The 127,500-nt window shown below is 40.3% G+C and overlaps 1 protein-coding gene across 1 annotated transcript; it reads right to left on the bottom strand.

Annotated features, from left to right (window-relative positions):
• Positions 1-50,462: 50,462 nt before the first annotated feature.
• Positions 50,463-97,622, bottom strand: LOC128684894 (serine-rich adhesin for platelets-like). The gene is made up of 15 exons (XM_070097120.1): positions 97,492-97,622; positions 95,342-95,837; positions 94,247-94,339; positions 93,079-93,711; positions 91,786-91,968; positions 90,924-91,090; positions 84,136-84,222; positions 79,747-83,892; positions 72,797-75,998; positions 71,836-72,368; positions 69,392-69,595; positions 68,806-69,041; positions 62,452-62,646; positions 60,404-60,710; positions 50,463-51,014 (listed from the first exon to the last, which is right to left on the bottom strand). Exons 2-15 carry the CDS (start codon positions 95,778-95,780, stop codon positions 50,844-50,846), a joined length of 10,596 nt encoding a protein of 3,531 aa, XP_069953221.1. The 5' UTR covers positions 95,781-95,837; positions 97,492-97,622; the 3' UTR covers positions 50,463-50,843.
• Between the last annotated feature and the right edge of the window lie 29,878 nt (positions 97,623-127,500).

The following is a 127,500-nucleotide window of genomic DNA, read 5'->3' as shown; positions in this document are numbered from 1 at the left end:
TGTTTCCTGCCATCCTGGGAAGCATTATATTTTCTGCCATCCTGGGAAGCATTATATTTCCTGCCATCCTGGGAAGCATTATATTTTCTGCCATCCTGGGAAGCATTATATTTCCTGCCATCCTGGGAAGCATTATATTTTCTGCTATCCTGGGAAGCATTATATTTCCTACCATCCTGGGAAGCATTATATTTCCTGCCTTCCTGGGAAGCATTATATTTTCTGCCATCCTGGGAAGCATTATATTTCCTGCAATCCTAGGAAGCATTATATTTCATGCCATCCTGTGAAGCATTATATTTCCTGCCATCATGGGAAGCATTATATTTCATGCCATCCTGGGAAGCATTATATTTCCTGCCATCCTAGGAAGCATTATATTTCCTGCTATCCTGGGAAGCATTATATTTCCTGCCATCCTGGGAAGCATTATATTTCCTGCCATTCTGGGAAGCATTATATTTTCTACCATCCTGGGAAGCATTATATTTCCTGCCATCCTGGGAAGCATTATATTTTCTGCCATCCTGGGAAGCATTATATTTCCTGCCATCCTCGGAAGCATTATATTTCCTGCCATCCTGGGAAGCATTATATTTCCTGCCATCCTGGGAAGCATTATATTTTCTGCCATCCTGGGAAGCATTATATTTCCTGCCATCCTGGAAAGCATTATATTTCCTGCCATCCTGGGAAGCATTATATTTCCTGCCATCCTGGGAAGCATTATATTTTCTGCCATCCTGGGAAGCATTATATTTTCTGCCATCCTGGGAAGCATTATATTTCCTGCAATCCTGGGAAGCATTATATTTCCTGCCATCCTGGGAAGCATTATATTTCCTGCCATCCTGGGAAACTTTATATTTCATGCCATCCTGGGAAGCATTATATTTTCTGCCATCCTGGGAAGCATTATATTTCATGCCATCCTGTGAAGCATTATATTTCCTGCCATCCTGGGAAGCATTATATTTCCTGCCATCCTGGGAAGCATTATATTTCCTGCCATCCTAGGAACCATTATATTTCCTGCCATCCTGGGAAGCATTACATTTCCTGCCATCCTGGGAAGCATTATATTTCCTGCCATCCTGGGAAGTATTATATTTTCTACCATCCTGGGAAGCATTATATTTTCTGCCATCCTGGGAGCATTATATTTCCTGCCATCTTGGGAAGCATTATATTTCTTGAAATCCTGGGAAGCACTATATTTCCTGCCATCCTGGGAAGCATTATATTTTCTGCCATCCTGGGAAGCATTATATTTCCTACCATCCTGGGAAGCATTATATTTTCTGCCATCCTGGGAAGCATTATATTTTCCGCCATCCTGGGAAGCATTATATTTCATGCCATCCTGTGAAGCATTATATTTCCTGCCATCATGGGAAGCATTATATTTCATGCCATCCTGGGAAGCATTATATTTCCTGCCATCCTGGGAAGCATTATATTTCCTGCCATCCTGGGAAGCATTATATTTCCTGCCATCCTGGGAAGCATTATATTTCCTGCCATCCTGGGAAGCATTATATTTCCTGCCATCCTGGGAAGCATTATATTTCCTGCCATCCTGGGAAGCATTATATTTTCTGCCATCCTGGGAAGCATTATACTTCCTGCCATCCTGGGAAGCATTATATTTCCTGCCATCCTCGGAAGCATTATATTTTCTGCCATCCTGGGAAGCATTATATTTTCTGCCATCCTGGGAAGCATTATATTTCCTGCCATCCTGGGAAGCATTATATTTTCTGCCATCCTCGGAAGCATTATTTTTCCTGCCATCCTGGGAAGCATTATATTTCCTGCCATCCAGGGAAGCATTACATTTTCTGCCATCCTGGGAAGCATTATATTTCCTGCCATCCTGGGAAGCATTATGTTGCCTGCCATCCAGGGAAGCATTATATTTTCTGCCATTTTGGGAAGCATTATATTTCCTGCCATCCTGGGAAGCATTATATTTCCTGTCTTCCTGGGAAGCATTACATTTCCTGCCATCCTGGGAAGAATTATATTTCCTGCCATCCTGGGAAGCATTATATTTTCTGCCATCCTGGGAAGCATTATATTTCCTGCCATCATGGGAAGCATTATATTTTCTGCCATCCTGGGAAGCATTATATTTTCTGCCATCCTTTGAAGCCTTATATTTCCTGCCATCCTGGGAAGCATTATATTTCCTGTCATCCTGGGAAGCATTATATTTCTTGCCATCCTGGGAAACATTATATTTCCTGCCATCATGGGAAGCATTATATTTCCTGCCATTCTGGGAAGCATTATATTTCCTGCCATCCTGGGAAGCATTATATTTTCTGCCATCCTGGGATGCATTATATTTCCTGCCATCCTGGGAAGCATTATATTTCCTGCCATCATGGGAAGCATTATATTTTCTGCCATCCTGGGAAGCATTATATTTTCTGCCATCCTGGGTAGCATTATATTTCCTGCCATCCTGGGAAGCATTATATTTTCTGACATCCTGGGAAGCATTATATTTCCTACCATCCTGGGAAGCATTATATTTTCTGCTATCCTGAGAAGCATTATATTTCCTGCCATCCTAGGAAGTATTATATTTCCTACCATCCTGGGAAGCATTATATTTTCTGCCATCCTGGGAAGCAATATATTTCCTGCCATCCTGGGAAGCATTATATTTACTGCCATCCTGGGAAGCATTATATTTTCTGCCATCCTGGGAAGCATTATATTTTGCTGCCATCCTGGGAAGCATTTTATTACCTGCCATCCTGGGAAGCATTATATTTTCTGCCATCCTGGGAAGCATTATATTTCCTGCCATCCTGGGAAGCATTATATTTTCTGCCATCCTGGGAAGCATTATATTTCCTGCCATCCTGGGAAGCATTATATTTCCTGCCATCCTGGGAAGCATTATATTTTCTACCATCCTGGGAAGCATTATATTTCCTGCCATCCTGGGAAGCATTATATTTTCTGCCATCCTGGGAAGCATTATATTTCCTGCCATCCTCGGAAGCATTATATTTCCTGCCATCCTGGGAAGCATTATATTTCCTGCCATCCTGGGAAGCACTATATTTTCTGCCATCCTGGGAAGCATTATATTTCCTGCCATCCTGGAAAGCATTATATTTCCTGCCATCCTGGGAAGCATTATATTTCCTGCCATCCTGGGAAGCATTATATTTTCTGCCATCCTGGGAAGCATTATATTTTCTGCCATCCTGGGAAGCATTATATTTCCTGCCATCCTGGGAAGCATTATATTTCCTGCCATCCTCGGAAGCATTATATTTCCTGCCATCCTGGGAAACTATATATTTCATGCCATCCTGGGAAGCATTATATTTTCTGCCATCCTGGGAAGCATTATATTTCATGCCATCCTGTGAAGCATTATATTTCCTGCCATCCTGGGAAACATTATATTTCCTGCCATCCTGGGAAGCATTATATTTCCTGCCATCCTAGGAACCATTATATTTCCTGCCATCCAGGGAAGCATTACATTTCCTGCCATCCTGGGAAGCATTATATTTCCTGCCATCCTGGGAAGTATTATATTTTCTAACATCCTGGGAAGCATTATATTTTCTGCCATCCTGGGAGCATTATATTTCCTGCCATCTTGGGAAGCATTATATTTCTTGCCATCCTGGGAAGCACTATATTTTCTGCCATCCTGGGAAGCATTATATTTTCTGCCATCCTGGGAAGCATTATATTTCCTACCATCCTGGGAAGCATTATATTTTCTGCCATCGTGGGAAGCATTATATTTTCCGCCATCCTGGGAAGCATTATATTTCATGCCATCCTGTGAAGCATTATATTTCCTGCCATCATGGGAAGCATTATATTTCATGCCATCCTGGGAAGCATTATATTTCCTGCCATCCTAGGGAGCATTATATTTCCTGCTATCCTGGGAAGCATTATATTTCCTGCCATCCTGGGAAGCATTATATTTCCTGCCATCCTGGGAAGCATTATATTTCCTGCCATCCTGGGAAGCATTATATTTCCTGCCATCCTGGGAAGCATTATATTTTCTGCCATCCTGGGAAGCATTATACTTCCTGCCATCCTGGGAAGCATTATATATCCTGCCATCCTCGGAAGCATTATATTTTCTGCCATCCTGGGAAGCATTATATTTTCTGCCATCCTGGGAAGCATTATATTTCCTGCCATCCTGGGAAGCATTATATTTTCTGCCATCCTCGGAAGCATTATTTTTCCTGCCATCCTGGGAAGCATTATATTTCCTGCCATCCAGGGAAGCATTACATTTTCTGCCATCCTGGGAAGCATTATATTTCCTGCCATCCTGGGAAGCATTATGTTGCCTGCCATCCAGGGAAGCATTATATTTTCTGCCATTTTGGGAAGCATTATATTTCCTGCCATCCTGGGAAGCATTATATTTCCTGTCTTCCTGGGAAGCATTACATTTCCTGCCATCCTGGGAAGAATTATATTTCCTGCCATCCTGGGAAGCATTATATTTTCTGCCATCCTGGGAAGCATTATATTTCCTGCCATCATGGGAAGCATTATATTTTCTGCCATCCTGGGAAGCATTATATTTTCTGCCATCCTTTGAAGCCTTATATTTCCTGCCATCCTGGGAAGCATTATATTTCCTGTCATCCTGGGAAGCATTATATTTCTTGCCATCCTGGGAAACATTATATTTCCTGCCATCATGGGAAGCATTATATTTCCTGCCATTCTGGGAAGCATTATATTTCCTGCCATCCTGGGAAGCATTATATTTTCTGCCATCCTGGGATGCATTATATTTCCTGCCATCCTGGGAAGCATTATATTTCCTGCCATCATGGGAAGCATTATATTTTCTGCCATCCTGGGAAGCATTATTTTTTCTGCCATCCTGGGTAGCATTATATTTCCTGCCATCCTGGGAAGCATTATATTTTCTGACATCCTGGGAAGCATTATATTTCCTACCATCCTGGGAAGCATTATATTTTCTGCTATCCTGAGAAGCATTATATTTCCTGCCATCCTGGGAAACATTATATTTACTGCCATCATGGGAAGCATTATATTTTCTGCCATCCTGGGAAGCATTATATTTCCTGCCATCCTGGGAAGCATTATATTTACTGCCATCCTGGGAAGCATTATATTTTCTGCCATCCTGGGAAGCATTATATTTCCTGCCATCCAGGGAAGCACTATATTTTCTGCCATCCTGGGAAGCAATATATTTCCTGCCATCCTGGGAAGCATTATATTTTCTGCCATCCTGGGAAGCATTATATTTTCTGCCATCCTGGGAAGCATTATATTTCCTGCCATCCTGGGAAGCATTATATTTTCTGCCATCCTCGGAAGCATTATTTTTCCTGCCATCCTGGGAAGCATTATATTTCCTGCCATCCTGGGAAGCATTACATTTTCTGCCATCCTGGGAAGCATTATATTTCCTGCCATCCTGGGAAGCATTATGTTGCCTGCCATCCAGGGAAGCATTATATTTTCTGCCATCCTGGGAAGCATTATATTTCCTGCCATCCTGGGAAGCATTATATTTCCTGTCTTCCTGGGAAGCATTATATTTTCTGCCATCCTGGGAAGCATTACATTTCCTGCCATCCTGGGAAGCATTATATTTCCTGCCATCCTGGGAAGCATTATATTTTCTGCCATCCTGGGAAGCATTATATTTTCTGCCATCCTGGGAAGCATTATATTTCCTGCCATCCTGGGAAGCATTATATTTCCTGCCATCCTGGGAAGCATTATATTTTCTGCCATCCTGGGAAGCATTATATTTTCTGCCATCCTGGGAAGCATTATATTTCCTGCCATCCTGGGAAGCATTATATTTTCTGCCATCCTGGGAAGCATTATATTTTCTGCCATCCTGGGAAGCATTATATTTCCTGCCATCCTGGGAAGCATTATATTTCCTGTCATCCTGGGAAGCATTATATTTCTTGCCATCCTGGGAAACATTATATTTCCTGCCATCATGGGAAGCATTATATTTCCTGCCATTCTGGGAAGCATTATATTTCCTGCCATCCTGGGAAGCATTATATTTTCTGCCATCCTGGTATGCATTATATTTCCTGCCATCCTGGGAAGCATTATATTTCCTGCCATAATGGGAAGCATTATATTTTCTGCCATCCTGGGAAGCATTATATTTTCTGCCATCCTGGGTAGCATTATATTTCCTGCCATCCTGGGAAGCATTATATTTTCTGACATCCTGGGAAGCATTATATTTCCTACCATCCTGGGAAGCATTATATTTTCTGCCATCCTGGGAAGCATTATATTTCCTGCCATCCTGGGAAGTATTATATTTCCTACCATCCTGGGAAGCATTATATTTTCTGCCATCCTGGGAAGCAATATATTTCCTGCCATCCTGGGAAGCATTATATTTACTGCCATCCTGGGAAGCATTATATTTTCTGCCATCCTGGGAAGCATTATATTTACTGCCATCCTGGGAAGCATTATATTTTCTGCCATCCTGGGAAGCATTATATTTTGCTGCCATCCTGTGAAGCATTTTATTACCTGCCATCCTGGGAAGCATTATATTTTCTGCCATCCTGGGAAGCATTATATTTCCTGCCATCCTGGGAAGCATTATATTTCCTGCCATCCTGGGAAGCATTATATTTCCTACCATCCTGGGAAGCATTATATTTTCTGCCATCCTTGGAAGCATTATATTTTCCGCCATCCTGAGAAGCATTATATTTCCTGCCATCATGGGAAGCATTATATTTCATACCATCCTGGGAAGCATTATATTTCCTGCCATCCTAGGAACCATTATATTTCCTGCCATCCTGGGAAGCATTACATTTCCTGCCATCCTGGGAAGCATTATATTTCCTGCCTTCCTGGGAAGCATTATATTTTCTACCATCCTGGGAAGCATTATATTTCCTGCCATCCTGGGAAGCATTATATTCCCTGCCATCCTGGGAAGCATTATATTTTCTGCCATCCTGGGAAGCATTATATTTCCTACCATCCTGGGAAGCATTATATTTTCTGCCATCCTTGGAAGCATTATATTTTCCGCCATCCTGGGAAGCATTATATTTCCTGCCATCATGGGAAGCATTATATTTCATACCATCCTGGGAAGCATTATATTTCCTGCCATCCTAGGAACCATTATATTTCCTGCCATCCTGGGAAGCATTACATTTCCTGCCATCCTGGGAAGCATTATATTTCCTGCCATCCTGGGAAGCATTATATTTTCTACCATCCTGGGAAGCATTATATTTCCTGCCATCCTGGGAAGCATTATATTCAATGCCATCCTGAGAAGCATTATATTTTCTGCCCTCCTGGGAAGCATTATATTTCCTACCATCCTGGGAAGCATTATATTTTCCGCCATCCTGGGAAGCATTATATTTCATGCCATTATGTGAAGCATTATATTTCCTGCCATCCTGGGAAGCATTATATTTCCTGCCATCCTGGGAAGCATTATATTTCCTGCCATCCTAGGAACCATTATATTTCCTGCCATCCTAGGAACCATTATATTTCCTGCCATCCTGGGAAGCATTACATTTCCTGCCATCCAGGGAAGCATTATATTTCCAGCCATCCTGGGAAGTATTATATTTTCTACCATCCTGATAAGCATTGTATTTTCTGCCATCCAGGGAGCATCATATTTCCTGCCATCTTGGGAAGCATTATATTTCTTGCCAACCTGGGAAGCATTATATTTCCTGCCATCCTGGGAAGCATTATATTTTCTGCAATCCTGGGAAGCATTATATTTCCTACCATCCTGGGAAGCATTATATTTTCTGCCATCCTGGGAAGCATTATATTTTCCGCCATCCTGGGAAGCATTATACTTCATGCCATCCTGTGAAGCATTATATTTCCTGCCATCATGGGAAGCATTATATTTCATGCCATCCTGGTAAGCATTATATTTCCTGCCATCCTAGGAAGCATTATATTTCCTGCTATCCTGGGAAGCATTATATTTCCTGCCATCCTGGGAAGCATTATATTTCCCGCCATTCTGGGAAGCATTATATTTTCTACCATCCTGGGAAGCATTATATTTCCTGCCATCCTGGGAAGCATTATATTTTCTGCCATCCTGGGAAGCATTATATTTCCTGCCATCCTCGGAAGCATTATATTTCCTGCTATCCTGGGAAGCATTATATTTCCTGCCATCCAGAAAAGCATTATATTTTCTGCCATCCTGGGAAGCATTATATTTCCTGCCATCCTGGAAAGCATTATATTTCCTGCCATCCTGGGAAGCATTATATTTCCTGCCATCCTGGGAAGCATTATATTTTCTGCCATCCTGCGAAGCATTATATTTTCTGCCATCCTGGGAAGCATTATATTTCCTGCCATCCTGGGAAGCATTATATTTCCTGACATCCTGGGAAGCATTATATTTCCTGCCATCCTGGGAAACTTTATATTTCATGCCATCCTGGGAAGCATTATATTTCCTGCCATCCTGGGAAGCATTATATTTCCTGCCATCCTGGGAAGCATTATATTACCTGCAATCCTGGGATGCATTATATTTCCTGCCATCCTGGGAAGCATTATATTCCCTGGCATCATGGGAAGCATTATATTTTCTGCCATCCTGGGAAGTATTATATTTTCTGCCATCCTGGGAAGCATTATATTTTCTGCCATCCTAGGAAGCATTATATTTCCTGCCATCCTGGAAAGCATTATATTTTCTGCCATCCTGGGAAGCATTATATTTCCTGCCATCCTGGGAAGCATTATATTTCCTGCCATCCTGGGAAGCATTATATTTTCTGCCATCCTGGGAAGCATTATATTTCCTGCCATCCTGGGAAGCATTATATTTCCTGCCATCCTGGGAAGCATTATATTTTCTGCCATCCTGGGAAGCATTATACTTCCTGCCATCCTGGGAAGCATTATATATCCTGCCATTCTCGGAAGCATTATATTTTCTGCCATCCTGGGAAGCATTATATTTTCTGCCATCCTGGGAAGCATTATATTTCCTGCCATCCTGGGAAGCATTATATTTTCTGCCATCCTCGGAAGCATTATTTTTCCTGCCATCCTGGGAAGCATTATATTTCCTGCCATCCTGGGAAGCATTACATTTTCTGCCATCCTGGGAAGTATTATATTTCCTGCCATCCTGGGAAGCATTATGTTGCCTTCCATCCAGGGAAGCATTATATTTTCTGTCATTTTGGGAAGCATTATATTTCCTGCCATCCTGGGAAGCATTATATTTCCTGCCATCCTGGGAAGCATTATATTTTCTACCATCCTGGGAAGCATTATATTTCCTGCCATCCTGGGAAGCATTATATTTCCAGTCATCCTGGGAAGCATTACATTTCCTGCCATCCTGGGAAGAATTATATTTCCTGCCATCCTGGGAAGCATTATATTTTCTGCCATCCTGGGAAGCATTATATTTCCTGCCATCATGGGAAGCATTATATTTTCTGCCATCCTGGGAAGCATTATATTTTCTGCCATCCTGGGAAGCATTATATTTCCTGCCATCCTGGGAAGCATTATATTTCCTGTCATCCTGGGAAGCATTATATTTCTTGCCATCCTGGGAAACATTATATTTCCTGCCATCATGGGAAGCATTATATTTCCTGCCATTCTGGGAAGCATTATATTTCCTGCCATCCTGGGAAGCATTATATTTTCTGCCATCCTGGGATGCATTATATTTCCTGCCATCCTGGGAAGCATTATATTTCCTGCCATCATGGGAAGCATTATATTTTCTGCCATCCTGGGAAGCATTATATTTTCTGCCATCCTGGGTACCATTATATTTCCTGCCATCCTGGGAAGCATTATATTTTCTGACATCCTGGGAAGCATTATATTTCCTACCATCCTGGGAAGCATTATATTTTCTGCCATCCTGGGAAGCATTATATTTCCTGCCATCCTGGGAAGTATTATATTTCCTACCATCCTGGGAAGCATTATATTTTCTGCCATCCTGGGAAGCAATATATTTCCTGCCATCCTGGGAAGCATTATATTTACTGCCATCCTGGGAAGCATTATATTTTCTGCCATCCTGGGAAGCATTATATTTACTGCCATCCTGGGAAGCATTATATTTTCTGCCATCCTGGGAAGCATTATATTTTGCTGCCATCCTGGGAAGCATTTTATTACCTGCCATCCTGGGAAGCATTATATTTTCTGCCATCCTGGGAAGCATTATATTTCCTGCCATCCTGGGAAGCATTATATTTCCTGCCATCCTGGGAAGCATTATATTTCCTACCATCCTGGGAAGCATTATATTTTCTGCCATCCTTGGAAGCATTATATTTTCCGCTATCATGGGAAGCATTATATTTCCTGCCATCATGGGAAGCATTATATTTCATACCATCCTGGGAAGCATTATATTTCCTGCCATCCTAGGAACCATTATATTTCCTGCCATCCTGGGAAGCATTACATTTCCTGCCATCCTGGGAAGCATTATATTTCCTGCCATCCTGGGAAGCATTATATTTTCTACCATCCTGGGAAGCATTATATTTTCTGCCATCCTGGGAAGCATTATATTTCATGCCATCTTGGGAAGCATTATATTTCCTGCCATCCTGGGAAGCATTATATTCCCTGCCATCCTGGGAAGCATTATATTTTCTGCCATCCTGGGAAGCATTATATTTCCTACCATCCTGGGAAGCATTATATTTTCTGCCATCCTGGGAAGCATTATATTTTCCGCCATCCTGGGAAGCATTATATTTCATGCCATCCTGTGAAGCATTATATTTCCTGCCATCCTGGGAAGCATTATATTTCCTGCCATCCTGGGAAGCATTATATTTCCTGCCATCCTAGGAACCATTATATTTCCTGCCATCCTGGGAAGCATTACATTTCCTGCCATCCTGGGAAGCATTATATTTCCTGCCATCCTGGGAAGTATTATATTTTCTACCATCCTGGGAAGCATTATATTTTCTGCCATCCTGGGAGCATTATATTTCCTGCCATCTTGGGAAGCATTATATTTCTTACCAACCTGGGAAGCATTATATTTCCTGCCATCCTGGGAAGCATTATATTTTCTGCCATCCTGGGAAGCATTATATTTCCTACCATCCTGGGAAGCATTATTTTTTCTGCCATCCTGGGAAGCATTATATTTTCCGCCATCCTGGGAAGCATTATACTTCATGCCATCTTGTGAAGCATTATATTTCCTGCAATCATGGGAAGCATTATATTTCATGCCATCCTGGTAAGCATTATATTTCCTGCCATCCTAGGAAGCATTATATTTCCTGCTATCCTGGGAAGCATTATATTTCCTGACATCCTGGGAAGCATTATATTTCCTGCCATTCTGGGAAGCATTATATTTTCTACCATCCTGGGAAGCATTATATTTCCTGCCATCCTGGGAAGCATTATATTTTCTGCCATCCTGGGAAGCATTATATTTCCTGCCATCCTGGGAAGCATTATATTTCCTGCCATCCTGGGAAGCATTATATTTCCTGCCATCCTGGGAAGCATTATATTTTCTGCCATCCTGGGAAGCATTATATTTCCTGCCATCCTGGGAAGCATTATATTACCTGCAATCCTGGGATGCATTATATTTCCTGCCATCCTGGGAAGCATTATATTTTCTGCCATCCTGGGAAGTATTATATTTTCTGCCATCCTGGGAAACATTATATTTTCTGCCATCCTAGGAAGCATTATATTTCCTGCCATCCTGGAAGGCATTATATTTTCTGCCATCCTGGGAAGCATTATATTTCCTGCCATCCTGGGAAGCACTATATTTCCTGCCATCCTGGGAAGCATTATATTTTCTGCCATCCTGGGAAGCATTATATTTCCTGCCATCCTGGGAAGCATTATATTTCTTGCCATCCTGGGAAGCATTATGTTTTCTGCCATCCTGGGAAGCATTATACTTCCTGCCATCCTGGGAAGCATTATATATCCTGCCATCCTCGGAAGCATTATATTTTCTGCCATCCTGGGAAGCATTATATTTTCTGCCATCCTGGGAAGCATTATATTTCCTGCCATCCTGGGAAGCATTATATTTTCTGCCATCCTGGGAAGCATTATATTTCCTGCCATCCTGGGAAGCATTATATTTCCTGCCATCCTGGGAAGCATTATATTTCCTGCCATCCTGGGAAGCATTATATTTCCTGCCATCCTGGGAAGCATTATATTTCCTGCCATCCTGGGAAGCATTATATTTCCTACCATCCTGGGAAGCATTATATTTCCTGCCATCCTGGGAAGCATTATATTTCCTGCCATCCTGGGAAGCATTATATTTTCTGCCATCCTGGGAAGCATTATATTTCCTGCCATCCTGGGAAGCATTATATTTCCTGCCATCCTGGGAAGCATTATATTTCCTGCCATCCTGGGAAGCATTATATTTCCTGCCATCCTGGGAAGCATTATATTTTCTGCCATCCTGGGAAGCATTATATTTCCTGCCATCCTGGGAAGCATTATATTTTCTGCCATCCTGGGAAGCATTATATTTTCTGCCATCCTGGGAAGCATTATATTTCCTGCCATCCTGGGAAGCATTATATTTCCTGCCATCCTGGGAAGCATTATATTTCCTGCCATCCTGGGAAGCATTATATTTCCTGCCATCCTGGGAAGCATTATATTTCCTGCCATCCTGGGAAGCATTATATTTCCTGCCATCCTGGGAAGCATTATATTTCCTGCCATCCTGGGAAGCATTATATTTCCTGCCATCCTGGGAAGCATTATATTTCCTGCCATCCTGGGAAGCATTATATTTCCTGCCATCCTGGGAAGCATTATATTTCCTGCCATCCTGGGAAGCATTATATTTCCTGCCATCCTGGGAAGCATTATATTTTCTGCCATCCTGGGAAGCATTATATTTCCTGCCATCCTGGGAAGCATTATATTTTCTGCCATCCTGGGAAGCATTATATTTCCTGCCATCCTGGGAAGCATTATATTTCCTGCCATCCTGGGAAGCATTATATTTCCTGCCATCCTGGGAAGCATTATATTTCCTGCCATCCTGGGAAGCATTATATTTCCTGCCATCCTGGGAAGCATTATATTTTCTGCCATCCTGGGAAGCATTATATTTTCTGCCATCCTGGGAAGCATTATATTTCCTGCCATCCTGGGAAGCATTATATTTTCTGCCATCCTGGGAAGCATTATATTTCCTGCCATCCTGGGAAGCATTATATTTTCTGCCATCCTGGGAAGCATTATATTTCCTGCCATCCTGGGAAGCATTATATTTCTTGCCATCCTGGGAAACATTATATTTCCTGCCATCCTGGGAAGCATTATATTTCCTGCCATCCTGGGAAGCATTATATTTCCTGCCATCCTGGGAAGCATTATATTTCCTGCCATCCTGGGAAGCATTATATTTCCTGCCATCCTGGGAAGCATTATATTTCCTGCCATCCTGGGAAGCATTATATTTCCTGCCATCCTGGGAAGCATTATATTTTCTGCCATCCTGGGAAGCATTATATTTCCTGCCATCCTGGGAAGAATTATATTTCCTGCCATCCTGGGAAGCATTATATTTTCTACCATCCTGGGAAGCATTATATTTTCTGCCATCATGGGAAGCATTATATTTTCTGCCATCCTGGGAAGCATTATATTTCCTGCCATCCTGGGAAGCATTATATTTCCTGCCATCCTGGGAAGCATTATATTTCCTGCATTATATTTTCTGCCATCCTGGGAAGCATATTTTTTCCTGCCATCATGGGAAGCAATATTTCCTGCCATCCTGGGAAGCATTTTATTTCCTGCCATCCTGGGAAGCATTGCATTACCTGCCATCCTGGGATGCATTATATTTCCTGCTATCCTGGGAAGCATTATATTTCCTGCCATCATGGGAAGCATTATATTTTCTGCGATCCTGGGAAGCATTATATTTTCTGCCATCCTGGGAAGTATTATATTTTCTGCCATCCTGGGAAGCATTATATTTTCTGCCATCCTGGGAAGCATTACATTTCCTGCCATCCTGGGAAGCATTATATTTCCTGCCATCCTGGGAAGCATTATATTTCCTGCCATCCTGGGAAGCATTATATTTCCTGCCATCCTGGGAAGCATTATATTTCCTGCCATCCTGGGAAGCATTATATTTTCTGCCATCCTGGGAAGCATTATATTTTCTGCCATCCTGGGAAGCATTATATTTCCTGCCATCCTGGGAAGCATTATATTTTCTGCCATCCTGGGAAGCATTATATTTTCTGCCATCCTGGGAAGCATTATATTTCCTGCCATCCTGGGAAGCATTATATTTTCTGCCATCCTCGGAAGCATTATATTTCCTGCCATCCTGGGAAGCATTATATTTCCTGCCATCCTGGGAAGCATTATATTTTCTGCCATCCTGGGAAGCATTATATTTCCTGCCATCCTGGGAAGCATTATATTTCCTGCCATCCTGGGAAGCATTATATTTTCTGCCATCCTGGGAAGCATTATATTTCCTGCCATCCTGGGAAGCATTATATTTCCAGGGGAAGCATTATATTTCCTGCCATCCTGGGAAGCATTATATTTCCTGCCATCCTGGGAAGCATTATATTTCCTGCCATCCTGGGAAGCATTATATTTTCTGCCATCCTGGGAAGCATTATATTTCCTGCCATCCTGGGAAGCATTATATTTCCTGCCATCCTGGGAAGCATTATATTTACTGCCATCCTGGGAAGCATTGTATTTTCTGAAGCATTATATTTCCTGCCATCCTGGGAAGCATTATATTTCCTGCCATCCTCGGAAGCCTTATATTTCCTGCCATCACGGAAAACATTATATTTCCTGCCATCCTGGGAAGCATTATATTTTCTGCTATCCTGGGAAGCATTATATTTTCTGCCATCCTGGGAAGCATTATATTTCCTGCTATCCTGGGAAGCATTATATTTCCTGCCATCCTGGGAAGCATTATATTTCCTGCCATCCTGGGAAGCATTATATTTCCTGCTATCCTGGGAAGCATTATATTTCCTGCCATCATGGGAAGCATTATATTTTCTGCGATCCTGGGAAGCATTATATTTTCTGCCATCCTGGGTAGCATTATATTTCCTGCCATCCTGGGAAGCATTATATTTTCTGCCATCCTGGGAAGCATTATATTTCCTACCATCCTGGGAAGCATTATATTTTCTGCCATCCTGGGAAGCATTATATTTCCTGCCATCCTGGGAAGCATTATATTTCCTGCCATCCTGGGAAGCATTATATTTTCTGCCATCCTGGGAAGCATTATATTTCCTGCCATCCTGGGAAGCATTATATTTCCTGCCATCCTGGGAAGCATTATATTTCCTGCCATCCTGGGAAGCATTATATTTTCTGCCATCCTGGGAAGCATTATATTTTGCTGCCATCCTGGGAAGCATTATATTACCTGCCATCCTGGGAAGCATTATATTTTCTGCCATCCTGGGAAGCATTATATTTCCTGCCATCCTGGGAAGCATTATATTTTCTGCCATCCTGGGAAGCATTATATTTTCTGTCATCCTGGGAAGCATTATATTTCCTGCCATCCTGGGAAGCATTATATTTTCTGCCATCCTGGGAAGCATTATATTTCCTGCCATCCTGGGAAGAGTTATATTTCCTGCCATCCTGGAAAGCATTATATTTTCTGCCATCCTGGGAAGCATTATATTTCCTGCCATCCTGGGAAGCTTTATATTACCTGCCATACTGGGAAGCATTATATTTTCTGCTATCCTGAGAAGCATTATATTTCCTGCAATTTTGGGAAGCAGTATATTTTCTTCCATCATGGGAAGCATTATATTTTCTGCCATCCTGCGAAGCATTACATTTCCTGCCATTCTGGGAAGCATTATATTTCCTGCCATCCTGGGAAGCATTATATTTCCTGCCATCCTGGGAAGCATTATATTTCCTGCCATCCTGGGAAGCATTATATTTCCTGCCATCCTGGGAAGCATTATATTTCCTGCCATCATGGGAAGCATTATATTTCCTGCCATCCTGGGAAGCATTATATTTCCTGCCATCCTGGGAAGCATTATATTTCCTGCCATCCTGGGAAGCATTATATTTTCTGCCATCCTGGGAAGCATTATATTTCCTACCATACTGGGAAGCATTATATTTCCTACCATCCTGGGAAGCATTATATTTCCTACAATCCTGGGAAGCATTATATTTTCTGCCATCCTGGGAAGCATTATATTTCCTACCATCCTGGGAAGCATTAAATTTCCTGCCATCCTGGAAAGCATTATATTTTCTGCCGTCCTGGGAAGCATTATATTTCCTGCCATCCTGGAAAGCATTATATTTTCTGCCATCCTGGGAAGCATCCTGGAAGCATTATATTTCCTGCATCCAGGGAAGCATTATATTTCCTGCCATCCTGGGAAGCATTATATTTCCTGCCATCATGGAAAGCATTATATTTTCTGCCATCCTGGGAAGCATTATATTTCCTGCCATAATGGGAAGCATTATATTTCCTGCCATCCTGGGAAGCATTATATTTTCTGCCATCCTGGGAAGCATTATATTTCCTACCATCCTGGGAAGCATTATATTTTCTGCCATCCTGGGAAGCCATCCTGGGAAGCATTATATTCCTACCATCCTAGGAAGCATTATATTTCCTGCCATCCTGGGAAGCATTATATTTCCTGCCATCCTGGGAAGCATTATATTTCCTGCCATCCTGGGAAGCATTATATTTCCTGCCATCCTGGGAAGCATTATATTTCCTGCCATCCTGGGAAGCATTATATTTCCTGCCATCCTGGGAAGCATTATATTTTCTACCATCCTGGGAAGCATTATATTTCCTGCCATCCTGGGAAGCATTATATTTTCTGCCATCCTGGGAAGCATTATATTTCCTGCCATCCTCGGAAGCATTATATTTCCTGCCATCCTGGGAAGCATTATATTTCCTGCCATCCTGGGAAGCATTATATTTTCTGCCATCCTGGGAAGCATTATATTTCCTGCCATCCTGGGAAGCATTATATTTCCTGCCATCCTGGGAAGCATTATATTTCCTGCCATCCTGGGAAGCATTATATTTTCTGCCATCCTGGGAAGCATTATATTTTCTGCCATCCTGGGAAGCATTATATTTCCTGCCATCCTGGGAAGCATTATATTTCCTGCCATCCTGGGAAGCATTATATTTCCTGCCATCCTTGGAAACTTTATATTTCATGCCATCCTGGGAAGCATTATATTTCCTGCCATCCTGGGAAGCATTATATCTCTTGCCATCCTGGGAAGCATTATATTACCTACCATCCTGGGATGCATTATATTTCCTGCCATCCTGGGAAGCATTATATTTCCTGCCATCATGGGAAGCATTATATTTTCTGCCATCCTGGGAAGTATTATATTTTCTGCCATGCTGGGAAGCATTATATTTTCTGCCATCCTAGGAAGCATTATATTTCCTGCCATCCTGGAAAGCATTATATTTCTTGCCATCCTGGGAAGCATTATATTTCCTGCCATCCTGGGAAGCATTTTATTTCCTGCCATCCTGGGAAGCATTGCATTACCTGCCATCCTGGGATGCATTATATTTCCTGCCATCCTGGGAAGCATTATATTTCCTGCCATCATGGGAAGCATTATATTTTCTGCGATCCTGGGAAGCATTATATTTTCTGCCATCCTGGGTAGCATTATATTTCCTGCCATCCTGGGAAGCATTATATTTTCTGCCATCCTGGGAAGCATTATATTTTGCTGCCATCCTGGGAAGCATTATATTACCTGCCAACCTGGGAAGCATTATATTTTCTGCCATCCTGGGAAGCATTATATTTCCTGCCATCCAGGGAAGCATTATATTTTCTGCCATTTTGGGAAGCATTATATTTCCTGCCATCCTGGGAAGCATTATATTTTCTGCCATCCTGGGAAGCATTATATTTTCTGCCATCCTGGGAAGCATTATATTTCCTGCCATCCTGGGAAGCATTATATTTCCTGCCATCCTGGGAAGCATTATATTTTCTGCCATCCTGGGAAGCATTATATTTGTGCCATCCTGGGAAGCATTATATTTTCTGCCATCCTGGGAAGCATTATATTTCCTGCCATCCTGGGAAGCATTATATTACCTGCCATCCTGGGAAGCCTGCCATCCTGGGAAGCAGTATATTTTCAGCCATCCTGGGAAGCATTATATTTTCTGCCATCCTGGGAAGCATTATATTTCCTGCCATCCTGGGAAGCATTATATTTCCTGCCATCCTGGGAAGCATTATATTTTCTGCCATCCTGGGAAGCATTATATTTCCTGCCATCCTGGGAAGCATTATATTTCCTGCCATCCTGGGAAGCATTATATTTCCTGCCATCCTGGGAAGCATTATATTTCCTGCCATCCTGGGAAGCATTATATTTCCTGCCATCCTGGGAAGCATTATATTTCCTGCCATCCTGGGAAGCATTATATTTCCTGCCATCCTGGGAAGCATTATATTTCCTGCCATCCTGGGAAGCATTATATTTCCTTCCATCCTGGGAAGCATTATATTTTCTGCCATCCTGGGAAGCATTATATTTCCTGCCATCCTGGGAAGCATTATATTTTCTGCCATCCTGGGAAGCATTATATTTCCTGCCATCCTGGGAAGCATTATATTTTCTGCCATCCTGGGAAGCATTATATTTTCTGCCATCCTGGGAAGCATTATATTTCCTGCCATCCTGGGAAGCATTATATTTTCTGCCATCCTGGGAAGCATTATATTTCCTGCCATCCTGGGAAGCATTATATTTCCTGCCATCCTGGGAAGCATTATATTTCCTGCCATCCTGGGAAGCATTATATTTCCTGCCATCCTGGGAAGCATTATATTTCCTGCCATCCTGGGAAGCATTATATTTCCTGCCATCCTGGGAAGCATTGTATTTTCTGCCATCCTGGGAAGCATAATATTTCCTGCCATCCTGGAAAGCATTATATTTCCTGCCATCCTGGGAAGCATTATATATCCTGCCATCCTCGGAAGCATTATATTCTCTGCCATCCTGGGAAGCATTATATTTTCTGCCATCCTGGGAAGCATTATATTTCCTGCCATCCTGGGAAGCATTATATTTTCTGCCATCCTCGGAAGCATTATTTTTCCTGCCATCCTGGGAAGCATTACATTTTCTGCCATCTTGGGAAGCATTATATTTCCTGCCATCCTGGGAAGCATTATGTTGCCTTCCATCCTGGGAAGCATTATATTTTCTGCCATCCTGGGAAGCATTATATTTTCTGCCATCCTGGGAAGCATTATATTTTCTGCCATCCTGGGAAGCATTACATTTCCTGCCATCCTGGGAAGCATTATATTTCCTTCCATAATGGGAAGCATTATATTTCCTGCCATCCTGGGAAGCATTATATTACCTGCAATCCTGGGAAGCATTATATTTTCTGCCATCATGGGAAGCATTATATTTCCTGCCCTCCTGGGAAGCATTATATTACCTGCCATCCTGGGAAGCATTATATTTTCTGCCATCCTGGGAAGCATTATACTTCCTGCCATCCTCGGAAGCATTATATTTTCTGCCATCCTGGGAAGCATTATATTTCCTGGGAAGCATTATATTTTCTGATATCCTGGGAAGCATTATATTTCCTACCATCCTGGGAAGCATTATATTTCCTGTCATCCTGGGAAGCATTATATTTTCTGCCGTCCTGGGAAGCATTATATTTCCTGCCATCCTGGAAAGCATTATATTTTCTGCTATCCTGGGAAGCATTATATTTCTTCCATCCTGGGAAGCATTATATATCCTACCATCCTGGGAAGCATTATATTTCCTGCTATCCTGGGAATCATTATATTTCCTGCCATCCTGGGAAGCATTATATTTCCTGCCATCCTGGGAAGCATTATATTTCCTGCCATCCTGGGAAGCATTATATTTCCTGCCATCCTGGGAAGCATTATATTTTCTGCCATCCTGGGAAGCATTATATTTCCTGCCATCCTGGGAAGCATTATATTTCCTGCCATCCTGGGAAGCATTATATTTCCTGCCATCCTGGGAAGCATTATATTTCCTGCCATCCTGGGAAGCATTATATTTCCTGCCATCCTGGGAAGCATTATATTTCCTGCCATCCTGGGAAGCATTATATTTCCTGCCATCCTGGGAAGCATTATATTTCCTGCCATCCTGGGAAGCATTATATTTCCTGCCATCCTGGGAAGCATTATATTTCCTGCCATCCTGGGAAGCATTATATTTCCTGCCATCCTGGGAAGCATTATATTTCCTGCCATTCTGGGAAGCATTATATTTTCTACCATCCTGGGAAGCATTATATTTCCTGTCATCCTGGGAAGCATTATATTTCCTGCCATCCTGGGAAGCATTATATTTCCTGCCATCCTCGGAAGCATTATATTTCCTGCCATCCTGGGAAGCATTATATTTTCTGCTATCCTGGGAAGCATTATATTTCCTACCATCCTGGGAAGCATTATATTTCCTGCTATCCTGGGAAGCATTATATTTCCTGCCATTCTGGGAAGCATTATATTTTCTGCCATCCTGGGAAGCATTATATTTTCTGCCATCCTGGGAAGCATCATATTTCCTGCCATCCTGGGAAGCATTATATATCCTGCCATCCTGGGAAGCATTATATTTCCTGCCATCCTTGGAAACTTTATATTTCATGCCATCCTGGGAAGCATTATATTTCCTGCCATCCTGGGAAGCATTATATCTCCTGCCATCCTGGGAAGCATTATATTACCTGCCATCCTGGGATGCATTATATTTCCTGCCATCCTGGGAAGCATTATATTTCCTGACATCCTGGGAAGCATTATATTGCCTGCCATCCTGGGAAGTATTATATTTTCTGCCATCCTGGGAAGCATTATATTTTCTGCCATCCTAGGAAGCATTATATTTCTTGCCATCCTGGAAAGCATTATATTTTCTGCCATCATGGGAAGCATTATCTTTCCTGCCATCCTGGGAAGCATTATATTTCCTGCCATCAGGTGAAGCATTATATTTTCTGCCATCCTGGGAAGCATTATACTTCCTGCCATCCTGGGAAGCATTATATTTCCTGCCATCCTCGGAAGCATTATATTTTCTGCCATCCTCGGAAGCATTATAATTTCTGCCATCCTGGGAAGCATTATATTTCCTGCCATCCTGGGAAGCATTATATTTTCTGCCATCCTCGGAAGCATTATTTTTCCTGCCATCCTGGGAAGCATTATATTTCTTGCCATCCTGGGAAGCACTATATTTCCTGCCACCCTGGGAAGCATTATATTTTCTGCCATCCTGGGAAGCATTATATTTTCTGCCATCCTGGGAAGCATTATATTTTCTGCCATCCTGGGAAGCATTATATTTCCTGCCATCCTGGGAAGCATTATATTTCCTGCAATCCTGGGAAACTTTATATTTCAAGCCATCCTGGGAAGCATTATATTTCCTGCCATCCTGGGAAGCATTATATCTCCTGCCATCCTGGGAAGCATTATATTACCTGCCATCCTGGGATGCATTATATTTCCTGCCATCCTGGGAAGCATTATATTTCCTGCCATCCTGGGAAGCATTTTATTTTCTGCCATCCTTGGAAGTATAATATTTTCTGCCATCCTGGGAAGCATTATATTTTCTGCCATCCTAGGAAGCATTATATTTCTTGCAATCCTGGAAAGCATTATATTTTCTGCCATCATGGGAAGCATTATATTTCCTGCCCTCCTGGGAAGCATTATATTACCTGCAATCCTGGGAAGCATTATATTTTCTGCCATCCTGGGAAGCATTATACTTCCTGCCATCCTGGGAAGCATTATATTTCCTGCCATCCTGGGAAGCATTATATTACCTGCAATCCTGGGAAGCATTATATTTTCTGCCATCCTGGGAAGCATTATACTTCCTGCCATCCTGGGAAGCATTATACTTCCTGCCATCCTGGGAAGCATTATATTTCCTGCCATCCTCGGAAGCATTATATTTTCTGCCATCCTGGGAAGCATTATATTTTCTGCCATTTTGGGAAGCATTATATTTCCTGCCATCCTGGGAAGCATTATATTATCTGCCATCCTCGGAAGCATTATTTTTTCTGGCATCCTGGGAAGCATTATATTTCCTGCCATCCTGGGAAGCATTACATTTTCTGCCATCCTGGGAAGCATTATATTTCCTGCAATCCTGGGAAGCATTATGTTACCTGCCATCCAGGGAAGCATTATATTTTCTGCCATCCTGGGAAGCATTATATTTCCTGCCATCCTTGGAAGCATTATATTTCCTGATATTCTGGGAAGTTTTATATTTTCTACCATCCTGGGAAGCATTATATTTCCTGCCATCCTGGGAAGCATTATATTTCCTGCCATCCTGGGAAGCATTATATTTCCTGCCATCCTGGGAAGAATTATATTTCCTGCCATCCTGGGAAGCATTATATTTTCTGCCATTATGGGAAGCATTATATTTCCTGCCATCATGGGAAGCATTATATTTTCTGCCATCCTGGGAAGCATTATATTTTCTGCCATCCTGTGAAGCATTATATTTCCTGCCATCCTGGGAAGCATTATATTTCCTGTCATCCTGGGAAACATTATATTTCCTGCCATCCTGGGAAGCATTATATTTCCTGCCATACTGGGAAGCATTATATTTCCTGCCATCCTGGGAAGCATTACTTTACCTGCCATCCTGGGATGCATTATATTTCCTGCCATTCTGGGAAGCATTATATTTCCTGCCATCATGGGAAGCATTATATTTTCTGCCATCCTGGGAAACATTATATTTTCTGCCATCCTGGGAGGCATTATATTTCCTACCATCCTGGGAAGCATTATATTTTCTGCCATCCTGGGAAGCATTATATTTCCTACCATCCTGATAAGCATTATATTTTCTGCCATCCTGGGAAGCATTATATTTCCTGCCATCCTGGGAAGCATTATATTTCCTGCCATCCTGGGAAGCATTATATTTTCTGCCATCCTGGGAAGCATTATATTTCCTGCCATCCTGGGAAGCATTATATTTCCTGCCATCCTGGGAAGCATTATATCTCCTGCCATCCTGGGAAGCATTATATTACCTGCCATCCTGGGATGCATTATATTTCCTGCCATCCTGGGAAGCATTATATTTCCTGACATCCTGGGAAGCATTATATTGCCTGCCATCCTGGGAAGTATTATATTTTCTGCCATCCTGGGAAGCATTATATTTTCTGCCATCCTATTAAGCATTATATTTCTTGCCATCCTGGAAAGCATTATATTTTCTGCCATCATGGGAAGCATTATCTTTCCTGCCATCCTGGGAAGCATTATATTTCCTGCCATCCTGTGAAGCATTATATTTTCTGCCATCCTGGGAAGCATTATACTTCCTGCCATCCTGGGAAGCATTATATTTCCTGCCATCCTCGGAAGCATATTTTCTGCCATCCTGGGAAGCATTATATTTCCTGCCATCCTGGGAAGCATTATATTTTCTGCCATCCTGGGAAGCATTATATTTTCTGCCATCCTGGGAAGCATTATATTTCCTGCCATCCTGGGAAGCATTATATTTCCTGCCATCCTGGGAAACTTTATATTTCAAGCCATCCTGGGAAGCATTATATTTTCTGCCATCCTAGGAAGCATTATATTTCTTGCCATCCTGGAAAGCATTATATTTTCTGCCATCATGGGAAGCATTATATTTCCTGCCCTCCTGGGAAGCATTATATTACCTGCCATCCTGGGAAGCATTATATTTTCTGCCATCCTGGGAAGCATTATACTTCCTGCCATCCTGGGAAGCATTATATTTCCTGCCATCCTCGGAAGCATTATATTTTCTGCCATCCTGGGAAGCATTATATTTTCTGCCATTTTGGGAAGCATTATATTTCCTGCCATCCTGGGAAGCATTATATTATCTGCCATCCTCGGAAGCATTATTTTTTCTGCCATCCTGGGAAGCATTATATTTCCTGCCATCCTGGGAAGCATTACATTTTCTGCCATCCTGGGAAGCATTATATTTCCTGCCATCCTGGGAAGCATTATGTTACCTGCCATCCAGGGAAGCATTATATTTTCTGCCATCCTGGGAAGCATTATATTTCCTGCCATCCTTGGAAGCATTATATTTCCTGCCATCCTGGGAAGCTTTATATTTTCTACCATCCTGGGAAGCATTATATTTCCTGCCATCCTGGGAAGCATTATATTTCCTGCCATCCTGGGAAGCATTATATTTCCTGCCATCCTGGGAAGAATTATATTTCCTGCCATCCTGGGAAGCATTATATTTTCTGCCATTATGGGAAGCATTATATTTCCTGCCATCATGGGAAGCATTATATTTTCTGCCATCCTGGGAAGCATTATATTTTCTGCCATCCTGTGAAGCATTATATTTCCTGCCATCCTGGGAAGCATTATATTTCCTGTCATCCTGGGAAACATTATATTTCCTGCCATCCTGGGAAGCATTATATTTCCTGCCATACTGGGAAGCATTATATTTCCTGCCATCCTGGGAAGCATTACTTTACCTGCCATCCTGGGATGCATTATATTTCCTGCCATTCTGGGAAGCATTATATTTCCTGCCATCATGGGAAGCATTATATTTTCTGCCATCCTGGGAAACATTATATTTTCTGCCATCCTGGGAAGCATTATATTTCCTGCCATCCTGGGAAGCATTATATTTTCTGCCATCCTGGGAAGCATTATATTTCCTACCATCCTGATAAGCATTATATTTTCTGCCATCCTGGGAAGCATTATATTTCCTGCCATCCTGGGAAGCATTATATTTCCTGCCATCCTGGGAAGCATTATATTTTCTGCCATCCTGGGAAGCATTATATTTCCTGCCATCCTGGGAAGCATTATATTTCCTGCCATCCTGGGAAGCATTATATTTTCTGCCATCCTGGGAAGCATTATATTTTGCTGCCATCCTGGGAAGCATAATATTACCTTCCATCCTGGGAAGCATTATATTTTCTGCCATCCTGGGAAGCATTATATTTCCTGCCATCCTGGGAAGCATTATGTTTTCTGCCATCCTGGGAAGCATTATATTTTCTGTCATCCTGGGAAGCATTATATTTCCTGCCATCCTGGGAAGCATTATATTTTCTGCCATCCTGGGAAGCATTATATTTCCTGCCATCCTGGGAAGCATTATATTTCCTGCCATCCTGGGAAGCATTATGTTTTCTGCCATCCTGGGAAGCATTACATTTCCTGCCATTCTGGGAAGCATTATATTTCCTGCCATCCTGGGAAGCTTTATATTTCCTGCCATCCTGGGAAGCATTATATTTCCTGCCATCCTGGGAAGCATTATATTTCCTGCCATCCTGGGAAGCATTATATTTCCTGCCATCCTGGGAAGCATTATATTTCCTGCCATCCTGGTAAGCTTTATATTTCCTGGGAAGCATTATATTTCCTGCCATCATGGGAAGCATTATATTTCCTGCTGTCTTGGGAAGCATTATATTTCCTGCCATCCTGGGAAGCATTATATTTCCTGCCATCCTGGGAAGCATTATATTTCCTACCATCCTGGGAAGCATTATATTTTCTGCAATCCTGGGAAGCATTATATTTCCTACAATCCTGGGAAGCATTATATTTTCTGCAATCCTGGGAAGCATTATATTTCCTGCCATCCTCTGAAGCATTATATTTTCTGCCATCCTGGGAAGCATTATATTTCCTGCCATCCTGGAAAGCATTATATTTTCTGCCATACTGGGAAGCATTATATTTCCTATTATCCTGGGAAGCATTATATTTCCTACCATCCTGGGAAGCATTATATTTCCTACCATCCTGGGAAGCATTATATTTCCTACCATCCTGGGAAGCATTATATTTCCTGCCATCCTGGGAAGCATTATATTTCCTGCCATCCTGGGAAGCATTATATTTCCTGCCATCCTGGGAAGCATTATATTTCCTGCCATCCTGGGAAGCATTATATTTCCATCCTGGGAAGCATTATATTTTCTGCCATCCTGGGAAGCATTATATTTTCTGCCATCCTGGGAAGCATTATATTTTCTGCCATCCTGGGAAGCATTATATTTCCTGCCATCCTGGGAAGCATTATATTTCCTGCCATCCTGGGAAGCATTATATTTTCTGCCATCCTGGGAAGCATTATATTTCCTGCCATCCTGGGAAGCATTATATTTCCTGCCATCCTGGGAAGCATTATATTTCCTGCCATCCTGGGAAGCATTATATTTTCTGCTGCCATCCTGGGAAGCATTATATTTTGCCATCCTGGGAAGCATTATATTTTCTGCCATCCTGGGAAGCATTATATTTCCTGCCATCCTGGGAAGCATTATATTTCCTGCCATCCTGGGAAGCATTATATTTTCTGGGAAGCATTATATTTCCTGGGAAGCATTATATTTCCTGCCATCCTGGGAAGCATTATATTTTGTGCCATCCTGGGAAGCATTATATTTCCTGCCATCCTGGGAAGCATTATATTTTCTGCCATCCTGGGAAGCATTATATTTTCTGCCATCCTGGGAAGCATTATATTTCCTGCCATCCTGGGAAGCATTATATTTCCTGCCATCCTGGGAAGCATTATATTTCCTGCCATCCTGGGAAGCATTATATTTCCTGCCATCCTGGGAAGCATTATATTTCCTGCCATCCTGGGAAGCATTATATTTTCTGCCATCCTGGGAAGCATTATATTTCCTGCCATCCTGGGAAGCATTATATTTCCTGCCATCCTGGGAAGCATTATATTTTCTGCCATCCTGGGAAGCATTATATTTTCTGCCATCCTGGGAAGCATTATATTTCCTGCCATCCTGGGAAGCATTATATTTCCTGCCATCCTGGGAAGCATTATATTTCCTGCCATCCTGGGAAGCATTATATTTCCTGCCATCCTGGGAAGCATTATATTTCCTGCTATCCTGGGAAGCATTATATTTCTTCCATCCTGGGAAGCATTATATATCCTACCATCCTGGGAAGCATTATATTTCTGCTATCCTGGGAATCATTATATTTCCTGCCATCCTGGGAAGCATTATATTTCCTGCCATCCTGGGAAGCATTATATTTCCTGCCATCCTGGGAAGCATTATATTTCCTGCCATCCTGGGAAGCATTATATTTCCTGCCATCCTGGGAAGCATTATATTTCCTGCCATCCTGGGAAGCATTATATTTTCTGCTATCCTGGGAAGCATTATATTTTCTGCCATCCTGGGAAGCATTATATTTCCTGCCATCCTGGGAAGCATTATATTTTCTGCCATCCTGGGAAGCATTATATTTCCTGCCATCCTGGGAAGCATTATATTTCCTGCCATCCTGGGAAGCATTATATTTTCTGCCATCCTGGGAAGCATTATATTTCCCATGGGAAGCATTATATTTCATCCTGGGAAGCATTATATTTCATGCCATCCTGGGAAGCATTATATTTCCTGCCATCCTGGGAAGCATTATATTTCCTGCCATCCTGGGAAGCATTATATTTCCTGCCATCCTGGGAAGCATTATATTTTCTGCCATCCTGGGAAGCATTATATTTCCTGCCATCCTGGGAAGCATTATATTTCCTGCCATCCTGGGAAGCATTATATTTCCTGCCATTCTGGGAAGCATTATATTTTCTGCCATCCTGGGAAGCATTATATTTTCTGCCATCCTGGGAAGCATTATATTTCCTGCCATCCTGGGAAGCATCATATTTCCTGCCATCCTGGGAAGCATTATATTTCCTGCCATCCTGGGAAACTTTATATTTCATGCCATCCTGGGAAGCATTATACTTCCTGCCATCCTGTTAAGAATTATATCTCCTGCCATCCTGGGAAGCATTATATTACCTGCCATCCTGGGATGCATTATATTTCCTGCCATCCTGGGAAGCATTATATTTCCTGCCATCATGGGAAGCATTATATTTTCTGCCATCCTGGGAAGTATTATATTTTCTGCCATCCTGGGAAGCATTATATTTTCTGCCATCCTGGGAAGCATTATATTTCTTGCCATCCTGGAAAGCATTATATTTTCTGCCATCATGGGAAGCATTATATTTCCTGCCCTCCTGGGAAGCATTATATTACCTGCCATCCTGGGAAGCATTATATTTTCTGCCATCCTGGGAAGCATTATACTTCCTGCCATCCTGGGAAGCATTATATTTCCTGCCATCCTCGGAAGCATTATATTTTCTGCCATCCTGGGAAGCATTATATTTTCTGCCATCCTGGGAAGCATTATATTTCCTGCCATCCTGGGAAGCATTATATTTTCTGCCATCCTCGGAAGCATTATTTTTCCTGCCATCCTGGGAAGCATTATATTTCCTGCCATCCTGGGAAGCATTATATTTCCTGCCATCCTGGGAAGCATTATATTTCCTGCCATCCTGGGAAGCATTATATTTTCTGCCATCCTGGGAAGCATTATATTTTCTGCCATCCTGGGAAGCATTATATTTCCTGCCATCCTGGGAAGCATTATATTTTGTGCCATCCTGGGAAGCATTATATTTTCTGCCATCCTGGGAAGCATTATATTTCATGCCATCCTGTGAAGAATTAAATTTCCATCCATCCTGGGAAGCATTATATTTCCTGCCATCCTGGGAAGCATTATATTTCCTGCCATCCTGGGAAGCATTATATTTCCTGCCATCCTGGGAAGCATTATATTTCCTGCCATCCTGGGAAGCATTATATTTTCTGCCATCCTGCATAATATTTTCTGGGGAAGCATTATATTTTCTGCCATCCTGGGAAGCATTATATTTCTTGCCATCCTGGAAAGCATTATATTTTCTGCCATCATGGGAAGCATTATATTTCCTGCCATCCTGGGAAGCATTATATTTTCTGCCATCCTAGGAAGCATTATATTTCTTGCCCTCCTGGAAAGCATTATATTTTCTGCCATCATGGGAAGCATTATATTTCCTGCCCTCCTGGGAAGCATTATATTTTCTGCCATCATGGGAAGCATTATATTTCCTGCCCTCCTGGGAAGCATTATATTTTCTCCCATCCTGGGAAGCATTATACTTCCTGCCATCCTGGGAAGCATTATATTTCCTGCCATCCTGGGAAGCATTATATTTCCTGCCATCCTCGGAAGCATTATATTTTCTGCCATCCTGGGAAGCATTATATTTTCTGCCATTTTGGGAAGCATTATATTTCCTGCCATCCTGGGAAGCATTATATTATCTGCCATCCTCGGAAGCATTATTTTTTCTGCCATCCTGGGAAGCATTATATTTCCTGCCATCCTGGGAAGCATTACATTTTCTGCCATCCTGGGAAGCATTATATTTCCTGCCATCCTGGGAAGCATTATGTTACCTGCCATCCAGGGAAGCATTATATTTTCTGCCATCCTGGGAAGCATTATATTTCCTGCCATCCTTGGAAGCATTATATTTCCTGCCATCCTGGGAAGCTTTATATTTTCTACCATCCTGGGAAGCATTATATTTCCTGCCATCCTGGGAAGCATTATATTTCCTGCCATCCTGGGAAGCATTATATTTCCTGCCATCCTGGGAAGAATTATATTTCCTGCCATCCTGGGAAGCATTATATTTTCTGCCATCCTGGGAAGCATTATATTTCCTGCCATCATGGGAAGCATTATATTTTCTGCCATCCTGGGAAGCATTATATTTTCTGCCATCCTGTGAAGCATTATATTTCCTGCCATCCTGGGAAGCATTATATTTCCTGCCATCCTGGGAAGCATTATCTTTCCTGCCATCCTGGGAAGCATTATATTTCCTGCCCTCTTGGGAAACTTTATATTTCATGCCATCCTGGGAAGCATTATATTTCCTGCCATACTGGGAAGCATTATATTTCCTGCCATCCTGGGAAGCATTACTTTACCTGCCATCCTGGGATGCATTATATTTCCTGCCATTCTGGGAAGCATTATATTTCCTGCCATCATGGGAAGCATTATATTTTCTGCCATCCTGGGAAGCATTATCTTTCCTGCCATCCTGGGAAGCATTATATTTCCTGCCATCTTGGGAAACTTTATATTTCATGCCATCCTGGGAAGCATTATATTTCCTGCCATCCTGGGAAGCATTATATTTCCTGCCATCCTGGGAAGCATTATATTTCCTGCCATCCTGGGAAGCATTATATTACCTGCAATCCTGGGAAGCATTATATTTCCTGCCATCATGGGAAGCATTATATTTTCTGCGATCCTGGGAAGCATTATATTTTCTGCCATCCTGGGAAGCATTATATTTCCTGCCATCCTGGGAAGCTTTATATTTCCTGCCATCCTGGGAATCATTATATTTCTTGCCATCCTGGGAAGCATTATATTTCATTATATTTCCTGCCATCCTGGGAAGCATTATATTTCCTGCCATCCTGGGAAGCATTATATTTCCTGCCATCCTGGGAAGCATTATATTTCCTGCCATCCTGGGAAGCATTATATTTCCTGCCATCCTGGGAAGCATTATATTTCCTGCCATCCTGGGAAGCATTATATTTCCTGCCATCTTGGTAAGCATTATATTTTCTGCCATCCTGGGAAGCATTATATTTTCTGCCATCCTGGGAAGCATTATATTTCCTACCATCCTGGGAAGCATTATATTTTCTGCCATCCTGGGAAGCATTATATTTCCTGCCATCCTGGGAAGCATTATATTTCCTGCCATCCTGGGAAGCATTATATTTCCTGCCATCCTGGGAAGCATTATATTTTCTGCCATCCTGGGATTATATTTTGCAAGCATTATATTTCCTGCCATCCTGGGAAGCATTATATTTCCTGCCATCCTGGGAAGCATTATATTTTCTGCCATCCTGGGAAGCATTATATTTTCTGCCATCCTGGGAAGCATTATATTTTCTGCCATCCTGGGAAGCATTATATTTTCTGCCATCCTGGGAAGCATTATATTTCCTGCCATCCTGGGAAGCATTATATTTCCTGCCATCCAGGGAAGCATTATATTTCCTGCCATCCTGGGAAGCATTATATTTTCTGCCATCCTGGGAAGCATTATATTTTGCTGCCATCCTGGGAAGCATTATATTACCTGCCATCCTGGGAAGCATTATATTTTCTGCCATCCTGGGAAGCATTATATTTCCTGCCATCCTGGGAAGCATTATATTTTCTGCCATCCTGGGAAGCATTATATTTTCTGTCATCCTGGGAAGCATTATATTTCCTGCCATCCTGGGAAGCATTATATTTTCTGCCATCCTGGGAAGCATTATATTTCCTGCCATCCTGGGAAGCATTATATTTCCTGCCATCCTGGGAAGCATTATATTTTCTGCCATCCTGGGAAGCATTATATTTCCTGCCATCCTGGGAAGCATTATATTACCTGCCATCCTGGGAAGCATTATATTTCCTGCCATCCTGGGAAGCATTATATTTCCTGCCATCCTGGGAAGCATTATATTTTCTGCCATCCAGGGAAGCATTATATTTTCTGCCATCCTGGGAAGCATTATATTTCCTACCATACTGGGAAGCATTATATTTCCTACCATCCTGGGAAGCATTATATTTCCTACAATCCTGGGAAGCATTATATTTTCTGCCATCCTGGGAAGCATTATATTTCCTACCATCCTGGGAAGCATTATATTTCCTTCCATCCTGGGAAGCATTATATTTTCTGCCGTCCTGGGAAGCATTATATTTCCTGCCATCCTGGGAAGCATTATATATGCTGCCGTCCTGGGAAGCATTATATATCCTACCATCCTAGGAAGCATTATATTTCCTGCCATCCAGGGAAGCATTATATTTCCTGCTATCCTGGGAATCATTATATTTCCTGCCATCCTGGGAAGCATTATATTTCCTGCCATCCTGGGAAGCATTATATTTTCTGCCATCCTGGGAAGCATTATATTTCCTACCATCCTGGGAAGCATTATATTTTCTGCCATCCTGGGAAGCATTATATTTTCCGCCATCCTGCGAAGCATTATATTTCATGCATTCCTGTGAAGCATTTTATTTCCTGACACCATGGGAAGCATTATATTTTATGCCATCCTGGGAAGCATTATATTTCCTGCCATCCTAGGAAGCATAATATTTCCTGCCATCCTGGGAAGCATTATATTTCCTGCCATCCTGGGAAGCATTATATTTCCTGCCATTCTGGGAAGCATTATATTTTCTACCATCCTGGGAAGCATTATATTTTCTGCCATCCTGGGAAGCATTATATTTCCTGCCATCCTGGGAAGCATTATATTTTCTGCCATCCTGGGAAGCATTATATTTCCTGCCATCCTGGGAAGCATTATATTTCCTGCCATCCTGGGAAGCATTATATTTTCTGCCATCCTGGGAAGCATTATATTTCCTGCCATCCTGGGAAGCATTATATTTTCTGCCATCCTGGGAAGCATTATATTTTCTGCCATTTTGGGAAGCATTATATTTCCTGCCATCCTGGGAAGCATTATATTATCTGCCATCCTCGGAAGCATTATTTTTTCTGCCATCCTGGGAAGCATTATATTTCCTGCCAACCTGGGAAGCATTACATTTTCTGCCATCCTGGGAAGCATTATATTTCCTGCCATCCTTGGAAGCATTATATTTCCTGATATTCTGGGAAGTTTTATATTTTCTACCATCCTGGGAAGCATTATATTTCCTGCCATCCTGGGAAGCATTATATTTCCTGCCATCCTGGGAAGCATTATATTTCCTGCCATCCTGGGAAGCATTATATTTCCTGCCATCCTGGGAAGCATTATATTTTCTGCCATCCTGGGAAGCATTATATTTCCTGCCATCATGGGAAGCATTATATTTTCTGCCATCCTGGGAAGCATTATATTTTCTGCCATCCTGTGAAGCATTATATTTCCTGCCATCCTGGGAAGCATTATATTTCCTGTCATCCTGGGAAACATTATATTTCCTGCCATCCTGGGAAGCATTATATTTCCTGCCATACTGGGAAGCATTATATTTCCTGCCATCCTCGGAAGCATTACTTTACCTGCCATCCTGGGATGCATTATATTTCCTGCCATTCTGGGAAGCATTATATTTCCTGCCATCATGGGAAGCATTATATTTTCTGCCATCCTGGGAAGCATTATCTTTCCTGCCATCCTGGGAAGCATTATATTTCCTGCCATCCTGGGAAACTTTATATTTCATGCCATCCTGGGAAGCATTATATTTCCTGCCATCCTGGGAAGCATTATATTTCCTGCCATCCTGGGAAGCATTATATTACCTGCAATCCTGGGATGCATTATATTTCCTGCCATCCTGGGAAGCATTATATTTCCTGGCATCATGGGAAGCATTATATTTTCTGCCATCCTGGGAAGTATTATATTTTCTGCCATCCTGGGAAGCATTATATTTTCTGCCATCCTAGGAAGCATTATATTTCCTGCCATCCTGGAAAGCATTATATTTTCTGCCATCCTGGGAAGCATTACATTTCCTGCCATCCTGGGAAGCATTATATTTCCTGCCATCCTGGGAAGCATTATATTTCCTGCCATCCTGGGAAGCATTATATTACCTGCAATCCTGGGATGCATTATATTTCCTGCCATCCTGGAAAGCATTATATTTTCTGCCATCCTGGGAAGCATTATATTTTCTGCCATCCTGGGAAGCATTATATTTCCTGCCATCCTGGGAAGCATTATATTACCTGCAATCCTGGGATGCATTATATTTCCTGCCATCCTGGAAAGCATTATATTTTCTGCCATCCTGGGAAGCATTATATTTTCTGCCATCCTGGGAAGCATTACATTTCCTGCCATCCTGGGAAGCATTATATTTCCTGCCATCCTGGGATGCATAATATTTCCTGCCATCCTGGAAAGCATTATATTTTCTGCCATCATGGGAAGCATTATATTTCCTGCCCTCCTGGGAAGCATTATATTACCTGCCATCCTGGGAAGCATTATATTTTCTGCCATCCTGGGAAGCATTATACTTCCTGCCATCCTCGGAAGCATTATATTTCCTGCCATCCTCGGAAGCATTATATTTTCTGCCATCCTGGGAAGCATTATATTTTCTGCCATTTTGGGAAGCATTATATTTCCTGCCATCCTGGGAAGCATTATATTATCTGCCATCCTAAGAAGCATTATTTTTTCTGCCATCCTGGGAAGCATTATATTTCCTGCCATCCTGGGAAGCATTACATTTTCTGCCATCCTGGGAAGCATTATATTTCCTGCCATCCAGTGAAGCATTATGTTACCTGCCATCCAGGGAAGCATTATATTTTCTGCCATCCTGGGAAGCATTATATTTCCTGCCATCCTTGGAAGCATTATATTTCCTGCCATTCTTGGAAGTTTTATATTTTCTACCATCCTGGGAAGCATTATATTTCCTGCCATCCTGTGAAGCATTATATTTCCTGCCATCCTGGGAAGCATTATATTTTCTGCCATCCAGGGAAGAATTATATTTCCTGCCATCCTGGGAAGCATTATATTTTCTGCCATCCTGGGAAGCATTATATTTCCTGCCATCATGGGAAGCATTATATTTTCTGCCATCCTGGGAAGCATTATATTTTCTGCCATCCTGTGAAGCATTATATTTCCTGCCATCCTGGGAAGCATTATATTTCCTGTCATCCTGGGAAGCATTATATTTCCTGCCATCCTGGGAAGCATTATATTTCCTGCCATCCTGGGAAGCATTATATTTCCTGCCATCCTGGGAAGCATTACTTTACCTGCCATCCTGGGATGCATTATATTTCCTGCCATTCTGGGAAGCATTATATTTCCTGCCATCATGGGAAGCATTATATTTTCTGCCATCCTGGGAAGCATTATCTTTCCTGCCATCCTGGGAAGCATTATATTTCCTGCCCTCTTGGGAAACTTTATATTTCATGCCATCCTGGGAAGCATTATATTTCCTGCCATCCTGGGAAGCATTACATTTCCTGCCATCCTGGGAAGAATTATATTTCCTGCCATCCTGGGAAGCATTATATTTTCTGCCATCCTGGGAAGCATTATATTTCCTGCCATCATGGGAAGCATTATATTTTCTGCCATCCTGGGAAGCATTATATTTTCTGCCATCCTGGGAAGCATTATATTTCCTGCCATCCTGGGAAGCATTATATTTCCTGTCATCCTGGGAAGCATTATATTTCTTGCCATCCTGGGAAACATTATATTTCCTGCCATCATGGGAAACATTGTATTTCCTGCCATCCTGGGAAGCATTATATTTCCTGCCATCCTGGGAAGCATTACATTACCTGCCATCCTGGGAAGCATTATATTTCCTGCCATCCTGGGAAGCATTATATTTCCTGCCATCCTGGGAAGCATTATATTTTCTGCCATCCTGGGAAGCATTATATTTTCTGCCATCCTGGGAAGCATTATATTTCCTGCCATCCTGGGAAGCATTATATTTTCTGCCATCCTGGGAAGCATTATATTTCCTGCCATCCTGGGAAGCATTATATTTTCTGCCATCCTGGGAAGCATTATATTTCCTGCCATCCTGGGAAGCATTATATTTCCTGCCATCCTGGGAAGCATTATATTTTCTGCCATCCTGGGAAGCATTATATTTCCTGCCATCCTGGGAAGCATTATATTTTCTGCCATCCTGTGAAGCATTATATTTTGCTGCCTTCCTGGGAAGCATTATATTACCTGCCATCCTGGGAAGCCTTATATTTTCTGCCATCCTGGGAAGCATTATATTTCCTGCCATCCTGGGAAGCATTATATTTTCTGCCATCCTGGGAAGCATTATATTTTCTGTCATCCTGGGAATCATTATATTTCCTGCCATCCTGGGAAGCATTATATTTTCTGCCATCCTGGGAAGCATTATATTTCCTGCCATCCTGGGAAGAATTATATTTCCTGCCATCCTGGGAAGCATTATATTTTCTGCCATCCTGGGAAGCATTATATTTCCTGCCATCCTGGGAAGCATTATATTACCTGCCATCCTGGGAAGCATTATATTTTCTGCTATCATGAGAAGCATTATATTTCCTGCCATCCTGGGAAGCAGTATATTTTCTGCCATCATGGGAAGCATTATATTTTCTGCCATCCTGGGAAGCATTATATTTCCTGCCACTCTGGGAAGCATTATATTTCCTGCCATCCTGGGAAGCATTATATTTTCTGCCATCCAGGGAAGCATTATATTTTCTGCCATCCTGGGAAGCATTATATTTCCTGCCATCCTGGGAAGCATTATATTTCCTGCCATCCTGGGAAGCTTTATATTTCCTGCCATCCTGGGAAGCATTATATTTCCTGCCATCCTGGGAAGCATTATATTTCCTGCCATCCTGGGAAGCATTATATTTCCTGCCATATTGGGAAGCATTATATTTTCTGCCATCCTGGGAAGCATTATATTTCCTACCATCCTGAGAAGCATTATATTTCTTATCATCCTGGGAAGCATTATATTTCCTGCCATCCTGGGAAGCATTATATTTTCTGCCATCCTGGGAAGCATTATATTTCCTGCCATCCTGGGAAGCATTGTATTTCCTGCCATCCTGGGAAGCATTATATTTCCTGCCATCCTGGGAAGCATTATATTTTCTGCCATCCTCGGAAGCATTATATTTCCTACCATCCTGGGAAGCATTATATTTTCTGCCATCCTCGGAAGCATTATATTTCCTACCATCCTGGGAAGCATTATATTTTCTGCCATCCTGGGAAGCATAATATTTCCTGCAATCCTGGGAAGCATAATATTTTGTGCCATCCTGGGAAGCATTATATTTCCTGCCATCCTGGGAAGCATAATATTTTGTGCCATCCTGGGAAGCATTATATTTTCTGCCATCCTGGGAAGCATTATATTTCCTGCCATCCTGGGAAGCATAATATTTTCTGCCATCCTGGGAAGCATTATATTTTCTGCCATCCTGGGAAGCATTATATTTCCTGCCATCCTGGGAAGCATTATATTTTCTGCCATCCTGGGAAGCATTATATTTTCTGCCATCCTGGGAAGCATTATATTTCCTGCCATCCTGGGAAGCATTATATTTCCTGTCATCCTGGGAAGCATTATATTTCCTGCCATCCTGGTAAGCATTATATTTTCTGCCATCCTCTGAAGCATTATATTTCCTGCCATCCTGGAAAGCATTATATTTACATCATGGGATGCATTATATTTCCTGCCATCCTGGGAAGCATTATATTTCCTGCCATCATGGGAAGCATTATATTTTCTGCCATCCTGGGAAGTATTATATTTTCTGCCATGCTGGGAAGCATTGTATTTTCTGCCATCCTAGGAAGCATTATATTTCTTGCCATCCTGGAAAGCATTATATTTTGTGCCATCATGGGAAGCATTATATTTCCTGCCATCCTGGGAAGCATTATATTTCCTGCCATCCTGTGAAGCATTATATTTTCTGCCATCCTGGGAAGCATTATACTTCCTGCCATCCTGGGAAGCATTATATTTCCTGCCATCCTCGGAAGCATTATATTTTCTGCCATCCTGGGAAGCATTATATTTTCTGCCATCCTGGGAAGCATTACATTTCCTGCCATCCTGGGAAGCATTATATTTTCTGCCATCCTCAGAAGCATTATATTTCCTGCCATCCTGGGAAGCATTATATTTCCTGCCATCCTTGGAAGCATTATATTTCCTGCCACCCTGGTGAGCATTATATTTTCTGCCATCCTGGGAAGCATTATATTTTCTGCCATCCTGGGAAGCATTATATTTTCTGCCATCCTGGGAAGCATTATATTTCCTGCCATCCTGGGAAGCATTATATTTTCTGCCATCCTGGGAAGCATTATATTTCCTGCCATCCTGGGAAGCATTATATTTCCTGACATCCTGGGAACCATTATATTGCCTGCCATCCTGGGAAGCATTATATTTCCTACCATCCTGGGAAGCATTATATTTCCTGCCATCCTGGGAAGCATTATATTTTCTGCCATCCTGGGAAGCATTATATTTCCTGCCATCCTGGGAAGCATTATATTATCTGCCATCCTCGGAAGCATTATTTTTTCTGCCATCCTGGGAAGCATTATATTTCCTGCCATCCTGGGAAGCATTATATTTTCTGCCATCCTGGGAAGCATTATATTTCCTGCCATCCTGGGAAGCATTATATTTTCTGCCATCCTGGGAAGCATTATATTTTCTGCCATCCTGGGAAGCATTATATTTACTGCCATCCTGGGAAGCATTATATTTTCTGCCATCCTGTGAAGCATTATCTTTCCTGCCATCCTGGGAAGCATTATATTTTCAGGGAAGCATTATTTTTTCTGCCATCCTGGGAAGCATTATATTTCCTGCCATCCTGGGAAGCATTATATTTCCTGCCATCCTGGGAAGCATTATATTTCCTGCCATCCTGGGAAGCATTATATTTCCTGCCATCCTGGGAAGCATTATATTTCCTGCCATCCTGGGAAGAATTATATTTCCTGCCATCCTGGGAAGCATTATATTTTCTGCCATCCTGGGAAGCATTATATTTCCTGCCATCATGGGAAGCATTATATTTTCTGCCATCCTGGGAAGCATTATATTTTCTGCCATCCTGTGAAGCATTATATTTCCTGCCATCCTGGGAAGCATTATATTTCCTGTCATCCTGGGAAACATTATATTTCCTGCCATCCTGGGAAGCATTATATTTCCTGCCATACTGGGAAGCATTATATTTCCTGCCATCCTGGGAAGCATTACTTTACCTGCCATCCTGGGATGCATTATATTTCCTGCCATTCTGGGATGCATTATATTTCCTGCCATCCTGGGAAACATTATATATTCTGCCATCCTGGGAAGCATTATATTTCCTACCATCCTGGGAAGCATTATATTTTCTGCCATCCTGGGAAGCATTATATTTCCTGCCATCCTGGGAAGCATTATATTTCCTGCCATCCTGGGAAGCATTATATTTTCTGCCATCCTGGGAAGCATTATATTTATTGCCATCATGGGAAGCATTATATTTCCTGCCATCCTGGGAAGCATTATATTTTATACCATCCTGGGAAGCATTATATTTTGCTGCCATCCTGGGAAGCATAATATTACCTTCCATCCTGGGAAGCATTATATTTTCTGCCATCCTGGGAAGCGTTATATTTCCTGCCATCCTGGGAAGCATTATGTTTTCTGCCATCCTGGGAAGCATTATATTTTCTGTCATCCTGGGAAGCATTATATTTCCTGCCATCCTGGGAAGCATTATATTTCCTGCCATCCTCGGAAGAATTATATTTCCTGCCGTCCTGGGAAGCATTATATTATCTGCCATCCTGGGAAGCATTATATTTCCTGTCATCCTGGGAAGCATTATATTACCTGCCATACTGGGAAGCATTATATTTTCTGCTATCCTGAGAAGCATTATATTTCCTTCCATTTTGTGAAGCAGTATATTTTCTGCCATCATGGTAAGCATTATATTTCCTGCCATTCTGGGAAGCATTATATTTCCTGCCATCCTGGGAAGCATTATATTTTCTGCCATCCTGGGAAGCATTATATTTCCTGCCATTCTGGGAAGCATTATATTTCCTGCCATCCTGGGAAGCATTATATTTTGTGCCATCCTGGGAAGCATTATATTTTCTGCCATCCTGGGAAGCATTATATTTCCTGCCATCCTGGGAAGCATTATATTTCCTGCCATCCTGGGAAGCTTTATATTTCCTGCCATCCTGGGAAGCATTATATTTCCTGCCATCCTGGGAAGCATTATATTTCCTGCCATCCTGAGAAGCATGATATTTCCTGCCATCATGGGAAGCATTATATTTCCTGCTGTCTTGGGAAGCATTATATTTTCTGCCATCCTGGGAAGCATTATATTTCCTACCATCCTGGGAAGCATTATATTTCCTACCATCCTGGGAAGCATTATATTTCCTACAATCCTGGGAAGCATTATATTTTCTGCAATCCTGGGAAGCATTATATTTCCTGCCATCCTGGGAAGCATTATATTTTCTGACATCCTGGGAAGCATTATATTTCCTGCCATCCTGGGAAGCATTATGTTTTCTGCCATCCTGGGAAGCATTATATTTTCTGTCATCCTGGGAAGCATTATATTTCCTGCCATCCTGGGAAGCATTATATTTCCTGCCATCCTGGGAAGAATTATATTTCCTGCCGTCCTGGGAAGCATTATATTTTCTGCCATCCTGGGAAGCATTATATTTCCTGGTATAAACCTTTGTAATAAATACCGACAAGTTGGTTTAGAAAGACACGTAAGCAAACACTATAACATATTTATTAGAAAACGTTTCGGTCCTGGAACCTTGATCACTTCTAACATACAGAGGTTGAAAGACATTATATATATAGGCGGAGCGTGAGATGTGACGCACGTGACCTGAGGAATGTCATAAGAACATAAGAATTGAGGAACACTGTAGAAGGCCTACTGGCCCATGCGAGGCGAGGGTAGACGATGAAATCACGTGACTCCTGTGTTGTTGGGTTGGTGCTGCTTAAGTATCATGTATGCCAATGTTTTTGTAATGTTGTAGTTTCCAGTGTTGCGTTCTATAGTGTCGGTGACGGTGATTAGTGAGGCTTCTAGGCACCGTCGGCGTCTGAGGTCTGGTTCGGTGAGAACGAGTTGTGCCTCGTTCCAGTTCAACTGGAACGAGGCACAACTCGTTCTCACCGAACCAGACCTCAGACGCCGACGGTGCCTAGAAGCCTCACTAATCGCCGTCACCGACACTATAGAACGCAACACTGGAAACTACAAAATTTCAAAAACATTGGCATACATGATACTTAAGCAGCACCAACCCAACAACACAGGAGTCACGTGATTTCATCGTCTACCCTCGCCTCGCATGGGCCAGTAGGCCTTCTACAGTGTTCCTCCATTCTTATGTTCTTATGACATTCCTCAGGTCACGTGCGTCACATCTCACTCTCCGCCTATATATATAATGTCTTTCAACCTCTGTATGTTAGAAGTGATCAAGGTTCCAGGACCGAAACGTTTTCTAATAAATATGTTATAGTGTTTGCTTACGTGTCTTTCTAAACCATTATATTTCCTGCCATCCTGGGAAGCATTATATTACCTGCCATACTGGGAAGCATTATATTTTCTGCTATCCTGAGAAGCATTATATTTCCTGCCATTTTGGGAAGCAGTATATTTTCTGCCATCATTGTAAGCATTATATTTCCTGCCATTCTGGGAAGCATTATATTTCCTGCCATCCTGGGAAGCATTATATTTTCTGCCATCCTGGGAAGCATTATATTTCCTGCCATTCTGGGAAGCATTATATTTCCTGCCATCCTGGGAAGCATATTTTGTGCCATCCTGGGAAGCATTATATTTTCTGCCATCCTGGGAAGCATTATATTTCCTGCCATCCTGGGAAGCATTATATTTCCTGCCATCCTGGGAAGCTTTATATTTCCTGCCATCCTGGGAAGCATTATATTTCCTGCCATCCTGGGAAGCATTATATTTCCTGCCATCCAGAGAAGCATGATATTTCCTGCCATCATGGGAAGCATTACATTTCCTGCCATATTGGGAAACATTATATTTTCTGCCATCCTGGGAAGCATTATATTTCCTACCATACTGGGAAGCATTATATTTCCTACCATCCTGGGAAGCATTATATTTCCTACCATCCTGGGAAGCATTATATTTCCTGCCATCCTGGGAAGCATTATATTTTCTGCCATCCTGGGAAGCATTATATTTCCTACCATCCTGGGAAGCATTATATTTCCTACCATCCTGGGAAGCATTATATTTTCTGCAATCCTGGGAAGCATTATATTTCCTGCCATCCTGGGAAGCATTATATTTTCTGCCATCCTGGGAAGCATTATATTTCCTGCCATCCTGGAAAGCATTATATTTCCTGCCATCCTGGGAAGCATTATATTTTCTGCCATCCTGGGAAGCATTATATTTCCTGCCATTCTGGGAAGCATTATATTTCCTGCCATCCTGGGAAGCATTATATTTTGTGCCATCCTGGGAAGCATTATATTTTCTGCCATCCTGGGAAGCATTATATTTCCTACCATCCTGGGAAGCATTATATTTCCTGCCATCCTGGGAAGCTTTATATTTCCTGCCATCCTGGGAAGCATTATATTTCCTGCCATCCTGGGAAGCTTTATATTTCCTGCCATCCTGGGAAGCATTATATTTCCTGCCATCCTGGGAAGCATTATATTTCCTGCCATCCTGAGAAGCATGATATTTCCTGCCATCCTGGGAAGCATTATATTTCCTGCCATCCTGGGAAGCATTATATTTCCTACCATCCTGGGAAGCTTTATATTTCCTGCCATCCTGGGAAGCATTATATTTCCTGCCATCCTGGGAAGCATTATATTTCCTGCTGTCTTGGGAAGCATTATATTTTCTGCCATCCTGGGAAGCATTATATTTCCTACAATCCTGGGAAGCATTATATTTTCTGCAATCCTGGGAAGCATTATATTTCCTGCCATCCTGGGAAGCATTATATTTTCTGCCATCCTGGGAAGCATTATATTTCCTGCCATCCTGGGAAGCATTATATTTCCTACCATCCTGGGAAGCTTTATATTTCCTGCCATCCTGGGAAGCATTATATTTCCTGCCATCCTGGGAAGCATTATATTTCCTGCTGTCTTGGGAAGCATTATATTTTCTGCCATCCTGGGAAGCATTATATTTCCTACAATCCTGGGAAGCATTATATTTTCTGCAATCCTGGGAAGCATTATATTTCCTGCCATCCTGGGAAGCATTATATTTTCTGCCATCCTGGGAAGCATTATATTTCCTGCCATCCTGGAAAGCATTATATTTTCTGCCATCCTGGGAAGCATTATATTTCCTACCATCCTGGGAAGCATTATATTTCCTTCCATCCTGTGAAGCATTATATTTCCAGCCATCCTGGGAAGCATTATATTTTCTGCCATCCTCGGAAGCATTATATTTCCTGCCATCCTGGGAAGCATTATATTTTCTGCCATCCTGGGAAGCATTATATTTCCTACCATCCTGAGAAGCATTATATTTTCTGCTATCCTGGGAAGCATTATATTTCCTGCTATCCTGGGAAGCATTATATTTTCTGCCATCCTGGGAAGCATTATATTTCCTGCCATCCTGGGACATTATATTTCCTGCCATCTTGGGAAGCATTATATTTCCTACCATCCTGGGAAGCATTATATTTCCTGCCATCCTGGGAAGCATTATATTTTCTGCCATCCTCTGAAGCATTATATTTCCTGCCATCCTGGAAAGCATTATATTTCCTGCAAACCTGGGAAGCATTATATTTTCTGCCATCCTGAGAAGCATTATATTTCCTGCCATCCTGAGAAGCATTATATTTCCTGCCATCCTGGGAAGCATTATATTTTCTGCCATCCTCGGAAGAATTATATTTTCTGCCTTCCTGGGAAGCATTATATTTTCTGCCATCCTGGGAAGCATTATATTTTCTGCCATCCTGGGAAGCATTATATTTCCTGCCATCCTGGGAAGCATTATATTTTCTGCCATCCTGGGAAGCATTATATTTCCTGCCATCCTTGGAAGCATTATATTTCCTGCCATCCTGGGAAGAATTATATTTCCTGCCATCCTGGGAAGCATTATATTTTCTGCCATCCTGGGAAGCATTATATTTCCTGCCATCCTGGGAAGCATTATATTTCCTGCCATCCTGGGAAGCATTATATTTCCTGCCATCCTGGGAAGCATTATATTTCCTGCCATCCTGGGAAGCATTATATTTCCTGCCATCCTGGGAAGAATTATATTTCCTGCCATCCTGGGAAGCATTATATTTTCTGCCATCCTGGGAAGCATTATATTTCCTGGCATCATGGGAAGCATTATATTTTCTGCCATCCTGGGAAGCATTATATTTTCTGCCATCCTGTGAAGCATTATATATCCTGCCATCCTGGGAAGCATTATATTTCCTGTCATCCTGGGAAACATTATTTTTCCTGCTATACTGGGAAGCATTATATTTCCTGCCATCCTGGGAAGCATTACTTTACCTGCCATCCTGGGATGCATTATATTTCCTGCCATTCTGGGAAGCATTATATTTCCTGCCATCATGGGAAGCATTATATTTTCTGCCATCCTGGGAAACATTATTTTTTCTGCCATCCTGGGTAGCATTATATTTCCTACCATCCTGGGAAGCATTATATTTTCTGCCATCCTGGGAAGCATTATATTTCCTACCATCCTGGGAAGCATTATATTTTCTGCCATCCTGGGAAGCATTATATTTTTTGCCATCCTGGGAAGCATTATATTTCGTGCCATCCTGGGAAGCATTATATTACCTGCCATCCTGGGAAGCATTATATTTTCTGCCATCCTGGGAAGCATTATATTTCCTGCCATCCTGGGAAGAGTTATATTTCCTGCCATTTTGGGAAGCAGTATATTTTCTTCCATCATGGGAAGCATTATATTTTCTGCCATCCTGCGAAGCATTACATTTCCTGCCATTCTGGGAAGCATTATATTTCCTGCCATCCTGGGAAGCATTATATTTTGTGCCATCCTGGGAAGCATTATATTTTCTGCCATCCTGGGAAGCATTATATTTCCTGCCATCCTGGGAAGCATTATATTTCCTGCCATCCTGGGAAGCTTTATATTTCCTGCCATCCTGGGAAGCATTATATTTCCTGCCATCCTGAGAAGCATTATATTTCCTCCCATCATGGGAAGCATTATATTTCCTGCTGTCTTGGGAAGCATTATATGTTCTGCCATCCTGGGAAGCATTATATTTTCTGCAATCCTGGGAAGCATTATATTTCCTGCCATCCTGGGAAGCATTATATTTTCTGCCATCCTGGGAAGCATTATATTTCCTACCATCCTGGGAAGCATTATATTTCCTACCATCCTGGGAAGCATTATATTTCCTACCATCCTGGGAAGCATTATATTTCCTACCATCCTGGGAAGCATTATATTTCCTACCATCCTGGGAAGCATTATATTTCCTTCCATCCTGGGAAGCATTATATTTCCTGCCATCCTGGGAAGCATTATATTTTCTGCCATCCTTGGAAGCATTATATTTCCTGCCATCCTGGGAAGCATTATATTTTCATCCATCCTGATAAGCATTATATTTCCTACCATCCTGAGAAGCATTATATTTCCTGCCATCCTGGGAAGCATTATATTTTCATCCATCCTGGGAAGCATTATATTTCCTACCATCCTGAGAAGCATTATATTTTCTGCCATCCTGGGAAGAATTATATTTTCTGCTATCCTGGGAAGCATTATATTTTCTGCCATCCTGGGAAGCATTATATTTCCTGCCATCCTGGGACATTATATTTCCTGCCATCCTGGGAAGCATTATATTTCCTGCCATCCTGGGAAGCATTATATTTTCTGCCATCCTGTGAAGCATTATATTTCCTACCATCCTGGGAAGCATTATATTTCCTACCATCCAGGGAAGCATTATATTTTCTGCCATCCTGGGATTCATTATATTTTCTGCCATCCTGGGAAGCATTATATTTTCTGCCATCCTGGGAAGCATTATATTTTCTGCCATCCTGGGAAGCATTATATTTTCTGCCATCCTGGGATACATTATATTTCCTACCGTCCTGGGAAGCATTATATTTCCTACCATCCTGGGAAGCATTATATTTCCTACCATCCTGAGAAGCATTATATTTTCTGCCATCCTGGGATACATTATATTTACTGCCATCCTGGGAAGCATTATATTTTCTGCCATCCTGGGAAGCATTATATTTCCTGCCATCCTGGGAAGCATTATATTTTCTTCCATCCTGGAAAGCATTATATTTTCTGCCATCCTGGGAAGCATTATATTTCCTACCATCCTGGGAAGCATTATATTTTCTGCCATCCTGAGAAGCATTATATTTTCTGCCATCCTGGGAAGCATTATATTTTCTGCCATCCTGGGAAGCATTATATTTCCTGCCATCCTGGGAAGCCTTATATTTTCTGCCATCCTTGTAAGCATTATATTCTCTGCCATCCTAGGAAGCATTATATTTTCTGCCATCCAGGGAAGCATTATATTTCCTGCCATTCTGGGAAGCATTATATTTCCTGCCATCCTGGGAAGTATATTTTCTGCCATCCTGGGAAGCATTATATTTTCTGCCATCCTGGGAAGCATTATATTTCCTGCCATCCTGGGAAGCATTATATTTCCTGCCATCCTGGGAAGCATTATATTTTCTGCCATCCTGGGAAGCATTATATTTCCTGCCATCCTGGGAAGCATTATATTTCCTGCCATCCTGGGAAGCATTATATTTCCTGCCATCCTGGGAAGCATTATATTTCCTGCCATATTGGGAAGCATTATATTTTCTGCCATCCTGGGAAGCATTATATTTCCTTCCATCCTGGGAAGCATTATATTTCTTACCATCCTGGGAAGCATTATATTTTCTGCCATCCTGGGAAGCATTATATTTCCTGCCATCCTGGGAAGCATTATATTTCCTGCAATCCTTGGAAGCATTATATTATCTGCTATCCTGGGAAGCATTATATTTCCTGCCATCCTGGGAAGCATTATATTTCCTGCCATCCTGGGAAGCATTATATTTCCTGTCATCCTGGGAAGCATTATATTTCCTGCCATCCTGGTAAGCATTATATTTTCTGCCATCCTCTGAAGCATTATATTTCCTGCCATCCTGGAAAGCATTATATTTACTGCAATCCTGGGAAGCATTATATTTTCTGCCATCCTGAGAAGCATTATATTTCCTGCCATCCTGAGAAGCATTATATTTCCTGCCATCCTGGGAAGCACTATATTTTCTGCCATCCTGGGAAGCATTATATTTTCTGCCTTCCTGGGAAGCATTATATTTTCTGCCATCCTGGGAAGCATTATATTTTCTGCCATCCTGGGAAGCATTATATTTCCTGCCATCCTGGGAAGCATTATATTTTCTGCCATCCTGGGAAGCATTATATTTCCTGCCATCCTGGGAAGCATTATATTTCCTGCCATCCTGGGAAGCATTATATTGCCTGCCATCCTGGGAAGCATTATATTTCCTACCATCCTGGGAAGCATTATATTTCCTGCCATCCTGGGAAGCATTATATTTTCTGCCATCCTGGGAAGCATTATATTTCCTGCCATCCTGGAAGCATTATATTTTCTGCCATCCTGGGAAGCATTATATTTCCTGCCATCATGGGAAGCATTATATTTTCTGCCATCCTGGGAAGCATTATATTTTCTGCCATCCTGTGAAGCATTATATATCCTGCCATCCTGGGAAGCATTATATTTCCTGTCATCCTGGGAAACATTATTTTTCCTGCCATCCTGGGAAGCATTATATTTCCTGCCATACTGGGAAGCATTATATTTCCTGCCATCCTGGGAAGCATTACTTTACCTGCCATCCTGGGATGCATTATATTTCCTGCCATTCTGGGAAACATTATATTTTCTGCCATCCTGGGTAGCATTATATTTCCTACCATCCTGGGAAGCATTATATTTTCTGCCATCATGGGAAGCATTATATTTCCTGCCATCCTGGGAAGCATTATATTTCCTGCCATCCTGGGAAGCATTATATTTTCTGCCATCCTGGGAAGCATTATATTTTGCTGCCATCCTGGGAAGCATAATATTACCTTCCATCCTGGGAAGCATTATATTTCCTGCCATCCTGGGAAGCATTATATTTTCTCCCATCCTGGGAAGCATTATATTTCCTGCCATCCTGGGAAGCATTATATTTTCTGCCATCCTGGGAAGCATTATATTTCCTACCATCCTGGGAAGCATTATATTTCCTACCATCCTGGGAAGCATTATATTTCCTACCATCCTGGGAAGCATTATATTTTCTGTCATCCTGGGAAGCATTATATTTTCTGCTATCCTGGGAAGCATTATATTTTCTGCCATCCTGGGAAGCATTATATTTCCTGCCATCCTGGGACATTATATTTTCTGCCATCCTGGGAAGCATTATATTTCCTGCCATCCTGGGAAGCATTATATTTTCTGCCATCCTGGGAAGCATTATATTTCCTACCATCCTGGGAAGCATTATATTTCCTACCATCCTGGGAAGCATTATATTTTCTGCCATCCTGGGAAGCATTATATTTCCTGCCATCCTGGGAAGCATTATATTTTCTGCCATCCTGGGAAGCATTATATTTCCTGCCATCCTGGGAAGCATTGTATTTCCTGCCAAGAAGACGAAGAGGTCGGAGAAGATGATCCTGAGATCAAGGAATAAATCCAAGAGGTCGTGAAATACAATCCTTAGGTCTGAGAAGGTACTCAGGCGAGGAAGTTCTTGAGGTAGAGGAAATAGAGCCTCAGGAATTAGGACTCTTAGTTCGAGGAAGAAGACACTGAGTTCAGAAAAGAACCTCGGGTCGGGAAAGAGCTTGAAGTCGGAGAAGACCTGGAAAGAATGTGGTCTCATTAGCGAACTTGCCGCCATATCAATGTAATATAATCACAGTAACTTCTTAAAATGATGTGAACATGAGACCAAAAATAGACTGACAAGGATTTTGGGAAAATATTTTGAAGAGATGATAGTAGAGAATAACTTCTGGCAGGTGTTAAGTGACAGTAGACAGAGAACAGTTTCTTTCAGGTGTTAAGTAAATGTAGCTTAGAGTGTTTGGCAGGTGTTAAGTGGTAGGTAGACAGAGAACAGTTTCTGGTAGGTTATAGTTAGTGTAGAGTAATACTGGATAGTTTCTGACAGGTTAAAGTTACTGTAGAGTAATACTGAATAGTTTCTGGCAGGTTATAGTTAGTGTAGAGTAATACCGGATAGTTTCTGGCAGGTTATAGTTAGTGTAAAGTAATACTGGATAGTTTCTGTCAGGTTATAGTTAGTGTAGAGTAATACTGGATAGTTTCTGGCAGGTTATAGTTAGTGTAGAGTAATACTGGATAGTTTCTGGCAGGTTATAGTTAGTGTAGAGTAATACCGGATAGTTTCTGGCATTTTATAATTAGTGTAAAGTAATACTGGATAGTTTCTGGCAGGTTAAAGTTAGTGTAGAGTAATACTGGATAGTATCTGGCAGGTAAGAAGCGACTAAAATGCCAGGAGCAAGAGGCTAGTAACCCCTTCTCCTGTATATATTACTAAATGTAAAAGGAGACACTTTCGTTTTTCCTTTTGAGCCGCCCCGCCTCAGTGTGATACGGCCGGTGTGTTGAAAGAAAGTAATACTGGATAGTTTCTGGCAGGTTATAATTAGTGTAGAGTAATACCGGATAGTTTCTGGCATTTTATAATTAGTGTAAAGTAATACTGGATAGTTTCTGGCAGGTTAAAGTTAGTGTAGAGTAATACTGGATAGTATCTGGCAGGTAAGAAGCGACTAAAATGCCAGGAGCAAGAGGCTAGTAACCCCTTCTCCTGTATATATTACTAAATGTAAAAGGAGACACTTTCGTTTTTCCTTTTGAGCCGCCCCGCCTCAGTGTGATACGGCCGGTGTGTTGAAAGAAAGTACTTATTCATGTGCCCACAATGTCCAGCTTTATCTAGAATGACGACATCAACTCTCCACACATTTGCAGATCAACAAATAATATCTATAATGTATCAAAATCTTTATTATCAGTGATGAAATGAGAAATTTTGCACTTCCCTAAAGTCTTTCTGTCCTTTGAATGAAGAGACAAGAGGCAGCTTCCACTTAACATTTGTACAACAAGACAGCAGCATCTCCCTGGATGGTTGCTCTCTACCAATTTTTTTTTTTTTTTTTTTAACAAGTCGGCCGTCTCCCACCGAGATCCCAACTAAATAAGAAAATGCAAACAATTTAGCCATCAGTAAAAATTGCTATGAGAATTTTTTTCCTTTTAAATTCAACAGCTATCTCCCACCAGGGCAGGATGACCCAAAGACAAAAAAAATGCATTCATCATTCATTCACCATCTTGGCAGAAATGTGCTAACATCACAATCATTTACCCTCTGACTGCAACATCCTCATCCCTCCTTCAAACTGTTGGCAAATATAAACACACACATTTATGGGAAAGCACTAAACCCATATGGGTCATACAGCTCTTGGGAATGGGAGGCAATTAAGTCTGATTCAAGTAAGTGGATGGAAGCTCCAATTCCCTGGAACACAAGCCCTTCACCAGCATCAAAGGTACCTCCTTGAAGAGGACTGAGGAGAAATTGAAACCCAGTATATCTTGTAATATTCAATGTTAATATTAACAATATGGCATGATACAAAATAAACTAAGCACAGCGAGTCCTTAACATATATTATCACACAACACTTGACACACCTGAAATATCACAGACATCAATGGCTGGACAGTTTGCAATTCCTTTGAAAATAATTGAAACATTAACATTGATCTAAAATCAAATTTTCAAGGTACTGACTGCTTAATGCAGATTAAGAATAAAACTTTAAAAAAAATCATATTTTCCACATGTAAAACTGTTTAAATATGTACTCAAATCACATGTTTTATTAAAAATAAAATTGTTCAAATGTTTTGACAATAAAAGCAGTTTTGAGAAATACCCTAAAACAATGCAGTGTGTATAGCAACTCTCTCTCTAGTGCACAATATAAGTTCTTTTCTTAGACAGTATGCTAGTGACTAGGATGATGGTTTCTTCGATAAGTGTGTCGAGAATTTCACTGGCAACTTGAGTCTTCACAGCAGCTTCATCCTCGTCATACTGGGTCCAGCTGCATTCCTCTGCTTGAAGTTCTTTCACCAGCACCTGCAAGAAATTATAAAATTTATATAATGGTCAAGTATACCAAGTGAAGTGTATGGTAGAGTTTTTTTTTTTTTTTTCAACAAGTCGGCCGTCTCCCACCGAGGCAGGGTGACCCAAAAAGAAAGAAAATCCCCAAAAAGAAAATACTTTCATCATCATTCAACACTTTCACCTCACTCACACATAATCACTGTTTTTGCAGAGGTGCTCAGAACACAACAATTTAGAAGCATATATGTATAAAGATACACAACACATCCCTCCAAACTGCTAATATCCCAAAACCCCTCCTTTAGAGTGCAGGCATTGTACTTCCCATTTCCAGGACTCAAGTCCGGCTATATAAAAATAACCGGTTTCCATGAATCCCTTCACTAAATATTACCCTGCTCTCACTCCAACAGATCGTCAGGTCCCAAATACCATTCGTCTCAATTCACTCCTATCGAACACGCTCATGCACGCCTGCTGGAAGTCCAAGCCCCTCGCCCACAAAACCTCCCTTACCCCTTTCTTCCAACCTTTTCGAGGACAACCCCTACCCCGCCTTCCTTCTCCTACAGATTTAAATGTTCTCCATGTTATTCTACTTTGATCCATTCTCTCTAAATGACCAAACCACTTCAACAACCCCTCTTCAGCCCTCTGACTAATACTTTTATTAACTCCACACCTTCTCCTAATTTCCACACTCCGAATTTTCTCCATAATATTTACACCACACATTGGTAGAGTTATTATGGAAATAATTAAAGGTAAGACAGCAAGATTTAAGAAGGGTAAAGGATGTGTAGACAAAGTGTTTACACAGAAATATATAAATGAGTAGTACAAAGATAAAGGTAAAGGAAATTTTTTAAGCATTTATGGATTAAAAAAAAAGGCACCTGATAGGGTTAATATGAGAGAAATGTTGCAGATATTGCAAATGTATAAAATAGGTAATGGGTTATATTTGGATATCAAGACTCAGGTTTAGGTATCTAGGAGGATTACTTTTCAGTAAAAGTAGGACCCAAACAGGGACACATGATATCACCATGGTTGTATAACACATCTATAGATAGGGTTGTAAAAGTTCATGCTAGTGTTGGGGAGAGGGGTGGAGATGTCACGATCTGAAGGGTCTTCTTAACTGTGATGTCAGTGTGTTTCTGGTAAGACAGTGATTGGATGAATAACAGTGAAAGTATTTTTCTATAGGTTGGGTCACCCTACCTCGGTGAGAGATGACCAGTGTGTTTAAAAAAAATTGAATACAACATACGTATATGCATTTTGCTATATGAAGCAGAGTGCTACATAAGTAAAAGTGCACTGTTTATATCCTTAACATTTTAGGGATTGATTTCTTCCATAAATACATAAGCATTCAGAAAAAGTGAAGGTCATTCCTTTAACCCTTTCAGGGTTTCAGCCGTACTAGTACGGCTTACGCACCAGTGTCCATGACGTACTAGTACGCATAAATTCTAGCGCCTTCAAATCTAGTGAGAGAAAGCTGGTAGGCCTACATATGAAAGAATGGGTCTATGTGGTCAGTGTGCGCAGTATAAAAAAAATCCTACAGCACACAGTGCGTAATGAGAAAAAAAAACTTTGACCGTGTTTTTGGATTAAAACAGCGACTTTGCACTATATTTTCGTATGGTATTTATTGTTGTATTCTAGTTTTCCTGGTCTCATTGTATAGAATGGAAGACATATTACAGAAATTGAGATGATTTTGACTGGTTTTACAATGAAAAGTACCTTGAAATTGAGCTCAAGTTAGCAGAAATGTTTGATTTTTACCAAAGTTCAAAAGTAAACAAATCATGCTAAGCGTCCAATACACGTCAACTGGTGAGTCTAATATTCTTTCACAAGTGCACCAATATTATTTATGCCATTTCTACACTAATGCAGCAGTCTGCATAACAGTAAATCTTATCTTTTTTGTGAGAATAAAAATTCAAAGTGGAAAGCAAAAGAAATGTAAGAGGGGCCTGGGGACATGACTAATGAACAGAGGAAATGTTATTTTAGTGCCAGGAATGTCTTTCTTGTTTATTCTGGACCCTATTTGAAAATTGGCATCTTTTGAAATTTGAGTGAAATTGGCAAAGTTGCTAAATTCTGACCACTGTACCGGATAGTTGAAATCAGTAGATTGGTGGTTTCTTGTACTCGTTCGATAGAAAAAAATGGAGTTCTAGTGAAATAGTTATGATTTTTGTCGACTAGTACATTGGAATTGACCGAAAATAGGGCTCAAAGTGGGCAAAATCGCTGATGTGCAAACATCGCCGAGACCGCTAACTTCGCCAGAGCATAATTCCATAAGTTTTCCATCAAATTTCATACTTTTGGTGTCATTATGATCAGGAAAAGATTCTCTATCTTTTCATAAGAAAAAATAATTTTTTTTTTTTTTGAAATATGGGGGAACCTGAGAACAAGTCTCTGAGAGGGCCTGTGGACCCTGAAAGGGTTAATTGAAGTTTTAACATTCCTCAGTTTGAAAGCCCCGTCTGGGTCCATAAGGTTAAAAAAAAAAAAATATCTTCTAAAATGGTAGAGAATCTTTCTCTAAAGGTAATGGCATGAAAAATGCAAAAATTGGTTACAATACAAATTACGCAGGCATAATGTCTAACACGCTCACACATACTTGCTGATAGTCCAAGCCCCTTGCACACAAAACCTCCTTTACCCCCTCCCTCCAACCTTTCATAGGGGTCGGCCTAGGAAAGGTTGGAGGGAGGGGGTAAATTAGGTTTCGTGTGCAAGGGGGTTGGACTTCCAGCAAGTGTGCGTGAGTGTGTTAGACAGGAGCAAATGGAGACAAATGGTTTTTAGGACTTGACGTGCTGTTGGAGTATAAGCAATGTAATATTTATGAAGGGATTCAGGGAAACCAGCAGGCCGGACTTCAGTCCTAGAGATGGGAAGTACAGTGTCTGCACTCTGAAAGAGGGGTGTTAATGTTGCAGTTCTATAACTGTAGTGTGGGCATGCCTCTGGCAAGACAGTGATGGAGTGAATGATGATGAAAGCTTTTCTTTTTCAGGCCACCCTGCCTTGGTTACCAACGGCTGATGTGTTAACAAAAAAAATGAAATTTAAAGTCAGGGAGAACTTTACAGAATTGATTTCCCCCACGTTGAATGCAGAAATTGGCTAAAAATAAGTCTTAAGCTAACCCAATTCCTGGTTATTTTGCTAATATTTCTACTGCACTATCATTGATTATAAAAAAACTACCCAATTAAGTACCCAGAATTCAGAATTTAGCCAATTTTTTTTTTCAACAAACTGGCCGTATCCCACCAAGGCAGGGTGGCCCAAAAAGAAAAACCAAAGTTTCTCTTTTTAAATTTAGTAATTTATACAGGAGAAGGGGTTACTAGGCCCTTGCTCCCAATTTTACATTATTTTCCACAAATTTCAGTTTAAAAATACAGTCCAAGACACTGTAGTCATTCCAGACAGTAAAGCAACTTCCCACTGTTCATCAGTCACATCCCCAGACCACTCCTTTATAACACGTGACCTTCATTTTGAATCCATTGTCACACACAAAACTGACAGTTTTTTTCCCGATTCTCAGTTAATAAACCATAAACAAAAATACTTGGTTATGGTTTGTCATTCCAATAATTGATATAGACCTTTTAATAGCCCACCAAACAGACCAGAGGAGCTAAGGGACTCCTATCCTTTCCCATAAAAAACACTCAAATTAGACAACTGTCTTCACTCGAGTCCTATTTCAGATAACTCCCAATCTTAAACTTGCAGAAAAGTTCTGCATATTACTAGTGTCTTCTGTTCTAATGGATCTGAAAAAAAGCCAGTAAAACCTCAAAAAAACACCATAAAAACAATGCCCCAAAATTGCTATTTTAACCCAAACACAGGGTGAGAGGTTAGCGGTTTTCATCATGCACTGTGGGGCAGGATTTTTTTTACAGTGCCCACACTCACCGCACAGATTCACTCTCTCACGTCCAGGCTAAAATTTGCCAATCACAGCAAACTTGAGGGTGTACTAATTTTTAAAGAGGTGGACTGGTAAGTCAGCAGAAGGACTCAGTCAGATGACCAAAACTCCAGTGGTGGGTCATCATAAAACTAAGACTCGAGTGAGAACACGTGTCCTCTTTCCTGACAAACATTACCTAACTTAACCTTAACCCTTTCAGGGTCCGTCCCGTAGATCTACGGCTTCATGTTGAGTGTCCAAACCGTAGATCTACGCCAAAATTCTAGCGCCGTCAAATTTAGCGCGAAAACGCTCATAGGCCTACATGTGAGAGAACGGGTCTGCGTGGTGGGTGTGCGCCATAAACAAAAAATCTAGGGCTCAGTTACCCTTGTTCACCATGCATCGTCGCAAGGCAGCTCTCACTCCAAGGAAAATTGGGACTCTCCTGTTCCTATCTGATAGTTCTGACAGTGATGGAAGTGCGAATGAAGACGAATTCTTTGGCTTTGATCAGTTAGTGACCGAAAGGAATGACCAGGATATTGATAATAATGCAGAAAACCCTGACGATCCTCAGCCTTCTACCTCTGGTGTGGGCACTCGTCAGTCACGGTCGGTTGTACCTCAACGAAAGAGAAAACTATTATTTTCGCGTGGCCAGGCCTCTGACTTCAGTAATGATGATGATAGTGATGTGGATTGTGATTTTATTGCTTTTGACGATCATTCAAGTAGTGATAGTGAGGAATCATATTCACCAGTGAAGCGTCGGTATGTACGCCGCCGCATGCGCTCGGGTAGTGTACCCTATGCCATGCCCAGGGGACAGAGTACATCCCAGAGAACATCCCGTGGCCCTACACCAGGTATAGATAGTGATAGTGAGGATGATGTGGCTACACTTGGCATGGATAGACCACAGGCATCAGTAGATGGTGGTATTGGTGATGGTAGTGCCACGGCCATGCGTGACTCACCAGCCCAGGCTGGGACCCATGCTGCTGACTCCGCAGTTCAAGGACAAAGCGGAGCGTCAGCCACCAGCCCACCACAACCACAACTACCCACACAACCAGCCTATGATGTCCAGTATCCACCAGCAAACCGTATCTGGGATTGGCAGCAAAATCCCAATTTTGTTCCCAAGCTCCACCACTTTGATGACTCTGAAAGTGGAATTCTACCAACTTGTCCCCTTGGAAACACTGCAAATGAACTGGAATTCTTTGAATTATTCTTTGACCAGCCATTGATGGAAACTATTGTCAGGGAAAGTAATAAGTATTTTGAGTACACCATGGCAAATACGATCATATCACCACAGTCAAGACTACACCGGTGGAAAGAGACGACTGTTGCAGAAATGTATTTGCTTTTTGCAACAATAATGCTTATGTGTAAGAATGGTATATAATACCGACAAGATGAAATTAAGACACACGTGCAACATCTGGGTATCTTTATTGTAGACGTTTCGCCATCCAGTGGCTTTATCAATACAAATTCTAGGACATAACTTGAAGACAGTAGAACTATGTACAGAAGATGAGGTAATCAGTCCCTCAACCTAGGAGTAGGTGCGAAGAGCACTATAGTCGTGGAGATTCTGAAGCAGAAGAAAGGAGCCTGACGTTACTATATAAGCGCCAGGCTCCTTTCTTCTGCTTCAGAATCTCCACGACTATGGTGCTCTTCGCACCTACTCCTAGGTTGAGGGACTGATTACCTCATCTTCTGTACATAGTTCTACTGTCTTCAAGTTATGTCCTAGAATTTGTATTGATAAAGCCACTGGATGGCGAAACGTCCACAATAAAGATACCCAGATGTTGCACATGTGTCTTAATTTCATCAATAATGCTTATGCCTCATGTATATAAGCATAATATAAAAGTATACTGGTCCACAGATCGGCTAATTTCTACCCCGGTCTTCAGTGAAATCATCCCAGTGAACAGGTTTATCTTACTGTTACGTATGTTGCACTTCTCTGACAAAACCAGGCCTGACAGAAGTGACAGGTTATACAAGATTAGAAATGTTTTTATGTATCTCAAACAAAAGTTCAGCATATACTTTTATCCATTCAAGAATCTTGTAATTGACGAGTCTTTGATTTTGTTCAAAGGTAGGTTGTCATTCAAGCAGTATATACCGAGCAAGAGGAAACGCTTTGGTATAAAACTGTTTGTACTCTGACTGTGAGTGGCCTGGTATTGGATATTGTTGTATACACGGGAAGTAAAACATTGAAAGATACCAAGATGTTATTGGGTATCTCAGGTGACGTAGTGAGAAGCATGATGGCACCTTATCTTGGTAAGGGGCATACATTATATACCAATAACTGGTACACAACCCCATTACTCAGTGATTTCTTGCGAGTGAACAAGACAGATGTGCGTGGCACAGTGCGTTCTAATCGTAAACATATGCCCAGGCTCAACGAAGGTGCTTGTGGTGATGACGTGCAGGTGTTTACTGCCAATGACATCATGGCATTACGGTGGCATGACAAACGAGATGTCACATTGTTGACAACCATTCACCGTAATGAAATGAAAGACAGTGGCAAAGTTGATCGAGTGACTAATGAACGTATTCGAAAACCAGTGACAGTGATTGATTATACACAAAACATGCGCTTGGTTGACAAAAGTGACATGCAGATTGGCTTTGTTGATTGTGTTCGTAAAAGTTACAAGTGGTACATGAAACTTTTCTTCCATCTCATGGACATTTCAATGCTCAATGCATAAAATATGTACCAAATGAAGACTGGCAACAGACCACCGTATGGTGAATTTTGTTTGTCTGTTGTCAGACAACTCATAATGAAGTACCAGGTAACAACACCTGCTATACAACAAGGTCCTCGAACTCCTCAGGATATACCCAAGCGTTTGAGGAGGGAAGGTGATCATTTCATAATACAGCTTCCTTCAACTCAGAACAAATTTGCTCAGAAGAGATGCATCGTCTGTGCACAAACAAAACGACGGCAACAAAGACGCAAAGACACTCGGTTTATGTGTGAGGAATGTAAGGTACCTCTGTGCATGGTGCCTTGTTTCAAGGAGTTCCACAAGCTCCAGCAGTTCTAAAACCATGTCCAGTGATTGTAAATATGTAAATATATGACAGAACATTAGTATTATACAAGATTTGTGCATGTTTATTGTAATAACAACAGTGGTAAACAATAATATGATAATAACTTTAGTGCGGTTATTGTGTTCATATATACACATTATATACAGTATTGGTCTCTCAGGCCCCAAATGTTAGTAGGAAAAGAAAAAAATTGGAAAAGAAAAGAAAAAACTACAAAAACTGCTAAATAAAGTAATGCGCGTATGTGGAAATCGTCGATGTTGCTGCCACCAGGTCATTTTGGACAAACTTCTCGGCACTGTAGCTCGGTAAGTACTGATCAGGAATTTTTTTTTTTTGTCTTATCACCTTCACAAAAATATGCTCTTTAATTCTGTAAGAAAAAATAATTTTTTTTTTTTTCAAAATTTCTTGGACACTGGAGCACCACTTCAGATTTTGGCCTTGGACCCTGAAGGGGTTAAGGATGTCATAAATTATGTAAATTAATGTCAATGATGTTGATCACTATGATATACTAGCATGTGACGGACATATTGAGGGTTAATGAATTCAGCATTTCTATACTGTGACATAACCAGATGCAAAATCCACCATCTGCTTAAATTAACCCCTTCAGGGTCCAAGGCCCAAATCTGAAGTGGTGCCCCAGTGTTTACCTGGAGTTTACCTGGAGAGAGTTCCGGGGGTCAACGCCCCCACGGCCCGGTCTGTGACCAGGCCTCCTGGTGGATCAGAGCCTGATCAACCAGGCTGTTGCTGCTGGCTGCACGCAAACCAACGTACGAGCCACAGCCCGGCTGATCAGGAACTGACTTTAGGTGCTTGTCCAGTGCCAGCTTGAAGACTGCCAGGGGTCTGTTGGTAATCCCCCTTATGTATGCTGGGAGGCAGTTGAACAGTCTCGGGCCCCTGACACTTATTGTATGGTCTCTTAACGTGCTAGTGACACCCCTGCTTTTCATTGGGGGGATGGTGCATCGTCTGCCAAGTCTTTTGCTTTCGTAGTGAGTGATTTTCGTGTTCAAGTTCGGTACTAGTCCCTCTAGGATTTTCCAGGTGTATATAATCATGTATCTCTCCCTCCTGCGTTCCAGGGAATACAGGTTTAGGAACCTCAAGCGCTCCCAGTAATTGAGGCGTTTTATCTCCGTTATGCGCGCCATGAAAGTTCTCTGTACATTTTCTAGGTCGGCAATTTCACCTGCCTTGAAAGGTGCTGTTAGTGTGCAGCAATATTCCAGCCAAGAAGTTTAAAAAAAATTGTTATTTTTTCTTATGAAATGGTAGAGAATCTTTTTGTGAAGGTAATAAAACAAAAAGTACGAAATTTGATAGAAAATTGACAAAATTATGCTCTCGCGAATTTTGATGTGTCAGCGATATTTACGAATCAGCGATTTTGCCGACTTTGACTCCCATTTTAGGCCAATTACATTATTCCAGTCAACCAAATTCTTAGCTATTTCACTAGTATTACTTCTATTCTATCGACTGAGCACAAGAAATCGCCAAGTCAACTGTTTCAACTACAAATTAGAGAGATCGGAAATTGTTAATTTGGCCAATTTAACACAAAGTTCAAAATATTCCAATTTCAAAATAGGGTCCAGAATAAACAATGTAGGTATTCCTGGAACTAAACTAACATTTCCTCTGTTCATTAGTTACGTTTTGAGGCTTTACAAATAAATTCCATTTTGATTTTTTATTCACATATTGAATTTTTATTCACACCAAAAAATAGAAGATTTACTGTTATGCAATACTGTAATAATTGTATAAATATCATCACCATATTTGTGAATGCATATTAGACCCACCAGCTCGTGTGTATTAGACGTGTGAGGTCGTTTGTTTACTCTTGAATATTGGCAAAAATTTAACATTTCTGCTACTTTGAGCTCAGTTTCAAGCCATTTCCAGTGCTAAAACCAATCAAAATCATCTCTATTTCTGTAATATGTCTTCCATTCTATCAAATGAGACTAAGAAATCGCAAATAGAACTATAAAAAACATACGAAAAAACACTGCAAAGTCGCTGTTTTAATCGAAAAATCATGATTTCAGTTTTTTTCTCTCATTATACACAGCGTGCTGCAGGATCTGTTTTATGTGGTGCACACATACCACATAGATGTATTCTCTCATATCAAGGCCCAAATGTACCACTCACAGTTTATCAGAGTGAGCTGAGCTCGTGACGTAGATCTACGGTTTGGACCCTGAACGTAAAGCCGTAGATCTACGGGACGGACCCTCAAAGGGTTAATATTTATGACACACTGGCATAAGAATTTTACCTGATCCACAAGATCTCTGTGTTTCCGTGCCCAACGAACTAAGAGTGTCTCCTTCTCAGGCGATGGCTTCCATCCAAACAGAACTTTAACCCGCTCCTGAACATGAGAATACAGAGCCTTTCTTGACTTTGTCCTTACTACATACAACATTCGAGTAGGTGGAAAGGCTTGCTTCACCCACGGTGGTGGCACAGGAGCATGCTCCACTTGATAGGCTTTGGAGACTAGTTCCCGGGTCAGTGAAAACAACAGCAAGCGGAAAGTTCTTCCACTGACTTCGTCCTCTTCAAAATTTTCTTCCTCTGAGCTGTAATAAGAAAAAGGTCATGCAAGCAGTTGTTTAATTGGACAATATCAATGAAACATTCCTACAAGCTTTCAAGGAAAAAAATGCTGTACTTAGAAAAGGTCTCTTCAGTCTACTTGAAATAAAAATTCCACTGGAAAAGCACAGCCTCATGTAGAATTTCGTTGTTGAATCTCTTTGTTCAATTCATCAAAAATAATTTACCTTAGGTTTCCATTATAAAAAGGAAAATGTCTAAAACTACAGGTATATGGTCATTTCTTAATACGTATATACAAAGTAACCAACACTTTTTTTAATATTATTGATGCCTTTGCAGCAGCCTAATTTCTAAAAACAACTGTGGAAGAATTATACACAACAGCTATAAGATAAGAAGAAGAAATTAATAAATGAAAAAAGTAATATATCAGCACAATATAATGAAAACTAAAAGATAAAAGAAAATGCTGTTCTAGTGAAGAGATAAAATGGAATTTTAAAATTATCAATGAATGAAAATGCAATACACTGCTGTTTCAGAACATGCCAACGTTGGACTCAGGATATAGAGTGAATAATTCTAATCAATGCAAAATTAAGAAAATTTTGCTTTGCAGTGTGGCTTACACCCACTTCACAATCCTAGGGTCTAACTCTCAGGCAAGTGGATGCCATGCAAAGTACCTCTCAGCTGAAGCCTTGAATACTGTATAATGAAAAGACATAACTTTCATGGCACAAAATGCTAGAGCTGAACCTTCAAATATACTAAGTAACAATAATTTTTCTTGGCTTTCAGCAATCCTTTCACCTCCCAGGCAATTTTACTTCACATTCACATTACTATATTTTTTCAGGTCACTAATGACTGGTCATTCCATATAATTAATTAAAGATGCTTCATAATGTTAAAGCATAAATAATGTATTGGCTGTTTAGTGTGACATCTAAACTGTTGTATCTGAGTGCCTCTGCAAAGACAGTGATTATGTGTGAATGATGGTGAAAGTGTTTCTTTTTTGGGACATCCTGCCTCAGTGGGAGAGGGACGACACGTTAAAAAAAAAATAAAACTTCACAATGTTTGACATTACTGTAAAAGCCAAGTTAAATCATGAGGAGTGTGCGAAGGAACTAAACCTGATGACCCTAGATAAGGGGACAAGGGGTAATATGATTATAACATACAAAAATCTTAAGAATTGATAGGGCAAATTAGGACAGACTGTTTTAATTAAAAGGACCAAGATCAAGGGGGTACACAGCTGGAAGCTGAAGACACAGATGAACACTGGAATGTAAGGAAGTATTTCTTTAGTCTCAGGGTGGCTGAAAAGTGGAATGCCTTGGATGAGGCAGTGGTAGAGCAACCTCAATATACAGCCTTAACAGTAGATATATGGCCAGAGAGGGTAGGAATCAGTTATGCCAATTAAAGTAGGCTAGGAGAAGAGGCCAGGAGCAAAGTCTCTATCACCGAAAACTCAACTCAGTGAGTGCACATATGCATCCACGATGCACATGGGCACAAAATTATTAAAATTCACAAGAAAATATAATTACTTGAGAGCTTTTAAAAAATCCTGACAACTAAATATATTGACTAAATATATTATCTTTCAATACATTATTAATTCTCTAGCAACATCCATATGACTAAATGAATCATAGTTTTAAATACAAAATGACACTACATTAAAATTTATTACATGTGAAATGATGCATATCATTGTACATTTGATGTAGCAGCATTCCTTACCTGCCAGAGACCGATGACGTAATTACCAGAGGCGGCTCCACATCAGTAGGATTGAGGCCACGTTCCCAAGCTTCACAAAGACAAGTGAGACACTCACTGATTATGGACATCACTTCTTCTTGTTTACTTGGTACAGAGTGGAAGACCACTGTTGACAACTTTCGTTGATCTGCTTTGCTCAAACGATGGGGAGTGCTGAAAAGATATTCATGCATCATATATGGAGGAATATATAAACCCATAGTGGTTATACAGTGCTTGGGGTATGGAGAGCCTTCAGCTCTGATCCAAGGAAGGGAGAAGTCCAATTCCTTAGATAAAAAGCCCCTCACTAATATCAAGGAACCTCCTTTGAAGGAATACATATGGAAGAAAAAATTACCATGTGTGTAAACGTCTGACAATTAGAATAAAAAAAAAACTTATGTATAGTATTTATCATAAAATTTCTAAAAAATATTTTCATTTTTCATTATTTTAATATGTATGTATACTGGGTCAACACTGATCCTACACCTCAATATCTATGTAGACTTTCAAACTGCAGGCACTATATATCCAGTCCTCTAAAATACAAGTTCATAGACAGTTCCCCTGAATCTTTTCATATAACACTTTGCTTACATTCTACCGTATTAAACTTCAGTTATTCCAATCGCCTTGATCCAAAAGAATGAGTCTAATATGCTCACATATCTTGCAAGTATATGGAATAGGTGGTAAGTTATTAAATGCTGTAAAGAGTTTTTATGAGGATAGTGAGGCTCAGGTTAGGGTGTGTGGAAGAGAGGGAGATTACTTCCCTGTAAAAGTAGGCCTTAGACAGGGATGTGTAATGTCACCATGGCTGTTTAATATATTTATAGATGGGGTTGTAAAAGAAGTAAATGCTAGGGTGTTTGGGAGAGGGGTGGGATGAAATTATGGGGAATCAAATACAAAATGGGAATTGACACAGTTACTTTTTGTTGTGGAGGGAGTAGTAGGTAAATTTGAGGTGCCAGGGGTAAATGAAAATGGGGAGCCTTTAATTGAGCTATGTGTAGAAAGAGGTTAAGTAATAAGTAATACATATTTTATAAAGAAGAGGATAAATAAATATACAGGGTATGATATTGCGCGTAATGAAGGTAGTTTGTTAGATTATATATTGGTGGATAAAAGGCTGATGGGTAGGCTCCAGGATGTACATGTTTATAGAGGGGCAACTGACATATCGGATCATTATTTAGCTGTAGGTACAGTTAGAGTAAGAGGTAGATGGGACAAGAGGAAAATGGCAATAACAAGTAAGAGGGAAGTGAGAGTGTATAAACTAAGGGAGGAGGAAGTTCGGGTGAGATATAAGCGACTATTGGCAGAAAGGTGGACTGGTGCAAGTATGAGCAGTAGGGGGTTGAAGAAGGTTGGAATAGTTTTAAAAATGCAGTATTAGAATGTGGGGCAGAAGTTTGTGGTTATAGGAGGGTGGGTGCAGGAGGAAAGAGGAGTGATTGGTGGAATGATGAAGTAAAGGTTGTGATAAAAGAGAAAAAGTTAGCTTATGAGAGGTTTTTACAAACCAGAAGTGTTATAAGAAGAGTAGAGTATATGGAGAGTAAAAGAAAGGTGAAGAGAGTGGTGAGAGAGTGCAAAGGGAGAGCAGATGATAGAGTGGGAGAGGCACTGTCAAGAAATTTTAATGAAAATAAGAAAAAATTTTGGAGTGAGTTAAACAAGTTAAGAAAGCCTAGGGAACAAATGGATTTGTCAGTTAAAAACAGAGTAGGGGAGTTAGTAGATGGGGAGATGGAGGTAAACTCCAGGTAATAGTGAGAATATTTTGAGGAACTTTTAAATGTCGACAAAGAAAGGGAGGCGGTAATTTCATGCACTGGACAGGGAGGTATACCATCTTTTAGGAGTGAAGAACAACAGGATGTGAGTGTGAGGGAGGTGTGTGAGGCATTACGTAGAATGAAAGGGGGTAAAGCAGCTGGAACTGACAGGATCATGACAGAAATGTTAAAAGCAGGGGGGGATATAGTGTTGGAGCGGTTGGTATTTTTGTTTAATAAATGTATGATTGGCGGAGAGCATGTATAGTCCCTTTATATAAAGGGAAGGGGGATAAGAGATTGTAAAAATTATAGAGGAACAAGTTTACTGAGTATATAAGGAAAAGTGTATGGTAGGGTTGTAACTGAAAGAATTAGATGTAAGACACAATGTAGGATTGCGGATGAGCAAGGAGGTTTTAGAGTGGGAAGGGGATGTGTAGATCAGGCGTTTACATTGAAGCATATATGTGAACAGTATCTAGATAAAGGTAGGGAAGTTTTCATTGCATTTATGGATTTAGAAAAGGCATATGACAGAGTGGATAGAGGAGCAATGTGGCAGATGTTGCAAGTATATGGAATAGGTGGTAAGTTACTAAATGCTGTAAAGAGTTTTTATGAGGATAGTGAGGCTCAGGTTAGGGTGTGTAGAAGAGAGGGAGACTACTTCCCAGTAAAAGTAGGTCTTAGACAGGGATGTGTAATGTCACCATAGTTGTTTAACCCTTTGACTGTTGAGGTCGTATATATACATGTACGTCTTACGAGGTACCGTGTTTGACGTATATATACTCATAAATTCTAGCGGCTTCAAATCAAGCAGGAGAAAGCTGGGAGGCCCACATGTGAGAGAATGGGTCTGTGTGGTAAGTGTGCACCATATAAAAAAAATCCTGGAGCATGCAGTGCATAATGAGAAAAAAAAACTCCAACTGTTTTTTTTAATTAAAATGCCGACTTTGCAGTCTATTTTCATATAGTATATATGGTTGTATTCTCGTTTTCTTGGTCTCATTGATAGAATGGAAAACATATTATAGAAATAGAGGTGATTTTGATTGATTTTACTATAAAAAGAACCTGGAAATGGAGCTCAAAGTAGGGAAAATGTTTGATTTTTGTCGATGTTCAAGAGTACACAAATGATGTCATTGTCCAATAAATGTCCAACTAGCCATTCTAATATGCAGTCATGAATGGGTTAATGTTATTTATACAATTATTACAGTATTGCAGTAATCTGTATAACAGTAGATCTTCTATTTTTTGTTTGAATAAAAATTCAAAATAGAAAGCAAGAGTAATATCAGAGGGGCTTGGAGACATGACTGATGAACAAAGAAAATGTTATTTTAGAGCCAGAAATGTATGCATTGTTCATTCTGGACCTTATTTTGAAATTGTCGTATTTTTTTAATTTTTATGAAATTAGCCAAATTGCAAATTTCTGACCACGTTATTGGGTAGTTGAAATCAGTAAATGGGCAGTTTCTTGTACTCAATCGATAGAAAAAATGTAGTTCTAAAGAAATAGCTATGAATTTGGTCAACTGGAACAATAGAATTAGCAGAAAATAGGGCTCAAAGTGGGCGAAATTGCCGATTTGTAAATATCGCCGAGGTTGCTAACTTCGCGAGAACGTAATTCCGTCAGTTTTCCATCAAATTTTGTGTTTTTGGTGTCATTACAACTGGGAAAAGATTCTCTATCATTTCATAAGAAAAAAATAATTTTTTTTTTTTAAATTTTGCGACACCAGGAGACACTTCAGGATTGGGGGTTGCGACAGTCAAGGGGTTAATATATTTATAGATGCTAGGGTGTTCGGAAGAGGGGTGGGATTAAATTATGGGGAATCAAATACAAAATGGGAATTGACACAGTTGCTTTTTGCTGATGATACTGTGCTTATGGGAGATTCTAAAGAAAAATTGCAAAGGTTAGTGGACGAGTTTGGGAGTGTGTGTAAAGGTAGAAAGTTGAAAGTGAACATAGAAAAGAGTAAGGTGATGAGGATATCAAATGATTTAGATAAAGAAAAATTGGATATCAAATTGGGGAGGAGGAGTATGGAAGAAGTGAATGTTTTCAGATACTTGGGAGTTGACGTGTCGGCGGATGGATTTATGAAGGATGAGGTTAATCATAGAAATGATGAGGGAAAAAAGGTGAGTGGTGCATTGAGGTATATGTGGAGACAAAAAACATTATCTTTGGAGGCAAAGAAGGGAATGTATGAAAGTACAGTAGTACCAACACTTTTATATGGGTGTGAAGCTTGGGTTGTGAATGCAGCAGCGAGGAAGTGGTTGGAGGCAGTGGAGATGTCCTGTCTAAGGGCAATGTGTGGTGTAAATATTATGCAGAAAATTCGGAGTGTGGAAATTAGGAGAAGGTGTGGAGTTAATAAAAATATTAGTCAGAGGGCTGAAGAGGGGTTGTTGAAGTGGTTTGGTCATTTAGAGAGAATGGATCAAAGTAGAATGACATGGAGAGCATATAAATCTGTAGGGGAAGGAAGGCGGGATAGGGGTGGCTGGACGGAGGGGGTAAGGGAGGTTTTGTGGGCGAGGGGCTTGGACTTCCAGCAAGCGCGTGTGAGCGTGTTAGATAGGAGTGAATGGAGACAAATGGTATTTGGGACCTGACGAGCTGTTAGAGTGTGAGCAGGGTAATATTTAGCGAAGGGATTCAGGGAAACCGGTTTTTTTTATATAGCTGGACTTGAATCCTGGAAATGGGAAGTACAATGCCTGCACTTTAAAGGAGGGGTTTGGGATATTGGCAGTTTGGAGGGATATGTTGTGTATCTTTATACATGTATGCTTCTAAACTGTTGTATTCTGAGCACCTCTGCAAAAACAGTGATTATGTGAGAGTGAGGTGAAAGTGTTGAATGATGATAATAGTATTTTCTTTTTGGGGATTTCCTTTCTTTTTGGGTCACCCTGCCTCGGTGGGAGACGGCCGACTTGTTAAGAAAAAAAAAATCTTGCTGGATGTTCAAACTCCTACCTCTGAGCACCTTTCATTTTTTTTGACCCATCAGACAAAGAAGACTCAGTGTAGTCTTTTCTAAGCATTCTATGCCAGACAAGCAATTCTATACCCTGCACCTCTGTTATTATTATTTTAGATTATTTTACCATACTGACCATCTCTCAAAATGGTACCTGGAGTTTACCTTGAGAGAGTTCCGGGGGTCAACGCCCCCGTGGCCCGGTCTGTGACCAGGCCTCCTGGTGGATCAGAGCCTGATCAACCAGGCTGTTACTGCTGGCTGCATGCAAACCAACGTACGAGCCACAGCCCGGCTGGTCAGGTACCGACTTTAGGTGCTTGTCCAGTGCCAGCTTGAAGACTGCCAGGGGTCTATTGGTAATCCCCCTTATGTATGCTGGGAGGCAGTTGAACAGTCTCGGGCCCCTGACACTTATTGTATGGTCTCTTAACGTGCTAGTGACACCCCTGCTTTTCATTGGTAGGGTGATCCCAAGGAAGAAAACATTAACCATCATTAATTTAATAGCCGTCTTGACAGAGGTGCACAAACATCACAATTCAATTGACCCTTCGTACTTTAACATCCCTACTATTTCCTCATGGTGCTGGCACTAAACTTCCCACCTCTTGGACACAAGTCTCCAGCTAACCAGTTTTCCTTGAATTCCATCATAAATGTTATCTTCTCACACTCCAAAAACAAGCAAAATCCCTAAAACCACGATTTACATACTCACACATGCCTGATGAATGCTCAAGCAACTACCATTGAAAACTGTGACCTGATATTGGTCTCAGAGAGACTGAAACACTGTCTTAAGTTTCCTATCGTAAGTGTGGATTATTTATAAAGTTGAAATCTTCACACCCACCCTCAAACATTTCCAGATTTATACACCCCCTTGGTCATCCTATTCTGCTCTATCCTATCAAAATGGTCAAACCACCTCAACAACCCCTGTGCTGCCCTTTGAATAATGCGTATCATAATCCCACATAGTCACGTAATTCCAATGCTCCAGATTCTTTCTAAAATATTCATACAACACATTGCTCTCAAAAATGTCATCTTCACTGCATTCAGGTTGCACCTCACTGCAAGGTGTAAAGCCTGGGTCCCACACTCCTATACAAGGTTTGATATCATGAAGGAGCAAGGGCTACCTATACCACAGAGTTACTCACTAGCTACAAGTGTACAAACTTGTTTAAGTAATATTTACTGCTGTTTTACACATCAAAAGCTGGGTGTCACGGGTAGTCTTAAAGTATTAAACTATTTTTGCATCTTCAAAGAGTAAGACTTATCAGCCATGCAAACAGTTAATTATGTAAAAAATGTGTAAAAAATAAAAGTAATGCAAGTTGACTGAGTATATAAAATATAGAAAGCCAAAGTACAGAAGGAGAAAAATACACATTAAGGATATAGTCATGCAGTATGCAATATAAAGAAGGAAAACATATATGAAAACACGATAGTGAGAGAATATAGTAAAACACTGAACAAAGAAGGCACTAAGACAATACCCAGTGGTATGTGTAGGGCTAAGAGGCTGTAAGCTGGAAGCAACACGGTCACTTGATGGGCTACTATAAGCAGGAGGTCTGGCTGGAGAGGAAGAAACTGACGAAGATGATGACGATGACGATGAAGAAGATGACGACGGTGGGGTGTATGGTGGGGGAGGCTTATTAGGTACTTCACGGATCACCAAGCCTGGATATTGCTCCTGAAGCTGCTGTAGTTCCTCCAACCTTGCAATCTGGGAAATTGATGCTTGCATTAGCTGTTGTCCATTACCCACTGTACAATATTATATATTACTGTACACTGCCCAATGTTGACCCATAAAGAATCTTATTTAGTAACTTTTGTTAAAACTCCTAAAATAACAAACTAAATTAAAATTATCCGTAAGAGTAACTGTTAAGTGAACTATTACTTTCTGCTTCTCTGTCCATATCCATTAAAACCTTGTTTCCACTGACAGTTACATCACGGGAACCTTTTAATCTTTAATATAACTGTATTTCATCTGAGTTTCCATGAGCTACCAAGAATAGCAAATATACCACACAATATCATCTGTTACATGTATCATAACTATCTAACCTCAGCAGCAATTCTCTCTTCCTCAGCTTTCAGTTGCTGCTGCTTCTTCCTGTTGTCTGCAGATGTCCAAAAGCTATCATCAAACCAATCTCCCTCAATCCCCTTTACAGAAAACTCCATATTATTGGCTTCCAGTTGTTCCAGTTTAGTGTCCAAGTCCAGGTCAGTCGAAGCCAGGTTCAGCAGCTTGTTTGTTAGTGTTCTCTGTGACAAAATAATTGTATATTTTAATGACAAGAAGGAACACGACCCAAGAAAATTAACAGACAAAAAACTTCATCTCCTTCCTTCATCCTACAGTTATTATATAAAATTTAAGAATTCTCTTTTTAAATTATAAAGGCTACTTCTTAATATTTTTATAATCTTTTAAAAATTATCTTTCAAATAATGAAGTTTATTGTTCTTCCGAGTTAAAAGAAATCACAGTTGATTTTGTCAAATTCATAAATGCAATTTAATGATAATTTTGGCCATTTCATGAACATAAAAAAAAAAAACATTTGATTCAGTTGTGCTAATATGTCAATAATTATGGATCATAAGCTGGAAAAATAAAGAAAATATTCTCACCGGGTCAATTGCAAAATTTTCTCCTTCCATTTCCTTTGATGCATTAGAGGAAGAAGCATTATATTATAACTAATACTGCAACTCTGCTTGAGAATACCTCCACAAGCATAGCACTTACTGGCATGGCATTACATAAATAAATACAGTACAGTTCTATAGTATACTTCAAACACAAAACTGCTTAAAACTTAATTACTATTAGTCTACAATGACTATAATGCACAATTACTTTTAATACAATAATACCAATCTCTCTCTCTCTCTTTTTTTAATAGCAAATGGGGTCCCTTGATAACAGCAGAACATGCACTGACCTTAGGTCAGACAACACAGCCATGAACAATGCTGTAAGTCCCTCTCCTACTCGAACCAGTGGATTACTTAGCCCCATCTAGTCAGTCATCTGACTGATCTGCTTGCCATATACCTGTGCTGGTTACACGAGCATTACTGGTGCAGAATTACAGGAATAGAGATAATTTTGAATGCAGTGCCTCAAAATGATGCCTGTGGTGCATCATTTGTGAGTGTTAAGAGCTTTTTTCACACCTCAAGTTAATATCCAGACTCATAACACCATAAGCCAGACCTGTAGTTTCATGAATAATGCTGCTCTCTTGTACTTTTAATATATGCACAGTAAAAAAAACTTTTATACCTCAGTGGGTCCCACTATCCCATTTTCCTCATCCCCACTGGCACAAAGAGTTCTCTGCAGAAAGCAAATAGGAACTAAGAACCTGTAAAGGACTATGTAACCATGGCTGACAGGATCCTGGTTATCAATAACTAGTTCAGGCACATAGTAAACAACTAGTTAGAAACAGCTTGTAGCATTGCTAATGGCTTCATTGTATGAACAAGGGGCAATAAGTATATAATGAAGTCATGGGACTGTGGCAAAAGAATATGACAAAAAATACTTGTTCAGTGACAACTGAATACTGTACTTTCTGGAGCAGTGTATTTGACACTACATAATGAAGGCAGACCACAAAGTACATTCAGACACAAGCTATATAAAATTACATTACAGAAAATCTAGAAGCATAACAAGGAAATACACTACCAAGTTCACATAAATGTATGTATATTCAGTGTGTGTTTTGAACATGTATGCATTTTGTGTGTGCATGCATTTACCTATTTGTGGTTGCAGGGGTCAAGTCCTAGCTCCTGGCCCTGCCTCTGAACTTGCTGTTGGCCACATTCACTCCCTCCTAGCCACATGGGCCCTGTCATACCTACTCTTAAAACTATATATGGAGCCTGCCTCCTCCAATTCTTCATCAAGATCATTCCACTTCCTGACCAGTGAGACTGTGGCCCATCTGTCTTTTTTTAGTTTCCAGCAAAGTCTCCAAGTGCCTGTTTCTTGCCTCTCAAACCTGTCCCTGTCCACAATTCCTCTGAGTCTTTTGTATGGTGTTATGTGTCTCCTGATTCTTGTGTTCCAATGTCATTCAATTCAATACTGTTATCCTCTCCTTAGCTCTAGAGTAAGCTTTATAGCATACTTCTGCACCTGCTGAAGATTTTTGACATGCTTTTGCAAGTATGAGTTCCATACTGGTGCTGCCTACTCCAAGATGGGCCTGATATATGTTGCAGATTACTCCTTCTTGGAGAACTCAAAGAATTCTTTTCTTTTTTTTTTTTTAATTTAAGTAAGTGTAACCTGACCCTCCATATCTTTATTTGAATAATTTGTGACTATCACAGTAACTTAATTTAGTGTGCATGTATAAAGCGCATTAATGGAATACAACACAAAACAACAAGCAAGTAAATAAAATACTGTACCTCATATAAACTATGAGGTAAAATTTTCAGCTATCTAAAGCTGTATGCAGTAGAACAACAACACTCACCGTGTCAAGACTATAGTCATCAGCCTTGGTGATGTCATGGCTCGGGGACACAGCTTGCTCCTCACTGTCTTCCTTCGTCACTAGTGAAGAAACAGCAGCACCAAAAGCATCCATTCCAGGAACAGCAAAAGAAACAGTAGCACCAAGAGAAACAACAGCACCAGGAGCATCTGGAACGATGGTATCAGCTGTTCCTGCAGCACTACGAGTGATGGCATCATCTGTTCCTGCAGCACTACGAGCGATGGCGGCATCTGTTTCGGCAGCACCAAGAGTGAAAGCAGCATCTACTCCTGTAGTACCAAGAGAAATGGTAGCATCTTTTTCTGCAACACCAGAAGCAATGGTAGCATCTTTTTCTGCAACACCAGAAGCAACAGTAACATCTTTTTCTGCAGCACCAGAAGCAATGGTAGCATCTCTGTCTGCAGCACCAGGAACAACAGTATCATCCAGTGAAGCAGCAGAAGTAGAGGGTAAGACTGTCTCCTGATGTTCCTTCTCTGTCTCTTCAGACCTTCTCAAAGGTGATACTGAAAAAACACAAAACTTTTAATGCCCAAGTTCAATTCTTGCTAGCCCTCCTAACCATAATCAACCATTATATATTTGCTATCACTCCCTCAGCATTCAACCAACTATTCTTTCTGCTGCAAGTTTATTATTCACACGTTGTGCTTACTATCTCTCTCAAAATAGTCATTTGATTATTCTCATTTCTCTATTAAGAATATATCTGCTAATATTTAATCAATAGCTCTCTATGCTTCACATTTAAAAAAATTAAATTTAACCAGAACTGAAGTCATTTTTCATAATTTATACATGTATTGTCTACCCAAAAGGCCAAAACATTTAAGAAACAAATGCTTAGTGCATAAAAAAGCTTAATTACAATACTGTGGTACATTTCCAAAACAATTTAGGAAAATCTCTAAATGATAGAGAAGTTGCATTTCACCTGTAGGAGGAGTTGGTGACCGATTGTCAGGACTCAAGTCATCAGTCAGCTGAGGGACCAGCTGGGGTAGGGAAGGTAGTTGCTCTGTCAGATGTGCCAAGACCTGTGATTGGCTGTTGTCATCTTTGCTAGATATGGAAGCCTCAGAAAGCTCTTCTGAAATCTCCTTGCAGTCATCATCTTCCTTCAATAATTTGGAACTTTCCTCTGATATGAGCCTTTCTTCCAGTACTTGACTCTGCAATGGGATCACAGCCAAACTGCCTTTTTCATCATTCAAGTGAATCTGAGATGAAGCTGACTGAAGAATTGATGAAGGCATTAATCTTTCACTATCAGACTGGACTTTGTTACTGCTTTCTTTGTCCTTTATTATCTCAGTAAACAACTGAGCTGTGTCTTTCATCATAGATGCAAGCAAGTTATTGGAAATGTCATCTACCAGTCTCTGTTTATCTAACAAGTCAAGCTTTTTGCTTTTTTCCTTTTCTAAATGCTCAACGAACTTGACTTTTGGTTGAAGATATGGCACACTGCTGCCTGCAGCAGCTGAGCATTCAGACTTGGTGCAAGTGTCCCTCTTTTCTGAAAGGGATAACGACTTACTGGTATCATCTATAGCTTTATTTTTTTCTAAGGTATGATGGGAGGAGCTCTTTATTCCTAGTGACTTGTGACTCTCTTCTTCACTTAAAACTTCCTCAAAGATGGCATCATCAATTTCCTCCCCAATACTATCTTCTAAACTTGTATCTTTATTCTGCTCTGTTGATTCATCGACGTCAAGGGATTCAGCATCTGGTGCAGGAATGAAAATTTCTAATTTTCTTTCTCCTTTTGTACGAATTTCAATTTTTTCATTTAATTTAACATCATTTTCATTAACCAGACTCTGTGGCAGTGATGGACATATTTCTGTTAAGGTTGTAACATCTCCATCTTTTTGTGATGAGTCAACTTTTTTGGGGCTATGAACAATTGTCTCTGTGCTTGAAGCTTGTGATGGGGTGTGATCTGTATCAAGACTGGAATCTCGAGACAAAGATTTCTTAGGAGACAAGCCCTCAATAGAATGCTCTGAGATGGTTTCATCTTCAAAGCTGTATTCCTCGGAGACAGATGATGCCTCGGGTGTTTTTGAAGGTTGATCCTCGATCTTTGGTTCTTCTCTGTTCTTTACTTCAATATGAATTGAAGCAATCTCTAATTCATCATTACATGCACTTGCATGCTGTAGTGGTTCTGATTCTGGCACTGATTCACTCACTTGTGATTTGACTGAGACTGATTTGTCTGTTTTAATCTCATGAGATCTGGATGAACCTGAGTGATCAGATTTAGAACCTTCAGAGACCAGAGACAGGTCAGACACATCCGATTTTTCTGGACTTGTTACAATTGATTCTGAGAGTTTTGACTTTTTGGTTTCAGCAACTTGTGGCTTTTTGATCACAGGTCTTACCGAAGATGCTTGTTTAAGTTCTTTGGATTCCTTCTCGAGCTCTAATCTAGCTTGCTGAATATAAGCATCATAATTAGATATTTGTTGCCTGAGTGAATGTTCCTGGGATGCCAGACGTTCCCTTCGTAACCTTCTTTTCTCCTTTTTGAGTCGATCTGCTTCAGCTCTTCTTGCAGCTAACTGTTCCCGAAGAGCTATAAGTTTACCCTCTCCATCAGAAATATCTGAAGCAGTCTCTGTTTGTGATAAGGTAAAGGAGTCGTCTGATTCACTTGAATATCGTCTATGCTGCCTGTGGGGAGAACGTGGTGATAATGGTACCCTAAGAGGAAGGGGCAAGGCTCTTGTTGAACTAATCTTCTGACTGGATAATTTTGCCTCAGATGATTTTGCACTGTTAGATCTTGTATCAGCTCCAGATGCATGCTCACTGCCAGACCTAGATGAGCCATAACTTGTTCTTGTTTTTGGATCTCCAACAAGTTCCTCAGAAACAACAGAGTCGGATCTAATGTGTGTTGGTATCTCCGAACCCGTGGAAGCAGATTTCAAATTCGTCTGAGAATCTGACAATTTTTCATTCACATGCGATGCAAGCAAATGTGATTTTTCAGTAGCTTTTGAGGCATTTTCACCTGTTAATGTTCTAATGCTACTGTGTTTTTCTGACAAATTACTTTCACCTGAGAGAACACTTTTTATGGAGCTACTTATGCTAGTTATTCTATTATCCCTGTCTGTGTGGGCTTCCTGCATCACTGAACTTGTTTTATTACCATTACTAGATACCAGTTTGGCCACTGAAGTCTGATCAGTGTTCAAATGTTTTGCCCTGGATATTTCTTCAGATGACTTTTTGGAGCCAGTAATTTCTGTAGGCACTGAGGTACTCGCTTTGTGGCTTCTGTAAGTAGAGTCCTCATGCTCTGATATAGATGAATTCATGTCACTCTGAGATACAGATTCATTCCTGCCTTCAGGTACTGAACTCTGGCTTTCAAGAGTTGAGGCATCAATGCTCTCATCTGGGACATTTTTTTCTCCAAATGCTCTGCTATTTTGTACTAGAGCTGACAAGGGTGAAATTGCAGTGGGACTTTTATCCTTTTTGTCTCGTGTTCTCTTGGTTATATAGTCTGCCTTTCTCTTAGATTTACCCAAATCTTTTTCATGGCTTTCATAAGGAGACTTGTTTTTTAGTCTCAAAATTTCCCTTTCTTCATGCAACAACTGTTGCTGCAAGGCCTCGGCTTCAGCAGCACGTCGCTTGTCCTGCATTCTGATAGAAACACTTCTCTTTCTCTCTTCAGAATGGGATCTTCGTTTCTCCCAGCCCCCACCATCTGAAGGACTGCTTGATCCAGTATCTCTCCCCTTTAATAAGAGATGTAGTGATATTTCCTCTTTGTCATTACTTGATGATGATGCCCCTACATCCATCATTCTTGGGGTAAGCCGTGGAGAGCTTGAACCAGGAGAATGACCTCTGGAAGCAGTTAGGTGGCCTCTACCACAAGCCGATACCAAATTAGTGGTCGTTGCAAGTAAGTGATGGTGCTGTAGGAGCATTAGCCGTCTTTGCTGTGCTGCAATATTTTGTGTTTCGATCAATCGTTTCAGATGTGTCCTCTGTTCACGCAACTGCAGAAGAACAGCACGCTGACGTTTGCGCATGCCTATTCCACCCTCTGACTGCAATGCTGCCAATTTCCATTTTGCCTCTTCAATAAGCGATTGTTCCTGTTTGTTTTTACAAAATAAAAATACAAAATGAAATTTATGTATGAAAATATAACCAACTACATTTAAAAATAAGTTTAAATGTAATAAAAAATAATTTAAAAGTATGAACATGAACTAAATGTTGAATAAATTATTTTTTTAATATCTGCATCTACTTGTTACTTGATATTTCCATATAGTGTCAAGTGAGCAATGTCTCTACATAACCAATGGTCATGTACATAATTACATATATGAGATTTTTTTACATAAAATATTCAATCTGTAATCCTTACCATTTATTAAGAGGTTCACCACTTCCTAATGCACTTAGAACCATGATATTACATGTATCTTCTATCAGTCAGTTATTTATCACTGCACAGTACACGTTCTCCTCATCTCAATATACATTTTACCACCTCACACATCCTAATCACACCTTTTTCCCTTAAAACTATTTCAATTAACCCTTTGACTGTTTCAGTCGTATATATACATTACGAGCCACCATGTTTGAAGTACATATACTCAAAAATTCTAGCAGCTTCAAATCAATCAGGAGAAAGCTGGTAGGCCCACATGTGAGAGAATGTATCTGTGTGGTCAGTGTGCACCATATAAAAAAAATCCTGCAGCATGCAGTGCATGAGAAAAAAAAACTCCGACCGTGTTTTTCAATTAAAATGCAGACTTTGTGGTGTATTTTCGTATAGTATTTATGGTTGTATTCTCATTTTCTTGGTCTCATTTGATAGAATCGGAAACATATTATAGAAATAGAGGTGATTTTGATTGGTTTTACTATGAAAAAACCTTGAAATGGAGCTCAAAGTAGGGGAAATGTTTGATTTTTGCATATGTTCAAAAGTAAACAAATGATGTCATTGTCTAATAAATGTCCAACTAGCCATTCTAATATGCAGTCATGAATGGGTTGTTATTTATACAATTATTACAGTATTGCAGTAGTCCGCATAATAGTAAGTCTTCTATTTTTTGTTTGAATAAAAATTCAAAATAGAAAACAAGAGGGGCCTGGAGACATGACTGATGAATAAAGAAAATGTTATTTTAGAGCCAGGAATGTCTGCATTGTTCATTCTGGACCCTATTTTCAAATTGGCATATTTTTTAATTTATGTGAAATTGGCCAAACTGCAAATTTCTGACCACGTTATGGGTAGTTATTTATTGGGTAGATAGTTATTGGACAGTTTCTTGTACTTAATCGATAGAACAAATGGAGTTCTAAAGAAATAGCTATGAGTTTGGTCGACTGGAACAATGGAATTAGCCGAAAATAGGGCTCAAAGTGGGAGAAATTGCCGATTCGTAAATATTGCTGAGGTCGCTAACTTCGCAAGAGCATAATTCCTATAAGTTTTCCATCAAATTTCATTCTTTTGGTGTCATTACCATCAGGAAAAGATTCTCTGACATTTCATAAGAAATTTTTTTTTTTTTTTCAAAAATTTTTCGACACCAGGAGACACCTCAGGATTTGGGGTTGCGACAGTCAAGGGGTTAATACAGTAGTATTATTCCTTTCTACTGACTGTACATTTTTCAGTGAGGACTTTACATAAGCAGCTGTTTAATAAAATATCTTACACATGTCGGAGTCTATTTTTCTCTATTACACGTCAAATATCTGAATTAACATTAGCAACAAATTTTAACACATCAGCCATTTCCCATCAAGGTATGGTACCCCACAGATAGAAACACTCTCACCATCACTCATTATCTAGCTCTCTTTCTAGAAGTGCACAGACATCCAAATTCAAATGATCCTCCATATCACAACATCCTTACCTATCCTTCAAAGTGTAGGCACTGTACTTTCCAGCTCCAGAACTCAAGCATAGCTAACTAATATCCATGAATCTCTTCTTAAGTGTTACCTTACTAACACTTAAACAGCACATCACTTCCCAAAAACCCCTGTTACCACTTGTTTCAATCTAATACACATACATTCATACACATGCCTACTGGATGCTTAAAACCTTCTTCACACCCTTAAATCCTAACAATCATAAACTGTTAAATTGTACAAAATAGCTTATCAAATACACAGTGACAGACTAAGGATAATTTTTCATTACAGTACTTCACATACAATACATTTCTAGATACAAATTAAGTCACTACACAAGTTAATAAATGCCACAAAATGCTAGACAAGGGCTCATATGTAGACCCACATATCGAGCAAATGATATAGTTTCATTGACAGATTATTAACTGCCCGTGGTATGGTTTATTAGCTGCAAACCTGGGATGCTTAAGCTAAACTTTCTTTTTTTTTTAATTTATTAAATAGCTACCAACTATTAACCCTTTCAGGGTCCGTCCCGTAGATCTACGGCTTTACGTTCAGGGTCCAAACCGTAGATCTACGTCATGAGCTCAGCTCACTCTGATAAACTGTGAGTGGTACATTTGGGCCTAGATATAAGAGATTACATCTATGTGGTATGTGTGCACCACATAAAACAAATCCTGCAGCACACTGTGTATAATGAGAGAAAAAAACCTGAAATCATGATTTTTCGATTAAAACAGCGACTTCGCAGTGTTTTTTCGTATGTTTTTTATCATTGTATTTGCAATTTCTTTGTCTCATTTGATAGAATGGAAGACATATTACAGAAATAGAGATGATTTTGATTGGTTTTAGCACAGGAAATGGCTTGAAACTGAGCTCAGAGTAGCTCAGTTTCAAGAGTAAACAAACGACCTCACACGTCTAATACACGTCAGCTGGTGGGTCTAATATACATTCACAAATATGGTGATGATATTTATAAAATTATTACAGTATTGCATAACAGTAAATCTTCTATTTTTTGGTGTGAATAAAAATTCATTATGTGAATAAAAAATCAAAATGGAATTTATTTGTAAAGCCTCAAAACATAACTAATGAACAGAGGAAATGTTAGTTTAGTTCCAGGAATACCTACATTGTTTATTCTGGATCCTATTTTGAAATTGGAATATTTTGAACTTTGCGTTAAATTGACCAAATTAACAATTTCCGATCACTTTATTTTGTAGTTGAAACAGTTGACTTGGCGATTTCTTGTGCTCAATCGATAGAATAGAAGTAATACTAGTGAAATAGCTAAGAATTTGGTTGACTGGAATAATGTAATTGGCCTAAAATGGGAGTCAAAGTCGGCAAAATCGCCGATTCGTAAATATCGCTGACACATCAAAATTCGCGTGAGCATAATTTCGTCAATTTTCCGTCAAATTTCATACTTTTTTGTTTTATTACCTTCAAAAAAAGATTCTCTACCATTTCATAAGAAAAAATAACAAATTTTTTTTGGAAACTTCTTGGACACTGGGGCACCACTTCAGATTTGGGCCTTGAACCCTGAAGGGGTTAACTAAAATTACATCTATGCATGAGTTCAACAAATTTGAAAACTATGGTAAATTAAGATACAAGTAAACCGTCAATTTAACAGACTAAAAGAAGCGGAGAGGATGCCCAGTAACGGTGATTGTAGTGGATAGAAACGAACTTGCACTGCTGTGTTGGAAACAATAACAGACAATTCTGTAACCAACAGATTTTGTCCATCATTTCCAAATCAACTGTCCCAGCAGATTTGGTTCTGTATATCTGAGGTCCTCTAAATCAAGATCACTTACATGAAGTTTTACTAATTTTGCTCTAAATTAATTTTCAACCAATCCACTTTACAGTTGAGCACCTTATAAACATCAATTAAAGCTAAACTCTCACCTGTAACTTCAACAGAGCCTTCTGATGTTGGTGGCGTACTTCTTCTTCTTTCTGTAAAGACTCTACTAGATTCAGAGTTATTCCCAGTGCACCTCCACTTCCACCATCCACAGCTGCCCCAGCTGCTCCACTTCCAACCTGAGACAAAGTCCTGTAACTCAGCTGGTTCAAAATATTACTTGATGACAGAAAAGAAAGGTCTCCTTTGAGGTCTCGCTGATGCCTTCCTCGTACTTGGGAAGCAGCAGATGCACTTGAGCTGTCACTTGCTGACTCCACTTCAAATGATTCAGAGTATGTGTCTGACATTTCTTTTTCTTCTTTGCTTTTGGGTGACTTATGTGGTCTGGAAGATGTCTTTGCACTAGACGATGACAAGTGTGTGCTTTTCTTCACTGAACTTACAGTTTCTTTAGCATACGATTCATTCAAGTCCTCTGGAACAGAGCTTCTCTGAGCTGAAGAAACTTGGCTTATGCCAGTTAATGTAACATGTGAAGAATGTGATGGGGCAGACTCTCTGATTTCAGATAAAGGTATTTCTTCACTATGTATAGTATCATTTGAAACATTAGCATAAGCTGAAATTACCTCATCTTGACTCACTGCTCCTGATGAGTTACTGGAAGCTACAGTATCTTCTTTCACTGAAACATATTCAGAAACATTCTTACTAAGATCAGACCTGAACTTGTTACTATTCTTACCATGCGATCTCTCTCTACTTCTTGATGATCTTGTGCTGTTCACTTCTGACATGGATGCAGCTGATACACTCCTACCTTCCCCTGTATAAGAACTCTTGATATTTGATTCTGTTTTACATGAAGATGTTTTTGTCAAAGAAAGAACTTCCTTGACTGAAGCATGAGAGCTCATTTTGCTTTTATTCTTTTTTGTGGAATTAATACTCTCTTCTGATGCAACATTTTCAGACACTGAGCTATGACCCGATTCTGTTTCTGAAGTGTAATGATCTTCAACAGAACTTTTAGCAGCGGAATGAACTGAAGATGGCAATTCTTCTGAAATCGAGTTCTTAGAAGAGTTTTCATTCACTACTATATTTTTTTCAGAACTAGATGAACATTTACTATTACTAGATGATTCAGCCCTACTAGATAATACAGGTACATGGTTCTGCAAGTCTCCTGACTGAGACTTGGTGCTTGAGGATCCTGTAAAGGATGTAGTATATTGGTGAGAACCTGAAAGAGAAACTGCTAAGTGCTCATCATTGAGAACCACTGAACTCTGAGATCCTCGCACTGGTTTAAGTCTTTCCCATTGAGATATTGTTGCACCAACTGCAGCAACTGCTGCTGCTGCAATGACATCTGGTTGACTGCCACCAGTAGCATTAGAAAGGACTTGCTCTGCCCTGGCACGCACCTCTCTCTCTAGCTGTGCAAAACGATCTCTTGCTTCTTTTTCCATTCTTTCAACACTCCATAATGCTTCTTGTTGCTTTTTTAATTCTTCTTTCATTTTCTCTTGCTCTTCTTTCCATCTTTTCTCATCCTCTCTCTTATTTTTCTCCTCTTCCTTCCTTTTCATGTCTTCCTTTTTCTTACTTTCTTCTTCAACTTTTTTCTGAGCCCTTGATTCATCTTTTTGTTGCTGGAGAGTTAAACATCGAGACAAAGCCAGAGCTTCTTGTCGGGTTTTAGTAAGAATATTCAAGTGTTCCACATTGTGTAACTGACTCAAAGCTTCTCCTAGTGTGTCTTGGTACATGAGTTCTGCATTCACTCGAAGTCTAAGACTAGCTGGTCCAAAGTGAAGGCCTCGCCCAAGTAACTTATGAGGGGCTGAAATTTCCTCAACATCAACAGAATCATTTACATTCGAGGACTCCAAATTGCTTGATGACTCAACTATAAGCCCTTCTTCAAAGGATGCTGAATGTGAGCTATTAATTGTATCAACTGTGTGATTAGCAGAAGGTTGGGTGGAATTCTCTTCATCCATTTCATCCAATGGTCCCTCTTCCAGTGTATCCTCGTGTACTATATCTTCACCCAACAAAGAATTAGCTGAAGCTTGCCTTTCCACTGTTCTGCTATTTGTGCTTAATGTAATAACAGAGCTAATCTCCCTCTGGCCTATATTCAAGTCCGCCTCCATATTATCTAATGTTTGCAATGCCAATAATTTTTCCCCAGTGAATTTCTTCCTCAAGTCAACAAACTCATGTCTTTCTTCACTTTTCAAATCCTGCTTATGATTATTTTCCTTTTCTGCTTTACTCTTGTTATTCTTTTTATTAAAGAAGTTGGTCTGGGTTTCTTTTTCATGAAAACTAACATTTGGCAACTGCTCTAACTCTGATATTGGTCCCTCGGTTAAAGTGACATCATGATCTGCTATCCCCAGGGCAATATAGTTCTCCTTATCATCATCACTCTTCACAGCACTTGCTTTTCCTACAGTGCCATCATAAGCACCTTTATCTTTCTCAACTGAAGAAATCCAATTTTGGACTTCCAATTCTTTCACTCTAGTTTCAATGAAATTTTCAAGGTTCCCAGTCTCACTCAAAATGAAATAGGGTTTAACCCATTCAGGCAAATCTGTCTTCTGAAAATCATACTGAAAATAATATTTTGGCTTAAAAGTCCTACTTTCAAGCTCTGTTCTGATTTTCTGCCAATCAATTTCTGCATTCATATTTTCATCTGATGACAGATCCTCCAAGTCAGTATCATTCACTGGTCTGCTAATATAATCATATTTAAAAAAATCACTGTGCTTAGGGGCAGTACCAGATACTTCATTACCTACTCGTTTTAGATGCTGAACTCTGTCAGCATTTCTCAATGATTTATTCTTGTTTTTAAATAGCAAATTTGTGATTTTTCTAACTCGATAACCTCGATAAGCAGCTTGAATAATTAGGGCTGCTTTGTTCATTCTGTCTTTATGCAAAAATGTAAAGGAGTCTACCTTTGAAAGACCTGAATAACTTGGTGCAATATGTTTCTGAAAATGAAAAGGGGAAGGGGTGTAGGCATGCCGTAACTTTTGCACTGGTATTTTATTTGTATATTCTTGTTTCTTTTCTAGAGTCTCTGCTGGTGGATAACTAAACATAATGGTATTCCCAATTTTAATAATACCATCACCAGACAGCTGTAACTGAGGAGTATCTGGAAGAACTAATTTTGGAGGTTCTTCTAATGTCAATTTCTGCTTTTCTCTCAGAAACTGATGTTGGTTTTGTGTTACCTTTTGGTTTTTACTCTCCTCAGACACATTAATTTTATTTTTTAATCCCACTTGTTTTTTCTGGCTTTGTGAATCTACTTGGTAAGTGCCATTAGTCGCATGTGATCCTCCTTGAGTCTGTGACACATTCGGGAGCATTGCAGTCATTTTTGCAATAAGGTCCTCTATAGAAAGCTTTTCTATTTCTGAATATAGCATAGGTGCTTTTGAAGCACTTGCCCCAATTGTCTGATCTTTCACACTACTAAGTCCTACTGCAGACTTTAAAGGCTCTCTGCTTCTCTCAGTAATATTTGACATTGCTGTTGACTCCATGTTAATATCTAACCTTCCTCTCTCATTTATAAAGTGATGTTTCAGATTCTCCTCCTCTTGTGTAATCCTGTCAGTAAGTTTCTGAGCCATCTGAGCTAGTGAGATGACTCGCTGCTTCGGAGTCAAATCCAGACCAGAAATAACCGAGGATTCGCTGCCCTTCGACTCGCTATCTGACGAACTGACTGATACAGATGATAAAGATGAAAGGCTATCTAATGATACATTGGAAGATTTAACCTGCCTCTCACATTCCTCTACAGTACGACTCACAATGTCACTAATGTTATCGCTGTCACTGATAGGTTTTCTTTTATGCTTGGCTTTAATATCTTTCCCTTTCTTCTTCCTTTGCGAATCTTTGCCGACTGCACTAATTTGTTTAGGAGATTTATCAGTAGATTTCCTTTTAGTTTCCTCTTTACTCAATTCCAGGCTTGTTTTATTTGTCTGACAAGCATTTTCAGTCTTGTGAGAAGGAAAACTGGCAGCTTGGTAGTCAGGCTGTGCACACTTTTGAGTCGACTGTATTTCTGGATAAACTTCATGTTCACAGTCTTCAGAGCAGCCCCAGTTGGGAGGATTTTTTATGTTAGAGTGACCCTACAGAAAGGACAAGCAATAATTAAATAAGGTACACTACTGAAGAACAACCTTTTATATTATTTCAAGGAAAACTGAACTCTTGAACTAAGAGGCTGTACATCAACGATATTTATGGCCTGAAATGCCATAAATATTTGTGGCTTTCTTTTGTGCCTAACAATGTTTTATTACATGTAAATTACATTATCTTTTCAGAGCATAAAGAGAAATAAAAATATGAATTTGAATGAATAACACTACCTGGTCACTATTCTTTGCCGCAGCTGTTGTTGAAAGACCTTCGGTTTTCTTGCATGGAGCCAACTGTTTGGTTTTGACTGCTAGCTCCTAAAACAAATAGTACTTTATTTAAAAAATGAAGGCTTTAGAATCTATGTTTATAACACATTTTCAAAGTTTTCTACAATGTTATTAAAACTGCTTACTGATTAAAAGCAGCTTTAAGTGCATGTAAAATATATTTACAACTGAACAACAGTCATAACATAAAACAAATGGCAAAAATAATTACAAAGTGTCTTCAGTAGAGAATGTGTAATACAGCTACACTTTAGCTAGTATTGCTAATGATCTAATTTGAAAATCAATAAAAAACAATGCAATTTGTTACTGGGCTCACTCAACTTGCACATGCACACATGAATACTACTACTACAGAAAATGTAGTTCACCTTTGCTATAAATCAATACTTAATTTTTGCATGTACAAAATATAAAATAGTGAACGCATTTCCTTTTTGGGTCACCCTGCCTTGGCAGATGGTCGGTAAAATCAAAGAAAAAATTACATTTGATATTTTGAATAACAATTTGTTACATAAAGTTTTCTAAATTATCTTCTCTGGCCACATTCAAAATGTAGTTTATCCAACCATCTTTAATATGAAGCCTCCCCAGCACCTGTCTAACCAATCTTCTGGTACACAAGAAAGTGCAAATTTTCAACCGTGTTTCCATCTCACATAAATAAAAACCATTATTATAATCATAGAGAGTGCTAAACCTGCAGGATTACACAGCGCATGTGGGGAGGGGGATGGAAGGTATTCAGGCTCAATTCAGGGAACTGGAGCACACATCCAATTCCCTAGATCAAGAGCCCCTCACCGGCATCAAGCAACCTCCCATGAGAAAAAAAAAAAAAGACACTTATTGAAAAAGATTACACACAGATTAGGAGACAACACAGGGACAGTGGAGATGTCATGTGTGAGAGAGTAATATATGATGTAAATATGATGAATTTCGCAGGGTATGTAAAAGAAGCATCAGGTAAGAGAGAGGTGAAGGTTTATAAACTAAAAGAGAAGGCAGTTAGGGTAAGATATAAACAGCTATTGGAGGATAGATGGGCTAATGAGAGCATAGGTAATGGGGTCAAAGATGTATGGGGTAGGCTTAAAAATGTAGTTTTAGTGTGTTCAGCAGAAGTTTGTGGTTACAGGAAAGTGGGTGCGGGAGGAAAGAGGAGCGATTGGTGGAATGATGATGTAAAGAGAGTAGTAAGGGAGAAAAAGTTAGCAAATGAGAAGTTTTTACAAAGTAGAAGTGATGCAAGGAAGAAAGAGTATATGGAGAAAAAGAGAGAGGTTAAGAGAGTGGTGAAGCAATGTAAAAAGAGAGCAAATGAGAGAATGGGTGAGATGTTATCAACAAATTTTGTTGAAAATAAGAAAAAGTTTTGGAGTGAGATTAACAAGTTAAGGAAGCCTAGAGAACAAATGGATTTGTCAGTTAAAAATAGGAGAGGAGAGTTGTTAAATGGAGAGTTAGAGGTATTGGGAAGATGGAGGGAATATTTTGAGGAATTGTTAAATGATGATGAAGATAGGGAAGCTGTGATTTCGTGTATAGGGCAAGGAGGAATAACATCTTGTAGGAGTGAGGAAGAGCCAGTTGTGAGTGTGAGGGAAGTTCGTGAGGCAGTAGACAGAATGAAAGGGGGTAAGGCAGCTGGGATTGATGGGATAAAGATAGAAATGTTAAAAGCAGGTGGGGATATAGTTTTGGAGTGGTTGGTGCTATTATTTAATAAATGTATGGAAGAGGGTAAGGTACCTAGGGATTGGCAGAGAGCATGCATAGTTCCTTTGTATAAAGGCAAAGGGGACAAAAGAGTGTAAAAATTATAGGGGGAGAAGTCTGTTGAGTATACCTGGTAAAGTGTATGGTAGAGTTATTATTGAAAGAATTAAGAGTAGGACGGAGAATAGGATAGCAGATGAACAAGGAGGCTTTAGGAAAGGTAGGGGGTGTGTAGATCAAGTGTTTACAGTGAGACATATAAGTGAACAGTATTTAGACAAGGTTAAAGAGGTTTTTTGTGGTATTTATGGATTTGGAAAAGGCATATGACAGGGTGGATAGGGGGGCAATGTGGCAGATGTTGCAGGTGTATGGTGTAGGAGGTAGGTTACTGAAAGCAGTGAAGAGTTTTTACGAGGATAGTGAGGCTCAAGTTAGAGTATGTAGGAAAGAGGGGAGATTATTTCCCAGTAAAAGTAGGCCTTAGACAAGGATGTGTGATGTCACCATGTTTGTTTAATATATTTATAAATGGGATTGTAAGAGAAGTAAATGCGAGGGTCTTGGCAAGAGGCGTAGAGTTAAAAGATAAAGAATCACACAGAGTAGGAGTTGTCACAGTTGCTCTTTGCTAATGACACTGTGCTCTTGGGAGATTCTGAAGAGAAGTTGCAGAGGTTGGTGGATGAATTTGGTAGGGTATGTAAAAGAAGAAAATTAAAAGTGAATACAGGAATGAGTAAGGTTATGAGGATAACAAAAAGATTAGGTGATGAAAGATTGGATATCAGATTGGAGGAAGAGAGTATGGAGGAGGTAAATGTATTCAGATATTTAAGAGTGGATGTGTTTGCAGATGGGTCTATGAAGGATGAGGTGAATCATAGAATTGATGAGGGGAAAAGGGTGAGTGGTGCACTTAGGAATCTGTGGAGACAAAGAACTTTGTCTGTGGAAGCAAAGAGGGGAATGTATGAGAGTATAGTTATACCAACACTCTTATATGGGTGTGAAGCATGGGTAGTGAATTTTGCAATAAGGAGAAGGCTGGAGGCAGTGGAGATCTCATGTCTGAGGGCAATGTGTGGTGTGTATATAATACAGAGAATTCGTAGTTTGGAAATTAAGAGGAGGTGTGGGATTACAACAACTATTATCCAGAGGGCTGAGGAGGGGTTGCTGAGGTGGTTTGGACATGTAGAGAGAATGGAACGAAACAGAGTGACTTTACTTCCAATCTCCAGAACTCAAGTCCGGCCTGCCGGTTTCCCTGAATCCCTTCATAAATGTTACTTTGCTCACACTCCAACAGCACGTCAAGTATTAAAAACCATTTGTCTCCATTAACTCCTATCAAACACGCTCACGCATGCCTGCTGGAAGTCCAAGCCCCTCGCACACAAAACCTCCTTTACCCCCTCCCTCCAACCCTTCCTAGGCCGACCCCTACCCCGCCTTCCTTCCACTACAGACTGATACACTCTTGAAGTCATTCTGTTTCGCTCCATTCTCTCTACATGTCCGAACCACCTCAACAACCCTTCCTCAGCCCTCTGGACAACAGTTTTGGTAATCCCGCACCTCCTCCTAACTTCCAAACTACGAATTCTCTGCATTATATTCACACCACACATTGCCCTCAGACATGACATCTCCACTGCCTCCAGCCTTCTCCTCGCTGCAACATTCATCACCCACGCTTCACACCCATATAAGAGCGTTGGTAAAACTATACTCTCATACATTCCCCTCTTTGCCTCCAAGGACAAAGTTCTTTGTCTCCACAGACTCCTAAGTGCACCACTCACTCTTTTTCCCTCATCAATTCTATGATTCACCTCATCTTTCATAGACCCATCCGCTGACACGTCCACTCCCAAATATCTGAATACGTTCACCTCCTCCATACTCTCTCCCTCCAATCTGATATTCAATCTTTCATCACCTAATCTTTTTGTTATCCTCATAACCTTACTCTTTCCTGTATTCACCTTTAATTTTCTTCTTTTGCACACCCTACCAAATTCATCCACCAATCTCTGCAACTTCTCTTCAGAATCTCCCAAGAGCACAGTGTCATCAGCAAAGAGCAGCTGTGACAACTCCCACTTTGTGTGTGATTCTTTATCTTTTAACTCCACGCCTCTTGCCAAGACCCTCGCATTTACTTCTCTTACAACCCCATCTATAAATATATTAAACAACCACGGTGACATCACACATCCTTGTCTAAGGCCTACTTTTACTGGGAAAAAATTTCCCTCTTTCCTACATACTCTAACTTGAGCCTCACTATCCTCGTAAAAACTCTTCACTGCTTTCAGTAACCTACCTCCTACACCATACACTTGCAACATCTGCCACATTGCCCCCCTATCCACCCTGTCATACGCCTTTTCCAAATCCATAAATGCCACAAAGACCTCTTTAGCCTTATCTAAATACTGTTCACTTATATGTTTCACTGTAAACACCTGGTCCACACACCCCCTACCTTTCCTAAAGCCTCCTTGTTCATCTGCTATCCTATTCTCCGTCTTACTCTTAATTCTTTCAATTATAACTCTACCATACACTTTACCAGGTACACTCAACAGACTTATCCCCCTATAATTTTTGCACTCTCTTTTATCCCCTTTGCCTTTATACAAAGGAACTATGCATGCTCTCTGCCAATCCCTAGGTACCTTACCCTCTTCCATACATTTATTAAATAATTGCACCAACCACTCCAAAACTATATCCCCACCTGCTTTTAACATTTCTATCTTTATCCCATCAATCCCGGCTGCCTTACCCCCTTTCATTTTACCTACTGCCTCACGAACTTCCCCCACACTCACAACTGGCTCTTCCTCACTCCTACAAGATGTTATTCCTCCTTGCCCTATACACGAAATCACAGCTTCCCTATCTTCATCAACATTTAACAATTCCTCAAAATATTCCTTCCATCTTCCCAATACCTCTAACTCTCCATTTAATAACTCTCCTCTCCTATTTTTAACTGACAAATCAATTTGTTCTCTAGGCTTTCTTAACTTGTTAATCTCACTCCAAAACTTTTTCTTATTTTCAACAAAATTTGTTGATAACATCTCACCCACTCTCTCATTTGCTCTCTTTTTACATTGCTTCACCACTCTCTTAACCTCTCTCTTTTTCTCCATATACTCTTCCCTCCTTGCATCACTTCTACTTTGTAAAAACTTCTCATATGCTAACTTTTTCTCCCTTACTACTCTCTTTACATCATCATTCCACCAATCGCTCCTCTTCCCTCCTGCACCCACTTTCCTGTAACCACAAACTTCTGCTGAACACTCTAACACTACATTTTTAAACCTACCCCATACCTCTTCGACCCCATTGCCTATGCTCTCATTAGCCCATCTATCCTCCAATAGCTGTTTATATCTTACCCTAACTGCCTCCTCTTTTAGTTTATAAACGAGTGTATCAATCTGTAGTGGAGGGAAGGAGGGGTAAGGGTCGGCCGAGGAAAGGTTGGAGGGGGTAAAGGAGGTTTTGTGTGCAGGGGGCATGTGTGAGCGCAATTGATAGGAGTGAATGGAAACGAATGGTACTTGGGACCTGACGATCTGTTGGAGTGTGAGCAGGGTAATATTTAGTGAAGGGATTCAGGGAAACCGGTTATTTTCATATAGTCGGACTTGAGTCCTGGAAATGGGAAGTACAATGCCTGCACTTTAAAGGAGGGGTTTGGGATATTGGCAGTTTGGAGGGATATGTTGTGTATCTTTATATGTTTATGCTTCTAGACTGTTGTATTCTGAGCACCTCTGCAAAAACAGTGATAATGTGCGAGTGTGGTGAAAGTGTTGAATGATGATGAAAGTATTTTCTTTTTGGGGATTTTCTTTCTTTTTTGGGTCACCCTGCCTCGGTGGGAGACGGCCGACTTGTTGAAAAAAAAAAAAAAAAGAATGGAAACAAATGGTTTTTAATGTTTGACGTGCTGTTGGAGTGTGAGCAAAGTAACATTTATGAAGGGAGTCAGGGAAATCGGTAGGCTGGACTCGAGTCCTAGAGATGGCAAGTACAGTGTCTGCACTCTGAAGGAGGGGTGCTACTGTTGCAGTTTTATAACTGAAGTGTAAAGCACCCCTCTGGCAAGAGTGATGGAGTGAATGATGATGAAATTTTTTCTTTTTTTTCTTTTTCGGGCCACCCTGCCTTAGTGAGAATCGGCCAATGTGTTAATAATAATAATAATAATAATAATAATAATAATGATGATGAAGAGGGGTTCGGAGTATAAAAATTAAAAGACAATGAGGGGTCGAAAAGGGTATAATTCAGAGGTCTGAGGAGAAGTTACTGTAGTGGTTTTGGGCATGTAGCGAGGAACAGGATGACAGAGAGGGTATATAAGTCTGGAACAGACAGTAGTAGGAGTAGGGATTGTCCCAGGAATGTGTGAGCATGTTAGATAGGAATGAAAGGAAGCAGGTGGTTTTTAATGGATGTGATGTTGGAGAGTGAGCAAGGTAATATTTATTGAGGGATTCAGAGAAACCTGTTACCCAGACTTCAAACCTGGAGATGGGAAAGACAGTGCCTGCACTCTGAAAGAGGGGTGAGTTTATAGTTAGAGGGTAATCTGAACTGTGATGTCAGCACACTTCCAGAAAGACAGTGACTGAATGAATAATAGTGAATGTGTTATTTTCTCTGGGTCACCCTGCCTTGGCAAGAGATAGCCAAAGTATATATTAAAAAAAAAAAAAAAAAAAAAAAAATATTACATAGTGTCTCGATTTCAGGCACATGACCTGCCTAATATGAGAGTCCAATGTATATCAAAGATCTAAACTCAGCATTCTTAGGCAATCTCTTATTCATTCCTCATCTCAAAAGTCCAAAGGTAGTTTCTGTAAAATTAATTTCTGTAGTCAACTACAGTATTGCACATGCATACAGTAACAGGTAAAGCTAAGTCATATTTCCCCTTAAAACAATAAAAACAGTCACACACCTACCTTCAGTCTCTCCTCTTTCTTAATCTTTTCCTGTTCAAGTTGGAGTTTTTGTTCTCTGCGGTTCTTGAAGCATTCTGATCGCTTGGCCTCCATGTATTTTCTCACTTCAGCTTGCTCATATTTCCTCACACGTGGAGGAGTCTTGGCCAAATTTTCTGATTCAACATCTAAAATATAAATATCAACATAAGTAAAGCAGCTAGGAATGGGATAAAGAAAGAAATGTTAGTGCTTTTACTTAATAAATGTATGGAAGAGGTTAAGGTACCTAGGGATTGGCTGAGAGCATGCAGAGTGGTGAGACACCCAAACAGTTGAGCCAAGGCATGAAAAAGGTGACAGCAAATTTGAAGCCCCCCAAAAATACATACATTAGTGTATCAGACAAAGTTTGATCCCCTGTATACTTACATGTTGGAAACATTTAAAGGGTTAAGATTAATATTAGAAAAGCATATTCAAGAGGGGCAGACATACAGTGTGTGTAATGAATGGGATGCAATCAGGTTCTATTCAAGGAAGCAGAAGGTAGATCCAGCTCCCTGAATCAAAAGCTCTTCACCAGCATCAAGGCACCTACCTTCCTTGACATTCATTAAATATGTTTTTGCCAGAAATGTACAGATATCACAGTTTAAATGACCTTTCAAACTGCAACATCTCCACCTTTCGTTCTGAGTGCAAGCACTGCACTACTTTAAACAACTATCACACTGTAAGCAAATTAAGAAAGAAACTTAAAACAAAAAATTTGACTTACAGTAGCAGGTATTTCCCACCAAAGCAGTGAGACCCAAGGAAGAAAAAATATTCACTATCACTCATTCTCTTAGCATAATTCTAAACACAAAACAAAATTTACCTTCATTGCTTAACAACTTATGTCGTCTCAATGGAGGTTCTGTAGAAGAACGTGAAGGTGCGGACAAATCTCTCTTGCCCCGAGATTCTTTAGTGGATTCCTTCTCGTGTTTCTCTTCTTCTCCATCTTTACTTTTCTCTCTCTTAGGTTTATCTCCTGGCCACCAGCTTATAAATTCCATTGCTGAAATCATTAATAATAGTAAATAATATAAGAATGCATCAAAGATGGTTTTCATTATGATGCATAACTTAATGACAGAAAAGTAGAAGTGAATGAAAAAATACAAAAATATAATGACATATTATGTACTGTAGAGAGTAAATAAAAATTTAACAATGGAAAGCAATTTTTAAACAAAGTTAATATCATAAATACACAAAGTATGATAGTGAGAGACATTAAGCACCAATATATGAAATGAGGCAAATTACTCGCTATAATAATTCTGCACTGTTATTCTTATAGCATGGTAAGGTGACCACAAAAATATATGTGCAATCTATTTTGTCAAAATTCAATGTTGACAATACTTTTCTGTTTTTCTTAACACACTAGCCATCTCCCACCAAGGTAGGGTGGCCCAAAAAAGAAACACTTTCACCCACATTCATTCCACCACTGTCTTACCAGAAGCGTGCAGACACTACAAAAATAATGAAAAGAAGCTATAGTGAACATAATATACTGTAATGTACTTCATGTAGAAACATATCGTTTCAAAGTATTTGATGGAAAATGTGCAATGGTGATTTTGAAAAGGAGAGAGATTGAAGAGATAAATTTTGCTAAGTTTTACAGAATATGCCATACAAAATGTGAACTTTAACTGGTAGTGGCAAAAGGAACAAAAATTATTTCACACTAGCTATTCAAAATAAGGAATATGGAGTGGTGGTGGTGGTAACTACAACTGCTCTCAGTGTTGTGGTTGTAGTTACCAGATTTATATAACAGTCGTCAGTGAGAGATGAAATAACTTTTAACCTGGGTTGGAGTCACACTGCAGCCAAGGTTGTAATGTTTGTTAATGTATCAAAATGGTATATATGCAATACATTTTTATACATTTCTTCTTATTTACTAGCCATAAGGTCCATATACTGTACTTTCTAATTTATTTATGGGTCGAGTCATGTTTGTTTCAAAATAAAATGTGCACTTTCTAGAATTAATAGTATTTTTTTGAACAAAATACCACCAAACAGAAAATGGTTCTTTTGGCAATGTCAAACAAAATGCTACTTGAACATGTAAAGAAAAGGTAATTTAGCAAAACAAAACTAAACTTACCAGCATCATCTTCAATACATCCACCATATATTCTCTTCAAGGCAGGTCTTGAATGTCTTTCTTGACTTACTAGTCTACTTTCAGACTTGTTAGGTTCTTCACTATGATTAAGAGCAGTGCTCTCCATAGGAAGCTGAGAATAATGCTGAGCTGAGCAAGAAACTTCGGTGTGACTCTGAGTTGAGTCTTGAATGGGAGTGTCACTTTTCTGACTTGAGCAATGTTCTGGCGAGTGATCCGAGCTTGAGGTGTGACCAGGAGAGTAATTATTCCTACTCAAGCACTGCACTGGTGAGGTACTGGGCTGTCTTGACTGAGACTCCCCTGTGTGAGTATGGAGAATTGGATTTTGCACTAGCACTTGACTCTGAATGATTGTCTGTTGCATCTGTGGCTGGTTACTGTAATCACTGTGCTGATTTTGCACATGAGTTTTGGAATGTGAACTTTGAGCCTTCTTGGTACTCTGCTTAAAACTCTTGGGAACTTCACTATATATATCTCCACAACATCTTTCCTCCATACTTCTACCACTATGTAAAGGACTATCTAACAAGTCTTCATCTGGACGGAGAGGATAGGAATTTATGGATTCTTGAGGTACATCTTCCCACACAGCTGTTGGTACTTTACCTGTCAGAGATGGAAGTATACAAATAATGATACAAAATGATTTATTTATAAAAGAAAATAGCACCATAAAACACTAACTAGGTAACAGTAAACCCTCCATGTAAGGGACTTTGGAAATACAGAACAAAACTCTCTGGATCAATTGATTCAGTAATAATGATCAAAGTCTATTGATTATATAATTGTCAATTACTTACCATCATGGCAAAACAATCTTTTCTTTATCCACCATGACTGTCATTATCAGCCAAATGTTGCTCCCTATTAATCCATTATATGGAGAGTTTATTGTATTTAGACTACTGTACAAATTATAGAATGTATAAGTTAAGTCAAAATGCTGACAGAGGGAAATATCATTAGAGATTTGGTGGCAAGATTCCTTATAGAGAAAATTAATCCAGTATATATCTGGTGTTCTGAGGCAAGGATAAAAGAAAGCTCTGACTGTGAATATTGTACTGAATAAAAATTTGAAGCTAATAAGATCATAGACAACTCAAAAAGCAATGCAAACAGTTCTTACAAAACTTACATGGCTTTTGATTCATATTTGAACTCCGAAGAGTGATATTGGACGTGTTAGGGTTTATTAGGTAAGGCCGACGGCTAAGGGTATTCGTTCCATCTAAAATAAATTAATATTAATACAGTATTATTATAATAATAATAATAATAATAATAATAATAATAATAATAATAATAATAATAATAATGTATACTGTATTTTGAAAAATTTATGCAAAGGAATCACTGGTTAGAAAAAATTACATTTAGTGCATATCAACAGTGGAATTACATTTGTTAATATGTAAAGAATTTGCATAAATTTCCATTTTAATTCTCTTGAAAAATAATTTACAGTACTCTTGTAATATAATATCATTTGCTCAACAGCAAATCATAATGAATTAAGAATTTCAACTAATGACAATGATTGGAAGACTATCTCAACTAATAACAATGTTTGTTACATGATTTCAACTAATGAGAATGTTTGTGATATTATCTAGTCTATACAACCAAATTAACATTTTGACTAACATAATGCCCAAGAGCTACAGTTAATAAATCCAAAGAAGCTCTGCAAATTTTTCTAGCTCCTACATATAGTATAGCACTGTATCTCCTGAAATAAACAAGCTTTAGTTAGAAAAGTTTGGGTGATGTAAAAAGTAGCAAGTTTTCTAGATGCCAAACAGCTCACATGAATGATTGGGAATACTGGCTACTACAAGATGGATATAAACACCAACATCTCTAATTAGGATATTCAGGTGTGAATTATTCAAATTTACTTAGGTTCTCTGAACCAACTAGCAGCATAACTAGTCAATAGTTAATCAAATCATGGAATGGACTTGAATCCATGACAAGTGAGTCCTAAAACTCACAGGTCACTTCCCATGGGTTCAGTGATTTGTTGCAATTATGTTATTATGATTTTGAGAGTCATACAGCCATTAGTTGTTACAAAACCCAAATTGTTTGAACTAATTATTTAAAAAATTACTTAAAGATTCTACATCAAACTGCAATTGTGGAGAGTGCATAACACATCAAGCATTAAGTCATTTTTTAAGCACAAAAATTGAATTCTAGCACTCACAACAATAACTAAATTTCTTACCAATAAATTTCATTCTCCTTTCATCTTCGGGAACTTCCTCCCACACAGGGATACCTTTCTTCAGGAGCTGCGACAGAAACTCACGGCGGTCACTTTCACCTCTCTGATTAACATTTGAAAATTTATTTTCCTTGTCAGATCTCTCCTTGTCTTTTGTCAAATCTCTATTTTCCTTTTTTTCCTTGTCATAATTTCTTCTTCTTGGATTACCAGCCATCTTTTCTACATTAGCTGGAATAACTCCAGGTCTGCTCAAACTCTCTTGTGGTTTGGGGAAAGACACATCGACAAAATTAAATTTCACTCTGGGGGACGGAACAACAGGATCGTGAGGAACATCATTTAGTATTCGTTCTCTCACCTCCCGAACTGGTTGCAAGTCAAGGTCATCTAGGAGATGGGAATGTGCTCTCGAGGACACACGGCCAAGGAAAGCCATGATACCTTGGTGCAGGCATGGGCTTCAGAGGAGATGTAAATTTGACCAGAAAATCAGCTGCAAAGAACAGTACATGTATTATTATTATTATTAATCATTATTATTATTATTATTATTATTATTATTATTATTACTGGAACCAGAATATAACTATCACAGAATACTGCTGGACACTGGTGCAGGAGTGTCATGCCAAAAATACAGTCATGCACCGCGTAACGACATTTCAGTCAACAGACTACATGTACAACTGTGGTCCCCAGTGCTACCAGTCATATAAAAGTATAGCACATCCAATTATGTACAATACATAGTACTTGATAGTGAAAGTAAGCAACTATGGTACTGGTTTATGCATTTACTATATGTAATGTACATTTATCATTATTCTAGAGTGTACTCTTTCTACTTATAAAAAAAAATTACTGTAAAACAGTATATCGTGTTACGCTGGCAGCAGCCTCATACACTCTATGACGTTTGCACAATGATGAAATCACCTAACGATGCATCTCTCAGAACATATTCCCATTGTTAAGCAATGCACGACTGTACATTCTTCATCAGATTCAATACAAAAGTGTGAGGCTATAGTTTACAGCTACTAAATGGCAGAACTCAGGCATCAGATAACATTTTACAATACTTACAACATTTGTATATCATGAAATAATTAAGCATTTCGGCTAAGGTTTACGACTACTACTCTGCAGTGTCCCGTGGCTCAGATGGCAACACACTCGCCTCACATAATGAGTGTCCGTGGTTCGATTCCCAGCTGGGTGGAAATGTTGAGCATGTGTCCTTATACCTGCTGTCTCTGTTCACCTAGTAGTAAGTAGGTACCTGGGTGTTAGTCGACTGGTATGGGTCCTGGGGACAAGATTAAAAGGACCACAATGGAAGTAAGACAAACAGTCCTTGATGGCTTTCTTGGGTTATCTCGGGTGGCTAACACTACCCAAGGTCCTGGAGGGATTGGGAACAAACCTACACACGAAAATCACTCCATATGAAAGTAAAAGACTCGGCAGGAGATGCAACATTCCCCCGATGAAAAGCAGAGGTGCCATGAGTACACTGAGAGACAACACAATATTACCCGGCTTAACCTAGCAGACAATTTTACAACTTTTCAAGGTTAGGTTAATTATTATTATTATAATCAAGGGGCAAGCTCTAAACCCGGAGGATTATACAGCGCAAGGTTAGGTTAAGTTTGGTTATGTATTATAATATTTAAATATTACTCAACATTTCACAGATCACGAAATGGAATTTACTATATATTTTTTTTTATTTTGCCTATGATCACCTAAATAAACAATCTCCACAACAAATAACTATTTTTTCCTTTTGAATACATAAAATGGTAGTTATTTATAATATAAAATATTAACGGACTTGTCCCGGGAAAAATGTACTCGACCCATAATACTGTAAAACAGAAAATATAATTAATGAGTGAGGTTGTGCAGGGAACAGTAGTCTACTATTACTATCTCTGAAGAAAGTTTTGAATAGTAACTCAGGTGTAAATTAAGTAATAATAACCCAATAAAACACTGTGACTCCCCGAGATGCACTCTAGCTACTCTGATCCACCTTATATGTGCTACACATGTGCTCCATATGTGCTCCATATGTGCTTCACACACACATATCTACATGATAATCATAGAGGGAGAGTAATAAGAGGTATTATCAGTACCTGATGAGGGAGGGATGGATGGAGTCAGCACCAGCAGCAACAACCTGAGTGACCATCACTCAGAGTGAACACCTCGGGAGAACATTCTCATCAGCTAACATTATCTTCAGTCTTAAATAATTTAATTTTCGACAGGTTAAAATATTAGCAACATTCAAGACTGGATGGATTAAACTTACTGAGTGATCCTACTATGTTATCCCCAATGGATTATTATTATAATCAAGGAGGAAACGCTAAACCCGGAGGATTATACAGCGTCTGGGGAGGGGGTAAGGAAGGCATTCAGGCTTAATTCGGGGAACTGGAGCACAGATCCAATTCCCTAAATCAAGAGCCCCTCACCAACATCAAGGAACCTTCCTTGAGGGGTATCCCCAATTGAAATAAGTCAGTTTGTCTGACCTTTTTGGGTTATCATAGGTAACTACACATAGGTTGCTATGATAACAATTTATGTAACTATATATGTGTACCTATACCTGAATAAATTTACTTAACTACTTAATCCCTAAGTTCAGCCTTCACTCTAGCTCCAGCTAATCTTAGTAAGTCAGTAAATTTGTTTTGGTACAAGTAAACATACATACAGGTACACAAATTATCATATGTGGTAACATATGTGTAAATTACCTACGATAACCCCCAAAAAAATCAGTCACTGAAAAATAAGACAGGAAACTTAAACAATTTGTCATCACTAATGTACAAAAGAGCAGGTCATGTGCTGTCATGTGTTACAACTGTTCAATAAATCAGTTGTAGCTTCAACTCTCCCATCATTACTTAAGGTAACAAGAGTTACCATGATCCTCACAGGAGGTGATCCAACTGGAGTAAATAACTATAGGACTATATCCAACTTGCTTTTACTATCTAAAATCTTCGAAAAAATAATACATAAGCGAGTTTACTCGTACCTAATATCTCACAACATAACTCAACCCATGCCAGTTGGTTTTAGGTTGAAAAACAAGTACAAAAAAGTAATTATACAAATGCTTGAACTGCTTTGTGCAGCTCTTGGAAAAAAATTAATAACCTCAGAGACTTTTCAATGGACCTGCGAAAAGCAGAACCACAATATCCTGCAGCTTAAAGTAGAACATTATGGGGTCAGAGGACATACTCTTGCATACTTAATATCTTATTTTATCAGTAGACATCAGTATGTCTCCACCAACGGTGTAACTTTATCAACTCAGCCAGTAGACATAGGAGTGCCCCAGGGCAATGTCTTGCACCCGTTGTTCTTTTTTATTTACATCAATGATCTTCCCAATGCATATTATCTCCTTAAACCAGTTCTATTTACGGATGACACTACTTATGTCTTCTCCCACTCAAACTCAACTAAACTTAGTGACTGTTAACGACAAGCTCCTACAAATATCTACTTGGTAGCCATCCAATATAGACAAAACCTTCTACATGCTATGTGGAAACAGACCTTCAGATATCCAATTTAATACATTGATCAACGGTTCTCCCATTGTAAGGCACACCAAGAGAAAATTTATAGGTCTACACCTTGACTACAACTTGAAATTGAATAGCCACATGCATCACAGCCAAGAAGGTCTCCACAACAGTAGGCATCCTCTCTAACATACTGTACTATGTATCCCAAACAACACTACTTGCACTATACCACTCTCTAATCTACCCTTACTTCATCTCTGGTATTTGTACCATGGAATCACCACAACAAGTCACCTTAACTAAACCACTAACAACCCAACAGCCAACACTCCCATCAACACCCTCTTCAAGACCTTGAACTTACTTAATATACAAAATATCCACTCATATTACTGTGCATATATATATATATATATATATATATATATATATATACTACAACTTGAAATTGAATAGCCACATGCATCACAGCCAAGAAGGTCTCCACAACAGTAGGCATCCTCTCTAACATACTGTACTATGTATCCCAAACAACACTACTTGCACTATACCACTCTCTAATCTACCCTTACTTCATCTCTGGTATTTGTACCATGGAATCACCACAACAAGTCACCTTAACTAAACCACTAACAACCCAACAGCCAACACTCCCATCAACACCCTCTTCAAGACCTTGAACTTACTTAATATACAAAATATCCACTCATATTACTGTGCATATATATATATATATATATATATATATATATATATATATATATATATATATATATATATATATATAATGAAGAGAGAAGTGTAGAGGAGAGAGAGAGATTTTGGGAAATGTTGAGTGAATGCGTGGGGAGTTTTGAATCAAGTGTGAGAGTAATGGTGGTTGGGGATTTTAATGCTAAAGTGGGTAAAAATGTTATGGAGGGAGTAGTAGGTAAATTTGGGGTGCCAGGGGTAAATGTAAATGGGGAGCCTTTAATTGAGCTATGTGTAGAAAGAAATTTGGTAATAAGTAATACATATTTTATGAAAAAGAGGATAAATAAATATACAAGGTATGATGTAGCACGTAATGAAAGTAGTTTATTAGATTATGTATTGGTGGATAAAAGGTTGATGGGTAGGCTCCAGGATGTACATGTTTATAGAGGGGCAACTGATATATCGGATCATTATTTAGTTGTAGCTACAGTTAGAGTAAGAGGTAGATGGGAAAAGAGGAAGGTGGCAACAACAAGTAAGAGGGAAGTGAAAGTGTATAAACTAAGGGAGGAGGAAGTTCGGGTGAGATATAAGCGACTATTGGCAGAAAGGTGGGCTAGTGCAAAGATGAGTAGTGGGGGGGTTGAAGAGGGTTGGAATAGTTTTAAAAATGCAGTATTAGAATGTGGGGCAGAAGTTTGTGGTTATAGGAGGGTGGGGGCAGGAGGAAAGAGGAGTGATTGGTGGAATGATGAAGTAAAGGGTGTGATAAAAGAGAAAAAGGTAGCTTATGAGAGGTTTTTACAAAGCAGAAGTGTTATAAGAAGAGCAGAGTATATGGAGAGTAAAAGAAAGGTAAAGAGAGTGGTGAGAGAGTGCAAAAGGAGAGCAGATGATAGAGTGGGAGAGGCACTGTCAAGAAATTTTAATGAAAATAAGAAAAAATTTTGGAGTGAGTTAAACAAGTTAAGAAAGCCTAGGGAAAATATGGATTTGTCAGTTAAAAACAGAGTAGGGGAGTTAGAAGATGGGGAGATGGAGGTATTGGGTAGATGGCGAGAATATTTTGAGGAACTTTTAAATGTTAAGGAAGAAACAGAGGCAGTAATTTCATGCACTGGTCAGGGAGGTATACCATCTTTTAGGAGTGAAGAAGAGCAGAATGTAAGTGTGGGGGAGGTACGTGAGGCATTACGTAAAATGAAAGGGGGTAAAGCAGCTGGAACTGATGGGATCATGACAGAAATGTTAAAAGCAGGGGGGGATATAGTGTTGGAGTGGTTGGTACTTTTGTTTAATAAATGTATGAAAGAGGGGAAGGTACCTAGGGATTGGCAGAGAGCATGTATAGTCCCTTTATATAAAGGGAAAGGGGACAAAAGAGACTGTAAAAATTATAGAGGAATAAGCTTACTGAGTATACCAGGAAAAGTGTACGGTAGGGTTATAATTGAAAGAATTAGAGGTAAGACAGAATGTAGGATTGCGGATGAGCAAGGAGGTTTTAGAGTGGGTAGGGGATGTGTAGATCAGGTGTTTACATTGAAGCATATATGTGAACAGTATTTAGATAAAGATAGGGAAGTTTTTATTGCATTTATGGATTTAGAAAAGGCATATGATAGAGTGGATAGAGGAGCAATGTGGCAGATGTTGCAAGTATATGGAATAGGTGGTAAGTTATTAAATGCTGTAAAGAGTTTTTATGAGGATAGTGAGGCTCAGGTTAGGGTGTGTAGAAGAGAGGGAGACTACTTCCCGGTAAAAGTAGGTCTTAGACAGGGATGTGTAATGTCACCATGGTTGTTTAATATATTTATAGATGGGGTTGTAAAGGAAGTAAATGCTAGGGTGTTTGGGAGAGGGGTGGGATTAAATTATGGGGAATCAAATTCAAAATGGGAATTGACACAGTTACTTTTTGCTGATGATACTGTGCTTATGGGAGATTCTAAAGAAAAATTGCAAAGGTTAGTGGATGAGTTTGGGAATGTGTGTAAAGGTAGAAAGTTGAAAGTGAACATAGAAAAGAGTAAGGTGATGAGGGTGTCAAATGATTTAGATAAAGAAAAATTGGATATCAAATTGGGGAGGAGGAGTATGGAAGAAGTGAATGTTTTCAGATACTTGGGAGTTGACGTGTCGGCGGATGGATTTATGAAGGATGAGGTTAATCATAGAATTGATGAGGGAAAAAAGGTGAGTGGTGCGTTGAGGTATATGTGGAGTCAAAAAACGTTATCTATGGAGGCAAAGAAGGGAATGTATGAAAGTATAGTAGTACCAACACTCTTATATGGGTGTGAAGCTTGGGTGGTAAATGCAGCAGCGAGGAGACGGTTGGAGGCAGCGGAGATGTCCTGTTTAAGGGCAATGTGTGGTGTAAATATTATGCAGAAAATTCGGAGTGTGGAAATTAGGAGAAGGTGTGGAGTTAATAAAAGTATTAGTCAGAGGGCAGAAGAGGGGTTGTTGAGGTGGTTTGGTCATTTAGAGAGAATGGATCACAGTAGAATGACATGGAAAGCATATAAATCTATAGGGGAAGGAAGGCGGGGTAGGGGTCGTCCTCGAAAGGGTTGGAGAGAGGGGGTAAAGGAGGTTTTGTGGGTAAGGGGCTTGGACTTCCAGCAAGCGTGCGTGAGCGTGTTAGATAGGAGTGAATGGAGACGAATGGTACTTGGGACCTGACGATCTGTTGGAGTGTGAGCAGGGTAATATTTAGTGAAGGGATTCAGGGAAACCGGTTATTTTCATATAGTCGGACTTGAGTCCTGGAAATGGGAAGTACAATGCCTGCACTTTAAAGGAGGGGTTTGGGATATTGGCAGTTTGGAGGGATATGTTGTGTATCTTTATATGTTTATGCTTCTAGACTGTTGTATTCTGAGCACCTCTGCAAAAACAGTGATAATGTGCGAGTGTGGTGAAAGTGTTGAATGATGATGAAAGTATTTTCTTTTTGGGGATTTTCTTTCTTTTTTGGGTCACCCTGCCTCGGTGGTAGACGGCCGACTTGTTGAAAAAAAAAAAAAAAAAAATATATATATATATATATATATATATAGATATATATATATATATATATATATATATATATATATATATATATATATATATATATATATATTTATGGTTTAGAAAGACACGTAAGCAAACACTATAACATATTTATTAGAAAACGTTTCGGTCCTGCGACCTTGATCACTTCTAACATACATCTTGTCTGACACTGCAACACACTATGGACATAGCATACAGAGAATACCTTTCTCTCCTACTCAAAGCTAATAGTCTTCGGAACCGACACATCTTCCTAGAAGACTGTCTTGCTGAGATGGTGGTACCACGGTCCACTCCTCGACAACTGACCACATCTAGACACCCTTTCTCTCCTGCTGTTTACGCCAACCTTAGAGAAAGCTCTGATGAACTGCGACATGCTCAGAAGGAGGCCTCATTACGTGCCGCTCAGATTCGTGCTTCACTTCCTACTCCTGACAGAAGGACTGCAGAATATATACTCAGCCAAGTTACCACTGCCAACATCCAACAAAAATTGAAGCTATCACGAAAACTACAAGACCTATGCTCCCACAGCAAATGGAGCGAAATGGGACGACCAGAAATCATAAATAACTTATCTTCCTATACACTAACCGTCACCGAGACAGAAGCCCTCAGTTTAGGGCTCACGTTTACTACTGGCATCAACAAAAAACATAATCTGGTGGATATGGTAACCAAGAACCAACCTTTTGGAGACTCCGAGTTTCAAAAGGGCTTTGTTCAAGGAATTATCACTGCTGCAGCTGCTGAGCCTTCAAGATCGGTCATTCCCAGAAGATACATCCAAGCACTCAGGAACTTGGCCAACAACGATGATATCGTCATTACAACCGCTTACAAAGGAGGTGGTGTGGTGTTACTCAACACTGTCGACTACAACAATAAAGTCTTATCTTATCTTCATTATATCTTCATTATAGAATAATAAGAAAATATTATAACCTTTATATTATAATAATAAGGTAAAAGGACCCCAATGGAAATAAGTCACTCTGTCTGACTTTTTTGGGTTATCCTAGGTTCTCTACACATATGCTGCTATGTATGATAACTCTATGTAACTGTATTGTGTATACCTGAATAAATTTACTTACTTACTTACTTACTTACTTATCTTATCTTAAATCTTCTCAACGATGCCAACACATACCAGCCTGTATCGGAATCAGTGCTACTTCAAAGTACCCAGACTTTCCTTCAAAAGGCTCGTAGCATCTTACGAAAATCAGAACAAGGCAAGAAACTACTTAAACTTTTACCAGGTCAACCGAAACCAGCACGCCTGTATGGCCTTCCTAAGACACACAAACCTGGCATCCCACTACGGCCTATCACTTCGGGCATAGGGAGTGCACCACACAGACTAGCCGGCCACCTTGCCAAATACCTTTCAGCACTTCTGGGCACCATCAGTCAAGCCCACCTCAAACACTCAGGTGACCTTCTCTCCCGAATTTCCAACCTGAATGTCAAAAACAAAAGCATGGCTTCCTTCGATGTCACAGCCCTCTTTACCAACGTTCCTACTGACGCTGCAATCAACATTCTGAGACAGAGGCTCACTGAAAACCACGACCTCCCTTTACCTCTTCTAGATTTCATCAATCTAGTGGAACTTTGTGTTAATTTCAACTTCTTCAAGTATCAGGACAACTGTTACAAACAATGCTTTGGGATGGCAATGGGCAGCCCGCTCAGTGCTGTGCTTGCCAACCTCTTCATGGAAAACCTGGAGACAGAGAAATTCAGCACCCTCATTCCCAACACCGTTATCTGGCTAAGATACGTTGATGATATATTGGTTTTCTATCCGAGACGTCTCAATATCCAGGCCCTTCTCAACAAGATCAATGCAGTTGAACCATAAATAAAGTTTACACTTGAACTCGAAAATGATGGCAAACTTCCTTTCCTCGACGTTCTACTGTGCAGATCTCCCGACAGTGACAAACTTCTCTTCAAAGTGTATAGAAAACCTACCAACAAGGACGATCTTATACACTTTTATTCACACCAAGACACCCGCACTAAGAGAGGAGTCCTCATTGGCTTCTTCTTGAGAGCTCTTCGCATCTCCAGCCCTTGTTTTCTAGAAGAAGAATGCACTTACATAACACATGCCTTTACACGTCTTCAGTTCCCATCTTTCTTCATCCGAGATTGCAGACTCAAGGCACAAGCTATCCTCAACAAACCGCCCATGGAACAGCCCCCTAAACAGTTCATAGTACTCCCATATGGCGATGTTGCCACGAATACTCGCAGGGCACTTGCTATGAGTAACATCAACGTTTCCACCATAAACACATCATCTATCAAAGACCTCACTACGAAACGCAGCCCCACACCTCTAACTTCTACAGCAGGCGTCTACACTATCCCCTGTGGGTTCTGAACATTAAAATGGTATAAAATACCGACAGGTTGTTAGGTAAGACACATATGCAACAGTTAGGTATCTTTATTATGAAACGTTTCGCCTACACAGTAGGCTTCTTCAGTCAAGTACAGAAAAGTTGATAGAAGCAGAAGATACTTGAAGACGATGTAATCAGTCCATCACCCTTAAAGTTTTGAGGTGGTCAGTCCCTCAGTCTGGAGAAGAGCATTGTTCCATAGTATGAAACAATATGGAGATGAAGTGACAGAATGGAGCTTTTTATAGCGCCAAGAGGTGAGACGTAGGCCACTAGGAGAGGTAAGAACTCAGATGTTGAAAGGTCAGGTCCCTCTCAAATCCAGCCGCTCTCACTAGTGGAAGTTGTCGAAGTTGATTACAGGTTTGTACCAAGATACCCTTGTCGGTATTTTATACCATTTTAATGTTCAATCTGTCAGACACTGCAACACAAGGGTATCTTGGTACAGACCTGCAATCAACTTCGACAACTTCCACTAGTGAGAGCGGCTGGATTTGAGAGGGACCTGACCTTTCAACATCTGAGTTCTTACCTCTCCTAGTGGCCTACGTCTCACCTCTTGGCGCTATAAAAGCTCCATCCTGTCACTTCATCTCCATATTGTTTCATACTATGGAACAATGCTCTTCTCCAGACTGAGGGACTGACCACCTCAAAACTTTAAGGGTGATGGACTGATTACATCGTCTTCAAGTATCTTCTGCTTCTATCAACTTTTCTGTACTGAACATTAAAATGGTATAAAATACCGACAGGTTGTTAGGTAAGACACATATGCAACAGTTAGGTATCTTTATTATGAAACGTTTCGCCTACACAGTAGGCTTCTTCAGTCAAGTACAGAAAAGTTGATAGAAGCAGAAGATACTTGAAGACGATGTAATCAGTCCATCACCCTTAAAGTTTTGAGGTGGTCAGTCCCTCAGTCTGGAGAAGAGCATTGTTCCATAGTATGAAACAATATGGAGATGAAGTGACAGGATGGAGCTTTTATAGCGCCAAGAGGTGAGACGTAGGCCACTAGGAGAGGTAAGAACTCAGATGTTGAAAGGTCAGGTCCTTCTCAAATCCAGCCGCTCTCACTGGTGGAAGTTGTCGAAGTTGATTGCAGGTCTGTACCAAGATACCCTTGTGTTGCAGTGTCTGACAGATTGAACATTAAAATGGTATAAAATACCGACAGGTTGTTAGGTAAGACACATATGCAACAGTTAGGTATCTTTTCTGAAGAAGCCTACTGTGTAGGCGAAACGTTTCATAATAAAGATACCTAACTGTTGCATATGTGTCTTACCTAACAACCTGTCGGTATTTTATACCATTTTAATGTTCAATCTGTCAGACACTGCAACACAAGGGTATCTTGGTACAGACCTGCAATCAACTTCGACAACTTCCACCAGTGAGAGCGGCTGGATTTGAGAAGGACCTGACCTTTCAACATCTGAGTTCTTACCTCTCCTAGTGGCCTACGTCTCACCTCTTGGCGCTATAAAAGCTCCATCCTGTCACTTCATCTCCATATTGTTTCATACTATGGAACAATGCTCTTCTCCAGACTGAGGGACTGACCACCTCAAAACTTTAAGGGTGATGGACTGATTACATCGTCTTCAAGTATCTTCTGCTTCTATCAACTTTTCTGCACTTGACTGAAGAAGCCTACTGTGTAGGCGAAACGTTTCATAATAAAGATACCTAACTGTTGCATATGTGTCTTACCTAACAACCTGTCGGTATTTTATACCATTTTAATGTTTTTCTGTACTTGACTGAAGAAGCCTACTGTGTAGGCGAAACGTTTCATAATAAAGATACCTAACTGTTGCATATGTGTCTTACCTAAGAACCTGTGGGTTCTGTCCCAAGACATATGTAGGCGAGACAGGCAGAGATCTTGCAGTCCGCCTGAATGAGCATCGAAATGCCTCTAACAGAGACGATGTAAGGTACGCATGTGTCCTCCACAGAGACTCCACGGGGCATTTGATGAACTGGAATGAGGCACTACTCGTTCTCACCGAACCAGACCTCAGACGCCGACGGTGCCTAGAAGCCTCACTAATCGCCGTCACCGACACTATAGAACGCAACACTGGAAACTACAAAATTTCAAAAACATTGGCATACATGATACTTAAGCAGCACCAACCCAACAACACAGGAGTCACATGATTTCATCGTCTACCCGTCCTCATCATAGGCAGAGGTTGTTAGGTAAGACACATATGCAACAGTTAGGTATCTTTATTTTGAAACGTTTCGCCTACACAGTAGGCTTCTTCAGTCGAGTACAGAAAAGTTGATGGAAGCAGAAGATTCTTGAAGACGATGTAATCAGTCCATCACCCTTAAAGTTTTGAGGTGGTCAGTCCCTCAGTCTGGAGAAGAGCATTGTTCCGTTGTCTGAAACATATTGTTTCAGACAACGGAACAATGCTCTTCTCCAGACTGAGGGACTGACCACCTCAAAACTTTAAGGGTGATGGACTGATTACATCGTCTTCAAGAATCTTCTGCTTCCATCAACTTTTCTGTACTCGACTGAAGAAGCCTACTGTGTAGGCGAAACGTTTCAAAATAAAGATACCTAACTGTTGCATATGTGTCTTACCTAACAATCTGTCGGTGTTTTATACCATTTTAATGTTCATAGGCAGAGGTTGTTTTGATAAGGACCTGCCTCGCATGGGCCAGTAGGCCTTCTACAGTGTTCCTCCATTCTTATGTTCTTATGACATTCCTCAGGTCACGTGCGTCACACCTTACTCTCCGCCTATATATAATGCCTTTCTACCTCCCAGGACCGAAACGTTTTCTAATAAATATGTTATAGTGTTTGCTTACGTGTCTTTCTAAACCAACTTGTCGGTATTTATTACCAAGGTTTATACCATATATATATATATATATATATATATATATATATATATATATATATATATATATATATATATATATATATATATATATATATATATATATATATATATACATATATATATATATATATATATATATATATATATATATATATATATATATAGAGATATATATATATATATATATATATATATATATATAGAGAGAGAGAGAGAGAGAGAGAGAGAGAGAGAGAGAGAGAGAGAGAGAGAGAGAGAGAGAGAGAGAAAGAGAGAGAGAGAGAACATTATACTCCACATAAACCTTTCTCTGGAACATTACCTTGACAATTACAACAGAACACAGGCATAACACAAGACAAAACTTCTTCCACATCCCCCGTTTCCAACTCAACCTCTGCAAAAACTCAATGAACATAAAAGGCCCTAAGATCTGGAATACTTTGCCAGAACCATTAAAAAGTCCCTTGTTAAATAGTACCTCATCTCCTTGACGTAAGTTTATTCAGGTATACACAAATACAATTACATAGATTATCACAGATAACAGTATATATGTATATAACCTAGGATATCCTAAAAAAAGTCACCAACACTATGCTATAAAGAACAATCAGCTCATCCAACTCTACCCCTGTACTTCCAGTCTTCCTCAAACTTCCATAGAATTAGCAATTAAATACTCATCTTGTTCCATTAAATCTCACTGAAACTAACTTCTTGTATGTTCATTGTCTCTTTCAGTCGTTCCTTAAACTGAAGCCCTGGAGTCAGTTTGTAACTGCTTGATAAATCCCACTTTACTGAAGATCACTGAATCGGTTCGAAGATTATAAATACTTAAAATGTTACTATTATTTATTTAACTACCTCTAACTTTTGTACATTTAAAAACGTCTACTTAATAATCCAAAAAAAAAAAAGATATTTTAAGCCGGTTATTTGGTATTAGGAATAGCTGGTGGCTAGTGGTCGTTGAAAGATGGTCGCTGGCTCGGATAGTTACTGGCTCGGATAGTTACTGGCTCGGATGGTCGCTGGCTCGGATGGTCACTGGCTCGGATGGTCACTGGCTCGGATGGTCACTGGCTTGGATGGTCACTGGCTCGGATGATCGCTAGGTCGGATGGTCGTTGGGTGGGATGATCGCTGATTCAAATGGTCGCTGGCTCGGAGTCGTCTTCTCAGCAGATTCAAAACAAACAGGAATGCCAGCACAACATAACCATATTTTTCACTCGCCTACGAACGTTTACAAAATTTTATGCTTGTTTTTTAAAATTGCTTTTAATATATGTTAGGTGCATTTTTACGATAAAAATTTATGAATTTATTGAAAGTTTTACTTGGTTATACAGTAAACGTTTGTATGGCATTCATAAAGGAGATATTTTCTCGAAGCATTCACATTTAAACCACTGAGTTTGACCAGCGGCCCATCTGCCGCGGACTACTGTACTCACCTACATGAGGTTGCAGGAGTCGAGTCACAGCTCCCGGCTCCGATAACTTTATTCCATCTCCCGTGGACCACTAATAATTTTATTTCTACAAGTACATGTACAAGGTATATGTACTTGTAGAAATAAGTACAAGTACAAGGTACATGTACTTGTAGGTCAGTTTTGTCCCCAGGATGCAACCCACACCAGTCGACTAACACCCGGGTACCTATTTTACTGCTAGGTGATCATGGACAGCAGGTGTCTTATGGAAACACGTCCTAATGTTTTTAAGCCGTACCGGGGAATCGATCTCCAGATCTCAGTGTGAGTTGAGTGTGCTAGCAATCTCCCGTGGACCACTGTGGTCCATCTGCCGTGGACCACTGTAGTCCATCTGCCGTGGACCACTGTGGTCCATCTGCCACGGACCACTGTGGTCCATCTGCCGCGGACCACTTAAGTAATACACAGGTTTTAACTAAATGTTGGTAGAGAAATAGCAAACATCGAACTTAAGCTAAAGGAATCTTATAGGAGTCAGGAATCGTGGGAAAAACTAAAAGCCATAAATGAAATCGAAAGAAACCCAAAGTATTTCTTCTCCTATGCCAAATCAAAGTCGAGAACAACGTCCAGTATTGGGCCCCTACTTAAACAAGATGGGTCCTACACAGATGACAGCAAGGAAATGAGTGAGCTACTCAAGTCCCAATATGACTCAGTTTTTAGCAAGCCGCTAACCAGACTGAGAGTCGAAGATCAAAATGAATTTTTTATGAGAGAGCCACAGAATTTGGTTAACACAAGCCTATCTGATGTTATCCTGACGCCAAATGACTTCGAACAGGCGATAAATGACATGCCCATGCACTCTGCCCCAGGGCCAGACTCATGGAACTCCGTGTTCATCAAGAACATAAAAAAAGCCAAACAACTATACTACTCCAGTAGATTCACAGACACTAGAGGAGATATAAAAAAGACCTGGAAAACACTCTCTCAGATTCTAGGGACCCACAAACTGAGAAAAACCAAGAATATTGTCCTAACTAAACCTAATGAAACACCACTACATCCCACTGACACAGCTAACAAGATAAACGACTTCTTCTCAAACATAGGATCTAATCTCGCCAGTAAAATCCTACATACCAATGCCCATGCCGGGGACTACCTAGATGAAATTTCCCTAATTCCTTCTATCTTGCACCAACTGAGCCCACGGAAGTCATTGAGATCATAAAGTCACTTAAAAATAACTCGGGGAATCTGTCTCATGTCCCACCATTACTGTACAAGCGAGCGGCCCATGTCCTTTCGCATGCTATTTCATTACTTTTTAACAAGTCAATAGAGACTAGCACCTTCCCGAAACTACTCAAGATGGCAAGGGTTACACCAATACATAAAGGTGGTGACCCTACAGACTTAAACAACTATAGGCCAATATCTAACTTACCATTGCTATCCAAAATCTTTGAGAAACTCGTGCACAGGAGACTGTATTCATTTATTACGGCTCAAAACATACTCAACCCCTGCCAGTTAGGATTCAGGAAAAATAAAAGCACTAATGATGCAATCATAAAATTGCTAGATCTGCTTTACACAGCATTGGAAAATAAGGAATATCCACTAGGAATTTTTATTGACCTAAGAAAAGCTTTTGACACAGTAGACCACGACATCCTACTCCACAAACTTGATCACTACGGTATAAGAGGCCATGCGCTTGCTTATTTCAAATCTTACATTACTAATAGGTATCAGTACGTCACCATTAAAGACACAGCATCAGCAACACGGCCACTTGATACTGGAGTTCCGCAGGGAAGTGTCCTTGGTCCCCTGCTCTTCCTCATATACATCAATGACCTTCCAAACGTATCCCAACACCTGAAACCCATTCTCTTTGCTGATGACACGACTTATGTCATCTCTCACCCTAATCTTGCCACCCTCAACACCATTGTGAATGAGGAGCTGATTAAAATATCGACTTGGATGACAGCCAATAAACTTACGCTTAACACTGACAAAACCTACTATATTATGTTTGGTAGCAGAGCAGGAGATGCACAAATTAACATTAAGATTGACAACACTCTAATTACCAGAAATAATGGGGGAAAATTCCTAGGCTTATACCTTGACAACAACCTGAATTTCAGCACCCATATCCAGCATATAGCCAAAAAAGTATCCAAAACGGTTGGGATCCTCTCCAAGATACGATACTACGTGCCGCAAAATGCCCTTCTCACACTATACCACTCACTTATTTATCCATACCTCACCTATGCTATTTGTGCTTGGGGATCAACTGCAGCAACACACCTAAAGCCAATAATAACCCAACAAAAAGCTGCAGTAAGAATAATCACTAAATCCCATCCCTGGCAACACACCCCCCCACTCTTCATAGATCTAAACTTACTCCCAGTTCAGTACATCCACACTTACTACTGTGCAATCTACATCTACAGGGCCTTAAACTCTAATATCAACCTTGACCTAAAACGCTTTCTTGATAGTTGTGACAGAACCCACAGGCATAACACCAGACACAAACATCTCTACGATATTCCCCGTGTCCGACTAAACCTTTACAAAAATTCAATGTATGTCAAAGGCCCTAAAATCTGGAATACCCTACCTGAGAACTCTAGAACTGCAGACACATTCATCACCTTCAAAACTACCATTAGAAAACATCTTATCTCCCTGATACACCCCGTCAACTAACTACACGAATACCACCTGGTGGTTCACACTTACACTCACTCACTCATTCGACCATAAACAGAAATATTAATCTCAGTCTTAAAATAATGAATCCTGTGATACTCCAATACTGAAACTATGTACTGTGCCAAAACAAAAGCATTCACATTGCTAAACTCACAAACTAGTATTTAGTCACTTAGCCATAATACCAACTTACCTCATAATTTGTAATATTTTACAATTAAGAATAAAAACTAAGTATGCCCGAAATGCCTAGCCATGCTAAGCGTTCTAGTGGTACACTCTGTAATCACAATTTTACTACAAGTAAACCAAACAATAACCAAATTTCTGTAAACTCAGCATTGTAATCCTTATAGAGAATAAACTTTGAATTTGAATTTGAATTGAAGAACTGCAAGAACGAGCCTTTACCATCCTATGGAGAGGGAGCATGGACACGGGGGTCGTCCCACAGTTACTAAAAACAACAGACATAGCCCCACTCCACAAAGGGGGCAGTAAAGCAACAGCAAAGAACTACAGACCGATAGCACTAACATCCCATATCATAAAAATCTTTGAAAGAGTCCTAAGAAGCAAGATCACTCCTTTAGGAGTCAGGAATCGCGGGAAGAACTAAAAGCCATAAATGAAATCGAAAGAAACCCAAAGTATTTCTTCTCCTATGCCAAATCAAAATCGAGAACAACGTCCAGTATTGGGCCCCTACTTAAACAAGATGGGTCCTACACAGATGACAGCAAGGAAATGAGTGAGCTACTCAAGTCCCAGTATGACTCAGTTTTTAGCAAGCCGCTAACCAGACTGAGAGTCGAAGATCAAAATGAATTTTTTATGAGAGAGCCACAAAATTTGATTAACATAAGCCTATCCGATGTTATCCTGACGCCAAATGACTTCGAACAGGCGATAAATGACATGCCCATGCACTCTGCCCCAGGGCCAGACTCATGGAACTCTGTGTTCATCAAGAACTGCAAGAAGCCCCTATCACGAGCCTTTTCCATCCTATGGAGAGGGAGCATGGACACGGGGGTCGTCCCACAGTTACTAAAAACAACAGACATAGCCCCACTCCACAAAGGGGGCAGTAAAGCAACAGCAAAGAACTACAGACCAATAGCACTAACATCCCATATCATAAAAATCTTTGAAAGGGTCCTAAGAAGCAAGATCACCACCCATCTAGAAACCCATCAGTTACACAACCCAGGGCAACATGGGTTTAGAACAGGTCGCTCCTGTCTGTCTCAACTATTGGATCACTACGACAAGGTCCTAAATGCACTAGAAGACAAAAAGAATGCAGATGTAATATATACAGACTTTGCAAAAGCCTTCGACAAGTGTGACCATGGCGTAATAGCGCACAAAATGCGTGCTAAAGGAATAACAGGAAAAGTCGGTCGATGGATCTATAATTTCCTCACTAACAGAACACAGAGAGTAGTCGTCAACAGAGTAAAGTCCGAGGCAGCTACGGTGAAAAGCTCTGTTCCACAAGGCACAGTACTCGCTCCCATCTTGTTCCTCATCCTCATATCCGACATAGACAAGGATGTCAGCCACAGCACCGTGTCTTCCTTTGCAGATGACACCCGAATCTGCATGACAGTGTCTTCCATTGCAGACACTGCAAAGCTCCAGGCGGACATCAACCAAATCTTTCAGTGGGCTGCAGAAAACAATATGAAGTTCAACGATGAGAAATTTCAATTACTCAGATATGGTAAACATGAGGAAATTAAATCTTCATCAGAGTACAAAACAAATTCTGGCCACAAAATAGAGCGAAACACCAACGTCAAAGACCTGGGAGTGATCATGTCGGAGGATCTCACCTTCAAGGACCATAACATTGTATCAATCGCATCTGCTAGAAAAATGACAGGATGGATAATGAGAACCTTCAAAACTAGGGAGGCCAAGCCCATGATGACACTCTTCAGGTCACTTGTTCTATCTAGGCTGGAATATTGCTGCACACTAACAGCACCTTTCAAGGCAGGTGAAATTGCCGACCTAGAAAATGTACAGAGAACTTTCACGGCGTGCATAACGGAGATAAAACACCTCAATTATTGGGAGCGCTTGAGGTTCCTAAACCTGTATTCCCTGGAACGCAGGAGGGAGAGATACATGATTATATACACCTGGAAAATCCTAGAGGGACTAGTACCGAACTTGCACACGAAAATCACTCACTACGAAAGCAAAAGACTTGGCAGACGATGCACCATCCCCCCAATGAAAAGCAGGGGTGTCACTAGCACGTTAAGAGACCATACAATAAGTGTCAGGGGCCCGAGACTGTTCAACTACCTCCCAGCACACATAAGGGGGATTACCAACAGATCCCTGGCAGTCTTCAAGCTGGCACTGGACAAGCACCTAAAGTCAGTTCCTGATCAGCCGGGCTGTGGCTCGTACGTTGGTTTACGTGCAGCCAGCAGCAACAGCCTGGTTGATCAGGCTCTGATCCACCAGGAGGCCTGGTCACAGACCGGGCCGCGGGGGCGTTGACCCCCGGAACTCTCTCCAGGTAAACTCCAGGTCACCACCCATCTAGAAACCCATCAGTTACACAACCCAGGGCAACATGGGTTTAGATCAGGTCGCTCCTGTCTGTCTCAACTATTGGATCACTACGACAAGGTCCTAGATGCACTAGAAGACAAAAAAAATGCAGATGTAATATATACAGACTTTGCAAAAGCCTTAGACAAGTGTGACCATGGCGTAATAGCGCACAAAATAGGTGCTTAAGGAATAACAGGAAAAGTCGGTCGATGGATCTATAATTTCCTCACTAACAGAACACAGAGAGTAGTAGTCAACAGAGTAAAGTCCGAGGCAGGCACGGTGAAAAGCTCTGTTCCACAAGGCACAGTACTCGCTCCCATCTTGTTCCTCATCCTCATATCTGACATAGACAAGGATGTCAGCCACAGCACCGTGTCTTCCTTTGCAGATGACACCCGAATCTGCATGACAGTGTCTTCCATTGCAGACACAGCAAGGCTCCAGGCGGACATCAACCAAATCTTTCAGTGGGCTGCAGAAAACAATATGAAGTTCAACTATGAGAAATTTCAATTACTCAGATATGGTAAACACGAGGAAATTAAATCTTCAACAGAGTACAAAACAAATTCTGGCCAGAAAATAGAGCGAAACACCAACGTCAAAGACCTGGGAGTGATCATGTCGGAGGATCTCACCTTCAAGGACCATAACATTGTATCGATCGCATCTGCTAGAAAAATGACAGGATGGATAATGAGAACCTTCAAAACGAGGGATGCCAAGCCCATGATGACACTCTTCAGGTCACTTGTTCTATCTAGGCTGGAATATTGCTGCACACTAACAGCACCTTTCAAGGCAGGTGAAATTGCTGACCTAGAAAATGTACAGAGAACCTTCACGGTGCGCATAACGGAGATAAAACACCTCAATTACTGGGAGCGCTTGAGGTTCCTGAACCTGTATTCCCTGGAACGCAGGCGGGAGAGATACATGATTATATACACCTGGAAAATCCTAGAGGGACTAGTACCGAACTTGCACACGAAAATCACTCACTACGAAAGCAAAAGACTTGGCAGACGATGCAACATCCCCCCAATGAAAAGCAGGGGTGTCACTAGCACGTTAAGAGACCATACAATAAGTGTCAGGGGCCTGAGACTGTTCAACTGCCTCCCAGCATACATAAGGGGGATTACCAACAGACCCCTGGCAGTCTTCAAGCTGGCACTGGACAAGCACCTAAAGTCGGTTCCTGATCAGCCGGGCTGTGGCTCGTACGTTGGTTTGCGTGCAGCCAGCAGCAACAGCCTGGTTGATCAGGCTCTGATCCACCAGGAGGCCTGGTCACAGACCGGGCCGCGGGGGCGTTGACCCCCGGAACTCTCTCCAGGTAAACTCCTCCAGTACTGTACCAGTCACAATCTACAACAATCATCGGTAGTATTGTACCAGTCACAATCTACTCCAGTCACTGGTAGTATTGTACCAGTCACAATCTACTCCAGTCACCGGTAGCATTGTACCAGTCAAAATCTACAACAATCACTGGTAGTAGTGTACCAGTCACAGTCTACAACAATCACTGGTAGTATTGTATCAGTCACAATCTACAACAATCACTGGTAGTATTGTACCAGTCACAATCTACAACAATCACTGGTAGTATTGTACCAGTCACAATATACTCCAGTCACTGGTAGTATTGTACCAGTCACAATCTACAACAATCACTGGTAGTATTGTACCAGTCACAATATACTCCAGTCACTGGTAGTATTGTACCAGTCACAGTCTACAACAATCACTGGTAGTATTGTATCAGTCACAATCTTCAACAATCACTGGTAGTATTGTACCAGTCACAATATACTCCAGTCACTGGTAGTATTGTACCAGTCAATGACAGCCAATAAACTTACACTTAACACTGACAAAACCTACTATATTATGTTTGGTAGCAGAGCAGGTGTTGCGCAACTTAACATTAAGATCGACAACACTCTAATTGCCAGACATAATGAGGGCAAATTCCTAGGCCTATACCTCGACAACAACCTGAATTTCAGCCTGGAGTTTACCTGGAGAGAGTTCCGGGGGTCAACGCCCCCGCGGCCCGGTCTGTGACCAGGCCTCCTGGTGGATCAGAGCCTGATCAACCAGGCTGTTGCTGCTGGCTGCACGCAAACCAACGTACGAGCCACAGCCCGGCTGATCAGGAACTGACTTTAGGTGCTTGTCCCGTGCCAGCTTGAAGACTGCCAGGGGTCTGTTGGTAATCCCCCTTATGTGTGCTGGGAGGCAGTTGAACAGTCTCGGGCCCCTGACACTTATTGTATGGTCTCTTAACGTGCTAGTGACACCCCTGCTTTTCATTGGGGGGATGGTGCATCGTCTGCCAAGTCTTTTGCTTTCGTAGTGAGTGATTTTCGTGTGCAAGTTCGGTACTAGTCCCTCTAGGATTTTCCAGGTGTATATAATCATGTATCTCTCCCTCCTGCGTTCCTGGGAATACAGGTTTAGGAACCTCAAGCGCTCCCAATAATTGAGGTGTTTTATCTCCATTATGCGCGCCGTGAAAGTTCTCTGTACATTTTCTAGGTCGGCAATTTCACCTGCCTTGAAAGGTGCTGTTAGTGTGCAGCAATATTCCAGCCTAGATAGAACAAGTGACCTGAAGAGTGTCATCATGGGCTTGGCCTCCCTAGTTTTGAAGGTTCTCATTATCCATCCTGTCATTTTTCTAGGAGATGCGATTGATACAATGTTATAGTCCTTGAAGGTGAGATCCTCCGACATGATCACTCCCAGGTCTTTGACGTTGGTGTTTCGCTCTATTTTGTGGCCAGAATTTGTTTTGTACTCTGATGAAGATTTAATTTCCTCATGTTTACCATATCTGAGTAATTGAAATTTCTCATCGTTGAACTTCATATTGTTTTCTGCAGCCCACTGAAAGATTTGGTTGATGTCCGCCTGGAGCTTTGCAGTGTCTGCAATGGAAGACACTGTCATGCAGATTCGGGTGTCATCTGCAAAGGAAGAAACGGTGCTGTGGCGGACATCCTTGTCTATGTCGGATATGAGGATGAGGAACAAGATGGGAGCGAGTACTGTGCCTTGTGGAACAGAGCTTTTCACCGTAGCTGCCTCGGACTTTACTCTGTTGACGACTACTCTCTGTGTTCTGTTAGTGAGGAAATTATAGATCCATCGACCGACTTTTCCTGTTATTCCTTTAGCACGCATTTTGTGCGCTATTACGCCATGGTCACACTTGTCGAAGGCTTTTGCAAAGTCTGTATATATTACATCTGCATTCTTTTTGTCTTCTAGTGCATTTAGGACCTTGTCGTAGTGATCCAATAGTTGAGACAGACAGGAGCGACCTGTTCTAAACCCATGTTGCCCTGGGTTGTGTAACTGATGGGTTTCTAGATTGGTGGTGATCTTGCTTCTTAGGACCCTTTCAAAGATTTTTATGATATGGGATGTTAGTGCTATTGGTCTGTAGTTCTTTGCTGTTGCTTTACTGCCCCCTTTGTGGAGTGAGGCTATGTCTGTTGTTTTTAGTAACTGTGGGACGACCCCCGTGTTCATGCTCCCTCTCCATAGGATGGAAGAGGTTCGTGATAGGGGCTTCTTGCAGTTCTTGATGAACACAGAGTTCCATGAGTCTGGCCCTGGGGCAGAGTGCATGGACATGTCATTTATCGCCTGTTCGAAGTCATTTGGCGTCAGGATAACATCGGATAGGCTTGTGTTAATCAAATTTTGTGGCTCTCTCATAAAAAATTCATTTTGATCTTCGACTCTCAGTCTGGTTAGCGGCTTGCTAAAAACTGAGTCATATTGGGACTTGAGTAGCTCACTCATTTCCTTGCTGCCATCTGTGTAGGACCCATCTTGTTTAAGTAGGGGCCCAATACTGGACGTTGTTCTCGATTTTGATTTGGCATAGGAGAAGAAATACTTTGGGTTTCTTTCGATTTCATTTATGGCTTTTAGTTCTTCCCGCGATTCCTGACTCCTAAAGGATTCTTTTAGCTTAGTTCGATGCTTGCTATTTCTCTGACCAGTGTCTCCCTACGCATTTCAGATATATTGACCTCTTTTAGCCGCTCTGTTATTCTTTTCCGTCGCCTGTAAAGGGAGCGCCTGTCTCTTTCTATTTTACATCTACTCCTCCTTTTTCTTAGAGGAATAAGCCTTGTGCATACATCGAGTGCCACCGAGTTAATCTGTTCTAGGCATAAGTTAGGGTCTGTGTTGCTTAGTATATCTTCCCAGCTTATATCGGTTAGGACTTGGTTTACTTGGTCCCACTTTATGTTTTTGTTATTGAAGTTGAATTTGGTGAATGCTCCCTCGTGACTAATCTCATTATGTCGGTCTGGGGCTCCGCGCATACATGACTGAACCTCAATTATGTTGTGATCTGAGTATATTGTTTTTGATATGGTGACATTTCTTATCAGATCATCATTGTTAGTGAAGATGAGGTCTAGTGTATTCTCCAGTCTAGTAGGCTCTATTATTTGCTGGTTTAAATTGAATTTTGTGCAGAGATTTAAAAGCTCGCGTGAGTGTGAGTTTTCATCAGAGCTGCCTCCTGGTGTTATTACTGCAACATTATTATTTGCTATATTCCTCCATTTTAGGTGCCTTAAGTTGAAATCCCCCAGGAGCAAGATGTTGGGTGCAGGAGCTGGAAGATTTTCCAGACAGTGGTCAATTTTTAACAGCTGTTCCTGGAATTGCTGGGATGTTGCATCCGGAGGCTTGTAGACTACCACAATGACTAGGTTTTGGTTCTCGACCTTTACTGCTAAAACTTCCACTACATCATTTGAGGCATTTAGCAGTTCTGTGCAAACAATAACACATAATAAAAAAAGTATCCAAAACGGTTGGGATCCTCTCCAAGATACGATACTACGTGCCGCAAAATGCCCTTCTCACACTATACCATTCACTCATTTATCCATACCTCACCTATGCTATTTGTGCTTGAGGATCACCTGCAGCAACACACCTAAAGCCAATAATAACCCAACAAAAAGCCGCAGTAAGAATAATCAATAAATCCCATCCCTGGCAACACACTCCCCCACTCTTCATAGATCTAAACTTACTCCCTGTTCAGAACATCCACACTTACTACAGTGCAATCTATATCTACAGGACCTTAAATTCCAATATTAACCTTGACCTAAAACGCTTTCTTGATAGTTGTGACAGGATCCACAGGCATAACACCAGACACAAACATCTCTACGACATTCTCCGTGTCCGACTAAACCTTTACAAAAATTCAATGTATTTCAAAGGCCCTAAAATCTGGAACACCCTTCCTGAAAACTCTGGAACTGCAGACACATTCATCACCTTCAAAACTACCTTTAGAAAACATCTTATCTCCCTGATACACCCCGACAACTAACTACATAGAAACCACCTGGTGGTTCACACTTACACACATTCACTCACTCATTTGACTATAAACACAGAAATACGAATCTTAATCTTAAAATAATGATTCCTAACTAGTGATAAGTTTGCCTGTGATACTCCAATATAGAAACTATGTATTGTGCCAAAACAAAAGCATTCACATTGCTAAACTCACAAACTAGTATTTAGTCACTTAGTATTTAGTCGACTTACTCCATAATCTGTAATAATTTAGGGTTAAGAATTAATCCAAGTCTGCCCGAAATGCCTAGTCATGCTAGGTGTCCTAGTGGCCCCCTCTGTAATTAGTGTTTTATTACATGTAAACCACACAATAACCAAAATCTGTAAACCCCGCATTGTAATCCTTATAGAGAATAAGCTTGATTGATTGATTGATTGATCTACAACAATCACTGGTAGTATTGTACCAGTCACAATATACTCCAGTCAGTGGTAGTATTGTACCAGACACAATATACAACAATCACTGGTAGTATTGTACCAGTCACAATATACTCCAGTCAGTGGTATTATTGTACCAGTCACAATCTACAACAATCACTGGTAGTATTGTACCAGTCACAACCTACTCCAGTCACTGGTAGTATTGTACCAGACACAATATACTCCAGTCACTGGTAGTATTGTACCAATCACAATCTTCTCCAGTCAGTGATAGTATTGTACCAGTCACAATTTACTCCAGTCAGTGGTAATATTGTACTAGTCACAATCTTCTCCAGTCAATAGTAGTATTGTACCAGTCACAATTTACTCCAGTCAGTGGTAGTATTGTACAAGTCACAATCTACAACAATCACTGGTAGTATTGTACGAGCCACAGTCTTATCCAGTCAGTGGTAGTACTGTACCAGTCACAATCTTCTCCAGTCAGTGGTAGTATTGTACCAGTCACAATCTTCTCCAGTCAGTGGTAGTATTGTATCAGTCACAATCTTCTCCAGTCAGTGGTAGCATTGTACCAGTCACAATCTTCTCCAGTCAGTGGTAGTATTGTACCAGTCACAATCTTCTCCAGTCAGTGGTAGTATTGTACCAGTCACAATCTTCTCCAGTCAGTGGTAGTATTGTACCAGTCACAATCTTCTCCAGTCAGTGGTAGTATTGTACCAGTCACAATCTTCTCCGGTCAGTGGTAGTATTGTACCAGTCACAATCTTCTCCGGTCAGTGGTAGTATAGTACCAGTCACAATCTTCTCCAGTCAGTGGTAGTATTGTGCAAGTTAGTCTACTTTTTACTTTCCTGCCAAAGCTGGAGGAAATTAAAACTATGTCTGAGTATAAAGCAAATTCCATGTACTCAATAGAGGGAAAACCTAATGTGAAGGACCTGGGAGTGATAATGTCAGAGGATGTCACTTTCAAAGATCAAAACAATGTATCTACCACATCTGCTAAGAAAGTGATAGGATGGATAATGAGAACATTCAAAACTAGGAATGCTAAGCCCACGATGATTCTCTTCAAATCGTTTGTTCTCTCTAGGCTGGAATACTGCTGTACACTAACGACCCCCTTCAAGGCATGCGATATTGCTGACCTGGAGAATGTACGGAGAACTTTCACGGCACACATAAGTACCATATATTACTGGGAACAGTTACAGTCCCTTGATTTATATTCCCTGGAACGCAGGCGAGATACATGATAATATACGCTTGGAAAATCCTATAGGGAATAGTCCCAAACTTGCACTCGAAAATCACTCCCTATGAAAGCAAAAGACTCTGCAGGAGATGCAACATTCCCCCATTGAAAAGCAGAGGCGCCACGAGCACACTGATAATGTTTGTGAAAATGACCGCAATAATATTGATAACACTAATTTATATATATGTATATATATATATATATATATATAAATATATATATATATATATATATATATATATATATATATATATATATATATATATATATATATATATATATATACATAGGTAGTAGGTTGGTAGACAGCAACCACCCAGGGAAGTACTACCGTCCTGCCAGATGACTGTGAAACAAAAACCTGTAACTGTTTTGCATGATGGTAGGATTGCTGGTTTCTTTTTCTGTCTCATAAACACGCTAAGATAACAGGGATATCTTGCTACTCCTACTTACACTTTGGTCACACTTCACAGACACGCACATGCATATATATATATATATATACATACATCTAGGTTTTTCTCCTTTTTCTAAATAGCTCTTGTTCTTTTTTATTTCTTCTATTGTCCATGGGGAAGTGGAAAAGAATCTTTCCTCCGTAAGCCATGCGTGTCGTATGAGGCGACTAAAATGCCGGGAGCAATGGGCTAGTAACCCCTTCTCCTGTATACAATTACTAAAAAAGAGAAGAAGAAAAACTTTATAAAACTGGGTTGCTTAAATGAGCGTGGATGTAGTGCGGATGACAAGAAACAGATGATTGCTGATGTTATGAATGAAAAGAAGTTGGATGTCCTGGCCCTAAGCGAAACAAAGCTGAAGGGGGTAGGAGAGTTTCAGTGGGGGGAAATAAATGGGATTAAATCTGGAGTATCTGAGAGAGTTAGAGCAAAGGAAAGGGTAGCAGTAATGTTAAATGATCAGTTATGGAAGGAGAAAAGAGAATATGAATGTGTAAATTCAAGAATTATGTGGATTAAAGTAAAGGTTGGATGCGAGAAGTGGGTCATAATAAGCGTGTATGCACCTGGAGAAGAGAGGAATGCAGAGGAGAGAGAGAGATTTTGGGAGATGTTAAGTGAATGTATAGGAGCCTTTGAACCAAGTGAGAGAGTAATTGTGGTAGGGGACTTGAATGCTAAAGTAGGAGAAACTTTTAGAGAGGGTGTGGTAGGTAAGTTTGGGGTGCCAGGTGTAAATGATAATGGGAGCCCTTTGATTGAACTTTGTATAGAAAGGGGTTTAGTTATAGGTAATACATATTTTAAGAAAAAGAGGATAAATAAGTATACACGATATGATGTAGGGCGAAATGACAGTAGTTTGTTGGATTATGTATTGGTAGATAAAAGACTGTTGAGTAGACTTCAGGATGTACATGTTTATAGAGGGGCCACAGATATATCAGATCACTTTCTAGTTGTAGCTACACTGAGAGTAAAAGGTAGATGGGATACAAGGAGATTAGAAGCATCAGGGAAGAGAGAGGTGAAGGTTTATAAACTAAAAGAGGAGGCAGTTAGGGTAAGATATAAACAGCTATTGGAGGATAGATGGGCTAATGAGAGCATAGGCAATGGGGTCGAAGAGGTATGGGGTAGGTTTAAAAATGTAGTGTTAGAGTGTTCAGCAGAAGTTTGTGGTTACAGGAAAGTGGGTGCAGGAGGGAAGAGGAGCGATTGGTGGAATGATGATGTAAAGAGAGTAGTAAGGGAGAAAAAGTTAGCATATGAGAAGTTTTTACAAAGTAGAAGTGATGCAAGGAGGGAAGAGTATATGGAGAAAAAGAGAGAAGTTAAGAGAGTGGTGAAGCAATGTAAAAAGAGAGCAAATGAGAGAGTGGGTGAGATGTTATCAACAAATTTTGTTGAAAATAAGAAAAAGTTTTGGAGTGAGATTAACAAGTTAAGAAAGCCTAGAGAACAAATGGATTTGTCAGTTAAAAATAGGAGAGGAGAGTTATTAAATGGAGAGTTAGAGGTATTGGGAAGATGGAAGGAATATTTTGAGGAATTGTTAAATGTTGATGAAGATAGGGAAGCTGTGATTTCGTGTATAGGGCAAGGAGGAATAACATCTTGTAGGAGTGAGGAAGAGCCAGTTGTGAGTGTGGGGGAAGTTCGTGAGGCAGTAGGTAAAATGAAAGGGGGTAAGGCAGCCGGGATTGATGGGATAAAGATAGAAATGTTAAAAGCAGGTGGGGATATAGTTTTGGAGTGGTTGGTGCAATTATTTAATAAATGTATGGAAGAGGGTAAGGTACCTAGGGATTGGCAGAGAGCATGCATAGTTCCTTTGTATAAAGGCAATGGGGATAAAAGAGAGTGCAAAAATTATAGGGGGATAAGTCTGTTGAGTGTACCTGGTAAAGTGTATGGTAGAGTTATAATTGAAAGAATTAAGAGTAAGACGGAGAATAGGATAGCAGATGAACAAGGAGGCTTTAGGAAAGGTAGGGGATGTGTGGACCAGGTGTTTACAGTGAAACATATAAGTGAACAGTATTTAGATAAGGCTAAAGAGGTCTTTGTGGCATTTATGGATTTGGAAAAGGCGTATGACAGGGTGGATAGGGGGGCAATGTGGCAGATGTTGCAAGTGTATGGTGTAGGAGGTAGGTTACTGAAAGCAGTGAAGAGTTTTTACGAGGATAGTGAGGCTCAAGTTAGAGTATGTAGGAAAGAGGGAAATTTTTTCCCAGTAAAAGTAGGCCTTAGACAAGGATGTGTGATGTCACCGTGGTTGTTTAATATATTTATAGATGGGGTTGTAAGAGAAGTAAATGCGAGGGTCTTGGCAAGAGGCGTGGAGTTAAAAGATAAAGAATCACACACAAAGTGGGAGTTGTCACAGCTGCTCTTTGCTGATGACACTGTGCTCTTGGGAGATTCTGAAGAGAAGTTGCAGAGATTGGTGGATGAATTTGGTAGGGTGTGCAAAAGAAGAAAATTAAAGGTGAATACAGGAAAGAGTAAGGTTATGAGGATAACAAAAAGATTAGGTGATGAAAGATTGAATATCAGATTGGAGGGAGAGAGTATGGAGGAGGTGAACGTATTCAGATATTTGGGAGTGGACGTGTCAGCGGATGGGTCTATGAAAGATGAGGTGAATCATAGAATTGATGAGGGAAAAAGAGTGAGTGGTGCACTTAGGAGTCTGTGGAGACAAAGAACCTTGTCCTTGGAGGCAAAGAGGGGAATGTATGAGAGTATAGTTTTACCAACGCTTGTCCTTGGAGGCAAAGAGGGGAATGTATGAGAGTATAGTTTTACCAACGCTCTTATATGGGTGTGAAGCGTGGGTGATGAATGTTGCAGCGAGGAGAAGGCTGGAGGCAGTGGAGATGTCATGTCTGAGGGCAATGTGTGGTGTGAATATAATGCAGAGAATTCGTAGTTTGGAAGTTAGGAGGAGGTGCGGGATTACCAAAACTGTTGTCCAGAGGGCTGAGGAAGGGTTGTTGAGGTGGTTCGGACATGTAGAGAGAATGGAGCGAAACAGAATGACTTCAAGAGTGTATCAGTCTGTATGGGAAGGAAGGCGGGGTAGGGGTCGGCCGAGGCAGGGTTGGAGGGAGGGGGTAAAGGAGGTTTTGTGTGCGAGGGGCTTGGACTTCCAGCAGGCATGCGTGAGCGTGTTTGATAGGAGTGAATGGAGACAAATGGTTTTTAATACTTGACGTGCTGTTGGAGTGTGAGCAAAGTAACATTTATGAAGGGATTCAGGGAAACCGGCAGGCCGGACTTGAGTCCTGGAGATGGGAAGTACAGTGCCTGCACTCTGAAGGAGGGGTGTTAATGTTGCAGTTTAAAAACTGTAGTGTAAAGCACCCTTCTGGCAAGACAGTGATGGAGTGAATGATGGTGAAAGTTTTTCTTTTTCGGGCCACCCTGCCTTGGTGGGAATCGGCCGGTGTGATAATAAAAAATAAAATATATATATATATATATATATATATATATATATATATATATATATATATATATATATATATATATATATATATATATATATATATATATATGTCGTGCCGAATAGGCAGAACTTGCGATCTTGGCTTAAATAGCAACGCTCATCTTGCCATATAGGACAAACGAAAATTTGTGTATGTAATAATTTCGCCAAAATCATTCTGAACCTAACGAAAAAAATATATTTCACTGTGTTTGTTTAGCATTAAATTATTGTAAACAAATCTAAAATATATTTAGTTGGGTTAGGCTAAAATAAATTGTTCTTGTTATGATAAGGTTAGGTAAGTTTTCTAAGATTCTTTTGGAGCAAAATTATATATTTTTACATTAATATTAATGAAAAAAATATATCTTTAAACGTATAAGAGAAAATTTTAGAAAGAACTTAATTTTAGATGAGTTCTTGCTAATTGACCAGTTTTACATATTCGGCACGACATATATATATATATATATATATACATATATATATATATATATATATATATATATATATATATATATATATATATATATATATATATATATATATATATATATATATATATATATATATATATATATATAAATATATTATATATATATAGAAACGTTTCCACAATCAAGATTACCAAATGCTTCAACAGTATCTAATTGTTCAACTTGTCGATTTTGTAAACCGTTTCATATATACCATATATATGGTATACACTGTAGCCAAGAACCAGGAGGAGTGAAGGGTTGGTGTGTATAATGGTTGGTGTGGCAACACTGGTGGGTGGATCACCATGGCTACACTGTCAACAGTCAACAGTTGGTGGGTGACCAAGCAACCCACCAGTCCAACCTTCACGCCCACCCTCACTCAGTCAACCCACAGCCGCCCGCACACCACCCACACCATCGCCCACCCAACAGGTAGAATAATTCTCACGCCCGCACTCTAGTTCTCACACCAGCACTCTAGTTTTCACACTAGCGCTCTAGTTCTTACGCCCGCACTCTAGTTCTCACACCAGCACTCTAGTTTTCACACCAGCACTCTAGTTCTTACGCCCGCTCTGTAGTTCTCACTCATGCACTCTAGTTCTCACATCAGCACTCTAGTTCTCACACCAGCACTCTAGTTTTCACGTCTGCACTCTAGTTCTCACACCAGCACTCTAGTTCTCACACCAGCACTCTAGTTTTCACGTCTGCACTCTAGTTCTCACACCAGCACTCTAGTTCTCACACCAGCACTCTAGTTCTCACACCAGCACTCTAGTTCTCACACCAGCACTCTAGTTCTCACACCAGCACTCTAGTTTTAACACCAGCACTCTAGTTCTCACACCAGCACTCTAGTTTTCACACCAGCACTCTAGTTCTCACGCCCACTTTCTAGTTCTCACTCACGCACTCTAGTTCTCACACCAGCACTCTAGTTTTCATATCAGCACTCTAGTTCTCACACCAGCACTCAAGTTCTCACGTCCACACTCTAGTTCTCACGCCAGCACTCTAGTTCTCACTCCAGCACTCTAGTTCTCACTCCAGCACTCTAGTTCTCACTCCAGCACTCTAGCTCTCACTCCAGCACTCTAGTTTTCACTCCAGCACTCTAGTTCTCACACCAGCACTCTAGCTCTCTCTCCAGCACTCTAGTTCTCACTCCAGCACTCTAGTTCTCACACCAGCACTCTAGTTCTCACTCCAGCACTC

Source organism: Cherax quadricarinatus, chromosome 4, assembly GCF_038502225.1.
Source record: "Cherax quadricarinatus isolate ZL_2023a chromosome 4, ASM3850222v1, whole genome shotgun sequence".
Lineage (NCBI taxonomy): Eukaryota > Metazoa > Arthropoda > Malacostraca > Decapoda > Parastacidae > Cherax > Cherax quadricarinatus.
This window is presented reverse-complemented; position numbering and strand designations above follow the sequence as displayed.

What these genes read in the sequence shown, in the direction of transcription:
- LOC128684894 (XM_070097120.1), bottom strand. Translation starts at nt 95,780, where the DNA reads ATGGCTTTCCTTGGCCGTGTGTCCTCGAGAGCACATTCCCATCTCCTA. An exon ending in ATGTATTGAAGATGATGCTG is followed by an intron (nt 91,969 to 93,078) that starts GTAAGTTTAGTT and finishes TAATGATTTCAG; the next exon opens with CAATGGAATTTATAAGCTGG. An exon ending in ACGTCATCGGTCTCTGGCAG is followed by an intron (nt 60,711 to 62,451) that starts GTAAGGAATGCT and finishes TTCTTATTACAG; the next exon opens with CTCAGAGGAAGAAAATTTTG.